Source organism: Haliotis asinina, chromosome 2 (genome assembly GCF_037392515.1).
Source record: "Haliotis asinina isolate JCU_RB_2024 chromosome 2, JCU_Hal_asi_v2, whole genome shotgun sequence".
Taxonomy (NCBI): domain Eukaryota; kingdom Metazoa; phylum Mollusca; class Gastropoda; order Lepetellida; family Haliotidae; genus Haliotis; species Haliotis asinina.
In genome coordinates, this window is record NC_090281.1 from 80,577,604 (window position 1) to 80,691,960 (window position 114,357).

The window sequence follows — 114,357 nt, forward strand, 5'->3', positions numbered from 1 at the left end:
AACTTGTGGGATGCAGTATGGCACTTCTGATGTCTGTGCCAACCATACTCTCAATGTTCAAGAGAAACAAATACAGGAAACCTGTATTCATCCATCAAGCAAACTACCTAACTGAAATATAAGCTAAAAGATGTCATAAAATGAAAACATTCAAATATTATTATTCTTCACTCAAAATTAATGCTGTAAAAGTGATTCATTTCTAACATTAAAAATATGTTAAAATGTGTTTTTAAACAATTGCTCATAATACTAAAAATGTATCACAAAAAGCTATTTTGGCTACAGTTGGCACTAGACCCTGCATGCTAACAATTCTGTACTAACTGTCACACTACAATGAAACCATACAATACATCACCTCACATTTATTTCTTGACTAGATATCGTTTAACACCACAGACAGCAATATACCAGCTCTGGGTTCTTAACTATCAAGTCTGGACCAAACAATCCTGGGATTGACATCACAAAATTTGATCTTCCCATCCATAAGAAGACACTGGGCAACAATGTCACCCATTCTGCAATCTTGTCCTCTCATTTGGGATGGTAGCCAAGTGGTAAAAGTAACCCCTTGTCACATCAAAGTTTGATTCCCCACATAAGCACATTGTGCAAAGCCCATTTCTGTTCTCTGCAATGATATTGCTGGAATATTGCTAGAATATTTCTCAAAGCAGCATAAAACCATACTCACATTAGCAATATTCCAACCAGCAATTGTACCTGTGTGGGGAATTCAAGTCCTTGTTGTAACGAGTGAATACTTTATCCACAATACTACCAAACTACCCAAACCGCCAAGATGAAGAAATGCTGCTAAAGGCACATTAACCTAGAAGATTCACAAAGACCCAATTGTTTCCAGCATCTACCATGTATATTATGTCCTTTTTTAACAGTTCACAGATTTCACTGTTGCTTTCCATTCTAAATGCATGATATAGTTCAACTTCAACAATATTCCTAAAACTAGGATAAATGACTGTTCATAAACTAACAACAATAGGAAACAACCTGTTTCCAACTCTGGCAAATGGAAAGCCAGCTTGACATAAGCAGCATTAAAACAAAGGCCACGTACTAAAATAATCTGGCTAATCCTTTAAAAATACACAGTTCACGGACTAGAATTTACTTTGAGCAAATTCTGTGACAAGGCTTATGCAGGGCTGTTGACAAATTCACTGTTTGTGTTTTTTTGTTTTATGGTTTACACCACTGCTAACAATCCAGCTGCATCATGGCAGCTTGTTCATTTTGGGTCAGACAAATCAGTGATTGAATGCCACTCCATCAGACAACCAGTGACTGAATGCCACTCCACCAAGCATGTTGCCACACAATAAACAAATTTGCCTGGCACGATGACACTCTGTCAACAATTTCACCCTATTTATTACGTTTCCTGTTTTGACTAGGCCAGTTTAAGCAAAAAAATTCCAACACAGTGTCAGAGATAATAACCTTATAATATTTTTATACCTTTATAATTTACAATCACCAGTTCGTCAGACAGCCAATTGATTGAATGCATGCTGCCATGAGAGCAGCATAAAATAGCAAACACTAGGTCCACACAATGGTGTTTGTGTCGAACAATTTGTGATGAAATTTTCATTATGCTTTGTAAAGAGTAAAAACAACATGATTTTTTGTAAAGTGAACACTAAACAACAGTAGGTTATTAAACGTCATCGTCATGACAATTGTTGACCATTGTAAAAGTTTATAAAAAATGTAAAATTAGTGATTCTCACATAAAACACAACATGCAGCAGGAAATAGTTGCAAGGAAAGTGTAAGTTGTAATAAATATTGTCATATCAGACTTGGACAACCTTGTATCTACATTTTTGGACACTTGAACAAACATGTTCTTTTAATTTTTGTCGTTGTTTAATGCCACATCCAGCAATACTACAGCTGAATAACAGACAATCCAACGTGAACATTGATGTACAAATGATGTGCCATAACAAAGTCAGCATGTCTGACCACCCAATCCTGCAAGTCGCCTCTCAGTACAAGTGTTCGTTAAGACCAGTCCTAACCTGGGCACTATCTACAAAGTAATCGCATTGCAACAGCTGTCACTAATCTATGCGAAAGTAAGTTAAAAGGGGTTATAATTGTCTTTATGGAACATCACCTCTTTAGACGTTTCCTTCATATGTCGGACCATTTCTCGTGTACTGAATTTTAACATTAGAAACACATGACACTTATCTGCACTACAACAAGTAAACACAATCTGCTTATCAAGCCAGACAAATCAATGTCTTCTTCATGGTCTCTTGATCAATCTATTCTAAATATATGAAGTTATCCGTACTGATTTCTGTCAAGTTAAGAAAGTATTTTTAAAAATTCTTTCAACATAAACAGTGATCTGTTTGATTGACATTGTAGAAGTTAGTGAGCAAGAAGAAAGCAAGAAACTTTATGAATGACAACTATGTTATCATATATGACGTATCATATATGAAAAAGAAGTTGTCATCCCTGTAGTATCTTATTTTCTTACATATAAACAGCATACTTGTTAATGATATTAATTAATCTGTCCTTATTTGTACCAGAACAGCTATGAACACATACATTTGATATGAACACTTCCAAAGTAAATTCTTTGGCATGCATCTGTGACCAGAGGTCCTGAGCGAGTGAGTGAACTGGGCTTATCACCCGTTTGGACAGTATTTCTGTGCTGACTGTCCACTGAGCTTGGAAGACCATCTTTCCCAGTTTGATCTGCACTTTGAGGTCAGGTATTATGCTGACAGCCCAAGAATAACAATCTAACCTCCCTAGGATCAAAATCCTTAAACAGCTATGGGAAGCTACTCTAGAGTGAGAATTGCCCAATGTCATTTAGCATATAATACCCTTATCTGTCTATGTATTTTCTATTTTTTAGCTCAAAGAAAAATCAAATGTCCTCATACAGGGCAGAATTTGCAATAAAAATGGATGCCTGACACTTAAGCCTATTTGTTTTGTCGATTTACATACACAGCACACCAGTATAGGTAATGTTAGTATTAATACTGACTGTGTTAAGATATATTATGTCGCACAACCTTACACGAACACACTGCTATTGGGTAAACCAAGAAATGATTATTTTAACAGTAAACATTAATGAAGCTTAACAGAATTGCAACTTAAGAGTTCATATTTACAGTTAGTGTATTTAAAAGTACACCACAATGACACTTCAAATTGTGAGATGTTTCATATCTGCCCCAATTTGTGAAAGTGTTGGGATTATTGTTGAAACATTCATCTTGGCTCAATACATGTATTGGATTTTCCATGACAACTGTCCAAAATGTTAGTAAAATGTTACAATTTTTAAAAGTACAATTTAAAATTGTAAATACCGTATTTAATGTATTAGGCCCTCCTTTCCATCTGCAAGGATTATCTTTAAGCAATCTTTAGAGGCAAACTGCACCACAAAAGTAACGATACTCTTGCTCATACTACAGAAATTACAGCTGTGAAGATGGGCACACACGCACGCACGCACGCACGCACGCACGCACGCACGCACGCACGCACGCACGCACGCACGCACGCACGCACGCACGCACGCACGCACGCACGCACACACGCACACACACACACACACACACACACTGAGTTTTGATTAGTTCCAAAATTCCCAATGTTACACATAACACTGATATTGCACTGTATTACAAACTCAGTGTGAATGCTTTCAGAAGAAAATACCTTTCCAAATTTCTTAAGCGTCAATTTTGCTGACTACAGCATATTTGGCAGCATATGATGCATGATATATACTATCTCATGAATTCATACAGCTTTGTATATACAGGTGTGGGATATGACCTTATTGCACTTCTGGCCTTATAGCCTAACATGAGTAGAGCAGTTAACATAGACACATGTTGCACATGTATGGCAAAGTATATTTGTGAGGCATTACAAATTAATGATTTCCTTATCTAATGGATATTAGACTAAATAAAAAAGTGAAGTGTTTCTCGGGCACCGTCACGTCATTTTTATTTGTGCGCATAACAATTTTTTATTGCCATTTTGAAAAAATAATTTCAACTTTGCCGCGTCAATCTGTCCACTATAGAAAGAGTGTCTGTAAGAACGAGTGTGACTAAATCTACAATTCATCAACACGTGCTAAACTTCTCAAGCTGTATTTCTGAGAGAAAAAAAAGAAAAATATGTTCCTCCCTTGTCACTTTTTTTCAATAAAAAATTAAAAAACAAAGTCCTACCGGCCACGTCAGTTTTGAAATAAATTTGCCCGAGAAACACTTAATCATTTTTATGCAGCCTTGTTGGTGTCCTATATTCGAGTAATGTATGGATACTGGGGGAATGAATATACATAAGTGAAATGAAATGATTCTTTTGTTTATAAAAATGATATGTTGGACAAGTTTAACAAGGATATGAGCATAGCTTCAGTTGCGAAATACTGGCGATTAGGTCTCTGATAACTTATGTTGTATGTACGATATGTATTTTACGGTGCAGTATCTAATATTACACAACAGTTCTGGTATCATCACCACTCCTTCATGGGTATAGATTCATCGTTTTTCTCCATCCACTGTCAATACAGTTTGGTTGATATGAAGTGTTGGGCTAATGTCATAATATAATCATCCAACTTAATTAATTAGATGTTTACTGCCTGGTAATGAAATAGTATGTAAACGTCACTGAATCTCTTCAGGCCTGATCTAGGCATGACCTGTGAATGAACACAACCACTGCTGGACGTACAGCGAGTGAGGTTTTGGGGTAAACTGAACATTCATTGGGGTGAGTAAGCATCAGTTGTCTCTTTGCTGGGACCAGGATTTCACTTGACTGGATAGTAAAATATCCCACCATTACTACAAAGTGAGCCTATGCATGGGGCATGGTAGGGAAGCTGGCTAAGGTGCAAGGCTAGTGATCCAGCAAGTTTGATGTACCAGGATTGAGCATACCTGTGACTGGGTGTAAAAACCTTAGAGTCAACTTTGTGCGCCTATTCTTTCAGTGTTGTCACAGTCAAGTTCAAGTGGAACTTACACAAACCTGTGCATGTAAAAGAACCCATGAATCCATTGGTATATGACAAGATGGTGGACACATGAATACAAACAAACACCTAGTTGTGGGTACAGTAACGTGAAATAAACATGGACAAAGTACTGTGACTTTGTGTCCCAGTCCACCCAGCTGTGAATGCATAAGGATGAGAAAACCACGATAACGCCTAGTGGCTGCAAGAGTTGCATGATCCCTAATATGATATGCCGCTGAGAATGACATCCGTTGACCGGGGGGATGTACCAGTTGTGTTACTATGTGCGGTATGGAAATACCCTATAATATGAAAGACAGTAAAGAACAAACACCCATGAAGCATTGACAATGCGCCATCACAGGACACCCCACAAACAAAAATTTCAAAATCTGAGTCGAGGATACTTACACTGACGGAAATAAAAAAAAGTCATGTTTTACAATTTTCTAATGGTCAACATATTTAGCACCCCTTGCACATCCCTAATGAAAATCTAAAGGAGGAGATTATTAGAACAGCCGTGGAAAGGGGACGCTAATTAGCATGAGGTTTAAAATGACACTATACAGTCAATCAACAGGTATTACCATGCATCACGATCATCCAATTACTTTGGGGTTCAAGCTCACCTTAGTGATATATACGGATTAAATTTCATGGTATGTACATTTAGTAACAACAATAATAATCTTTACAAATTTGGGAAAGGAAGGCAATCTGTTTGCTACATACTTCTAATCAGGGGGCATATTAAAGAGGGAGTGCTATCTGAGTTAAATACATGGTAATTTCAGGCACAGGGATGTTGAGTATGCACACACTCTTTACAGACTCATGGTGCATCAAGCGAACAAGAGTTCAACAACACTGTTTTTCAAAATCCAGGATTTTGATTCCAAAATAAAAAAAATGTTTTATGCCAATAAATGACCAAACAACGGGTAACACTAACATCGTATAACAAATACCGATGAACATAAACTTCCGTGAAATACCCCTCATGATGAAGAAAACAAAAACGCTTTCTCGAATTGAACATCTTACACATATGAACAGACTGTTATCACTATATATACTAATATGCATGTGGAAGGGAGATAACTACTGGTGAGGTGGACTTATTACAAGAACAATAATATTGGCTGGAGAAAGCAATGTACATCCCTGTCGATATAATAATGTGGCCAGTATATTTTCATTGTATATAGCTTTATCTTATAAAAATAAGTACACATGAATGAGATTTGGTTTTAATCTATTTTGATTTGATATTTTGTATAGGTGCTACATTTTGATAATGATTGAGATAATATAGGGGATGCGGTATTCTTTCATAAACTATGTCCCATGTGATAACTTTTCACATCTGTAAATACTTTACACATCAGTGTTAATTTACATTATCAATATACTAGTAACATATTGGGCACTTTGGATTTATTCTGAATCCATAAATGTACCTACCCTTCATTCAGTCAATTTGTGTGGTCAATAATCCACAACTCTTGTCAGACTTACTGCCTGTTTGAACTCAATAACAGCTACTACTAACCTTTTAAACAAGTTTTCAATTTTCTGTGACACTAAAGAGAAAACAATCACTTTGAATACATGAAATATATCCAGTATTTGACATTATTTATCTAATTTACAAAAAAGAACAGATTGGAATTACCATCTGTTGATCAAGGAACTCTAACTATCTGGCCTCATAGACAAGTGAGCAATTGTCATCACATGACTATCACATGACAGGAAGAAGATCACATGACTGGGTTCAAAAAGGCTCCTTTAGATCTCACAGTTGTTCCATCTGTTTGATGGAGGCGAGAGTGCGGACAAGTAGAGTATATGTGTCACGGGCAGTTCTCATTTGTGACTCTGCAAATGCTACCAGTGATTCCTGAGTTGAGAGAATCCGCTGTTGGAGAAACGTCTTCATCTAGAACATAAAGAGAGGATGTGAAAAACTTTCTAACAGTTGAAGGCACAAAAAACATGCCTGCATTTACTGCTGTGACATTTCAATGAGATATGTTAACACTGTCACACTGAAGAGTCGGGTTTGATTCCCCTCATGGGTACAATATGTTAAGCCCATTTCTGGTGTGCCCTGCCGCAATATTGCTAGAATATAGCTAAAAGGGGCTAGAAACTAAATTTACAGACTTGAATATTGACAGTCACGGTGCTTTGCCCCAGTTTGCTTCATTGATTAATCAACCATGTTGACCAGAGCTGGGGAGATTCCACATCAACTACCAAGGTACTTAACACCTCATCCAGGTATCCAGTGTAGGTCTTATATAATAGCTATTTATATATAGTCCAACCATGTTACCAGAGTCCTTTCTGAAGCTATGTATATACAATGTATAAAACAATCCTGTCATGCATACACTCAAGTTGACTGAACCTTTATGTTTGCCAGTCTTGTGGGTGCTGAGATCCAGACAACCACACAGAGTACCCTGGTTATGTCACAGATCTAATGTTGACACCTCAGTGAGTTCAGGCAATATGGGGGCACCGGGAGTGTTAATTCAGATACATATTGCAATTATGGGAATATATTTTCATAATTCCACTTTTGATTCTCATTCAAGACTCAATGCATCTGCTGTTTTATTCCAGTCATAGGAAGATATGTCAGCTTGACATGGGATGAAAAGTGGTTCTGGTTCAAGGTGTTTGCTACTTTAGAGAAGCCCATGAGTTTTTCTGCTGGCAAACAAAATAAGTCTGTACAAGAAAATTGAGAGATAAACATTGATCTACACAGTTTTAATACAATGACAATGGTCAATGATCAAAGTAAGTCAGACTTCGAGCCCAGATCTTCACAGGTCCGTACACCTATGAAGCACTGGCTAAGGGCTTCACATGCTTTGGGAATCAAGAGATAACAATCCTCATTATGCGTTTTGGTTGCAAATCATAAAAAAAAATGTTTGTTTGAAGAATTGATGATGTTGGTGGTATTGGTTTAGGAGATGAAAATCGGTGAATTGCAAGATGAACTCATAACCATTGCATGGTTTCTAGAAAAGGGCACTACTCATAAAAGTACTGCAAACAGAACAGCTTGTTACCTCTCTCCTGGCATTGTCGGAGCAAACCTCGTATGACTTCTCAGCAGCCTGTTTAGCTTCCTCAGCCTGCAATCATAGTAGTTACAAATATCAATGATTAAGACAAAATCACTCTGATAAAACACATGACATTCAGAAAAAACAAAAACAAACTGAAATGAAAATAATATTGAAAAAATTGAAATCATACTCCATTGCAGGTGCCAAATTGTACATATCTTTATATCATCAGTGCCTGAATATGTGAGTGAATGAGTATGGTTTTATGCCACTATTAGCAATAATCCAACAATACCACCAAATATGGGCTTCACACATCACACCTTGGGGGAATGAATCCACGCTGGGCTATTTCCACCGCCCCACTTCCTGAACAACCCAATACATGGAGTACCTCCCCTTCAACATAATTCATTTTGATGTGTACTGACGGGAAAAATAAGGGATCAAATGAAAGCACAAATGTTCCTTTATTTGTTTTCCAAGGTTTCTTCACATGCTTTGTATTGCATAGCTTGTGAAGAAACCTGGAAAAAAAATAAATGAAAAATTGTGCTTTCATGTGATCCCCGATTTTTTTCCCTTAGTAAATATATAGATTTTGGGTTTCCAATTACCAGAGGGACATTTCCTGGATTACCTTCTTAAAAGCTGAAGCTGAGCCTTTCCTTTATTTTCACTTAGCAATTTATAGCACTGCAGTCATGAAGCTGGCAGTGTTCACAACCATTTTAGTCCCATAGCATTAGTCAGGTAGTGATTTTTCCATCACGTTGGGTACAATCGATTATGTTTGGTGATGGAGTAACACCGCACTCAGCAACATTCCAGCTATATGGCAGCATAAATATTCTGTAAATAATTGAGTCTGTATCAGACAATCCAGTGATCAACAGCATGAGCATCAGTCTACACACTCGGGAACTGATGACCTGTGTCAATCTAGCCAGTGAGTCTGGCCACCTGATCTCACTAATCGCCTCTTATGACAAGTGTTGGTTACTGAAGACCACGTCTAACTTGGTTCTTCGTGGGTGTTTGTGGTGATGAAAGTTTTCATGTAGGGAAAATGCGAAGCTATTTATTAGTATCATTCCATTTCGAAATTGGGATCACCCTCGAACCTCCACACACTCGGCCATTAAATCCACCATCATGTCTTTGGTATTCCTGTAGCATGGCCTATTGTACTGAGGAAGGTGGGCTCTTGGTGCTATCTAATGAAATACATAATCATTCATGTCTTACAGCTTGTCTCTTCAGAGGCTTGGCCTTGTCCAAAGCCTTGTTAGCATCCTCATACTCCACCAGCAGGCAGGTCCGCCTCAGCAACATGTCCTGGTGACAGACAAAGCAACTTAAATTACAGTGTGAACAATGACATTAAGACTATTGTCAATGTGATGTTTGTGTAGCACCCTTCAATGGAGGGTTTCGAATCAACGGTCTTCTGATATAAGTTGAAAGCCTTGAACACATAACCAACTTGAGTCAGTTTAGTTTCACATCTTACTCAGCAGTATACCCACTACATGGTGGTGTCTGTAAATAATCAATCCTGGACCAGAAAATCCTATGATTAAAAGTATGAGCATCAATAAACACAATTGGGATACAATGAAATGTGCCTGTCAAGTCAGCAGGTCTGACTTCCTGATCCTGTTAGTCACCTTTTACAAGTATGGGTTTTTGAATATCAATTCTTCATGAGTACCAAAAACTTTAACCCCAAAGGCAAGCTGACAAGGTATAGGAGGTCATTTGTGGGATGACGCCACACCTTGCTACATTTGCAATAGCTGCAAGCTACATCTAGTATCCACTATTGGCAGTTTCAAGCACAGGGTCCCAATCCACAACGCCTTCTTAGCACTACATCATTCCTAAGCCTATGGTAAACTATATAGTTACAATGGCTTGTAACCTTACAAATGCTTTGCCGATCAGGACCCAGGATGGTTTATCATCATCTTAAACAACAAGTATGGAACAGCAGCTTAGTTAACAAGCAAATACTTCTGCATAATGTATTCTGAGCACATCTGCAGTTGAAATCATTCAGTCAGTCATAACAACAGTCAAACATGTCACTGGAATTAATGTTTCTTGAACACAAGCAGTGTATGAAATACAGCCTTTCCAAACATCCCAGACGGTTTCGATTACTGACAGATGGTCTACATTTCCATCTAACCAGACTGATGATCTGGTAAAACTTTTGATACATCTGAAAAAATTCACCATAATTTGGTGTCTAGTCTCTTTAAATCCACTTTGGGTTGGTAACACTTTGAAGTTTCTGATGTCTGGCTGGGTTTTTGGCTTATTTCTTACACTGGCACAAGTCCAGCTGTGATCCACCCATCAGGCACCTACCTTGATAGAATCACTGTATCTGGCACAAGTCCAGCTGTGATCCACCCATCAGGCACCTACCTTGATAGAATCTGTATCTGGCACAAGTCCAGCTGTGATCCACCCATCAGGCACCTACCTTGATAGAATCACTGTATCTGGCATATAGGTCCAGCTGAAGGCCCAGGGTCCTCTCATCATTGGAGCAAAGAACTTCAAGACCATGCTGAAATGTGTACATGAAGAATATGTTGCATTATCATAGTTCTCTTCTATTTAGCATTAAGCTCACACTCAGGCTTTTCATTACCCCTCCCCTTCATGTTATCATCACTTCACCAAATCCCATATTGTTACCTACAAAGATGCCATTGTTCAAAATGATCACAGAGCTAAAGTTCATGATAATCCTATACTTTAATCTAGATTTAGAACAGGTTATTTTTAAAAATGGTTTCCAGTCTCTTACAGCTTTCACAGCGCTTGCCAAGTCAAGTCTTATTACTGATGCCAAGACAAAGTGAGTAAGTGAGTGAGTGAGTGAATTTAGTTTTACACTGCACTCAGCAATATTCCAGGTATATGGTGGTAGTCTGTAAATAATCGAGTCTGGACCAGACAATCCAGTGGTCAACAACATGAGCATCGATCTGCGTAATTGGGAACCAATGAAATGTGTCAACCATGTCAGCAAGCCTGACCACCCGATCCAGACAGTCGCCTCTCGCGACAAGCATGGTCACCTGTTGTGGTAAGCATGGGTTGCTAAAAGCCTATTCTACCCCGGACCTTCACGGGTCCCAAGAGAGAAATTATGATCATCTTTCTTTTATAATTATGGTGATTCCAACACTTATGCAAATAAATGAAAAAAGACATCTTGTTTTTAATTCTGTTTTCTTGGTAGGTGATTTCTACCCAAAAATCACTGTTTGAGCAAAATCAAGATACCTATCCACCTTTATTTGTAATTGGACACAATGCTTTAACACACTGTTCCTAAACTGATTGCCCAGCTTAATCTCATCTTCAATGCAAAGCTTACCCTTGAGTCATTCAAAGCATCACTGAGCTTCATAAACACCCTGAAAAATACAACAAAATAAGTTAAACAATATCTCAACCTAAAAAATGAGATATCTGATTTTAATATATTCGGTTTGACTGTCAAGGCAAAATTAGATAAAATGACGGACTGGGTCTATATTTGTAAGCTCTCTTAGCGTTAAGATAGTCACAGGTGCCATTCATTAACATTACCTTACGACAATCTTAGCACTAAGAGAGCTTCATAAATTTAGGCCCTGGTCACTTATTATTGGGAGAAGACCCAAAAATTTACGTTTATATATGGTAGAGATGGGGTCAGGGGTGGCTTGGGGACTGTGGTGAAAAAATGTTGCATAAGAGGGGGATGTCAGCAAACAGTACTGTCAAAAGACTAATCCTTGTGTTCCACCCAGTGCCCTTACAAAAAATGACTTGAAGCTGATGAAATTATTTTGTGTTGACCTGTAACATCAATGACCTGGCAGATGTCAATTTCCCATATTTGAAGCGTATTTTGTCTCACCCTCACTCACTCACTCACTCATCTTCACTAATTCACCAAGTCACAGAGTAATCCATTGACTCACTCAGTTTTTCACTCAAGCACATCACACTCATTAATGTACCATCCTTTCTTTTTCCCTCACTCATTCACTCACTCATCCACTCACTTTTTCACTCATCTAGTCACTCAATCACCGTCATTAATTTACCATCCTCCTCTCATTTTCACTCACTCACTCACTCCACTCACTCCTCTCAATCAATCATCCTCACTAATTTGCCATATTAGTGAGGATATATTAGTGATGTATTTGCATCCTATTTTTCACTCACTCACACTTATCACTCCATCTATTCACTCACAAATAAGACTGACAGAATGTTCTTGCACCAAGCACCTAAAATTATACCATGACAAACACACCTGTTTATTTTTATAGTGGCATCATCCTTGTTGGCGCCGGTCCAGGTGAGCGCCGTAGCCAGGTGGGTGTAGCTGCTGGACACTCCTGGCAATACAAGACGCATGGTCTCATGATATCACCCACTGGCTCTACATTGTTTACACGTGACATACAGAATATTCAAAACATAAAGCTGGACTGGTAACAAGCAACAAATATATTATAAATAGTTGTAATTAAAACACATTGTGAGTTCAATCAAACTGATGCAAAAGATTCTTGTGTAGACATATACATACTCTATAAATAATGTGAGGTTAACTAAAAGAAAGTTTTTGTGAAGACCTATTATACTCTATTAATAATGTGAGGGTAACTGTGAGAAGGTTCTTGTGTAGATGTCTGCATACTCTATGAATAATGTGAGGTTACCTAGACGACATATTAAGACAGACAGAGATATACTAAATGCATAATGGTTGTTACAAAATGATAATATTATTTATACTTACTGTATTGAGCACATACAATCTTGTTAAAGTTCTGCAACAAAGGAACAATCACAGTTATAAAGAAATGTTATATCCTCACAGACTATTTTCTGTTAATTATCAAAAAATTCCACTTTGTTTGGTTGTTGTATGACAGAACACTCAGAATATTCCAGTTATATGTCAGCAGTCTGTAAACAATCAAATCTGGACCAAGCAATCCAGTGATGAACAACATGAGCATCAATATATGTAACTAGGAAACCAAATCAGCAAGACTGAACAACCAATCCCATTAGTCGCCTCACGAGTTGCTAAGGACCAATTCTAACCCGCACCTTCAATAGCTAAAAGTCAAAATGATTAAATATATACATACAGCAGATGCTTCCTTTATAGCCTGTGACCATTTAGTCGCCCACTCTCGCTTGTTGTGGAAGTATTCGTCAATATCCTGCAAGGTGAGCACAGATATTATAGGTGTTCTTGTATGGGTAGTTTGGGTTAAGTATCCATAGATACAAACATACAGGTCCAATATCTCCATGCAGGAGGACTTAAATGGCACATTTCACAATAATTTTATTATCATTTAACTACACTCTATATATTTTCCTTTCTCTCACTCCATATATTCAATCATTTTTTCCTTCACTCTCTTATTCCGTCTCATTCACCCATTCACCTCACGTTTATTCCTGCTCTATCACTAACTACTCCTTTATTTCACTCATTCATTCACTATTACTTATTCCTTCACTATTTCATGCTTTCCTTCTCACTCATTCCCTCACTACTGCTTGGGGCAGTGGGGCAGCCTAGTGCTCTAAGCGTTCACTTGTCACGCTGAAGACCCGGCTTCAATTCCTCACACGGGTACTATGTGTGAAGTCCATGTCTGGTGCTACCACAAGATATTACCACAATATTGCTAAATGCAGCTTAAAACTTTACTCACTCACTCACTCACTCAATATGACTTAATATTTCACACTCTTACGCATTCCTTCATGTTATTATTCAAGATAATGGACTCACTCGATGTCCCCCTTTTCGTGCTCCGTCCACTGCTGAAGACAGTTTGCCAAACAAACCCTTCTTGACCTTCACTCGAACAGGTGGCTGAAATATATGTCGATAAATGATGTAAAAATGCTTTTGACAAAGAGCTCAAATCGCCTTCTGTTATAAAAATATTACCTTGAACCAACATTAAATAACCTATGGTAAAATTATAACAAGGCCATGTTGCTCTATTATTTGCTTACAGATACAGAAACTTCTACTTTTATTGTTGAACACCATGCTGAGCAATAATCCAGCTTTATAATGCGGCATGCATTGCAATGACATGCATCAGCCAAGTCAGGAAATCCAGTTAGTTGCCTCGTACAGCAATGGGTTGCTGAAGACCAATTCTAACCTGATCTGATCACATTTATAAGTAGGAATGTTGTTAGTCTGCTGGTGACAAAGGGGTACATCAGTGACTGTGTGTATTCAATGTGTAACTACAATATACGAAGGTAAATATGAAACATGAAAATGGCTACCATGGCAGCCAAAATCAAACTAGAACTCACATGGGACCTAAAAGAATTTTTAAATGTTGGTAATAAGTTTCCATGCAAAAATATTTTTTAAACATTCAACACCAACCTCCTTTTCCGTAAGGAATTTTTCTAAACTGGCATCACCTCCAAATGCCTCATGTTGCAACATGAGCTGTAAGTACCTGAAACAGAATAGACACAGTGTAAGCTGTTATAGCTGACAGTTAATCAGTTTCTCTTCAAACAGGATGTAAAATAAGCAAGTTAATAAAAATTGTATGTGCACTAAATCTGTCACACCAATGTATTAGTAATGGCATCTATCTATATATATATATATGTTCACATTATTAGAATCTCATTGTCACATAAGGTAAGAATAAATTGACATCACTATAGAAAAGACATCATTGCTGAAGATTGTTGACATCATTCTACATGTCTGGTTTTCAGCATTGGTCGTGACAAATTCATTTATACTGACATTCCCTATTGTCGCGGTACTTACGGATATCTGCTAAAAAAATAATACAAACAGTTCTTTTCGTATGTATACTTGTTTTTAAATGAAGAGATTTCTCCTCTAACATCTGCATCTATCAACTGCTTGATCCATCAGGTGTATATTGCACCTGAGCTCGATGAAAAACATGGTTGTCCACTGCCCACTTTTCGAGACATCTCCCATTCTCATGGCATAATGAGAAAGTAATGTTATTAGCTGTAAGGAAGAGGAATCCTGTAGGAAAGAGCGGGGAAAAGTTATGATTTTTCCAAGTTAGTTAAAACTCACAAATATTCATTACATTGCAACGTTTAGATAATTCACAGACTTGGGCCACATCCTAGTTACCAGTCAATGATGTAAACAACTGCTAAGTATCACACATCAGTGATCTCAGCAGAAAATGTGTTTACCGCGAGAATAGAAGATGGCCCTATACCTGAAGGATTGCTCAAAAGGACATAATGGGCTGTAAGGAAACTACTACATTTGTATGTAATACAATACTTGCATCAGGAAATACATGAAGTCTGACATGCAAGGGATCAAATGATGATTAATTTACATGCCATGGAATGGTAAACATTAAAATAAACCCTATCCCCTCTGATGAGAAAACCACTGGGCTACCATACCACCCCTATAGGGGAATGACTGGCCATCTCTGGTCAGCAGGTTTGACACTTACTTCTCCATTGTTCGACAGTCCTTTTGAAATTCATCTCCTTTGAGAATCTTAGTGTCATTTCCAAGCTGTTTCTTTGACTTGGTTTCTGCGCTGCGTGGATCCATCTCTGGCCTGTTTGGGAGGGGTGGTATCTGTTAAAAATATACTTTCACAAATAAGAAATTCAATCTATATTGCTTGTCTAATTTAGAAGAAAAAGCATAATATACAAATAAAAGAATTTACAAAGAGTAACTTCAGAAAGTAATGACTCATGAGATGGTGCATCCTCGATATCTCCAGGGTATACATTCCGAAAAGTCTCCACTATACCCTGGATGCATCTACGGGTCGGCCCGATAATTTTATTACCTCCCTTTGCTAGCTCCGCATTCTCACAGTAGCCAATCAGCAAGGCCGCCGTTATGACCGAACTTGCCAGTGTCAACAAAGGTAGCAGCTGCAACTGCGAAGGTTTGCTCGACGTGTGACTGACAATTTGAGGAAATCATACAGGCAAATGGATACCTTTTAAAAACATATGCAAGAAGTCCATCTACCTCTTTCAGAGAACCTCTGCATGGTTTGTTGTTTGCCAAGTTGAATCGGTTAGAGAATTTAAAAAGCGAAAGTGAATCGAGATTGGTTCGCTCAACCTCCCAGCGTAGACACCTGATTGGCTAAAAAGCCAGCCAAGGAAGGTAACAAATGTATCGGGGTGAGCCGTAGATGCATCCAGGGTATAGTGGAGACTTATCGGAACGTCTGCCCTGGAGATATCGAGGATGGAGATGGTACAAAATTAGATATATGTAGCAATACTTGGGTCTGAAAAAAAGACCATATATTTCACCATCAGACCACAGAAACCCTTTCTCTTTAAAAGAATTTCATTGGCAACTAAAAACAGCAGAAGAATTAAAAAGCATTTTCATGATTCAGGCCTTGGTCTGGACATTTGGCAGTAAATCTGTTGAAAAATGCCAATAAAATTCTCAAAACTGAGTGAAAGATCTCAAATTCATGATATTGCTGTAAACATTCTGCAGGGTGAACTGCATGTCATTGAGTGAGTGAGTTTGTTTTATGTCAGCTTCATCAATATTGGACTTGACATTCCAGTGATCAACAGCATGAACATCGATCTATGCTATTGGGATATGATTGTTTCAACCACTTGTTTCAACCACCTGTCCTGTTAGTCACCACTTTTGACAAGAATGGGTTTCTGAAGATCAATTGCAACAAAAAAACAGTGTGAATGTTTTGGTAATGTGAGACAATTTTTTTAAGTTATTATTCCAGCAACAAGGGACAACAGAAATGGGCTTCACACAGTGTGCCCATGTGGGGAATCAAACCTCCACATGACAAGCAAACATTGCAACCACTAGGCTAACCAATCCCCTCTGTTCAGGCTTAAACCTTCAGAATGAATGAAATATCAACATACACCTGAAGTAATGTAAATAAGTACTTTTTAACAACATTACAATTTTGGACAAAAATAAACTTTTTCAAAGTGTGTCAGCCCAGGTGTCTTAATTAGACCTTTATTAATCCCCTGCACTGATCTGATGTTTATTTCATAATGAAACATCTGTGAAAAACATATTTAACTAAAACATGCACCACATTTCTTTTTCACTCTGAAAATGTACTGCCCTGGCCTCAACAAAAGGTTAATTGTAAAGATGTTATAATTCTTTGCGTTTTTATGTAGGCTTGAACATTATACTACAAAGCTTTCTAAACTTACAATAATTCCATCTGTATCATTCTGGGTCAACAAACAATGATGCAGCCACTCAATATCCTCAAACATCCGGGTCACAACAAAGCCCTTCTCCGAGTCACACCTGGTCGACATAACAGTAAACTGTATTGCGTCACCATCTTTCACAGCGTCCGTCACTTGAACAGTAAAACGTGGAGAAAAAGGAGCATGTTTTGTTGGAGTGGAGTCCGCAGAGCTACCCGTGTCTGACCCGTTCATTAAGTTGTTTGAAGTATCGTCCTGGAAATGGAAACATGTAAGACAAATTTCATCTTCATCAATATCTTGTTAGAGAAAGGAAACAATAAAATGGGTTATATACTCACATACAGGACTATTGCATGCAAATGTATGGTTGGTTTATTGGCTGGTTTGTTGTTAATGCAACATTCAGCAATATTCCAGCTCTAAGGCGGCAGTCTGGACTACTGATCAACAGTATAAGCATTGATTTCTGCAAGTGTCACATATTACGACATACTAAGCATTGGTTGCTGAAGACCAATTCTAATCCAGATCTCCATGGGTCGCTTTCATATCTGTGAGTTTGAGCAGGAGGTCATGCACAACTTTTCATGGTTCTGGATCCTTAGGGCCTGCAGCCTTTCAGGCTCAAGGTCAAACACTGCCTGCCTCCCATACATATTAAAAATCATTGGAGTAAGACAGCACACAAGGTGAATGAATGGGTCAGTTGAAGTCCTGTACTATCCAGTCAGGGCTAAAACGCTGTGCTCACTGGAAATCAACCCCAGACTTTCAACACAAAGAGCTCATACTTAAACCACATGACCATCCTTCAACCACAAACAATATTATGATACTGAGCCACACAGATATCCTAAGCAGGTAAAGAGACTGTTCATGCATATAGCCTAATCAGTGACAATATACATAGATGTCACACATACACAATTACAGTATGTTTCATGTATAAGATCATGAACTTCTAACATGACTAGCATACCAGTTTATGGATTATTTCTATAGTATGAACCATCATGACTTCAGGCAAAAATGACTGTCTACAAAACATGAATGAGTCAATTTGGCTACGCCGCCCTCGACAATATTCCAGTTACAGGTATATGGTGGCAGTCTGTGAACAATCAAGGCTAGACAACACAATCAAGTGATCAATATCATAAGCATCAATCTACGCAACTGGGATATGATGACATGTGTCAACCAATCAGCATGTCTGACCACCCAATCCTATTAGTTGCCTCTCACGACAAGCATGAGCCACTGAAAATCAGTTCTATCCCAAATCTCCATGGGACATCAAAACATGAGGATGAAACAACCTGAAATGAAGTCATCTGATCCCACTGCTTCACCAAGAAAAAACATCAGCTTGTTTTCTTGCAGATTTATCAAGAATATAAAAGTAAGCAACCTTGCCAATTGCAGAAAATTGTTACTATTAGCCAAGCCTGAATGCAACAAATCTTATTCTAGTTTCCCAAAGAGTAACATGATGCCATCAGTCAAGGTTTGTGAATTTATATCAAATCCTGTGATTGTCATAAAATGACAGTATGAAGCATGATCACAAATCATTAAATGTTTCCAAATAAGTGAAACAACTAAGTCAGTAGTTGATATCAAACAGGTATTTACCTCTACCATAAAATATTCATCATCTAAATGTCATAATCATGCAGAGTTAATTATAAATCACGTGCAAAAAGTTACAATCAATGCATTGTCAATGACGATTATCATCTGGGGTGGACCTGTCAAATCCAATTCATTTTGGTTCCTATTTCCATGAGTTGCAATCTCAGCCCATAAATAACCTACACTAGATTTGCTTGTACATCCAATCAAAGAAAATAATAACGAATAAAACAAAAGTCATAACAGTCCATCAAACATTGTTATAATCAGCTGATAATGTCAATGATGAAAGCAATACATAAACGTCAACAAAAAGGGGGGCGTGTCAGAGACTTCATGAGATCTTTCGGACAAGCAATGAGAAACAGCAACATTAATTAAGGAAAACATTCATCGTAATTTACCATTTAGACTGTATTTGTAATTGGGAGACAGATTCTCGGCGGTTGACAAATTCTGATGGACGTTTCCACCCGTTCATCGACTTACTTCCCGGAGAAGGCGTCTTTTTCGTCCTTGTTTGTTATTTCCGCCGCTAGATGGCCGTCCCGCGGGGATATCTCTGTTTTACATACAGATAAACATTTATTCGTCCTATATGTATTTTTAATTTTATGACTCTGTTGAACGTTTTTGATTTATGGATACACTAATTAATTTTGAATACTTTTGATTTATTAACTTCCCATTTTAATTAATCCAATTTGGAGAATGATTAAATGTACACTCCCATGAGATGTTACTAAAAATAACTAATGGAGAAATTATTATTTTCGCAAGTGCGTTATGACAGTAGGACGACTGCCATCTTCTGGTTGTCGCTGATCAGAAAAAAATACATATTAGTTTTCCAAATTGAAATATGATGCAATGTGAGAACTTGAGAGAAAAGCATTTTCTAACAGTTGTTAAAACATTGCTCCTCTAGTCTGCCGAACACAGGGGATTCCTCAATACTATTTGTCTATTAACTAGTAACATAAATAAATCTTCAAACGGTCCTCTGTCGACTAAATGATATTTAATGCCTGATCGTATCTAATAAAAACATGTTTACATGGATTTCAAGTTGTTTCAAGACTATAAAGAAATACTTTTGGCTTCATAGAGTCTTTCTTGGACAATTCTGTCCGTAACAATTACTATGTTGAGTGTTATTATTATTATTATTATTATTATTATTATTTTATTTTCATTTTTATTTTTTTGCAGTTTATTTTTCTTCTATAATGTGATAATTGGTGGAAATAAGACGTTCGCACATGGTCACCCTTTAAAATATACACATGAGTTGAGTTGGTCATTTCGGCCATTGTTTCTGGAATATTGCTGAATGCGGCGTTTGATCACACACCAGCAAACCAACATCAAATTGCTAAGGATACTGAAGTGAGTGGATTTTCTGGTTAACACAAACGAACACGAGAAACGGAATGGATGAATGAATGGTGTGTACATCAGTTTATACAATTCGTGATACGCTATAACTTTGATTACCACATGGTCTTGGCTATGGCCCGGTTTAGATCCCCCAAATGTGTTGTCAGCGGTATATGAAGCAAACCCGTGCAAGTTTCGATTCCGTGAAGAAAAAGAAGGATCATATCTTAAAACACAGAATGTTGCATCCCTTTAATTCATGTTATGATGATGAGTTACCATGCATAACAGTTGAGGACAATGACCACTAATCTCACACTATCGACCGTTAGAATACAGGTTACCGGACGCAGCACCCAAAGTTGTACGATCCTTAAGGTTAGGGTCTGTGCTTAGGCACCCATTACAATATTTAGGGTTATGGTTAGCGTTAGGTATCGTTTACGATCCTTAGGGTCAGGGGCTTGGGTTAGGGTCAGGCACCTTTGCCGATCGTTACTGAGTGCTAATTTATCTGAAAAACTGCGCCCGGTAAAGTGCCGTACTTCCTATTGATGTGTAAGTAGTTGTTACGGATGTATAGTCTACGTCTGTCTATTTTTAGGTTACCCTGACGCCATTTGGGGATCCCCAAACGTGCGTGACGCCATTTTTATTTTAGGCGCCATTGCGGGTGAGCCTGCCTTGAACTAGATTTGTGCAGCTGAATCAGGTTGCAGTATGACAACATAGCGACTCTATAAGAACCCCTGAAATAAACATTTTGTAACGTACTTGGTCAAGGCATACACAAGGTGAGGGATGGCGTGTTTTCTTGGATTTTGAAATTTAAATGCCGTTGTGGATTTTTGAAATGGACTGTGATCTCGTCTCTACAACCGTATCTACGTCCTGTTCACATTCAAACAAATCCCTGCTTTTAAAATTACAGAATGTTTTAGGCAGCATCATATATGCCCATCGTGATTTCCTCAGTTTTAGAACATTACTTGGGTCCTGTTGCTAACACCTAAATCTTGTAAACAGGGGATGTAGACTATCTTGTGTGGCTAGACTTCTGATACTTCTCGTATATCACACTGTTAATGAGTGCACAAGGACTTGCATATCTGGAAATAATTTGTCCTAGGTCCAACACACGAGTCACTCAAAGCCGTTGAAAAATGAGTGATCTAACACACACAAAGTTAATTATACAGAAATGTACCTATTCCCAAAAACAGCAGATGAGACTTCTCATGGCGAAAGAGAAACTGGTTTGTGTTACACCTCTAGAATCAAGGGTATGGTGTATGTAAATTGGTACATAACTTGTGAAATATTTGGCAAAGTAGTTAAAAAAAATTGTGTAGGGCTTTTTCCTCTTGGACTTTGCCACAGACGTTTGTGCTGACTTATGAATGTTTTGAAGTGTACTTTAATTACAATAAAGATCTTTTTGCAGTCATAATGGTATTCATGGTAAATAATTAGTTCCAAATAATATTGAAGAGTCTGAGTACTTTTCCTTTCCTGAGTTGACAGTTTTTGGTTGATTTTTAATTATCACTCCTTAGATTTGATCTTCTTAATATGTATGTGTTTTATATTTGCAGAATAACCAATAGACTGTGTTGGTAGTACAGTGATGTTTGGCCAAAAGCCGATGGGTTTTGGAACTGGATTTGGTGGTGGCACCTCTTGTAAGTATCATTTGAAATATACTGGACATGTTAGTGAGGGAAATTCGCAAAAGTTTGAAATTTTGAAAAATGATGTATTTATTCATTGACATACGGATAAAATGTCAATCATAAAAATACCAATATCCTTAAATTATTTTGTATATTACAATTTCCAGTCTCACTATGTTGACATGTTCAGGTATCTTGAAGTGACATTACTGACATATGTAATAATCTGGGTTGTTGTTTGCAAAGTAAAAATACAAGCTTGTTGATAATCACCCATGAAGATCCAGGTTAGAATGCGTGTTGCAAGTGGCAACTAATGACATCAGGTGGTCGCTGACTTGGTTAACTCTGGTCATTGCACCCCAGTTATTTTGTTATATAACCCATAAAGATCCAGGTTAGAATTGGTCTTCAGTAACCTGAGCTTGTCACAAGAGACAAGAAATGGGATCTGGTGGTCATGCTTGCTGAGTCGGTTGACACATGTCAGATGACATCATATCCAAATTGCGTAGATTGATGCTCATGCTGTTGATGAATGGATTTTCTGGTTCAGACTTAATTATTTATAGACAACCACCATATAGCTGGAATATTGCAATTTTTTGTGATATTAGTACTTGGATGTAGTGTGAGAAGTATACCCTGGGGGATTCGTCATTAGACATCACAGGTGACTAGCATGTAAGGTGGTCAGTTTGGAGAACTGGTTTATTGTATGTGATCATTATCATGATCATAATATCAATCACAGGATTGTCTGGTTTGTGTTCAGTTGTTTAGAGGTCCCCATCTTACAGTTGGAATACTGCTGAGTATGGCAACAAGTACACACACAATAATTTTACACAGAAGTGAAACGTCTGTATTTTAAACCTATGCCTCTGTGTTGCATTCAGAATCCAGCAGTATGCGTTTGCTTTCTTTGTTGATTAATGATGTTGTCATTTGTTAGACATCATTGAATATATCTTTAAATTCTTTTGCAGCCACATTTGGAAGTTCGACACCATTTGGACAAAGTAAGGGGTTTTCTTGATTTATTCCATAATTATTATTTGAGAAATGAAGAAAGGTTATCTGGATCAGATAGAAAGTGTTTGCAATAAAGTTTCATTAAGAGTTAATAAGGTTACAGGACAAGAGTCCAGTGGAGATTCAGAGTTGTGTTTGAGACCCTAGCAATCTATGCTTGAGAATGCACCCCAAGGAAGTGTCAGTCACTGTTTGGTCCAGACTTTAACAGTGTCGAAAGGCTGTGTGCAGTATTAGAATAACTGATAGGAATTCAGACTGATTCATGTGTGAAAAATTATGAAATATTAAAAACCTGCTTATGATGATTTTACCTTTTTGGATTTTGTTTATTTCATGTTCATGAAAAGAGCAATCCGCCCTTATCCTTTGGTGAGGAATAATTGAAGTCTTATAAGACTTTGTCATATTTAATTTAACGTATGTGATGCCAGTTTTTGTTGTCAAGTAGGCAGTGTTGCTGGAATATTGCTCAAGTGCCCAAAATACTAATTCCTGCATTATGTCAATTCTCAAATGTTAAAAATACAATTTTTGACTCTAACTTATCTGTCAGTCATGCAATGATATTTTCCAGACAACAACTCATTCGGGAACAAGCCAGCCGGAGCTGCAGGGTTCGGAACGCCAGCCTTTGGATCAACAACTCCAGCTGCAGGGGGCTTGTTTGGTGCCAACAACAACACAAGTGCTGGAGGCTTGTTTGGCCAGAACAATGCAGGCACATTTGGGAACCAATCAACAGGATTCAGTATGTGTTTATAAGAGAGAGTGCAAAAATGGATGATGAAGAATGTATTTTTCCTGCAATACCAAATGGGTCAATGTAGTTTGATTGGATGACCACACTTATGTGATTTCATTTGATTTAATTTTCATTGTAATCACATTTTTTTACGCCATTATGTTCTGACAGCACTGACACACCATGAAACACTGGAATACTTTTGACGGAGGTGTTGAACTGAACTCGGTTTTTCAGACACATAAGAATATTCATTGTCTCTATCATCACGTTAAACAGTTGTAAAATATCATTAGCCTTTGAATGATATCTTAAATGCAGACCATAGGTCAAGAGTTGACTGTATCTCTGACACACTTTATTACATCCCAAGTGAGTACTGTCATCCAGGAATGTTGATGTCCAAAAATCTATGAACCTACAATATGTTGGTCATCCATAACTAAGTTTGATATTGGTTATTGACTTGATGAGCAACATAAACTAAGGCACATGTTTTCTTCAGACTTCGGCAGCACTCCCAGCACATCAAGTGGCGGAGCTGGAGGTTTGTTTGGACAGACACAGACCCAGTCAGGAGGCGGGCTGTTCTCAACACCACAGTCGACCACTTCAGCGTTTGGAGCCAAAACACCAGGATTTGGTGGTGAGTGAGAATAAGTGCTAATGTCAGGAAAACAGTGATGTATACATGTATTGTAAAAGTAAAACACAATCTAAGGCTTGATAACCAGGCCCATTACTTGCCTGATTGTTAACAATGGTTAATATGCTGAAAAGTGTTGCATATGTTTTCACTTGTTTTGAAGGTTTTTGACATTTTTCATTTTCCTGGTCAGGATTCGGAACTTCAACTGCTCCTTCAGGGGGATTGTTTGGCCAGCAGAACCAGACAAACTCAGGGGGAATGTTGTTTGGTCAGGCTGGGGCAGCAGGTGAGTGGTCCAGCTCAGTACCCATCCTGAGAGTAGAATTTGATCAGTTAGCTTATAAAGACACAATTTGAATGAAAAGCGTATTACAATAATATATGTCCAAAGTGGAAGGAAGATTTATTGTGATTAATATGTATTCTGTGAATACTTCCCCATGTTATATATCATTAAGATGATGGAACTAGAATGCTGTTAAAAGATTTGTTCAACCCAGCTCACTTTCAATCATTCATGCCTTAATGTGTTAGCTAAAGGTGCGAGGTTGTAGCTGAGGCTATTATACATATACAAACATAATTATCCCAATAGTCTTTTTAACCAATAACATATGATGTGACTGAATGCTATTTTAATGTTGTCTCCTAAAATCAGACTGGAAATTAAGATATTATAGCAGATTGACGCATTTAACAATGTAGAATGGCAGTGTAATTAATGCATTAGATACCAACACTGCATTCAGTGATATACAAAACACATTTCAGTCCCATGACACTTCACCATGCAATCTTTGTTTTCTCAGGGTTTGCTAGCAATGCTAATGGTACTACAGTAAAGTTCAACCCTCCAAGTGGCCAGGATACAATGATGAAGAATGGAGTGTCAGCTAGCATCAACACAAGACACCAGTGTATCACAGCCATGAAGGAGTATGACAACAAGTGTCTTGAGGTACTGTTGACAACTCACAGTTCTACCTTCACAAACAAAACAACTTGTCCAGAGACCCTAGATATATATTTTATTATTCCCTTCAAGAAATATTCCATGTATAGTATTGAAATAGTGCTGTGTCCTGTGAGATTTGATGATGCCTGTACTAACAGGCCCTTTATATATTTTTGTGAAACATTGTACAGTCATTATATGAAATTTGAACTTGTTCGGAAATGCACAGCTCTTGAGCCTCTAGCTTTTTCCAACACTGGTAAATATGGAAAGGTATTAGTCATTTACATTTGCAGCTAAATCCTTCCCTGCACATTCTCTATTTGGAGTTTCTTACTCTTAGCATTTCCAACTCTGTGATTCAGGAGCTGAGACTAGAAGACTATCAGGCAAATCGGAAGGGCAAGCAGGCAGGTGCTGCTGGTACTGGAGGTGGATTGTTTGGCTCGACTCCAGCAACGTCCAGCACTGGCTTCTCATTTGGTCAGCAACAACAGCAACAGCAGGCATCAACCGGCTTTACAGGTTAGAATTGTGAATTCACATTATTTCTCAGCTTATAGAATAGTAGAAGTTTTCAATTGTGCAGTGGTGTTTTCCCTGTGTTTAAGTTTCAGTGTCATAAGAGTTGGTGGTGAGAGACATGATTTTGTGGTTTTCAGGATCATGACTATTTTAAGATTTCATTGCAGTAAATTGTCTGTTTTGACAAAACATGACCATGTTATATGGACGATTTTACAGAGGAAATTTGAAAGAATACCCACTTGACTTGTAAATGCATTGGATGAATTTTAAGTGCACAGCATTACTATAACAAACAGGTTGTGGCACTTTATAATAAGAAAATTTGATGTTTTGTGCATGCTGTCATCTTGTATTATCTCTGTGACCACCTTGTAATATTACTATATTTGTGAAAGTCGTAACATCAGGTATTTTTTCTAATGCTCAGGTTTTGGAACCAGTACATCTACAGCAAGCACTGGCTTGTTTGGTCAGACCAACCCTCAGGCTAGTGGTGGAATGTTTGGTCAGAACAAGCCACTGTTTGGTGGAGCCAGTACCACCACAACTGCCAGTACCTCGGGCTTTGGATTTGGAAATACCAGTCAAGCAACAGGGTTGTTCGGACAAAACCAACAGAATAAGGTATTCAGAAGTCATCTTTGCTTTAAGGGAAACACAAAATGTTTCATCTTCATTGTTGGTGTCATAAATCATTGACATGTAGTCTTGATGTACAGTTTGGTTAAGGACATTGTTGTATGGTCAGGCGTGCTGATGTGGTTGACTCATGTCATCTTATCCTAAAGGCATTCTTTGATGCTCATGCTGCTGATTACTGAATTGTCTGGTGCAGTCTTTATCATTTACAGGGGGCGGTGGGGTAGCCTAATGGTTAAAGCGTTCGCTCCTCACGCCGAAGACCCGGGTTCGATTCCCCATATGGGTACAATGTGTGAAGCCCATTTTCTGGTGTAACCCACCGTGATATTGCTGGAATATTGCTCAAAAGCGGCGTAAAACTAAACTCACTCACTATCATTTACAGACCATAATACTGAAATATTACTGAGTATTTTGGGCATATCAACATGCATGCACACCACTGTGTCTGGCGAGAATGAAACCATGGTTTTGTTTTAACATCCATTTGAAAAGTGTTTTGGCTTTCTTTTTTGCATAAAGTGTTTTTAGTACTAGTGTTCTTTAATTACAGCCTCTGTTTGGTACGGCTACCACTCAGTCCTCTTTGTTCGGTGGAACAAGCACGGCACCAGCAACGTCATTCAGCTTTGGTAACACTGGCGGCTTTGGCACTCAGGCGGCATCGGTAGGTTAAAACTGGAATCCAGAAGGTTTGACCACTCTTTTTCAAATAATGCGATTGTGATGTACCAAGACAGTTGTTTGATAATTAATTGTATTAACTGGGAAGCTGTTATGATTATTTTATGCTGTGATTTAACAAGAATTCTGTTCAAAGTGACATTTGATTCAACTGACTCACTCACCGTTCTTTCTCGATTCTAGACTGGACTGTTTGGTAGCAAGCCAACAGGATTTGGAACCACGACAACTTCAGCACCTGGATTTTTTGGTAGTGGTGGTGGTGGCAATCTCTTTGCCAAGCCAACAACAACTTCCTCATTTGGATTTGGTGGCACAAACACAGGAACAGCCGGATTTGGAGGTCAGTGTATATTGTCCCTTTTACAACTGCATCATAGCTCATTCACTGAATAGATATGTCATATGTTTCATCCTCTGAAAGATATTTGACAAAGGAGTAGCATTGTGGGAAGTAAAAGAATGTGGCTAACAGTGATCAATTTTTCTGTAGAAAATGAAAGTCATTATGAAAGTTTTCCACATTTCTCTTATGCCATTATTTGTGCTGTAACTAAGGACGAGAATTTTTGACAAAGCCAAGTAGAGACATTAGACACTTTTTAGTCTTCTGTAGTGCTGAGGGATTTTAGCTTTGCTTTTCTTAGTGCTAGATATCACTTTCCTGTTGTGATTTACTATTTGCCACAGTGCTAATTACCTCTATTCCTTGCCATGGTCATAAAGCAACCACTCCTGATACATTCCTTACTGTTTAAAAGCCTCCGTAAATAACATTATTTTTTAACAATGCCTTCAGGATTTGGAGGTTTTGGTTCAACAGGTAGGTAACAGTTAAATGGTATTCTCATGTTCCCAACCATGCTTACCTGCTGCCTCATTTGCACTTTCAAAATCAGGAGACATCTAGTGGAGTTTATGCTTGTGTCCATTTGATCAATTGCTTGCTGTAGCATGTGGATGAACAATTATTTTGTCATGTGTTTAGTGACAATGAGATAGGCTTTGATCTTAAGTTGTAACATGTTTTGGTAGAGGGCATTTGTACTGAGTAAAATGTTGCAACCATCTGTTGCTTGTTGGAAGGCATTTTTTTTTTTTTTTGTGCGTCAATCCTGTTATCATTCACACTTTATTCATGGTCTGAATATTTTTGCTCATCTGCAAGAACTATCTGCCATTAGTATAATGGTGACAGGCCACAGAGAAATGTCACTGTCCTTAATTTCTACTTGTCCCAGACTTGTAGACTTATCTTTTAACACTACTGTTATTTCTCGCTGCTCTACATGCTGGAGAAACTCCCTACTAAGATTTTTCAGCACACATCTGCTTTTTTTCCATTCAGTCTGTCATCTCTGATGAAATGAGTATGACATAAGATACTTCATTCATTTATTATTTAAAATTTACATAGGTGCAACCTGTAACTGTAAGCTCATTTATGCCAGTTTGCACCCAGTATTGTAACTATTTTGTAATGTGATTTATAGGAAACAGATGCTAGGTGTTTATTTTTGTCATATGCATCAAGGTTTGCACTGTGTGCAAGCAGGTTTTATTTCGTAGATAAAGCCCTGACATATCTTAAATTTCAGGCGGTAGGGTAGCCTAGTGTTTAAAAGTGTTTGCTCGTCACACTGAAGGTCACAATGCATTTCCCCATATGGGTACAATGTGTGAAGCCCACTTTGGTTTCCCCAGCTGTGACATTGCTGAAATAATGCTAAAAGCAGCATAGAACCCAACTCACTCACTATTGTTCCACCTTTCTGATAATGGGTTAGGGTTATTTTCATGAAACATACCACTCACACAAGTCCTGCTTTTCCATCACAAATGTGGCTTATCACAAAGAAATGTTTTATTCACAGGCATATTTTTATTAGGTATATTTTTTAATAGTTTATTTTTTTATTTTTCTGGGCCAGTTGGCCTTCAGCCCTTATGACTGGAATTAAGTAGTCAAATCTGTTCACCTGGGAGCATGGAATTATCAGTTTCTCAAAACCTTTGTATACTATTTCGTTTAAAAGTTTGACAGTGTTTGACAATACACACAACTAGAATGTGACAGATTCAGTGTTAAGTTCTAGTGAATCTAAACAAGAAGATATTGCTTCCTTTTTGCTGAACTGTAATTGTAGTTTTTATGTTTTGTTTGCCTGCCAAATCTGATATGATATCTTCAGACATCTACTTTGCCTGATAATGCTGATACAAGCCCACTTTCCTTTTTGGCCAGTTTGGTATTTTTAACTGTTGCAGACTACATTAATCATCATATCCAGAGAATACTGTTTTCTTATCAGCTTATTCCCTTCTTTTTCCAGGCTTAGCTTTGGGAATTACATTTAACTCACTATTTGATTGCATTATCTACCCATGAAGATTTAGAATTGATTTTCAGTAACCCATGCTTGCCGTAAGTGGCGACTATCGGCTGCTCAGGCTCGCTGACTTGGTTGGCACACATTGTATCCCAGTGATGAAGATGGGTGCTCCTGATGTTGATCACTGTATTGTCTGGTGCAGACACAATTATGAACAGACAGCTGCTGTGTAGCTGAAATATTGCTTAGTGCACAATTCAACAACAAACAAACTTTGTGGACCACTTCAATATTTCTATCTGTTGTAGAATACCACATTCTCTGTATTCAGAGAATACCATTCTCCTATATACTTATTCACTTTTTTTCCAGGCTTCGCTTGGGGAAAATACATTTTAGTCATTCTTTGATTGCCTTATCTTCCAATGTCAGTTGATTTGTTGTATGCCATTCTTCCATAATTTTAACTACGTTTTGTATATGCAAGTTGTTATTTCTTTGCTTGACAAGACTGATTAATTTGTTGTTATGTAATGCTTATTTATTTTGAAAGGATTTGGACATTACAAACATTGATTTTGTGTATAGTCGAAAAATTGAATGAACTAAGGATTAAGAATAGTTACCAGTTGTAAGGAAACATTTTTGATGAATCAGAATTTTGTTGTTTTAGTATAGCATACTTGGATGAAGTAAAGTAGCCATCAGTTTTGACAAATATTCGATGTGCTCCAAGGCGCCGCTGCCTCTGCACATTATCAGTTAGAGGGTATGACAGTATTAGTTATGACAAACATTAATTTGAAAAAAGTGGAGGGAAACCCTTGTGTTAATAAAAAGGTTTATATTTCGATTATAATCAATAACAGTTCACCACAAGTCCTCAATATTCGATAGTGAATCTCATTTCCGATTCCTAACACTAATTCTAGTTGAAACTGAGGCGATGCACAAGATCAATACAAACATCCAGGTTCTGTTTAACCGGATTGTAATTAATATTACTTACTGAGAGATAACAATCTGAAATTATTTTTAGTATACAAACAAGTAGGTCAAGAGTTGCCAAGAGTATCTTTGATTGTTATCTACCTTTTGCCACTGGGTAAATGTGAGAGATATTGAGTAACGAAGTAACCCACTTTTATCAACAGCTAACACAGGAGGGACTGGACTGTTTGGTAACAAGCCAGGTGGATTTGGAACAGCAGCAGCTTCCACACTAGGTGGTGGAACTAACTCCTTCAACTTTGGTCAAACTGGACAGACTGGTACAGGACTGTTTGGCGCCAACAACTTGAACAAGCCTTCTACCTTTGGCTTCAACTTCAACAGCGGTCAGACTACTGCATCCACAGCTTTTGGGGGTGTAGGAGCGGGATCAGGTTTCTCATTAGGAGGAAACACCAGCACACTTGGAACGTGAGTAGCAACCTTCTTACTATGGGCTGTTGATATTCATGTGGTCTGTTAGGTGTGTCTGCATGAGAAAGGAAGGTCTGTCTTTCGAACCCAGCTGTGTAACACTGAAAGCAGATTGGAGATCATACTTGTTGAATGTGTCAGAGTCAGTATATTGTTTCTGAGTGAGGCATTCATAATAAGTCAGATGGAGGCTAACTACAATGGTGGAATTGATCCAGAGTAGTATAAGCCACAATTGCGCTCATGCTAAGTCCTACGTAAGTGCAGTAAACTTGAATGCAATCTATGACTAAACACTGCAGTTAATTCAGTTATCTTTTTGTCTGCTAATGTTTGATGATCTATAATTAATATTGAAGTGGAATAGTTTGATAGTGTATTTGCTCTTACATTTAGGTATTAATGAGTGTGATCACTCTCTTGAGAAGATCTTGTCCAATCAGTATTATCACATGTTACAGGACAACCAACCCAGCTGCAAGCAACAACCAGCTGCAGCAGCAGCTCTTGGCTCTTACCAGCTCACCGTTTGGGGACTCCCCTCTCTTCTGGAATCTCAAACAGGTCAGTAACTATACACTAACTTCATCCTTAAATCCCACGCTGCTAACAGTGTGCATATGACTGTGAACAGGGAAGTATCAGTTGTGGAAGCCAGTTCAGAAGTCATCATTCAGTGGTTCCAGTCCTACACACATGGACACACATAATCATGATCATTACTTTGAAGTGGAGCGGGCAGGTGGAGGGTCATTTGTTACAAGGCACACAGTCCTATGGATATTTGAAAAAGCTTTTGAAGTTTTCTTTTCTTTTATAAGTATTCAAAATGTTTTTTGAAGAAGAAACGGGTTAATGTCTTGTTTACTGACAAGGGAAGTTGACAAAGTGATACATCTGATAGAATACCCCTGAAGATTCATGTGAACATACTAGTAGCCATCTTTTTTCTTTCAGAACTCTGAGAAAAGGGAGGAAGTACTTAAACCTACCAACCCTGCTGCTCAGAAAGCAGCCCTGAGTTCTTCCAGTCAGTACAAAGTGAGCCCTCGACCTACAGCCAAGATCAAGCCCAAGTCACTACACTCTCTCATGAATGGAAGCAAGGTATGGGCTGCAAATAAGTTTCTTTGACATCTTCCCTACTAACTGTGTCTGGATTAGTCTTTGCATGTTGACCAGCATGCTGTCTTATTAGAGGAAATATGTGTGAAGATCCAGATTAATATTGTCTTCAGTAATCCATGCTTGTCATAAGAGGCGATTGATTGAATCGAGGATCAGTCTCAATAACTTTGTTGAAACATGTCATTGTTTCTCATTTATGTAGATCAGTGCCCATGCTGTTGATCATTGAATTACCTAATTTTGGCTCGATTATTTACAGTCTATGTGACGGTATAGCTGGTATAATGGTGAATGAAGTGTTTAACAAACAAAACAACACAGAAAGGGCCTCACAGAATTTTCTAAAGTTAGTGGTTTCCAGAGTTGACATGGTGAATATTGGTGTTGCTTTATGCAGTACTACATGTCCAGTGATGTAAATGATGGTGGGTGTAAAAGTGAGTGTGGTTTTATTTCAGTCTCAGTTGTTTGATGGGTTGGAGGATGAGGATTTCAGTTTTGGCAATGACACGTTCATGCCACGTCGAAGTGTGAAGAAACTGACGCTAAAGAAAGTGAACGGTGACTCCTCCATAAGCAGAACCTCATCACAGACTGATGAACATCCAGACCTACAGTCTTTCAGCCAGGACACTCCCAGACCTAAACCCATTACAAGGTTAGTGGTTGTTCAAGCTATAAACCCTCCTGTTGAAACCTCTTTATTGAACATTATATGCTGTATTATTCAGGAGGCTAGATGCTGCTATAGGCTTTTGTTCTACGAAGTGATCATGGCTCCAAGATGATCCACTCTTATACTTTGGAGGTTGTTGTATTTTGGAGTGTTTTTTTTGCATTGATCATATGAAATCCCCTGGTGGATCAAGTCTGGACTATGGGGCATCATGGTACCTCATTGGCATCAATTGTTTGCATTTATAACCACTGGGTTGTCTAGTCCAGACTCTAGTGCTAACTGTCCATGGGAATATTGCTATCTTTGGCATAAACGAAACAATTTTCCACACAGACTTACAGCTAATGCATCTTTGAGATTTTAACTGGAGACGGGAGGAGATTGTGTCCTGGCACAAAGACATCACTACAACTCCTGTGCTCAAGCATTCTGCCTGTCTTGAGAATGATAGATCCATCATGACACAAAGCATTTCATCACATGATTCATCTTTTGTACAGTATGTGAAATGAAAGGTCTGTATCTTGAGTCATGACAGTGAATTATTTTGCATGTACATTGACCATTACATCTGCAGAACACTACAAGCAGACTTAGATCGTGCCGCCCACAGTCCTGACACAGAGCCCATACTCCGTACCAAGAGCATCACAGAACCTGCCAGACAATCTCCTATCAAAGAGTAGGTTATCAATATTAAGTTTTCATCATGTATTTTTCGTTTGTATTTGTATCTGATTCCAACTAAGAACTAATGGCAAGCATCCTGTGCTGGTTTCACTCTGAGACTATATTTCAACGATTTTGTTTCTTTCTGCCACAAAATACATGGTTTATTGCAGAGTGTGGACAACAAAGAGTAATAAACATGTCTCCTGCCCAGATTTGGGCATTATTTTGTGCTGTCCCAGTTCCACTCCTCATGAGTTTTAATCGTAGATTCACACTTTCAGTAATCATTGGATGTGTGAGACATTCAGTATTTGTTCTTTCCTCAAACTTGACAAAATGTGCTATTCTGTTTGCTTGAAGGATTGATCTTGACTTAGTCTCATTAATGCTCTTTCTCTCTTTACAGTACCACCAATCTGGATGACACTATCGCTGCTCTGAATTCCAAGAACAAAGCTCTGTCAGGGGACAGCCATTCTGACATGAACAAATCTCACAGTGAACAAGATTTGAATATTTCCCTAGAACCCCAGGCACAGGTAACCTCAACAGTGTCATGTTGAAGAACTGAAGCACAGGTTCTTCAACAGCCAATGCTTATATAGAACATTTTGTTGTCAATACATATAAGAGTATTTCAAATATAGCGTGTTAATAAGGTTTTCAACTTACATTTTAACTGGGAAACCCAAACGTTGGATTTTTGGTTTTTAGTTTCAAACACTGCCCAATTTTTTTAAAAGGCTGCTTTAGTTTGCATCCTTAAAAGATGTAAGTTTTTCTTGATAAATAGGAGTATTAATAATTCTTGCATATGCCCTCTGGTTATTTTGTCTTTGCTGGATGAAATTGGTACGAAAAGTTCTATTGATCACAAAATGGTTCCTGTGTTTTGGGTGCCATCAGGGTAACATATTTTGCCTCCGTGACCATTTACAGATGTGCAAGGTGGGAAAACACACTTCTGATGCTATAAAGAAAATCAAATTTGCAGAGCCCTAAAAGCGCAACAGTTGTCAACTTTTAGCAGTAGATACTCAGTTACATCTTGTTTTTGTGCAGATAGAGGACTTTGAACCTCACCCAACTGGAATCATCTTGACCCGCCCTGGCTACTACACAAACCCATCACTAGACAGCCTTGTGGAGTTAATGGATGAGAATGGAGATTGTTTTGTGGATGATTTTACAATCGGACGAGAAAACTATGGCAGTCTGTTCTTTCCTGGTTCAACCAATGTTGCCAACTTGAACCTGGATGAAATTGGTAAGGAAACTTATCTTGATTACAAAATGATTCAGTTTGTTGATTGTTGTATTTGGTTGGATGAAAGTTGATTCAGAATATACCATCTGGACATGTTTAATGTAGACTGAATATAGAAAGAATGATTTAAAAAAGACATTGCTTACTGAAACATGGGTTAGTTCATGGTATTGCTTATCAAAAGATACTCTTGGACTCCTTTCAGAAAGCACTATGATGATCCTAAGTCACTATAATAACGATAGTGCACTGTTAAAAATGGGAGTTCAGGTTAACCTTAGTATTGATTGCATTGTGAAAGGAGCTCTGGTTTCATACTTGTTGATTTACTAGTTGAAAAGGAGCTTATGTCTTGCTTGATTTAACTCACTATTGTATTGATAGGTTGTATTTCTGTGTATTTGTATTTTTTACAGTGCCTACTTACTATTATTTCTATGATTGTATTATGTGGATAATTTTTACAGTGCATTTCCGCCGTAAGGAGGTGATAGTGTACCCTGATGATGACAAGAAACCCCCTCTGGATGAAGGTCTTAACAAGATAGCTGAAGTGACATTGGACTGTGTTTGGCCCAGTGACAAGACCACAAGGTCTCCCATCAAGGTAAGAAAAAAATCAAAACAAAAGCAGTTCACACGGTGGCAGGTATTGCTCCAAAAATGTATGTTCATGTTCTAGGTGCTAGTTTCGTAGTTAAAAAACATTTCATGTCAAGCAGTGTCTATTTTGAATGCTGTGATTGCCTTTGTCATGGAAAGCGATAACAGTGAAACAGATCAAGTTTAATGGGTCTGTTCTGGGTGGGAGGGTTTGTATTTGGTAGCAGGGTTCAAGTAATTTAATATTTGCTGATTCAGCTCATCTCATAACTCTGTTTATTCTACTTATGGATATTGCTGGAATGCAGATGTGTATAACTCTCATGCATAATGTGTGAAATTTCTGGTGTTGCCCTGCTGTGATATTTTGCTTAAATATTGCTAAAACCAGTGTAAACCCATACTCACTCGCTCACTCATATCTTTTGCTGTTGTACCAAATCTGAATTCAAGCCTTCACACAGTTCGATCCTTGATTTCTCAGTGCTTTTCCTTAAACCTTTCTCATCTTTAAGAGGCCAGCGTATAAAGAGATCTTATTTCCTTTTACAGGATCCGACTAGATTGAGGACAATGAACTACCAGACGAAAATAGAAGAGATCACAGCAAAGATTGGAGCCAAGTTCATAGACTACCGACCTGAAACTGGATCCTGGGTTTTTCAAGTGAGACCAGTTTCCTTTTCAACACTAATTTGTAATGCATATATACACTTTGATGAGAAATTGTTAATGAACCTTAAGAGGATGATTTGGTCTAACTTGATTGTTTTTTCTCCTTGATGCTCAGGGCAGAAAAGGACCACAGAACCCACTACTCATTGCTTTGTGTATGAACTGATTGAATTTGGGGTTGAATGGTTGCAGACAGGTGAAATGTATGTCATCTTGTCCGGACAGTATTTATAAATGTCCAGCAGTCACATTTCCCCAAACTCTGGTCTGCCTAATGAAAGCTTGTTTGTCTGTGCCGCCATTCAAAAATTCATTTACTTGTATAAAATGGTCCCCAGGATATTGCCAGAGTATATTGGTGAAATATATGAATGTGAAATATAGTGAATCCATAGTATTCCAGCCATATGGTGGCAGTCCGTAAATAATTAAGTCTGGACCAGACAATCCAGTGATCAACAGCATGAGCATCATTCTGTGCGATTGGGAACCAATGACATGTCAACCAAGCCACGGAATCTGACCGCCCGATTCTATTTGTCATGTATAAGCTTTGGTTATTAAAGATCAGTTCTAACCTTGGCCTTCATGGGTTGAAATTGAGTTGCTGTTACTGAAAAACTGTTATGATATGCAAGTGATGTTTTCATTCATGGAATAAGAAATCATTTTGAATGAACCATATTAACTTCATGTACATTGAATATAAATTTCCTTTATTTGCAGGTGAAGCATTTTTCTAAATATGGTCTTGTTGATGACTCTGATGAAGAGGAAGTATCTGAATCAGAAAAGAAAAAATTGAAGCTTGCTAAAGAACAACAGTTGCAGATACAGGTCAGTAGCCAATGAAAATACAGGAGAGAGAGAGTGGTGTGTGTGATTGGCTAACTTACATCCAGTGGGAACCTTCCAATCTTCAAGAGGCAACCTATCAGCAGGATTGATGCGTTGCTCATTGAAACATGGATAGAAAGTGTGACAACGTCTGTGATTGGATAAAATGCATTCAGATGAACAATTCTAAATGGATTAAAGATGTCAGCTGGGCTGATGTTTGTGGTCTTTCATGAGGTGATGGTGAACAGTTTAGAAGGTTTTGGAATGGACACTTCGAAAGATGGACAGCCACAAGATTCAGTGCATTTCAGTGCTTGTCTGTGGTTTGATTAGTGATTATAATGCAACAGTGAATCTACTCATAGAGCCTCAAGTTTTCATGAAGATGATTTTTATATTTTATATTTTAATCATTTTATTGCTATGAGTTTGACCATTAACAACGTTTTGCTTGTTTGTATTCTTTAAAATCATCTATCATTTCATCCATTATGTTCAGACAGTCTCAAGTATATGTTACTAACTGTCAGTTCAGAACAGTTGACAGATAAGCATGTCATAAGAGTTTAAGTGTAGCCATTTTATTGTTCACCATCATCAAATTGATCATGCATTAGGAATTTATTTTTACTTTGGTATAATTTTTTTTCATATGATGTACAGTATGTTGCTGATGTTGGATTATATTTTTCATTTATATTTCATGCACTTATGAAGTTGAACTGTGATATTTGTATTTATCATATATGTGCAATGTTGAGATACTTATTTATTCCCAGTCTCCAAATATTTATCATTTACTATATATCATTTGTAACATATGTCATATTGGGATTACACTTAGTTAATAAATAAAGTATATCATTTGTTTCCTGTGCTGGCCAACAATGTTTCACACATAAAATGTAATATAAAATTGCTACAATTTTGTAAGTTATACCATAGCTGTTTCACATAAGAAATCAGATTCTATATATCTACTAATCTGAGTGGTCTTTGTACCTTGGCTTTCAGTTTCTGAAAAGATTTGTTTAGTATTTTCCTCAAAAAAACATGTCCCTGAGATCACAATGGATAGGGCCATTGCTTTATTAGTTATTTGATGATTTAGTTGTGTAGTATGCATTCATGCGAAAAGAGAAAAAAAGATTTAGATAATTTTGATATTGGATATTGCTCTATATGTCTAAGCTATTATGAATGTTTGTTGAGGTGTTTGGACAGGTGACACTTTTTAACTTCCATATTCACTGCTTTGTTGATCTTACTGATTAACCTGGAAGTATTGTATGTAGATTACATATTTTAGGGTTGTGCAAATGTACTTCTCCTTGTTTGACTTTGTACTGTGTGTATGGGCTGCACTAGTTTGCATGAAATGTCATGAACGTCATGTTGTGAAAATAAAGAAACTGAAATATGCCGGTCTACAATTCTTGTTATTGTATGATGATCAACCCTCACCTGTATGTGATTACAACACTGAATGTTTTACAAATCATTTTTTTAGGTTTGGATCATCACACAAATTGGTTTTAGCGACATATTTAAAACTCCTGACTGGTCAATCTCAAAGGTTACCCGATGCGACCTCCCATAAGGTTTTGTTAGACTCAGTGGTGGAGTGTAACGAAAAGTACTGACACTAAGTTTACTTAGACTGACAACACTTGGTACTAAATACACTTAAACCCATAGCAGTGTTTTAAGTAAAACAATTTTGCTAGACTGCCAAAGGACCTACAGAATATAGAAGCTGCACTAGTACTCTTCAGGCCCTCATTTTGTCCCCAGCACCTTTGTGCGACAAATCATCACATAAATTCACTGCCATAAGGTTTGATACTACAGGCCTGAAACAAGATCAAGCTACCACAGGCCTACAGACAAGCGCATGTTTCTGTCACTCATTTTCAGTGGATTTTAGTCTTGAGAAATAATTTCCACTCAATTTATTAGACTGAAAGAAATTGGAGATGTATACTACTGGATGCAGTAATATTGCAGTGTCAGATTCTTTTTAACTTTATAAGTTTTCCAGTGGTGAATGATTACTCTCTCATCAGTGAGTCAGGACACCAATGCAATATTGAGGTGGTTATGGAAGATGCATTCTGATTGGTCAATTGGATTTGGTAACTGACTTATGAAAGTCACCAGTTAATTTCATGTATCATAAGGAACATTACTTCATACAATGATTCTTAATTTCACAATTATTTTTGCTGGTGGTTAAACTTGGAATTGATGATGGCCCATCTGTTTGTAGTGAATATTATTACTCTCATAGAGACATGGTGATTGGCAGAGACAAACCTGTAATTACATATATTGCAAAGAAATGAGACCTTAAGGAATCATGCAGAAATTGTAGCTTTATGCAAAAATTTAAATTTGTGCTCATTATTCATGGTTTCTGTGACAACCTTTCAAGACAGAATGCTTAATATTTGATCCACACCAACATGTTTTTTCTGAAATGGTTAAACTAAGTGCAGTGCAAGAGGGGCCCTTTTGGTATTCTTTCAAATGTGTTATGCTGGTGGTTTTGTTGGTAGGAATCAAGTGCTGCTTTTAAGAATTTGACCTGACAAACACTTGCATGTACAGTACATTTGCAAAAATATATTTTCAGAAAATATCACCTAAAAACAGGTATTATTTTTTTTAGAGTCGCACTGAAATTGAAGGAAGATAACTTTGCAGCTAACAACTCTTGTATATCTAGGCTACCTATTTCAATTTCAATACATATCTTCATGGGGATTGTGTGCCAGGATAACCCTAGGATACATTCTGTGGCATTTCAGCATCAAAATATGAATTGTTACATCCTTGATTGATTGTTATTGAAAAAAGTGAAGCCAATGAAAGTGTTTTTCCTCTAAAAGTCTTACATTTGGTAAGTCTCGGTTTTTGTTAATGATCACGAATCAGAAAAAATTTTACAAGCTTCATAAAACATGCAAATTAAGTAAATACATTTAGCTGAAAATTTCAAACACCCAAATCAAAAAGGTCCCCAACTAAAATGTGCCTGGTAGGGCAATGGCACACCCCTAAAATCTCCTAGGTTTATCCCTGTGTTTGGCACACCTCAAAACAAGCACATTCCCCTCCATGATATCATTATTTGTTGGCTTACCCATGTTGCCTCCACATCAGGCTTGCATCATGGGATATGGTCACTTAACGATTCTGAGTGACCAATAAGATGTTACTTTTCAGAAGCTGAAAATACAAACTGAAGCCCAAATGAAGGGGAAGGAGGTCAGAGATCAAGATGACATGGCATTGCAGCTTCAGGGCCTAGCTGGTAAACCTTTGTCACCCCCGAAGGAGGGATATGAAGCCCATTATGCCCAGTCTGAAGGTATCGATGATTTGGATGAGGATATGCCGGATATCACCATGGAAAAGTTCCCTCGACATATGGAAGACTCAGGTGGGTTGGGAGAAATAGATATTTGACAGGTGGCAATTGGATGATTGATTTGTGTTTTTTCCAAGGGATGTGGAAGATTCAGATGGGCTGGAAAAATTGGCTTTGGCATTGAGGGAAGCAAATATGGATAACCATACCTGGTTGTGACAGGGAAACAAACACTGTAGTGACAATTCAAGAAACATATATGGTTGTGATAATTTGTGAAACACATGATAGTGATCATTGGAGAAAAACACATGGTAGTGACAATGAAGGAAACATAAATGACAGCCATGATTGTGGAACAAACCTTGTAGTGACAATTCAAGAAAACATACATCTCATAGTGAAAACTTAGGAAACACACCCTAAAGTTAAAATTGAGGAAACACATCTACTAGTGAAAATTGAGGAATCACACTTAATGGTGACACACTGTAGTGAGAAGTTGGGGAAACACACATGGTAGTGAGAAGATGGAGAAACACACATGGTAGTGAGAAGTTGGAGAAACACACATGGTAGTAACAGTTGTGAAACACATCGTAGTGAGAAGTTAATAGAAACACACATGGTAGTGAGAAATTAGGAAACATCCATGGTAGTAACAGTTGGGGAAACACATGGTAGTGATAACTGGTGAAACAACTGGTTGTGGCTGCCACCATCAGAATTACAGTAGCCCTTCATTTACATGCTTGTTGCCTCAATCACTAAGAATAACCTTAATATCAGTGGCACATGAATTTCATGATCATTGTTAAGGATACCAATGTGCTCTTATTAATAGTCTGAGTTTGTCATTACTGTACTGGTTGTAGGAGTTCAAGTGGAACACAAACTTCCTTCCCTTCTTGTAGTAGAACAGCAATAAGGTATTAATTTGCTCCCTCTAAACAACTCATGAGAGTTTCGAGGATTACAGTCCTGCCCCACAACAAAGCACAAGTGATACATATTGTCTCACTTTAGGCAAGGGTCTTTGTTAAAAATTACATCTGTTCACCCAGCAGAAAATGGGTACCCAGTTGGATATAGTTATGTAACTGTAACAATTTAGTGCCTAAGCATGGGTTATCTATTGTAATAATCAGTATCAGATTAATCACCGCAAGCAGTAACTTGGTGTTTGGAGACTGTGCACTATGAATATGAATTATTTTTAACTTTAATGTGACGTTCATGTTTCCCCAGATGATGATATGAAGGGTGTGACCGACACCCCCTCCTCCCACCGCCTGGCCTCCAGCATGGGGGTCAGTGCTCACAGCATGCAGGTCATGAAAGCCTCCTTCTTTGGTGATGACGACTATCAGGATGACTTCAAAGGTAGGAGGGGCAGTTCGGTAGTTAGATGGTTAAAGCTTTTTCTGATAAAGGAAAACTCCCAGGTTCAGTTCTCCATGTTGATACAGTGTGAAGTCATACCCCAATTATGTTGATATTCTTGTTGCTGATCATCTGGTCCAGACACCATCATTGACAGACCGTTGCCATGTAGCTGGAATATTGCTGACTGTGGTGTTTCACAAACAAAAACCCAACAGTGTGAAGTCCATTTTAGGTGGTATTGCTTGAATATTGTTTCAAGTCATGCAAAAGGCAACACATTCGTAATATTTGTGCTGAAAAAAATTGCAGCTTACTTCAGCATGGTCATTGACAGTGCAGTAGTCACTGGTTTGGGAGGGCCAGTGATCAGTGGCCCTCATATCTACAGTTTCTTTGGCTATATGATTTGATTAAATGTTCACTTTCAGGCAAGCTGAGTGGCTTTACTTCGGGCCAGAGCTTCCTCAAGCAGCAGGACAAGACAATGCCAAGTTTGTTCAGCCCTGCACTAAAGTCAAAGTATGTGAGTCCATTGAGGGTGACCCAGTCTCCAGTACCCCAAGAGATGCAGAAACAGCCCCCAGGTAGGAACAGGCGATCCTCCATACAGAAATTGTGAACTAGCATATCACCAAACTATGTTGAACAGCAAAGGAAACACAACTCTGGCTTTTAGTCATGTTTTAAAATAGAAAACAAACATGAACATTCACTTGACTTTTATAAGATTTCATTTTTGCATTTCTTTTCCTTTTTTAAGAATTAAAAGAGAGTTTTCACAGCATTTCTTTTACATTCAAATTTTTGAAGAATTGGTTAAGTCAGTTTAGAGGTTGAACTCAGCACACTCTGGTCTATCCTTCAAAAGACTGTACATCAGATTATGTATAGGATAAAGCATGACCCACGGGCATTACGGAAAAGTAAGTATGTTTTCCCAAGGGAAATACTTGAGGGCCTTAAGCTTAAGGCTTAAGTCCCTTTTGCCTTTAGCAAAAGAAATGCTTAATGCAATGCACAGCCTTAAGCCTAAGGCCCTCAGACATTTCTTTCATGGAAACATACTTACTTTTTCATACTGCCCCTGGGTCATGCTTTATCCAACTTATAAACCATCCAAAGATATACTTCAGATATACAGTCATCCCTCGCAATAACGCGCTTCGCGATACCGCTGATTCAGGTAAACCGCAGGGTAATCCATGGCTCCCATAAAAAGGTTGTACTGCGATAACACCCCTTCATGAAATCGAAAATAGCTCATCAACAAATCCGCTGCTGCGCTCTTATAACTGACGTAAACTAGTGAAATTCAGTGCGAATGGCAACTGACAGTGTTTATCGTACATATCCATTGTGTTTCACATGCTTAAAACATGCAGGGTTTTCTCCAAAAATAGTCGTACCAACATCGTAGCAATAACTTATGAAAGACAAGACATGCTATCAGTCGAGTTACGAGTACTTACAATGTTTGCTGTGATGCAACACAACGCGCTTTAGCGCGGTAAGACACAGTCATCCCATGATGTATGGGGTCAGAGACCACATTTTATTTGATTAAATTCAATCCCAATTTTATTTATAAAACTGTTGACAGAAACAACGGAAACACCATGAGAGCATTAACTCATTCCATATGCGTACAACTTCCGCTTACCTCATTCGTGAGGGTCCGTTTTTCGCACCTACCCCGATAGCACCAATTTCACATTACTCTTAGCAGTCACCAACAGATTACAGTCTCGTAATCCATGGACTCCAAGATCCGCATTATTGACTCATTGAAGTCAGTTTCAACAATTAAATGGGCAAAATTTTGTTTTTTTTACAATCAAAGTTGCAAGTATCGCGGGAAGCAGTGACTTGTCAAACTGTCTCCTACGTAAATTGTATCAAGACAGGTAACGGCCTGTGGTCATTGTTATGTTAAATATGTTTGCAGAAAACTTGCATTATATACTAGGCAGATAGCAATGTAATATAATCTGTTACAATAGCAGCTTAATATGTAAAATATTCTGATAATGGAAGAGAAGTTCTTTGATGTAATATTATCGATCGTTTTTACCTGAATCACCGGTACATTGGACCAAAACATCTGTGCACAGCTGATCGCTATTTCCAGCTTAGTTGAATAACAGCAAGGACATATATTCACGTCTTTGATAACGGGTAGTGATTTTTTATTGCAAAGTTTCCCGTACATATATATATATTTTCATTTTCAAAGTTTGATTATTTTCACCTTCAACGATACGATATATTTTTACTGGACCCAATTCACAAAACAGCTGTTTTGTTATGTCCTTGGAATAACTCGGCCTTTGTTCCACATTATGTAATAGGTACTATAACGCGGATGTCTAATAATGCAGGGGGTCATCCGTGGACCCCAAGACCCGCGTTATGGTGAGGGATGACTGTAGTTTCAATATTTGGTATTCACTGATGAAAAATCAACTAGGATGAGACTGGCAGCTGTCGCCTTGCTTTGCATGCGCAAGGCATGCCCTGCACGGGTGCTGCCTGCACTACCCATCTTGCAAGGAACACACGATTCATACTGAGAAACAATTTCATTTCGCACAGCGATCCTTCATAGCCGAGTGGATAAAACTGCCAAGCTAGTAAACGAAGGGAGGCTGGTTCAAAACCGAGTCTTGGCACTATACATGCTGGAAATTGTCAATAATGTCATATTTTACCTTCATATTCAGAGATGACAAGACGGCATCATATCAATCTTCAAAACAAGTAATAATTCAAAGTTGAGGGCAAAGGGACAATATTGAAGCAATAGCCCAGGGCAGAGGAATGATATTGAAGTAATGCCCCCTCATCGACAGGTGGGATTTGACAAGAAATATTGCCTCGTGAGAACAATAGAGTGACGTCACTGGAGATTTTTAAGAAAGATTTTTAGGTTCACTTCCATTTACTATGTTGTAGAAAATAATTTGATTTGTCTGACAGTAAACCTAAAAAATCATGTCTTTGTAGGTCTTTTCTCACAAAAGATAATAGCCCCAGAAGCTCGCCGACCTCCACAGAATTTTGGCCATCCCCCGCTTGCTGAACACATGTTGTTAACAAGTGGGTTGAGCCAGAAGGATACGCCCAGGAAGATTGCAGGGTCACGAATAAGGCGGGAAATACCTCCTGTCAGTCACTCTCTCATGTACAGGAAGCAGGCCTTGATAGTGGATGCAGGCTGTCTGATGGGCAGGTCATTCCGTGTGGGCTGGGGGCCAGGCTGGACACTGGTTCACAGTGGTCAACCCTCCAACTACAAGGAGAGAGGTAGAGATGTCCATTCAAAATTTGTCTTTATTTAGAGGGATAACTTTTCATGGAATGCTTGGTTAATTGTATTACATTATGTCATATTATGAAAGGAAAGGTAGAGACATCAATTCAGAATCTCTCTTACATGTATTGGTAAGGGTGATAAAAACTCATTGAATGTTTGCTTAATTGCATTGCACTGTCACATTGTGAGGTCATGGGTCAGTGATGGTAACATCATGGACAATAATGTCAGAATGACATGTAATATTGTATGACAATTCTAGAATGCTATTTTCTGCTGGTTAGATGAAATTACTTTATGTACTGTCTGGTAAAGTAGAATGGGTTCTGTCACATTCTCTATTTTCACTATAGTACAGTGTAAGCAATATTTAAGCATTCATTGATTTATTCCATTGTTAGCAGGATTGTATTAAATGTTTTGTTTGGGTGTCTCTAAATTCTCAGATCTAATAGATCGACAATTATGTCAAAAAATCATGTTTCCTGTCCCTTATCTTCATGGTGATTCAAATTATACAAGATGACAAAGTTTTTGTATTTTGTTCAGTCTACTTAGTATTACAAATCAGATCATTTACAAGAGTGTAATGTACAAAGACCAGCCACTGAGTAAAAGAAGTTCTAATTTACTCAGTCCTTTTCAGATTCATTTGTTGTGTCATGCTGGACCTGAGTAGCACCAGATATGCGTATATAGGTTCACGTACTCCACTCTTCTACTTGCAATGATCTGATGATCATTCTTGTAATGAAGAGGTGACTACTGGGATGAGGTGGTCAGGTTTGCTGACTTGGTTGACACACATCATTATATCCCATGTTTGTGAATCAATGTTCATGCTAGTGATCACTGGATTGTTTTGTCCAGACTCTATTATTTACAGACAGCCGTCATATAGCTGTTATATTGCTGAGTGCACTGCTCCTTTGCGCCTAGTACAGATTGTTAACTTGATGTTTCTTGGTTCATTCTAGAGGCACCACAGCAGACACCATTCTCCCTGTTGCCAGGCATCCAGGGTGGGAAGCCAGTGAGAGCAGGCAGTAAGGCGTGGACTGTGACATGCGAGAAGATGAATGTAGCTGACTATCTCACCGGCAATGACAAGACAGTCATTGTGAGTGCATCATTTCTTTCAGTTAAATTGTGATAAGCCCATCCATTTTAGACTAAGATATAGATGCAGTGCCCAACTAGAAGCAGGGAAAAGGAAGTGTGTGATAGTGCCAGACTTTCACATGTGATTGATATATTTCCTGAATTCATTACATTTAGAAGGGTCTGTGTTCAGTGATACTGATGATAGAGTGTACTGGGTTTAACTGTGTTCCCAACCAGAAAAACTTAAATCCAAGATTCGCTCAATGTATGAACTTGTTTGTCAGTACCATATCTATGCTTGTGTAAGTTGGTAAAATCCTGGATTCCTGTATCACTTGAGACTGTTTTCCTAGATCAGCCTGACATACAGCAGGTACTGGCAGGTATTACAGATACATTCATTTTCAAAGACAGAGACTGATCCATGTCCAACATGTTCTAAAGATGTGTAAGGCAATGATTTGCAAGAATGTCCTGTCCAAAGTTTAAACTTCCTGTAGCCTTATCTCTCTTAACGTGCAGTGGGGCAGCCTAGTCGTTGAAGCATTCACTCATCACACCAAAGACATGGATTCAATTCCATACATGGGTACAGCTTGTGAAGCCCATTTCTGGTGTCCCCTGCCATGATATGGCTGGATTATTGCAAAAAGCAGCCTAAAAGTAAACTTAAACTAGCTTGTCTATGTTAATGTCACTAGCTGTCTCCATTCCAGTCCACCCATGAGGAGATGCTAGATGTGCAGCTGGAGCACTCCCAGAGAGACACTGAAAGTGGCTGCCCACTATTTGTGCCATCTCCTGGTGTAGACTCTCTTCATCAGTATGCCCAGCTAGGAGAGAAACTCTTAGAGGAGAACAGTGAGTATCTGCAGTCATTCCTTTCTTTGTGGGAAGGGTATTCTCATCAAGAATTATTAAACCTGCTTAGATCAGAATGAAAATTTCCATCTGTTGCAAGTGCTCAAGATCAGCTGCATAAGGTAAGTTGTGTGGCTGCATAATTTTGAGTTACATACAAATTTGCATGCAGAAATTTGATAACCCAGTACTATAAAAACACTGGGTGGGATTTCCTAAATTTGCTTTTTCAGTTTGAATGGACTCAGTTACTTGTAGATATTGTTCCTTCTGACTTCATGCAGGCATGATATATAAATAACTTCTAGTGTGCATAAAGATGTGTTCCATTTCACATCTCATGATTTTCATCACTGTTTTCTTTGGTTGGGTAGCCTAGTAGTTAAAGCATCATCACACCAAATACCTGGGTTCGATTCACCACTTTGGCTCAACGTGAGAAGCCCATCTCTGGTGCCCATTGCCCCCTGCCCCCTGCTTTGATATTGCTTGAATATTACTAAAAGCTGTATAAAACCTAACTCACACACTCCTTGAATGTTGTGGGTGACTTCACACACATTTATGCGTATTAGAAGTAACTTGAAAACATCCTAGTATTGCATGGTATTGATGCTGACTGTTGCAGGAGGACATCCAGATGAGAGCAGTGTGGATCATATACGGATGGTGTGGAACCTCTGTGTAGCTCTGTGGGGGAATCTCCCAGAGTTCAGGTACTCAGGTGAGTCATTTACACCTGTGTGAAGCACATCAGTGGTTGCAGATAACCTGATTTCGTTCAAGTCTTTGTGTATCAGTGATTTCCTACTGTTGACACACACTGCAATATGTGAATGATGGAGGTCTAACATTGGGCCTCATTCCACAAAGTGATTGGTGTGCAAGGTTATGATTGCTTCGTGGAACAGGGCTGTGGTCTTGAACAAGCTGCATTGGATATGTTGTTGTGCAGTTGTATAGTTTGTAACTAACGTCTGAGAACATGGGTTGACAATGTATGTTGAAGATACTATACCATAATTGTGGTTGATGCAGGTGATTTATCAAAGGCAGTGAATGGTGGTATGCTGATAGCTCTACTCATGTCCATAAGTACTAAGTTAAATTGGTGACAGGTACAACCACTTGCCTATAGTCTTTTCAGAATAATATGTCCGCACTAAGCTGTACTACAATTGTTGCCCTGAGATTCTTCAGGCTCTGTGACACAGATCATTGAGAAAAAAAAAATATGTTTGGGTTTGTCATTAACTTGTAGACAAACAAAAGAAGAAAGGACATAGGATTGTCAAAACAGATCCATCAGTCATAACCTTGTTTAACACTGACTAAATCTGTATACCTCTGGTAGACACTGATGATTACGCTGAAAGCCAGGCACGGAGAGAAGCTTTCTCCAAGTGGTTGTCTGAAACTGCCAAGCCAAAGATCAAGGAAGAAGTGCAAGCGTCCAAGTTCAAGGTAAACCTACACATTCCATCTCTTCTGTGACCTACAAACCATAGCATTATTAAGATAAAGGATCAAACCTATGACTGGCCAGTGACTATAGTATGTCAACCCAATCATAATGTGGTCAGTGATGAATGTGTTCTCTCTTCACACTAAAGACTCGGGTCCCATTCCCCAGTGTGTGTTGACCAACACATAATGATCAGAAATAAAATAAACACTTAAACACTTAGATAGTTGTATGGCTGTGAGTTCAAAGGATATTAACAGCATTTCCTCATAGTAATCCTGTAGGAGGTCCAGTTAAGAATAGGTCCTGAGGAATTTGTACTCTATTAAAGAGGCAACTTCATGGATCAGTTGGCCTGACTTCTTGACTTGGTTGATTATATGCTGAACAGCAGAAGTAACACAAGTCTTGTTTGTTTTGTTGGGGTTATTTTCCAAGTTTTTACATGAAAGACATGAACATGAACACATACGTTTATGAGATTTCATTTTCCCATAATTCAGACCTGATTATTTACAGGCAGCCTGAATGTTCCAGGGAGCAAACAAACATACCTATCTGTAATTTTCTGATTTTTATGAGATACTCAATAATATGCTCCAATGCATGTTCATTTTAATAGCCATTTACAAATGAAATCACATCTTTATCTTTGTGATTTCAGAATCAAGGTCACTTAATAGCCATCTTGAGCTATTTAAGTGGGAGGCAGATTACAGATGCTTGTACATTGGCACAAAAGTCAGGTGATCACAGATTGGCACTCTCATTGGCTCAAGCGGTAGGCAGCCACGTTGCTCGGCAGATGTTGGCCCGGCAGTTGGAGGAGTGGGCAGAGCTTGGGGTACGTGGTATAAAACATTCACATATTCCTCATTCAGATCAAAATCATGAATGATTACGCTAAGCCATTTAGAAACGGTACTCAACTCAAAAAAAAAAAGTTCTAGAATTGGTACTTAACTGAGAAACTGTAATCCCAAATATAGCACATGCGAAAATTTTGAATGTTTATATATCATGTCAGGGAATGTCTTCAGGATATTTATTATTTTTTTTGTCTAAGGATGCAGAAAGTAATGGCAGTTCTGAAATAGACACTGACTCTCTTGCAAATTGATAAACAATGTGGATCATGTTCCAGGCAAATCACTTTATAGATCAAGTACGACTGAAGATCTACTCCCTTCTGTCTGGTCAACTCGTTTGGTCATCCAGCACAGCGGTCAACACATGTGACAACATGGACTGGAAGCGAGCCCTTGCTTTGCACCTCTGGTCAGTCCTCTCTTTCAAGCACTTATTCACTTAACATGTTCATTCTGTAGTCATTTCTAGCTCTTGTTTGAATCTTAATATGATCATTCTGTAGTCATTGCTATGATTTTGGAATCTGGTATGAAGTTGCGTCATGACAAGTGAAATATTTAATGTATTTTTGATGAATTTAGTGATTTACAGCAGCAGCAGTTTTTAAATACAGTGATAGGCATTCCTTCCAGAAAACCTTCTCCAGAATATCAGTAACATATAGTAAATAGGGATAGGTGATAATACTGGTTAAGCAGTAAATGGCAATTCGAACTTCACAATGCAATATATCGAGGTACACTTTAGGCTAAACCAGATCACCTGATATAATGGACAGTTTCCATGACCGTGATCAGTAACTGTTGTGATGATGTGTTTCCTTTACATTAATAGTTTTGAGAATGTTTTTGGTCATGTAATTGCATTTGCGTGACTTCTTTAACCATATGAGTAAAAGAAATAGACTACTACCAGCTCTAGTTGATAAACAAACCAGAATGGCAGACGCTTTGTCTCGAGTCCCAAATTTTAGAGCAAAGTTTCAGTTTGGAAACATTTTTACCTGATCTCTTGTACTATCATATCTGGGTGCTGACAGTAGCCAGTGGCAGTGTTTCAAAATAAGGGAAACAGTAATTTCATTACCTTAACTATGTGTTACGTTTTCATGATATCCTCAGGATACATTCAGTATCACAATATATTGCAGTGCGAACATGTAGGCAATATCCAACCATAATAGTGATTCCTCCCACCATGGTGTACAAAAAGTTGAAGTTTACTACCTTTAACTTAAAAAGAAAATGATGGTAAGATTACATTTGACGTAATATTTCAGTTGACTATTCGGTAAGCAAGCATGTTACTGTTTGTTTATTTTTACTTATCTTTTAATACCACAGGGGTTCAAAAAAGGTTTTTAACAACAGGGCAAGTGACTTCAAGAAAGTAACTTGTCCTGACTAATTTTCTACTTGTCCTGATTTTATGACACAATGTTTGATGTTAATGTTTACTGGACTATTTATCAAAGAGTTATAAGTTTCAAAGAACGGTAGCTCTAAATTGCTATTATTGTGAAATGTAATAGCTACATTATGAGCCAACATGAAATGAAGTCCAAGTTTATTTGCAGTTTGAAACCATACATGGAAATTATCTAGTAGCCCATGGACAAGTTAGATACCATTATTTGATTGCCCGAAATGAAAACTGACTTGTCCCGGGCATCAAGCAATGGGATTCTTTAACTCCGGTACCACATTTAGCAATATACCAGATTGTATGCTCCTAATTCAAAAGTTAACAGATCTGTACCTGATATTTTAGTGATTGACATCACAAGCACTGATTGACACATCTGGGTTGCAGTGACATGCTTTTGTCAAGTCAGTGATCCTGAGAACAGTAGTTACGTGGGCTGCTGAACATCAGTTCATAACAGGCTCTTCACATGTCTTAGTGACTAAATGTCTTTGTTACCTTCTTATGCTCCAAGATAACATAAGGCTTTCCTTCCAGGTATCACTGTAAGCCTAATGCAATTATACCTGAAGCCTTGGCCCAGTATGAAGATGCCTTCAAAAGCCGCACATCATACGGCAAGTACTCCAATGCCCCACTGCCTCCATATCTGGAAGACAATGAGAGTTACGAGGAAGAGGAGGAGGAGACTGATGAGCGAGATGAACATGTGGTGCGAGATACCTGTTACCACTTGCTCAAGTTGTACTGTCAGAGGGGCCATAGACTGGAGAGGATCCTCAACCCCACAACATCAACTGCCAACCAGTTGGATTACCGACTCAGGTAGTAAAACATAGCATAGTGTCTGAAGAGTACACACAGTACTCCAATGTGCTCCATTTAACCTTTAGTATATCCTAATGGAGTTCTTGGTTAGAATAGGTCATCTCGGGTCACTACAGGTGGTCTTAGGTCGCCACAGGTCATCACAACCCATGCTTCTCTCGAGACCCAATCATGATAAGGATTGTTTGGTTGCAGTTTTACTTTGCTCAGGGCATATCTCTGCCACAAACATGTTGTATGTTATTAACTGATGGTCTGATTGTCTGATTATATGCAGGAGGTAAGTCATCTAGTTTCGGTACAGTTGACTGTCTGCAGTGCGCAGTTGTTTCACTCCATGACTGTCCTGTCTGTTTCAGCTGGCATCTGTACCAGGTGTTACAGTCTATGTCCTACCACCATGTCTCACCCTACCATGCGGCCTGTCTTCATACCAGCTTTGCAGCACAGCTGGAAGCTCTGGATCTCTGGCACTGGGCTGTATTTTCCCTGCTGCATATTGAAGATCCACTCAGGTAGGTGGCCAGTGTGTGCTATTTTGCTTTTTTCCTATAAAATGATGAAATGGAACTGATCACACCAATTGAAATTTGGGCCCTGCCATCTTTGGAACCACAATTCTGTGTGTTGTGTTGTTCACTCCAGAAACTAGAAACAATTAGATTGAGTCTCAGGTCAGCTTCATCATGTCAACGTGTTAAAGTGCCATAGACCTGAGAGGAACTGGTCTTCAGCAACACATGCTTGTTGTCAAATGGCGACTAATGGGATGACTTGGTAGGCACATGCTATCATATCTCAGTGGCGTAGATCGATACTCATGCTATAGGTCACTGGATTGTCTGGTTCAGACTTGATTGTTTTCAAAAAGGCAGCCATATAGCTGGAATATGTTGGAGTATGGCATAAAACCAAAAGTCACTGACTGAAAAGTATGTTTTACACACATTTTTAGTAGAATTATTAGTAAATAAGAAGTAAGTAGAATATTAATGTTGTAGAAGTCTTTCATGTCCTTACAATACTTTGTGATGTTCCAGACGAGAAACAGCTGTTAGATCAGTATTAGAGCGCCATGTGTCTCTGTCAAAGAGCGCCAAGTACTTACACAAGGAGGAGTTTGTTAGAGAGAGGCTGCTGGTTCCTCCTACATGGATACACCATGCTAAGGTAAGAAGCGTGTCAGCAGGGATTTACATTTGGACGACAACACATATTCAACAAAATACATTCATGTAGGAGGTTTATAATTGCAAAGATCCAACCCTAAGCATAAAGGAATCCAAACTTTGGAAGATGCAAGATACTCCATTTTATGTACCAGGGACATGCAAAGTACAGGTGGGGCAAATAGATACAGTCAACACTTGAATGACAATGAATGAAAGACAGTTGATTTGTATAGTCCCTGAAATCCAGGTTATTCCCTTCTCAGTTATGAAAAAGTCAGGAAAAGTTAAGATGATGAATATTTTGGGATTGAAGATAAACATTGTCAGAGCAAATTGACAGCTTCTCCTATTCAGTGCTGCACATTATTTCAGGGTGTCAGTCTAAATTTAGGATCCCCATGTGTGACAGACCAGTGATTTCTGAACCTAGTGAACAAAAACTGCAAATATCACTTGATAGCGTGAAGATGTTTCATTGATCATCAATCACAAAAAACTGTTTTAAAGATCAGTAATGTGTCAGTCCCTGAATCATATTATCATCCCTTTTCACATCACTGTACTTTAGCCACAAATGAAGCATGTCTAGAGTTAGGTAAGTCACTGTTACTCCACTGACTGAATAGAGTCGGATGGTTTCATGCCCTCTGAGGATAGTTGCTCATGCTGTCAACCAGCATAAAAAAAACAAATAATAATCTCCTCCTTATTTCAGGCTATAAAAGCAAGGTCAGAAAACAAATACCATGACGAGGCATGGCACCTGCTGAAGGCCGGGCAGTGGAATGAAGGACACAAGGTCATCTTGGCACACATAGCTGCTGATGCTATCATAAACGGTAAGTCTCTCTAGACGCTGGAATCCTGTGTGTTATGTCAGAGCCATAGTCTGTAACACTGTGGGAGCTCCGGTTAAGAATGGGTTTCCAGAAAACTGTGCTCATAGGAGGCAATTTAATTGATTAGATCAACAGTCTCTGTAACTTGACTGATGGCATATCTCCTTGCCCTGTCTGTGTGCATTGTGCTCACAATATTAATCACTGGATTGTATGGTATTTTTATGCCCCTGCCATATATGGTTGCCATCCATGTCAGTACATATGTCTGTCCGTACAAAACAGGGAATGTACTTTATCCCATTCTCCACAAAAAAAACGCTCTGTGGAATTCAGTGAACGTATACATGGGCCTTCTTTGGACTTTGATGGTGTGCATCTCATATTTTGTTTTTGTATTTTATTGGAGTTTTTATTGTAAATTTGAGACATTTGAAATTGCGTACAATTTGCTGAATTTCTCTATGATAGTGTAATAAGGGATGGAATTTATCCACTTCTTCACAAAAACTGCTCAACAGAATTGAATGAACTTCTTTGTGTCAATGTGAGTCTAAAGGTGTGCATTTCATAATTTTTTATGCAAGTTCTTAAGTTTGTCAGTTTTACAGATGATTGATCTTTGTTCAGTTGTGTAGGGAGCCCTTTCTACAGCAGCAGGGGCATCCGTGTCCCTTTTCTTGTTACGAGTTGCCTTATAACTGGATTATTGTTTGGCATATAACATCAAGTACATGTACTCTATACATAGGAATGTTGCATTCTAACAGGTCTGTGGTAGACTGTAAAGTATTGGCTTTTTAGTAATTAGATTCAGGTGAATGAAAGCATGTGAATACTACATGATCTTCACCCCTCTTTTACACAAAGCTGCAAAGTAATGCGTTTGCTCAGTGCTAGTTAGTAGAAAGATTCATTCAAGTGGTTTGTGTAAGAGGAACCAATATTTATCTGTTGTTTATTACCATATTTATTACAAATAATAACAAAATAGCTGAGTACAGGCTTGTTTTCCAGTCACATTACTTACTCCCAATTTCGTCAAAATTATATGTCAGTTTTATTAGTTCCCAGGATCACTGAAATAATTGAGGGATTGAGGTAATACTGCAACCCCCCACGTCATTGAAGGAATTACGGAAGATTTTAAGGAATTGCATCTCAGATGTAAACAAACGCAGCCCACTCGTTCCTTCTAGTGACGCCATGTTTGATGTGTGAGTTTCAGGACCAGACCAGCAAATTCATGAATCTCCAAATATGGTGGAGTGTGTTTCAAGTATTACCGACATTGCTTCCGATATGGGCGTTGTGTTAGTTATTACCACTAAACTACCGATATCGCTGCAATTGTTTCACGAGTGGGCTGCATTTGTTAACATTTGAGATGCAATTCCTTCAAATTTGCCATAATCCCTTCTGTTACTTAGGGGGGCCTGTCATGGGGGATCTTTGTATTTGTATTGAAATGTCACTGGCATTAAATGTCTGATACTTGATTTTACAGAAAATTTTGACTACTTACGTCGTTACTTGGAAGAGTTGTCTCCCCCTGAGATTAGCTCTTCTGTGTTAGACTGGTCGACAGGGGGAAAGGTGTTTCTGGACTACATTAATTTGTGTCAACGATTGGAGGATCTCAAGCAGGTAAACACAAACTTTTGTTGATTTGTATTAATGTTTTTGATTACACAAGTGCCTCTGTAGTGTAGAAGAAAGAGTTTCTGCTCCAAGGAAGCAGTGGATATGTTGGGTTTAATGTCGCATTTTGCAATATTCCACCAGTATACCCACGATAAGTAAGCTTTACACATTATAGCAGTACCTGGAAACCAGTGTACATGTTGCTGGATCAACCTCAGACGTTGTGTCATATTGATTGATGTCATGTCTGAATTATTCCTTATTGGTACAAGCATAAGGCCCAGCTGTCCTCTACTTCAGCGTTATCATTAGCTCAGATAGCCAGTCCAAATAGTCATGGGCATGTGGGGTAGCCTAGCAGATAAAGCATTCTCTTTTCAGTATGAAAACATGACTTTGATTCTCTACATAAGTACAATGTGTGAAGCTCATTTCTGGTGTCCTCTGCAGGATATTGATGAAATATTGCTTAGAGTGACTTAAAACTAAACTCACTCACTCACTCACCAAATGGTCATAACAGAAAGTACTGAAAATATAGTTAGTAAGTTTTGTCAAGTAAGCTCTAAAGTCTTTTGCATAGAAGAAAGTACAGCTCAGAAACAAACACCTACACCTAAACGACCAAAAACTTGACGGTTACGAGGGTAAGTTTTCTTCCCATGTCCACAGAATTGCAGACAATGTTTTGTCCACAAAACAAGATACTTATCATAAGTTAACTTATTTTCCAGCTTGTGCTGAATCAGTCTGGCTTCAGTGACAGGATTCTGATATTTATAAAAACTAATTGCTCTAAGTCACTAGAACATGAAATGACTGCCAAGTAATAGAAATAGAAGAATAATGAGTGAATGGAACCAAACAATCTTCAGTATCAAGAACCCAATAGACCCGTGAAGATCCTGGGGTAGAATAGGCCTTCAGCAACCCATGCTTGCCATAAAAGGTGACTATGCTTGTCGTAAGAGGCGACTAACTGGATCGGGCTCGCTGACTTGGTTGACATTTCATCAGTTCCCAATTGTGCAGATCGATGCTCATGTTGTTGATCACTGGATTGTCTGGTCCAGGCTCGATTATTTACAGACTGCCGCCATATAGCTGGAATATTGCTGAGTGCGGTGTAAAACTAAACTCAATCACTCAAGAACCCAATAAAGAACAGCCAGGTTAAAGAATTGAGGTAATCTTTGTCCAAACAAATGATGTTTTCTGACTGATGTGTGATTCTTGTAATTTAGGGAACTCCCAGTGCTTATGATCTGGAGAAACTACAACCGGCCGTCACATCCCTGTGCAACAGGGTAGGCAGCCTGGAGTGCACGAATTCCAAGGAGAGGTGAGTGTGCAAGGAGCCTTGTTCAGTTAACTGTTGCCATTGACTATGTCGATCAGTTGGTCTGGGTCATGACATTGTTTTATGAGTGTCGAACCAAAAAACATGGATTGATGCTCATGATGTTAATGAAGGGAATATCTGGTCCAGAATTGTTTTCAGACTGTAGTATTGCTAAAATGTTGCCAGATGTGACAAACAGACTTCTTTTCAGATATTTGTATTTGTGTGTACCTTAGTGTCAATTAAACTACCAATATAATTGATATATTTATTTGTTTTGTCATGCTCTTTATTTGTAAGGGTATTATTTGGTGGAATGCCTTATTTGTTTTGTTTCAATGCAGGCTTTGTCAGTCCGAGATGGCCAAAAAGTCAGCAAACCTTCTTGGAACTCTGCTGACATTGCAAAGTGCAGGCTCGGCAACAGGACGACCACCAACAAGGTTAGCTGCACACAAGCACTCACACTCACTCAAAACGCATAACCCCATCTTCACTTTCCTCCCACCAACACACCCACTCAGAACTCAATCAAGGACAGTCTCTTAAACATGCTTGCTAACTTTCCTATTACTGTTAAGAGTGAAGGTTAAATCTGTCTTCAAGCTTTAGAGACCGAACACTGAAAGATTAAATCTGAATGATCATTGTTAACTTTACTGATTGCCTGTCATTGTGCCCGATTGCTTGAATCATTGTTTATACGTCAGTCACTGATTTGTCGGGTCCCGACAGGTAATGGATATGTCACACTCATATTTTTAGAATGGAGGATAAGTTCTCACCCTTCATCACATAACCCCATCCCAGAAATGTTACTGTAAACAGTGTACAACCATATCCATTATCTTGTTCTCTAATTGATGGACCCATGAACATCCAGATTAGAATTGGTCTTGAGCAACCATGCTTGTTGTATGGGGCGAATCGCAGGATCTGATAGACAGGAGCCCTGACCTGGTTGACACATGTTATCGTATCCCAATTACATTTATTGATGCTCATGGTGTTGATTTACTTGATCATCTGGTCCAGACTTATTTTCAGACCGACCACTGCCATACAGCTAAAACAGCTGAGTGTGGTATTAAACAACAAACATATACCAACGAATGCTGACTTCTTGCTCTATTGCAGACTTGCTGCATCCCATATCTGTGGTTTGCCCATGCCAGAGGACTATGCCCTTCAGGAGCTCCGAGAGTTGACACGCAGCCACCTGCTAGAGATGACTATGGGAACTTAGGAACCACCCTTCTGTACAAACATACAAAAATATACTTATATCAAAAGGTCTTCTGAGAAAAACTTTGAATCCTGTATATTTGTGACAGGATCCAAACAATGGACCTGTGCAGATTAGACTTTCAAAAACAATTGCCTGACTACAATACAGGGTTCAGAAATGGATTTCTCTTCTGCTTACTGTGTTTCTCCAAGTGACAGAACTCCTGTCCACCATTTTCTTATAAACATAATGAAAATCTTGTGAAAAAAAAATTTAAAAATAGCTCATAAACTTTCAGTCTTTATAGACAGAAAGAAAAGGCCCAGTATTTGCTGATCATTTTGATCATGTGGTAAATAATTTCATGTTCATTCTTGTCATGAAACGAGAGAAAACTTGTTGATCAGGTGGATATGAATGTTGCTCTGTATATATCTAAATTGTTATTGAGATGTGTGAGTGGGAAGAAAGAAGAAGCCATGACAAGCAATCATTGATGTATGTTCATACCATTGACCTCATGTTGATTCAAGGCATCAGTCATTCTGTAATACATACTGAGACATTGGTTCTGATGATGCTAAAGCACATATACTCCCCTACCTACTCCTCGGGGCAGTGGGGTAGCCTGGGGTTAAAGCATTAGCATGTGACACCAAGGACCTGGGTTTGATTCCCCACACTGGGTACAATATGTGAGACACATTTCTTGTGTCCTGCTGTGATACCGCTGGAATTTTGCTAAAAGCTGAAAAAGTGATTTGTAACTTACTCACCTAATCTTCACTTGTTCCTGAAGATGTTAAATGAATTATGGCCTTTGACAAACCAAAGTGTAATGGCATACTGCAAAGTCTGCCAGGACATATCAGACAAGATCCTGTTAATAAATGCCATTCCTCAAGTACCCATATTATAATGAAAAAAACATGTTGATATTGTGCCATGTATATATATATATATGAACATCAAGACTACAGTGACATGTTATTAATAAATGGAAAAGTATTTTATTTTATTATGTTTTTTTTTTTATGCATTGTTTTTGCCTGAACATTATTGAAAGTGAGTGAACTAGCTCACACCATTGTTAGGTTACAAACTTATGTGTCCCGAATAAAGGGGTAGCATAGTGGTTAGAGCATGTCTGATTACCCACATGGTTACAGTGTGTGTGCCCTGCCATGGTAGCTGTTGCAATATTGCTAAAATCAATGTAAAACTAAACACACTCATTCATCATATTGTGTACTTAAGTAGTCAAAAAATATTCCTGGAATAATGCTGAGAGTAACCAACCAACCAACCAACCACCCACCCAAGAAGTGGTCATTAGAAGTCAAGTCATTATGAGATGTCATGGTATTACTTTTGAGGCTGCCAGCAGAAACTCACTGGCATACTGAACAGACGTAAGATATAAAAGCTACACAACATTAAGCCATAGTGCAAACTAATAGAAATTATGCAACAACCTTCATGTAGTTTAGATTTGAGACATCAAATCAACAGATTCTCTTGATTGTCTCCATTATACAGTCTATGGAATAAAGACCCACCTGCAAGGCATCATTGTCTAGGGCTTGCTGGTACAGGATGGTAAGATTTAGTCTGATGATTAATTGACATACCTGGGTTGATAATTATTCCATATTGTTAGTGCATAATCAAAGCATCAACCCTTCAAAATGAGGGAACCTACTTTGTTTCTTGTATTTCAGCTGTATTCCAGCCGTCGGTAAGTAATAAAATCTGAAAGAGTGATTGACTTGAAGAACAGTCCACAGCCTAACCACACAAGTCATGTTTATTGCCTTATAAAATGGCTCTGTCATGGTGTGGGATGTGGATGCGTGCCCTCGAGGACCCAGGACCACCAAGACAGACAATTTCGTGCTAAATAGAAAAATGAGGGGCACCAGCTTTTGGGATGTGGTGTCATTCAAAGTGATGGTGTATTGCCCTCATCAGGAGACTTGTTTGGTTGAGTCTCATCATGGATTCGAACCCACACTCCCACAGTTAGGTACCTAATCACCAACTCACAAAGTCAGCCATCTGACTCACTTAGTCACCGTGGTTTCCATAATATTGGAAGTTGGACAACTGGTAATCAAGACTTTATGTACCCCTCTGATAGGGCATTGTGAATTCATAGCTTTCAGTCATGGGAGCTGTGTTAAGTTGAGTGTAACTGAACCCTTCAGTGTTCCAGGGAACTCAAACCATGGGCACTTTTTGTCCAACTGCATGACTAAACAGGAAAGCAGTATATGCGAAACATTGGGTTGCTTAGAAATTGATTGTGTTGTCAATGCTGTTTCATTGACAGACATTATTCACTTCCAGAAGAACCATGTGAAGATATGGTCAGAACTGGGCTACAGTAAAATGTGCTTGTTTTGTCATAAGAAGCTACTAATAGGACTGGGTGATCGTTGACACATAGATCGATGCACATGATGTTGATCACTGGATTGTCTGGTCAAGACTCAATTATTTTTCAGAACACCGACATACAGCTGGAATATTGCTGAGTACAGCATGAACTACCCACCCAACCAACAATCCTGAAGCTCAACCAGATTAAATTAACACAGGAAGGGAACCAATTTATTTATTTAGTTATTTATTTATTTATTTAAGAAATACAATTTCCCTGTGTGCGGTGTAGTTATTTCATGTGAAACATTTTACAACCAGTGTGCACGTTTAGGTGTAGATTGTCTGAACAAACATTCGCACTCAACCTATTGGAAGCGCGTTTATTCACCTGCACATCTGGCTTTTAATGGAAGCTTATCGTTATGCTGAAGCTGAACACCTGTTACATACTGACAATTAACCCAGCGGTGAAGGAAATGGTTGATCATCAGACATGTCCACCGCGTTCCTTTATGAGAACGGGGCGGTGGTGTCGCCAAATGGCTAAAGCGTCCGCTCGTCACTCCTTCGATTCCCCACATGGATGCAATGTGTGAAGTCCATTTCTGATGTTCCCCCGTCGTAATATCGCGTGAATATTGCCTACTTGATGAAAAAAATACGAAAAACACAGTTGACATGAATTTAGTCGTAAAGCATAAGTTGTTTTGTGCATGTTGCATGTGTACCAAAAGGCCTCGTTTGCAATCATGAGAGTACATGGAACGTACAGTCAAGGGACATTGTTAAGGAGACAGTTCATCAATAAATGATTCCACAAATAACTGGTGGATCCTGTGTGTGTCTAGACAGAGGTCTGAATATTATTAGGAGACTTGTACCTCATTCCCTATCAACGGCCATAAAAGCTATTATTGGAGGAAATCTGAAGTGAAACTGGTTTCACTAGTTTTATCAGTTCACGTAACCATCGGACCCAAAATGGGTTAAGGCTGCTTTGAGCAATCTTCAAGCAATTTCACGTCAGGAGAAAGGGATTCACACATTGTGCCCATGTGAGGAATCGAACCCGGGTCTTCGGAGTGACGAACGAACGCTTAACCAACAGGCTACCCGACTGCCCCTCGTACTCAAACAAAACACTTCGGTGTCCGCATATACTGTATACTTGCTCATGAATACCTGTTCGTGACATGGACTCTGTTGTTGGTTTTTCGGGTGATACAGGTCTCGGCAGGCTTAATTTTATTCATCAAAACCCGCTTTGCTCATCAAAGCTGGAAACTTTCTTATGACTTTTGGAACAATAAAATTGTGCAGGCTATTTACCGAACTGCCACTTGTTTTGAAGGACAGATGTCGTTAATCTTGTTATCTTGTTATCGCAGGGTAGTTGGTTTGAATCTCGTAAATCTTCAATGATTATTGGGATCAACAATTTAAGACACTCTTTTAATGTATTTGCTAGGGTTCAACTTCAGCAATGTTCCAACATCCAGGGTGTGGTGGGCAGTGTTTTCCCTAGCACGGAAAACCTGCAAACCCTAATTATACTGAAGGACTTTGAAAACGCATAGAGGATTTTTTCGAATATTGCAAACACCATAGGCAGATGTGGCAGGCGAATCCACCCCATTACAGTTCGACGACGCCTGAGATAAGCACGGTTACGGCCCCATCGCCCAGCCCGACGACAATTTACTCACCGGTATGGACGTGAACCATGACTTTTCTTCCGGAGAATTGTGTTTTCTGATGAGTCGAGGTACTGTGTGTCCTTTGTTGATGGACGAGAACGTGTTTACCGGCGACATGGTGAACGTTACGCTAACGCATGTGTGCGAGATCTATTCGGTGGTGGAAGCGTGATGGTTTGGGGGTAAATAAACGCACGTTTCAGGAGTGATCTTCATGTCATCCAGGGGAATCTCACAGCACAGCGCTATGTGGATGAAATTCTTAGGGCTGAAGTCGTTCCTTTACTTCGCCGTCAAGAACGACCCCGACGTCAGTTGATTTTCCAGCGTGACAACGCACGTCCCCACGCCGCAATAGTCACACAAGCTTTCATCCAACAAGACGAATTTACCGACGTCCGATACCGCCAGCCAACGTTGCAGAACTGACCTTGGCCTTGCAGCAAGAACGGAGAAATATTCCAATGGCGTTTATCACTCGCCTCTGTGACTCTATCCCTCAGTGTATCCATGCTTGTGCCCCGACTGATGGTGGCCACACAAGATACTGACTGTTAACGTGAGAGTAGCTTACTTTGAATGACGTCATTCTTGTACTGTTGAAACGTCTGCATTGTTTTTTTTCTTTGTACTGAATGTTCATTCAATGAGCTTTAGAGAAATAATACCAATTGATTTCATCTCTGGTCTTTTTCATTATTTTTTTTTCATATAAAAGTTGGCTATGCGTTTTTTCAAAGTCCTTCAGTATAGTAATCACGGATTACCATAAAACGATGTGGGTCCTGATCAGAATGTGTCGGCCATAAATTTCATCTACAATATAAGCATTTGCCAGGAAACAAAAAACTGCGAAACAGCTGCTTATCGAGGAAATGACTCATTCGGACACACCAGCATCCACTTCAACCACCAGACTGATAGCGATATCTTAAAGGGGTGTCTTGTGTGAGTGGGTGTTCAGTTTTACGCTGCACTCAGCAATATGTCCGCTATATAGCGACGGTCTGTATAAAATAGAGTCTGGACCAGACAATCCAGTGATCAACAACATGAGCATCGATCTGCGCAACAGGGAACCGATAACAACCAAGTCAGCGAGTCTGACCATCCGATCCCATTCGTCGTCCCTGACAAGCAGAGTCGCCTTTTCTGGCAAGCATTTATTGTCAGTCAGTCAGTCAGTCAGTCAGTTAGTTGATTTTCTTTAACGCCGCTCTCGGCAATACCTTAGCTATATGGCGGCTGTCTGTAAATAATCGAGTATGGATCAGACAATCTAGTGATCTACAGTGTGAGCACAGATTAAGATAACTGGGATTCGCTGCCATGTGTCAACAAAGTCAGGGAGCATGAGCACACGATCCCGTTAGTCGCCTCTTATGACAAGCGTGGGTTACCAACTCTTCGAATCTTCACGGGTCTGTTGCGGAAGGAGGTGCTATAAATACATTTGAATAAGTACATACTTTTGAAGTAACGTGGATTAAAAGATTTCGTGATGAGAATTATGAAAATAATGAAAGCACCTGCGTGCTGACCAAGTTGCTCAAATAAAACACGTTTTGAAAATAAGTTTCCACAAAGACTAGCCTGAAATAATCAAAATGTGTGGGGTTGGTTTTTTTTAAAGAATATTTGGTGCCTTTGCCAAATATAGTAATAAAGTGCAAGTAAATGATTATAAATATTTCCCGAGGGAACCATTGCTAGCTGATAACATATTATTATTCTTAAGATCTTATCTTTTGCAAAGAAAACAATAATAGAAGGAGATCATTGCAGTTTATTAGCAAAGAGGATGATTTTGGGCACAAATGGATGACGTCAGGTTGTTCGCATTCTTGTAATATCGATTTCGATTTTGATATCGTCATTTTGGTGTTTCTCGTTTGCTTCCAACAAAAGGACCAATAGTTTGTGTATTTCTTGCACTGTTCAAAGACAGTATAATCACATATTTGTTTAAATTTACAGGGAGCGTATGCTTTGTCACACACAATCAAATAAACGCTCGGAAAATATACATGAAAGAATTTTGTTTTCACACCTTCGTTACTACAAATGAAATCCGGCAATCATCTGATGATGAGCAGTAAAAGATAGTGGAGAATTATCTCCCTTATGTACAGCGGAAGCAGCTGATCAGCGCCGTCTATCTGTCGGAAAACAACCCGTGAGAGTGCAGACGGCAAAATAGGGCGAAAGTCTTTCAATGTACATGTACCGGTCCTTGAGCGAATGAAAATTAAGTTAATGTTAGATCATGCTCAAGCAGTGTGTAACGTGGGATTTACAGTCGTGAAAGTCAAATAAGAAGGCGGTGACGAGAGATTCCAAGGCTTTTCATGAGGTTTGGTAAGTATGATATGATCATTATCCCTAAAATCTCGGTTGTCGCTTCCATTGACCTAAAGACAAAAGTCAAGTCAAGAGACAAATGGATGCCTTTGATATCGTGTCGACACCAGGATGTTGCGAAATGCTCGACCTGCTGATCGCAACATCTTTACTATTTTTACGAAATCTGTACTTCTTGGACAAACTATTAAGATTACTTTTCTATCAATTTCTTTTCTTAATTTTGTTATTTGTCATATTTTAATAACATGGTTATATTTTCGAATCATTTCTTTGAAACATAAAAACATTGGGATGAAGAAAGTGGTGATATTGGATTTGCAACACAGAATCACTGCAAATATCTGATATATCATCATCATCTTCGTCATACTCATAGTCATAGAGGAAATACATTGTTTCAATTGTCCATTGTCGGTATTGAAGTAACTTTATCTTTGGACCATTGTATATACATATTTATCACAAGTTGAACACATGTGTTTTGGGCATGGGCAATATTTTCACATGTTCTTCAATTTATCAATGAATAATGTTTTAAGTTATTGTGATTTATGAATGAGAAACAAACTTGTGCAGATGACAGAAATCTGTACAAACTCCATAAATGCTGACAAAAAAAAGCAATTTGTGGGACGTAAGAGAATTATTTATATTGTGGCAACATTTCCATATCTTTTGATACTAACTTGCCGCCCAGAATCATTTTTTAAGTATAATTTATATCCAGGGTAGTAGGATTTGTAAATACTTACTTAACAAATGTAAGTGCCGTCATTTGGTATTTTATGGTATTGCTATTGGTAAACAACTACACTGAAAGGATATCCATGATATAATTTCTATCATAATGTGGCTATTGTTATAATCTTGTTATTGTTTTATGTCTATTGTCCCAATGGAAAGATAAACAATGCTAACGACTGGGTTCATTTCCCTACATAGATGTTATTAGTGAAGCCTATTTCTGGTGTCCCCATCATGATATTGTAACATGATTACTAAAAGTGGCATACAACTGAACTCACTTATTCATGCAGTCATTAAGAGATCATCAAGATTGTAGTCTGTTTGGCTCAAAAGTGGACCAATAAATTGCAGTTTAACTCCAAAACTAATAAACATAACACACTCAATGGAATGATGATCATAATAAAACATAATACCAACTCTGTGAGTTTCTACAAATATTTGTCCTAAAAGTAAAAAAAAAAATTGTTTAACAAACTGTTCTTAAAATATTGAAACATTTCACTGTTTATTACAAGGATGGAGTACCGAGGAAGTTATTAATTCATTAACCTGTGCTGTGCCATCTCCATTCTTTCTTGCACACCTGGCTGTCATGGAACAGGGTAACCATGTTAATTATATTTATATAAAGTGGGACCCCATACATTTGCAATCAGTACAAGTCCTTGTGTGTCCAATACTTTCAATGTTTCCCCTTACGCCAGGCTTATCTTGTCACAGATTTAAAAGTTCTTCCCAGTATGGGTTCCCAGACATTCCATGTTTGTCTCTTGAATGTTTGATGCATTTTTGCATGTCCAGGTTATGTCAGTGTATGGGGACAGTGGGGTTGCTTAGTGGTTAAAGCATTCGCTCGTCGTGTGGAAGATCCATGTTCAATTCCCCACAAGGGGATCAATATGTGAAGCTCTTTTTCTGATGTCCCTAGCTGTGATATAGCTGGAATATTACTAAAACCTGCGTAGACTCATTGTTATGGGTGTAACAATAAATTGAATGTTTTGTTCATTACCCATCAAAAAGATATCTGCACTGTATATACATGATATGAGAATGACATGAATGTTATAGACATTGATTATGAAAATTAAACTTTTTTATCCTTTTGGTTATCAGTGTAGCAACTAACATAGTGTTTTTTGCACTACAAAATAAAATATCTGTAGCATATACGGGGAGACTTGAATGAAATTAAAAAAGGGAACTTTTATGTACAAGTATTCTCAATTACTGTATTGTAACATTAATCAAGTGTAATGAACTTTTTTCACCATATGTTTACCGGGCTACTTTTTGACAATGTAAATGTGTACATAAAATGACAGGCATTGACTTTTCATGTATAGAGTAAATTGGCATTCAGGGTTTTGCCTTAGGGTTCAAAGGTACCCCCAATAATTATTTCAAGGCTTATACAAAAGAGATGAAAGACCTATAAAGTAATAAAACAAAGTTGTGCACTGCACTGTAAGACTTGATAATAACTTCAACTGTAGGACCATCAGGTTTTGTCAAGATTGGTAGCATCTATGTTTTAGCATTATGTGTGCTAGTGTTCTAGAAAATGAACCAGTGTTAGAACTGAACTGACAAGCAGAGAATTCCCAGTACTGTACATGTAGTATCAAGATCAAGATTGCTAGTTTGTTATGTAATAAGTGCATGTTATCCTTATTCCATATGTAAAACATTGTTCATGATATGTATATATATATATATATATGTATATACCCTGGGAATGAAACAAAGTTGGTAGATATGGTGTAATATGGCATAATGATTTATGGCCCTTTTCACACCCTCTTTCCCCGTTATCTTAAAAGCAGTTGTGGTTACTCTTGAGGCTGTTTCATGGTTGAATGGCTCATTTGACTGATGCTGAATGGCATGTTATTTTTGTTATCAAATAAGAAAGTGTGATGTAACATAAACATAGCCTGAGGCTTGTATTCTTTGTTAAATGATAAGAGTCATCTTGTCTAGTTTTGTCATTATGGATGGATATGACTAGACGATCAGAAGAGGTTATTTGAGGGTTATCAACACAGTTTAGTGCTTAGTATATACTGGCTATACCCTGTGCAGTCTATGCTAAATGTTCTACTTCTGTCTCGGCTTGTAAGTGTTAGTTCCAGGCATAGTTTCTTTGTTTGATGTATTTTTTGTCATATTTATAAATTTTAATTGTCAATTCCTTATTCCGCTTTATAGGTTGATTATGAATGTTGTTATTTTAAGTCTTGTTTTCATCAGCATGTGTATGTTGGTTTCACCTCTCTGGTAAAACCTTTTGAGCTGTGATACTTAGTACATAATGTAGTTTCATGATTCTTAGGAGAGTGGTTATTGCTGGATGTCAATATAGATGATGGACACTTAATCGTTAGCTACATATCAATCAATTGTCGACAAATGTTCAGAAAGTAAATTTAAGCAAAGTACAAAAAAACTGCAGGAAATCAGCATGTTTCTTATCACTGGTGTGTGGTGACACATTTATGCATGGATTAAGTGATGAAAACCCAGCATGCTGAACTTAATTTAAGATCAGTCCATGAATGAAGACTTTGCTTTGTGTTCTGTGTGGGTAAGAATTTTATTCATCAACATGGTTTATGTACGAAAGTATCCACATGATAAATGACACAATTTTCATATAGATAATCATTAATATTTCTTCTTATTGACAGGGCACTGAATGCCAGGTCATTAAAACACTCACTCGTCTCCCCGAAGACACGGTTTGATTCCCCTCATGGGTTCAAAAAGTGAAGCCCATTTCTGGTGTCCCCTGCCATGCTATTGCTGGAATATTGCTAAAAGTGGCATAAAACCATACTTGCTCACTCTTATCAAGGATAGTTCCATTTTTTTATCTTTCCAGTCATACCTTCTCGTTCTACTGTGGTTGATATAGTTTCATGACTAGAGGGAATTTGGTCCTATATCATTTTGTGACTTTGGTCCTCTGAAGAATTGTGATTCTAGGACCTATGGTACTTTGGTCCTCTGAAGGTTTGTGACTCTAGGTACTTTAGTCCTATGTAGGATCACAAACCTAAAACCTGTAGTACTTTGGTCCTCCGAAGTTTTGTGACTGTAGATACTTTGGTCACATGAAGTATCACAAACCTACAGCCGTGGCCTTTGAAGTTTCATGATGCTAAGAGCTGTGGTACTTAAGTCCTGTATAGTTTTGTGATTCTAGAGCCTGTGGTACTTTATCATATGTTATGCAGACCAGCTGTGTCAGATGTTAGTGGCAAAATTTGGAATCCTGTTACAGACACAAGGGATTTTGAGTGAATGTTTCAAGCGTTTTACAAGTCAGATGTTAGCATCTTGTCTTGTTCTATCACAACTTTTATCTCCCAAAGCAAAAAGTATAGATTTGTAGACCTTATCATCTTGGTTACAGGAGGTATAATTAGGACACTGAGTTGGCAATTACATTTGATCTTATCAGAATGATAACATCTCTGCCATACGTCGTTTCTGTTGAAATTCAAAGCTTAACATTCTTGTTCTTGTTTCTGAAGCATTACCATGTGTGTGTTAAGTGAGTTTGTATAAAACATGTCATCATTCATGCGTCAACCTTGAAACAAATAGTCAAGTAATAGTTATGTTTCACCAAATGCACTCCTGCACCTTATGCTTGTGAAATGTTTATGCTTGTCATTCTAAGTTAGGCTGAAGCATCATAGATTCTTCAAAATGAATTAAACTTTCTTTTAAATTAGAAATAATTTTGAAAATGTAAATGTTGTTATTGTTGTTAAGAGACTGATATCTGGTCTAATGCTGTGTGCTATACCTTATGTGTTGATGGTCATTGTGACACAGAGATACAAAATCTCCTCAAAACTTTAATAAGGCTGTATATGATTGTTCATTCTGTAATTACAAATTGTATATTTATCATATCATTGTGTTTGAAAGTTTCTAGTGATATTAGTGTTAACAACAGTGGTTAAAGCGTCAACATGTCATGCCAAAAACAGGGATTTCTGTTGTTCCTCAGCAGTGATATTGCTGGAGTATTGCTAAAAATGGCATACAACCATACTCTCTCACTTTCTCACTGACAGCATATTTGCAGACTTTGGAAATGAGGCATGCTTGTAACTCATTTTTCTAAGGTGTTACATTTGTCAATGGGGATGTTTGCTCATCACACCAAAGACCCAGGTTCAATTGCTCACATGGGTACAATGTGTGAAGCCCATTTCTGGTGCCCTCCACGATATTATTAAAGTGAACAGGTTATGGATCGCCAGCTACTGAACTTCTCTGAAGGTAGATTACCATACATGGTTCCATGGGACTTTGCTACTTGCATTGACCCCAGCTATGGAATAAGTTCTTCAGCATAATTATGTCAACTCTTGCCAGTATTGAAATAGGTGGTGTCTGGTGTCCCCTGTCATGACATCGGTGAAATGTTGCTGTTTCAATCTCTCCAAAAGTTTTGAGGCAGTTAAAGACATGGTGGACTACACTCACTCACTCACTCACTCACTCACTCACTCACTCACTCACTCACTCACTCACTCACTCACTCACTCACTCACTCACTCACTCACTCACTCACTCACTCACTCACTCTTGAAAGTTATCACTGATCAGTGTTGGACAACATGGATATGTATGGTTGATGGCATATTGAAAATATGCGAATAGTCATATACAGGAAAATACAAATGTTTTTATTCATAGGACATAGTTGCTGTTTCATGGCATGTTGATTGCAAGTGGTGTTAATGTGAATCTGATATAAATGTGTTACTATGTAGAAGAACAATACTATCCAGGAAGAACTTCAGTCTTCAAGTCTTTATGTGTTTGAAAAATATTTTAGGATGGTGTGTTACATTTTTTTTCAGTTTTGAGCAATTGACGTGCCCGTGACGATATTAGTGGGGACAACCTGGACGTGTGCAGCTAGTCTATGCGAATGAGAGTAAAGCTGAAGAATGTTCTTATTGTGACAGGCGTCCTCTGTTTCACTCCTCTGCTTTGGCTCTCACTTTTTGCCCAAAATGGTAAGTATTGGGATAGTTATTTCCAGTTAACCCAAGGTACCTTGTTCAAAGTGTCTACGTTAGACCTCGAAAAGGCTACAGTAATTGAAATGTTTGCATGTTGCACTGAAAATTTGAGTTTGGTTTACACTTGACTGCATTTCTATAGTCCCTAGCTATTCAGACTTGATCATTTACAAGCTGCCATGATGTTATAATGCTGTGAAATAGCTGTCTATGGCTTTAAACCTTAATTTCAGAGATGACAACCTTTACGATTTTATCGAAGTCGCTACAAATTTTAGCCTCAAACTACTCAAATATGTTTGCACTAGAAATTTTGGAAATGTGAAGACAATTCATCAAATTTTGGATTCATTGACAGAAACATATACTTTCAGTGATTAAATACAATTTCAAGAAAAGAGAAGATACAAAAAATGTAAAGTGCTGATAATTAGGAAATCTGGACCATTGCTGCCTCAGTTACTGATCAAAGAACATCCTTTTTTCCAACTGTTTTCACCATTTCCCCAAGGATGATCTACAGAATAGAGTTTTAGAACCCCTTCTTTGTGGGGGATATTGTGTTTTGTTGAATCAGCATTAAAGCAGTTTGAAAATATTGGCAAACCCATGGTTTTTTAGCATGAACAAAGTTCTTTGGGCAGTGTTTGCTACTTACTCTGCACAGCTGTATACTCTCTTGCCAAGCTAGGATGGGGGATGGCCTAGTAGTTGAAGCATTGTCAAAGACCAAAGTATAATTCCCTGCATGGTGCAGTGTGTGAAGCCCATTTCTGTTGTACCCAACCATGATATTCCTGGAATATTTCAAGAGCTAAGTAAAGTAAAACTGACTCGCTTTACCAAACTAAGATGATAGCATACACATAACATATTCATGTTAATATGGTGGCAGTTTACAATTGGATAATAAACTTAATATGATTCAGCTTAATCACATGTGCCAAACCTTACTTTGTGTTTATGATGTTTCATGTAGCCTGTTTCAGCCCCTGAACCACATTATTTTCCCTACTGCTTATCCCTCCCTGCATAAAATGAAGCAAGTCTAGATTTGCTCAAGTCACGCTGTGACTCCCCTTCATTTTATGTTGTTTTTGGTTACTGTCAATATTTCAAAATTATATATATTCAGGGACTAAGCATTAGTTTGTTTTTATGGTGTCTTATCAGAACATGACTAGAAAACTTCAGGCTTTACATTCCTGTCCTACCTTATCAGTAGAGATAACGCCTTTAGTAATGGTAATTACCATAGTGTCTTGTCTTTGATCTGCAAAGACATAGTACCAAACCATGGCACAGGCATGTTGAGAGTATTAATGGTTGCTATATTACCTGCTTCCATTATGCATCTGTCTCATGATGCTTATATATATGTGAGAATCATGGGATAGTTACATAGTGGTGTTATAATATGTCTGATACATGGAATAAATGTAGTATTATCAAAGCTGGTATGTGTAATTTGCACATGGAAGCATCAATATTTTGCAGAGGCAAGTATCTAGATAATTTATGCTTCCTTGCATTTTCCCAAAGGATCAAGATTGATTTGAGGAATAAATCCCAGTAATGCCTTACTTTGTAAGAGAAGACAAATAAGGATTGGTTGGAAATAATATGGCACATGCCTGTGTGATAAGCATGGATTGTCAGTGATATTAATCTTTGGCATGCCTCACACAAACTTATCTACAGGTTGTTATGACATAACAGGGTTTGCACAATGTTTATTCAAACATGACTTTTTAAATCAATAATATATACCATTCCAAAAAAGTAGGGTATATTCCATTTTGACAGCATACCACTAGCCAATGAAAATGGATATGAGAAAAAAATAAAATACATTCATTCTGATGAAACATTTCCAAAGGGATGGAATAAACTGTCACATTTCCCCTTAATTTCTCTTCATCATCTGTTTCCTCCTTGACTTCATCATTTGTATTTTTCAATGTTGTAAATCCAATATCCCCTATGGTTTTCAGTGGTATACTTTGTAATTAAGACATATGAGTTCTACATTAAACATATTTACATATTTTATGCAGAAAGCAATGTTTTTACATTAACAGGTCTTCAAGTCATTATACCATCAGGTAGTTAGAAGTGTTCACTGTATATATCTGATCCATGAAGATTCAGTCAGAATTGATCTTCACTAACCCATTCTTGTCATAAGAGGCTACTAATGGCTAATGTCATTGGTTCCCAATTGGGCAGATCAATGCTCATGCTGTTGATCACTGAATAGTCTGGTCCACTCAGTTATTTCCAGCCCCCTGCCATAGAGCTGGAATGTTGCAGAGTGTGGTGTTAAACAGAAAAAACAAAACAACCAACCAAGAAACCTTCCACAACAGCCTTACAAACTACAATTCCTCTGTCTAGTCTGTTGTCCCATGCGTAAAACTAAGCTCACTCTATCAATGTTTATCTTGACTTATTTGTAGTCTGTTTGGTATATTTTAATCAAGTTTCATTCTACATTGTTAATGTTCATGTTAATTGTGGCAAAGTTGTAAACTTTGCCAACTGATGGCACAAACTGACCACTTTTTACAGCCACCAAGATAAGATTACCCCCATCGGTTCACTTTCAGTGAGCCAGAGTCAAGAAAGTCTTGTTAAACCAACATTGCACTAATGTCAGGTGAGAGATGCAAGCTAGGCAGTTAGCATTGGCCACCAAAGCATGAGCCTTTGTCTATATCTACAATGCAACAGAATTTAAGATGTATGCACAGATGTTGTGCATCTTTTGCAATATTGAAATATGGTTTATGCATATTTATTTCTAATACATTGCTTAGAAACTGGATCAACAAACATGCTGAAAGTTTATAATATCAATTGCTCCCCAGACAAAGTAACATTGATGCGACTTGCATTTATAACATCATTGCAAGAGTACACAATATCATAAATAACAAAGGATACAATATACATGAATATAAACATCCATACAGCAAACATACTTTTAGCTCTACAAAGAGCCAGATGAAAACGTGATATTGATTAAATCTTCTTGAAGAGGTATGTAAAAGATTTCACTTTATAATCAGTACTTGTAAATCCTTACACAATTTATCTATGGTGACACTTCATCAAGTACAGAATTTATCTGTGCAGCCTAATTTGTGTCTTTTTATCCCCCTGGCATGTAATGTGGAGGGATATAGTCGACGCCTTGTCTGTCTATCCATTCGTCCGTCCGCCTGTCCATCCATCCGTAATCATTTTGTTTCCAGAGCATAGCTCAGAAACTTTAATATTTTTAGACCAAAATTGATAGCTATAATAATCTCAACTTATAGCTGTGCTATTTGCTATTTACAGAGTTTTGCCATTTTCATTTTTTTTTTTTTCCATGGAACATTTTGGTGTTAGTCTAATGGTGGGGTGGGTTTCGTTTCCCGAGCAGAACTAAGAAACCATTCAACATTTTTCTGCAAAACTTAGTAGATATATCAATCAGAACCTAAAGTGGTGCCTTTTGCTATTTACAGTTTTTTTATGATTTATTGTTTTCTTGGTTTCCATGGAAACGTTTCAGACATCGTCTCAAAAGTGAGATGTGTGTTTCGTTTTCGGAGCACAACTCAAAAACCGTTCTATATTTTTGTGCAAAACTTGGTAGATATATCAATTAGACCCTGAAGTGGTGCCTTTTGCTATGTACAGGTTTTTGTATTTATCATTTTCTCAGTTTCCATGGAAACATTTTAAACTTTGTCTCAAAAGTGAGAGATGTGTTTCATTTCCGACAAACAACTCAAAAACTTTGTAATATCTGTCAGCAAAAGTTAGTAGTTATGTGTGGCAAACCCCAAAGTGGTGTCTTTTGCTATGTACAGATATTTGTGATTTATTGTTTTCTCGGTTTCCATGGAAACGTTTCAGACTTCATCTCAAAATGGAGGGATGGGCTTCGTTTCCAGAGCACAACTCAAAAACCATTCAATATTTTTCTGCAAAATTTGGTAGATGTGTGTGACAGACCCCCAAGTGGTGCCTTTTGCTATTTACAGTTTTTTTGGGGGGGAGGGGGGGTATGTCATCTTCTGATGACTCTTGTTGAAAATAGGGCCTAAATGTTTGTGATCAGAATTTTTTGTTTAAATAATCACTCCACTAATATCTCTGATTGAGCATTTCCTGAAATCCTCTAAAAGAATTCAAATAATACCATATCAATGTACATGTATCTCACTTTAATGCAAATGTTATTTATCTCACTTACTGAGCTTTTTCCTGATACAGACTATGGACTGGACTAAGTGTTGTCAACACACTAACCCCAGTCAGCCAAATCCCACTCTGGATATGTGAAAGACCAGTTCTGACAGATTCTGGCTAAAAGAAAGGACACCCAGTGCCATGAAACTAAACTGACTTGTCAGTGAAATGATACTTATATCATAAATACCTTCCTTTAAAGACTTTTGTTGCAGCATAACTATCTTATATCAGTATCTTTTATCACAGTCGAAATAGCAAGACCTTGATCGCCAAACTGTTGCACACATAAAAAGCATACAGCTGTGTGCCTTTAGTTCGTGTCATTTCTAAAACTAACATGTATGTCCTATTCCTTGTTGAAAATATGTTTTCAGATACAATTACATCCGATCATTGCATTAAAATTCTTTGTAGCTTTTAACGCTTTTTTATCTTTATCACTGTTAAATTTAGGGAGGTGAGGTGAATACAGTTTATTACTATTTCCTGGTCAGATTAGAAGACATTTACAATAATCCTAATCTCAACTTATAAAATGTAAGACATAACAGGAAATCAATTGAAGTTGAAATTCATCATGTCTTTAAAGGGAAACAACCATCCAGCTCACAGTAGTTAAGCTGATGTTGTTTTAATTAGTTGTCTCATATACAGTGAGTGAAAATCCTGTCCAATCCTTGTGTATAATTAGATTGTGCATACTGAACTCCTGAAGGTCACTTCATGCACTCACCAGAAACCAGAACTTGCTTTTAGGCAAATTGTATATAGTGCGTCGATTACTACGCCATTCTTGCTATCCATGGTTTATAGTTTTAACCCCTTATTATCGTTATTTACTTGATGCTCAGTTACAGGGCACTCAAAGGTTACCTGACGCGACCTCCTCCTAGGGTTTGTTAGACTCAGTGGAGTGTAAGGAAAAGTAGTGTGCTCAGTGAATGACTTTAGTTCAAGTATAATTGGTTCAAGTGTAATTAGTTATAGATCCATTCATATTTCCCCAAAAGACCAAAGATGTTCACGTATGTCCTTGAAGGCAAAAATGATTGCTGTCAGTTATTCCCAACTGTCATTCTTTCATGTTTCTTATCATCATTGAATCTGAAATTCAATTCATTGTACCTATGTTGGGAATCAAACCACTGAGTGGATAAGATGTACTTCTATGGGGCTTGTAAAGGGGAGTACAAAGGTCTCACGAATTGACATGACTGACTTAGGGAGCCCTATTGGGTTTGCAGTGTTTAACATTGACCAAAAGGTTTTTGTTATATCTATCAGTTCATTATTAGCATGTTCATTAGATCTTAGTGGGATATACTTACAGTGCAGAGGAGCATGGCTTAGGCCACTTAAAAAATTACTTCACTCCAAATTAGTTCACTTAGGCCATTTCAAATATTTCTATGTCCTACCACCTCAATCATCACTGAATGCATCAAAATAACAAAGACCCAATGCAAGTAGAGTGCTTGAACCATCAAGACCTTTGTTTACAATGCATCATCTGCAATGTTTGCATGACATGAGTTACTGATTGCCTTGTTTATAGTAGCTTACTGACATTCAGTGTTGACAACTTTCACTGTTGTGTGCGTGCACACAACTGTGCCTTTGTTGTGTATGTGTTTACCATCTCCACTCTGGATGTATGTAAAGCACTTGAATTTAAAGGAGCCCCAGTGAGCTGTCAGAACCTGCAGAAAATCTACACTTTCTTCATTAAAGAATTTGCTGGGTGGAAGACAGACTTACGTATGTGTATGCATGTGCTTGCACAAACAGAACAGTATGCAGAGTTTTATGTAAAAGTGCAAATTGGCATCCAGTACACACAAATGTAGGAAATGGAAAACAATTCATTACATAGAGAGAGAGGCAGTATATTTATTCATTGAAGCCACAAAACCTCTCTGACTTTACTGTATGGTTGTTTCTTTCAGAGCACTTATGTGCATCATTTCATCCTCAGTCCACAAGATGATGAAATTATTAAGATGTAGTCCTGTACATCGTTATTTCACAGGACACTCATATTGTCCTCAAGGACACTTAATTAGAACTAATAATTCACCATTAAGATCACCAGGTCCCTTATGTTTATGAGTCGAGGTAAACCCAATTGTCAGCAGCAATGAATAACCCAGAATGGACATGTGTTTACAGTATTATCTCACGGGTGGTATTTAAAGCATTTTGTCCACGATGTACTTGAATTGTTTCAATGACAGATTTCTGATGACTGTGTGTGTTGCTAACAACATTTTCTCTTGTACATGAAGTAATGAGGTTGCCTGGTTAAAGTGTTCTTTCATCACGCCAAACTCCTGGGTTCATTTCCCCATATGATTACAATGTGTGAAGCCTATTTCTGGTGTCCCATGCCATGATATTGCTGGAATTTTACTAAAAGTGGCATCAATTCCAACTCACTCACTCATCTTGCATGTCAAAAAACTACAAACCTGTGGTAAATATTATGAGCTACTATTCATTCTGTACGAGCACAATACACCCAATCTGTCATATCTGTGCTGTCTCTACTATCTAACCCAATAAGTTGATTCTCCCAACCAGTTTCAGGACTATGGTTGATGGGGACAAATTCTTTGACCATAATTTGGCCCGAATCCCCGTAGGGAAATAACTGTTATTATGAACTAAATGGATAATAAGATACCCTTTCTTTCCAGAGCACAACCAATATGAGGAGCTGCTAGAAAAGCGCTTCGCTGACCTGAGGGATAGGCTTCAATATGCCGAATCTTTGAACAGGCAGCGAGAAAATGACCTTTACGTACTCCGAACACAATTCAACTACCTCCTTGAGGCTGTCTCCCACAGCAATGGCACTAATAACCGGTAAGTACGCTGTGATATAGCACCCCTCAAGTTGTAATACCATTGGTAGACTTTAGTGGCTGTAGGCAGTATATTTCACTTGGTTTGTTTGTATCTCTTAATTGTGACAGAATGCTCTGTTTTTGCAATGGAATCCCATGCATGCATACAATGTATGAAGCCCATTTATTTTGTCCTGTTCAGCTTAATACCATACTCACTCACTCATCTTATCATGTCTCGTGGATGTTTGAAGTTCTTCATGAATGAATTTTCTTGTAATATATAACATACGTTTAGAATAAAAGTTATTTTTTATATATTATGCATTATTTTTCATTTTCTAAAGATGATACTTATGACATATGTATAGTGTATACATATTTAGATATTAATCAATGCTAAGGACATAATATAACTTACTGAATTAACTTAGAACAGTATATGAATGAAATACCAGGTTCATTACCTTATGCCAAACATCCCAACAGAGAGAAACACAATGCTATAGATTTTATGCAAGTAGGTATAGCTTGCTGACCTCATTTGCATATTTACTGGATTGCTCTTTTGCAACAATAAAATTTTCAGCATGTTACATATTCTAGATAAACCTCAACATTCTTAAACTCTTTTGTCTCTTCAACTGAGGCTAGTAAAATCTTGTGCCTTGTATCTTAGGCACATGAAATGTAAAAGCCATTTGGTATTTATTCCCTCGTATCTCATGATCCTATATATGGTTTGAAATAGTATCCTTTATTGTTTACATTAATGAGTTTCAGTAACAAGATCCCATGGGGTTGAATATAATCCACATCATTACAAAGAATTTGATATGTATCCCTTATGTTCCTTTCCCATTTGTTACATGCAGTATCACACGCCCATTTATTGTTTACATTGTGCTTCTGTGTCGTGTCACTGCATGTTCATAAGCTTTCATAAAGGCAGCAAAGTGTATGTATATTCCCTTATCCCATGTGATATGTGTCACATCACAACCCCACGTCCCCCTACTGCGTTCTTTTAAAAAAAGTTTCTATGCATTTCACACAAAGCATCATTTCAAAACATTGTCTTTGTATCTCTTTTATTCCCTTTTGCCATGTCAAATATCTTATTTCACCCCTCCATTATGTGTCATATCACCCCTCCATTATACACATCCTGACCCCATGTGTAATATGTCAGTCACTTCTTGCATTGTTCATTTCCGTAACTGTCTTGGAAAGCAGTTATCACATTGCACTTCCATGGAACAAGCATAGCCATGAGATAAGCATGTGAATATGAAGGGCCCCATTGTTGGTTTGGTGTTGGGTTCCCCCTTGACCTAAAACTCATCCAGTGTGTCAACTTTCCTTTGTCAACTTATTTCTTTAACTGTCAGCTTCTTGCCAGGCTGTAAACAAGCTGCACAATCTTTCATGCTCAGACCTTGTTCATGTTAAACAGATGCATGCCTCTTACAACTGTCATGCACTCCACAAAGTCAAGCTAATAGAAAGAAAGTTGCAGTTTGTGTGTTTTGTATAAAGTACACTGAAGCTTTATTGTTTAGACCATGCTAGCACTTTTAGCAGGATAATCATGTAGGAATCTAGTTCAATCTACATGGAAACATCGCTCTTATGCAAGAAAAACAAGAAGCTGTCATCAATGAAATTTTATGTTACATTTTTGACGCACTAACTTATAGCATGCCTATTAAGAAGTTTGTTAAGTATAACTTGCCTGAAAGCTTAGTGCATTTTTAATGTCCCTATAACCAATTTTCGCAATATTTTATGCTCACTTGTAAAAACATAGCTAACAGGACTTAATGAAATCAGTGTTAACAAAGTCTATTTCCATTACATCAAAGAATCATCAGTGGTTGATACATAGCAGGCACCTTGGTTACAGGGAGGAAAGTACAACCATGAGTAATTATGTGGTAGCATTATATTAACTTGAGTCATAAATACAGGGTCATAACATTTTGCATATGAGTTTGTAAAATAGAATGTTGAAATTAATGTCACTGTTGTCTAAATATATGTTTCATGTAACATCTTCAGCTTGTTCAATAAAGGAAATACACTAAATAGTTTATCATGAAGTGAGTGGTATTTTTAGCTTAAGATATTTCCTCTTATATGATAGCAAAATAATTGCTTCTGTATGTCAGTGGAGCACAGTGAATCAAACTACCTTGTGTGATGAATGAACATGATGGAAGGGCCTTAGAAAGGAAAGCCATGTTGTTTGCATTTGCCTAACTCTGTGATTCACATCTTGTGCTATTTGCCTGTGATGTTGCTCCACAACTGTGTGTAATGTCATTCTGAAGTTCCTCACGGTTTGGCATGAAACACAAGTATTTGACTTTTTTTATGTCGCTTATCATAAAGCCAAGGCTGAGGCATGTGAGAGCATATGTGATATTCTAATCAATAGGAGTCAGGTTTTATTTTGTAGACAGGCATTAACTCAGATTTCAAGGGCTGGGTTTTGATAAAATGTACCTCCCTGTACACAACATGTGTAAGTAGGCAGTGAACCAAATAGTTACAGACCTGGCTTGTCATGCTTTAAGTTTGTTTTCTCGACCTTCAGTGGAATACAGGCAAACAGAAACACCAGAGATAATGTCAGCCAAACATTTGGTACCCATTTCTTGTTCAACACAAATACAGACTAATTTTTTCTATACACTTTACATTCTCACAGTTAGGCACAAAAAAGTTATGATTGGCCAAAAATATGGGAATAAAGACTGTGAGCAAATGGTCTAGTAAGGTTCATTTCATACTCATTTGCACCAATATAATTCCTTATTTAACCTAAATTTAACATCTTGTCATTTAAAGAGACATATTAAGTCATTTTGAAATTATTCAATGTTTTAACTGTCTCTGCTATGTGGTATACAAAATTTCCATTTATAGCTGGACTTATATTTGTAATCTGTTATAAATTGCATATCACTTTTTTTCAGTATTGTTTGTCTAGGCCATGTGTGAATTGATTTGCAAGTTGCACCAATTCACCAGTATTGACATTAATATCATCAGATCACCTGTGTTGTAGAAATAAACCTTGTTATCAGAGAATGTATACCTATCATTACTGTCATATGTTGAGTCATTACAAGTTAGTTTAGTTTTATCTGGAATATTATGTGTCAAGATATCATTTTTACAATCGAAATATACTGAACAGCAAAAGACATGCATTTTCGAAAAAAAAAAAATGAAATCTCATAAAAGTAAGCGTTCATGTTTTAAGATTTAAAAACTTGTTGTGTTTCTTTTGCTGTTCAGTATACTAAAATTGTGGATCCTCTCAGCAGTACAGACATTTCATAGGTCATGATGATGGAAATAAATTGTGATCAGAATAAACTTATCATGGGGAATAAAATTGCTGACTTTGGCAATAAGCCCAATCTTTTCACCCATTCATTTTCATCCCTCCAGCATGTAATGCACGGGCAAATAGTCATCGCCTCATCTTCGCCTGCTCATCCGTAATCATTTTGTTTCTGGAGCATAACTAAAAAAACATTTGATATTTTTTAGATCAAAATTGGCAGACATAATAAACTGAAGCTAAGGTTGTGCCATTTGCTGTTTACAGATTTTTCTTTTTCTTTGTTCCATGGAAACGTTTTGGACTTAGTCTCAAAAGGGAGAGATGGGCTTTGTTTCCTGAGCACAACACAACATTTGATATCTTTCAACAGAACGTGGCAGATATATGAGGCAGATCTTGAAGTGGTGCCTTTTGCTGTTTACAGATATTTGGCATTGCATTATTTCCATGGAAACCTTTCGAACATAGTCTAAAATAAGATCTGTCAGATAATTTGTTCATTCAAATGTGTTGGGGCGAGGGGACACATATTATCTAATGACTCTTGTTGTTTTGGTTTATGCTTTCAATCTTACTTTAGATATTCAGTAAGTCATCCTCAAAACAATGCTTATTTGAGAAATTTAAGTTTTCAATCTGACTTCAGGTCTTCAATGGGAGGTGTTCAAAACGTCAATGATTACTTGAGAAACCTAAGTGGTATTGGCCCGGGACAAGATACCATCCACTTGCCTAGTATCTTCACATATCTTCCATACCTTGTGGGTCGTCCAGAGCGCATGCGGCCAGCATTTCGTCTCACAAAAGGGAGACATGGTGGTAAGTTAATTACCTTTATGCATGTGACTTAGATGTCTTAGGATCACATCAGAATAATTTCTCCTCAAGGGGTCGCTCACATTAAACAGAAGACCAAACACTCCTTGGGTTTTAACATCACACAGAAGCCCCAGGTCTGATTGGGTTCTAACAGCAAACAGAAGACCCAGGTTTGATTGGGTTCTAACATCACACAGAAGCCTCAGGCCTCTTTGGTTTCTAACATCACAGAGAAGACCCAGGCCTCCTTGGGGTCTAACATCAAACAGAAGACCCAGGCCTCCTTGGGTTCTCGCATCACACAGAACACCCAGGTCTGATTGGGTTCTCACATCAAACAGAAGACTCACACCTCTTTCAGTTCTTACATCGGACAGAAGGCCTCCTTGGGTTCTCACGTCACAACCCACAACCCAGACCTCCTTGGGTTTTTACATCAAACAGAAGACCCAGGACATTACAGGTCCTCACATCAAACAGAAGACCAATTTGGGTTATAAGGTTAAACAGAGGGCCCAAGAGCCATGGGTTCTCACATTGAACAGAAGACCCAAGCTTCCTTGGGTTACATCACACAGAAGACCCAGACCTCCTAGGGTTCTCACGTCACACAGAAAACCCAGATGTCCTTGGGTTTTCACATTAGACAGAAGACCCAGACCTCTTTGCATTCTCTCAGTGGACAGAAGACCCACTCCTCCTTGTGATCTCACATTGGACAGAAGACCCAGACCACCTTGGGTTTTCATATTGGATAGAAGACCCAGACCTCTTTGTGTTCTCACATTGGACAGAAGACCCAGGCCTTTTTGCATTCTCATGTTGAACAGAAGACCCAGACCTCCTTGTCTTACTACATTGGACAGATACCAAGACCTCCTTACATTATCACATTGGACAGAAGACCCAGACATCCTTGGATTCTCACATCACACAGAAGACCCAGACCTTCTTGCGTTCTCACATTGGACAGAAGACCCAAGACTCCTTGGGTTCTCACATCACATAGAAGGCCTAGCAATCTACATCAGTAAGGCCATTGAACCTGATCACAGATGATAGACCTGTGACAAAGCAAACTTGGTCATTGAAAACTTAGTACCACTATTCCTGTAATGGTAATATAGTTCAATATATTGCAATTCTGGTACCTGTATTCTGATATGTATTGCAGTATATTGGAAGCTTCAGTGTATGACAGTAAGTGACATTGTTTAGCAATAAATATTTTGGTTGTGATAACAGAAATCTGATTTGATTTTGATGTGTTGCAGCTTTTTTTTCATTAATTTTTTGTATGTAGAGATTGCGGTTTTTGTATCATTACAATGGAAAACTTTGTATATTTTTGTTGGCCATTATGCCAGTTCTTAGAAAAGACATTACGATATGTATTGTTTGAATGGTGTATTGCGATATACAGTGGAAGCTGTCTAAACCGGCACTCATTGAGATTGAAGAAATAGTCCGGTTTGTCCAGTGTGCTGGATTGTAGAGCTGTTAATAAATGTCCAAGGTGGAATTGAGACTTTATGCTGGTGTTAACAACTTGCCGGATTGGAGAGATGCCAGTTTTGACAGCTTCCTCAGTATAGGATAACGGTGTAGTCCTACATAGGACCATGTTTTTACTGCATGTTGCATGAGAGTCTTGTGTAAATACTTCAATGATTGACATCACAAGCATCTGTCTGTACACTATTGGGATTCCATGGCATCAACATCATGCTGTAGCACTTTATTGTTTTGTTTTTTGTTGGTTCTGTTCGTGGACAGATGTTTCTGAACTTGCAAAACCTACTTGAATTTTACAAGACCTGGGCTTCAGACCACTGGCTAATGTGTCATACTGGTGTTATTCAACCTTTTTTGTACAATATATATGTTCTAAACCAAAAAGTGTTAACAATAATACTGGACACCAGAAATTTCAGTGTAACAATATTGTGAAAATTATTCTTGGCTAAGATATTTTATGGATTAATCTACTTTAATCTTTCCCACATAAGATTAATCCATAGAATGTCTTGGTTATTTGTGACAACTTCTAAATGCGACTAAATGATATCAAGATTATTCTTGTCAATACTTCTTGCTATAAGATTCTTAACACTGCAAGATAATATTTTGAATTTAAGGTCCCATTAGAGAGAGAGAGCAATTGTAAGCAACAAAAGTACTGGCAAAGTGGGAGATATATGAATATATACAATGGGTTTTAGTTTTGTTGAAACTTCATGTAATAAATAAAAATAATTTTACAGTGTCCTACTGTTCAACATGTGTAAAGAAGAAAATATCTTAGCAGGGAGTAGAGACAGAAGCTGATTTTGAGATGTTATTGTCGATATCCTGCAGTGTCCAAATAGATGAAATTATGCAAGCACAAGTCTCACTTGCGTGATAAAGGTTTTAAATGTATAAGAAATGTGTGAAATAAATGGTTATTAGTTGTATATAAGATAATTATGTGTATTTTAGTATAGTTGTATGTCTTATCTCATAAAATAATGACCTATGTTCTAATTTCGTATCAGTATATAATTTTCATAACTAGCAATACTGTAAAAATGAACAAGGAAATTACTAACCAAAGACTCTCTTCTTCTAAACTGCTTACATACAACATGAAATAACTGAATTATTTTGAGTTAAAAAGTGTTGTTCATATGTGATAAAAGTATGTTTGTGGACTAATTTTAATTTTAATTTTAAGTTTAATTTTAATGGTCTTAAACAAACTTCTGTGATTAGTGCTCTCTCCCACTCCCTCCCCTCCCCCCTTCTAGCCCTTTCTGAAGTGCTATTATAAGACTAAGCTCTAAGTGAAGCAAGCATATGTTTCCTCAAATGGGACAAACTTACATAAATTCAGAGACTAAGCTTTGGTCAAGTTTAGTCTATAAGGTATCAGAACCAGATGAGTGTTGCTCTTTGACCTGAACTGTGACTGTAATTAAGCCCAGGCATGATTTGGATGGCCAGCTCGCATTACCCCTGTTGTTTCCCATCACAACATCAAGACATTGATCAAACAATAGGGAACTGGAAATAACCCTGAAGGGGTGAGGAGTAATGATAGGACTTGTGTGTTGTTAGGTATGTTGTTACAACTTGTACTGTAGGTAATTCCTTAAGGGAATGGTTGGTGGGGTAGCCTGGTGTATAAAGCATTCGCTCGTCATGCTGAAGATCTGGGTTTACTCCACACATGGGTACTGAGTGTATGAAACCCATTTCTGGTGTTCCCTGTTGTGACTTTACTGGAATGTTGCTGAAAGTGGTGTAAAACCGTACTCACTCACTCCATAAGAGAAGTTTACAAATTTGAACTGATATCCTATGATGTCCTATTCTGATCCATGGTCAGAATTCCATGAATTATTTTCTAACAAAAGGATGTTTTGTCTCCTTTTCAAGAGTTAATAAGATGGTATGAATCCTTGATAATAGGTTTGGCTTATTACAGTTTGATATTCTACATGATGTAAACCCCAACCTTTCATTTAGCCCAGTCTTGCTCCAAGATGGCAATGCATACTGAACCCATGAGTCCTTAGTATACTGAGTCAATAAAGAAACTTCACATTCTTTCTTCAGGGCACAATAAAGGAACAAGAGATGGTAAGATGGTTAAATTGTTATTATTTCATTGCTGAGATCTGTGTGATGTACTCAATACACTGACAGTGCCACAATCAGTTCCATTAGGCTATACCGCCGTTCCAAAACCATGGGTATACAGAATGTCAAGTCACAAGAATAAAAATTCGAAATTTCTCTGTTCAATATTATGTGTGGCTGCCCTTCACATTCACCACTGCCATACACCGTCTCCTCATTGACTGTGTGATGCTTGTGAACATGTGGTTGGGGATTCTGCGTCATTGCTCTTGCAAAGCAGCGCCAAGTTACTGAAAAATCTGAGGTTGGTTCCTAAGACCACGAAAGCCTTCTCCCAAGTGTTTTATTGGATTAAGGTCAGGGAACCTTGATGACCAGTCCGAGCATTATCGTGCTGGAACTGGACCATTAGTCACAATAAAAGGAACGAGTTCAGGGGTGAGCACATGCAGCTGTGAGGTTTCCACGGATGACCAGAAGTCGGGAACGGATGTTCCCACAGAAAGCACCCCACACCATGCAACTTCCGCCCCCGTATCTGTCAACTTCCTGTACACAACACTGGGGATACCCTTCACAACGTCGTCTCCAGACTCTGAAGGTAAACCTGGATTCATTGCTAAAGATGACTCGATTCCAGTCTCTCTTGGTCCATCTGACGTTGGACCCACAGCATTCTTGGACCTTGTTGTAACAGCGTCAATACTGGCCCACAATATGGACGTTGAGAATGGAGAATGGGAGCCTGCAACCGATTTAAATTGTCTGTGAGGACCTCTAAACATCTCAGCCTTGGCTCATGTAGCCAGCAGAAATCTGTCACGTAGGTGACGTAGGATAATTTCACGGTCTTCTGCTTGTGACGTCATTCATGGACGACCTTGGGCGTTCAGTAGTGGTGCCAGTATGTTGTAGAAGACCTCGCTAGTCATACGCAGTATGATGGCTGCATCCCATTGCTCTTGCAACATCAATAGCTTATCTTCCTGCTTGCAACATGCCAACATCGCGTTCACGTTGCACATTGACAATCAAGGGAAAAATTATTCATTATTTTTAATAAGTACAGTTTGTGAAGTTTCTTTTTTGACTCAGTATAGTTCTATACTTCACAGAGCAAGACTGAATGAAGCCCAAAACACAGATCTCCAAGGAAATAGTGAATTGGCATGTGTTAAGATGAAAGCTAAAAATCATTATACTCAAAAATCATGGTAAGGCTGCATGGAAAAAATTAAATGTTTCTTGGACACATTTTTATGCCTCCACCATATATGTCAGGGGCATATAGGGTTACCCTCCATGTCTGTCTGTCTGTCCATCTGTGTGAAACAGGGAATGTACTTTATCCACTTCTCCACAATGAACTTATACATGTGCTTTCTTTGAACTCTAATGGTGTGCATCTCATATTTTGTGTTTGTATTTTATTGTTTGCTTTAGTACGTTTAGAGACATTTGAACATGGGTATGTTTTGCTGACATTCTCTATGATGCTAGTGTAATAGGGGACGAGGAAGGGGGTGTACATTATTCACTTCTCAGAAACTGCTTCATGGAATTCATTTGATTACACATGTGCTTTATATGGACTCTACAGGTGTGCATTTCATATTTTGTTTTTGTGTTTTGTTTATTTTTTTTCCAATTCTAATGCCGTTTGAACTTACATAAATTTTATTGAATTTCTTTCTGAATGTAGTGTTATAGGGGAGGTGTACGTTATCCATTTGTCCTCAAAAACTACGGAATGAATCCATTTAGATTACACATGTGCTTTATAGGGACGCTAAAGCTGTGCATCTCATATTTTAATTTTGTATATTTTGTTTACTTTTCCAATTTTAATGCAGCTTGACCGCACATAAATTTTGTTGAATTTCTCTCAAAATATAGTGTTGTACGGGAAGAAGTATATCCATTTCTCCACAAAAGCTGCTCAGCAGAATTGATTGAGCTTCTACGTGTGTTTCATTGGGACTCTAAAGAAGTGCATCTCATACCTTGTTCATCCCATTTCTTAATTTTGTCACTGCTACAGATGTTTGAACTTAGTTGAATTTCATTCTATTCATCTTGTTCGACCCATACAGCAGGGGGTGTATTTTATCCACTTCTCAAAATCCACCGCACAAAACTTTTTAGGCTAATATGTGTCTTTCACAGAGACGCTGAAAATGTGCATCTTATAATTTGTTTTTGTGTTCTATATATATATATATTTATTGACATTTAAACTTAGATAAATTTTGTGGAATTTCTCTCTGATGATAGTGAAATAGGGGATTAAGTCTATCCACTTTTCCACAAAAACTGCTCAACAGAATGTAAATCGAAATTTATGAATCACATAGTTAGATAGATGTTTATTGAACTTGTTTAGCAGAAATTAATCACCAGGGCACACTCAGTGTAGGGAATGTTTCCTACAGTAACTGGGACATCTGTGTCCTGGACACAGTTTTGTCTTGTTTTCAAAAGTGACGGGAGCAGTAGGACTTTTAAAAAACAGTTAACAGAAAAATGTTATGAGGGAGGACCACACTTTTATTTATTTATTGTTTTTGTTACAGGTACAGTTTGTGAAGTTTGGAATGTGTTAATGAGTTGTACATTCAGTCACAGTTTATTCTTACAGACACTCATACTTATAGTGGACATGAATGATCGGGACGCAGCCAAATAAAAAGCAGTTTTTTTAAATGGCAACGAAAAATTTCACGCGCCAATGCCTGAGAAGCATTTCGCTTTTTTTTTTGGTTTAGCCTAATGGCATAGTAGTGCTAAAACTTTTATCCAATGATAGTGCCAATGCTTTTTAGCTGATGTAAAATTCCCAAATGTTTGCTTGCTTGATAATAAGTGTTGATAAAGAATTGCCTGAGATCCATTTCTCATTTCTGTGATTCATTACTCATAGTTTAGTCAAACCGGAACCAATGCCAAATCAACAGATTTGTTTGCTGTTAGATGTCTAAGGTTCTAGTTGTATTCCAGCAATACAGATTTTAAATGTTGTATGCCGTAAGCTCATGATTTTTCGAGGATTTTAGACAAACCACAGATGAATTAGGGATTACAGTTTCGCAGTAAATTTTCAGATTCTACTACTTTTGTTGGTTGAGTCCCACCAGAGATTTAAACTCAAACCCCCCAGTCAGGCACCTAATCTCAAGCAGATTAGGTGAATAAAAAGTCAAGATGCAAAGCAAAAATATCAGATTGCCTAACATCAGTGGAAGCTTTGCCATGATAAACTTTTTGATTAAAATGTATATGGACTGAATTTGAATACTTTTAGATTAGTTTCAAGATTTTACCTACATTTGCCACAGACTTTGGGCTGAAAATGACTGCCAGAGATCTGTTGTAATCATTGTTGGGAAATCTGATCATCTGATCCCTTAACCTTTTACTTTAATGTTTCTGTGATCTAAGTATAAACTTTTAAAATTTTCAGTCCATACCAATTATGAAAGAAATGGCATGCTTACATCATCTTGGTTGTTGTCATACAAAGGCAGTACTTAAAGGAAACTGTTATAGGATGATTGGTTTCCTCCTAGGGTGTGAAGAGAGGACTTTTTGAAGGGTTCAGAAATGATATTGGTTAGAAAAGTTTATTGAGGAAGAGACACGTGAAAATCCTGGTTAGAATTTACCTTCAGCAGCTCATGATTGTTTTAAGTGGTGACAAGCGGGGTTGGGTGGTCAGATTTGTTGACTTGGTTGACACGTTATCATATTCCAGTTGAAAATAGAGATTGTTTCTGGATTACGCATTCTTTTTATTCTTGAGTACACCATTTCAGGCTTGTTCTGGCCTTATCATCATGATAGAACAGGCCCAGGATTGTTGTACTCAAGAATCACTATGTTTTTCAAATAGCATCTTCTAACATGCCAATCAAGCATTGTATCCCAGTTATGCAGATCAATGCTCATGAGGATGGTCACTGGATTTTCTGGTCCTGTTTTGATTATTTACAGAACTGCTGCCAATGTAGCTGGAATATAGTGAGACATAACAACAAACAAACAAATCGAAGAAAGTGTTCACCCTATTGAAGATCATTGTGACTTATTCATTACATCACAACCCACATTTTTGTTTTTCAGTCTCCATAGTAATAGGAGTTCCAACAATCAAACGTGACAAGGTTAGCTACCTCACACAGACATTACGCTCCCTTGTCAATGAACTGAACCCGGAGGAGAAAGATGACTGCTTGATCATTGTCTTCATTGCAGAGGTAGGTATAGTGTCTCCATGGTGACTTCGATCAAATGAGTCAAGTCTTACAATACTTCAAATTGTTTGTCTTTCGTCCTGGCCTTGTCATTTAAGTTTGCCCAAATTTTGTTTCATGGTTTGTCATGATGATACCCAGACTCATGGATTTTTACCAAGGTTGTAAATGGCTGTGACCTTTATCACATATTGCTTTCCTCCAACATTAAGCGGGCAGTTGGGTAGCCTAGTTGCTAAAGCCGTTACTTGTCACACTGAAAACCTGGGTTCAACTCCTTGCATGGGTACAATGTAAGAATTCCATTTTTGGTGTCCCCAGTTGTGCTGACTCATCCATTCCAACATTAAGCTGACATACAGTGGTAATATTTGAAGGCATAAGACCAAACTCTTGGACCCTCTCAATGTATGTCAGCTTTTTGTTGTAGGAAATTCATCCAAATTGATTCAAGTCTTTGATCTGAACTATTTTGGAATTCCCAGTATTTATGAAGTAGAGAGCAGTTCCGTTAAGCAATTGTTTCTCCCATTCCGTATGTTCTCAGACGATCACTTCGTGTAACAGGATGCAAGTATTCATCAGATGTAACACTGGTCTAAGGCTTTCATGAATTTTCATTCCACAATCTTGTTTTTTCTGTCTCACAGTCCCAATACCAAATATTTTTTTTCTTTTCTGCCAAGCCTTTACAGCAATGCTTTTGCTGTAAATTAATCACATTTGGAAGTTCTGAGTCTTTAGTCTGAGTTCCCTTTTCAGTTTAAATGTAGGTCTTTGTTTCTGTTAAAGAATATGTGGAAACAGTTACTTGGAAAATTTATGAATTATGTGACCTTCCAGAGATAATAGGTGTTTTGTCTTCTTCATTTGTCATTCCTTTCTGTGCTAATTTTATGACATATAGACAGAGACACTGCATGTTCCCATATGGTCTTTTTCAGCCTTGGGACACAACATTCGTAGAGAAAGTTGCTGGAGAAATTCGTGAACAGTGAGTAACAACCAAGTGATCTTGTGCCTTGTCTCAGGGAACCAGAAGTTAAGATTTATGAACATGGATTGTATCACACAACCATGTAGCGTGATACATAAGCTACTTTGATGAACATGAGAGGCAGACAGGGCCCAGGAGATCCTTGCACTCTGTACTTGTTGCATGTAGGTGGAAAAGGAACTACTATATAATATTTTTCATGTTTGTCATGTTAGTTCTTGATAATAAAGCTTGGTACTAAAACATGTTTTAACATACCAGTATTTCTACTTTTTGCTTACAATTGAGACTTAAAGTTGTAAACTTAAATGCAGCGTTCACAGTAGGATTTGTGAGAGTGCATGAAGAATAAAACTGAATATATAAGTCCAGATCATTTTTGCTTAAAAGATTCATTACAATCCTGAATCATTTCAAATTTTGTGGTTTTTATATGTTGCAGGCTTCCGCGTGAAAGCAAACACTGGAGATATATAAGATCAGACTGTTTTCTGAGTCTTCTCATGTTCAGGACGTCTTGTTGATTTTTTTGTTGATTTTTTTTAATGAAGAATTTGTGGTTCCATTTTCAGATTCCCAGAATATCTGGACAGTGGTTTACTAGAAGTCATTGCTCCGCCATCAGGGTTCTACCCAGACCTAGATCATTTAAAAGAAACATTTGGAGATTCCAAGGAAAGAATCAGGTGATGACATTATGTATTTACATATAAAGCTTACCACGATGCCTCTGGACCATCAATAGATGCCAGTTAAATGGCCATGCAAAATGAATTGTGCAAGGGCATCTCACATAGGAAATATTGTGGTTAATGCAACTAGTGGTTAATGCTTCGGGTGATGCTTGTCATAATTATTCCATAGACATGCTTTGATGCTCATGTTATCATGTACTAGATTGGAGCCGGTGTTTTAACCTAATGGTTAACGCATTCACTCGTCACTCTGAAGATCCTGGTTCGATTCAGCACATGGGTACAATGTGTGAAGCCCATTTCTGGTGTCTCTCTCTCTTTCTCTCTCTAGGATAGTCTGAAAGCGTGTAAAATTGAACTCACTCACTTACTGCAAGTGTCTTGATGTGTTACAGATGGAGAACAAAGCAGAACCTGGACTACTCATTCCTAATGCTGTATGCCAGGAGCAGGGGAGTTTATTATGTGCAGGTATGTCATTAGCCCTTCAGCTGCGCACACACTCAGCAGGTGCCCTTTCTGGAGCTATTGGTAATAATACATACACTTGAAACTGTGCCACTGACATTCATTGTTTCATTTTCAGTATCTGTCTGATACTGCATCAAAATTGCTCCAAATATATCGCAATGTGTAATCCCCCTGAATGTCAATTGTCAGTTAACTCTAAATATGCAAACTTACATCCATTACAGATTCTGATTCTGATTCTGATTCTGATTCTGATTCTGATTCTGATTCTGATTCTGATTTCACATTCACATTCACATTCACATTCACATTCACATTCACATTCACATTCACATTTCTTAATTCAGTATTCACATGACCTTGATTAAATTATGTTAGCACTCACTCACTCACTTTTGGTGTATATTGCAACAGTGCTGATGTAAAATAACAGAAAGTGATATTCATCCTCAAATTTTCACACTATTTACATATTTACATATGCTTCTATTCAAATCATCTTCAAAATAATATCAAGGTATTATTCCATCACTGGCATTTATTTACATGAACTGAAAAAATGCCTTTAGGGCGTTGGGGAAACAAATTTATCTTACAGTAGAAACTTCCCCAGTTAAAGGGTTAAACTTACAGGACCAAGAGATCATCATTATATATTTCCTTTCCTTTCAGGAGTGCTTTGACTGAATTTTTAAATGCATTAATATGTTGGAATGAATCATGGACATATGGAATTGTGTTTTGACCCACACACATGCACACAAGATCACTTTGTTTTATTTTCTGAAATGTTGAAATATTGGGCAGTATTATCAGTATGTCAGTTTAGGATGTTCATTCATTCCATGATATGTATTACAATACAATTTTTGAATCCTTGGTATATGGTGTGATTTTAAGTTGTGATTTATGTCTTTAGTGCTGTATGTATGTATGATTCCATTATGCAAGTCCACAGATTCACAGTTATCTCCCTTATGTGCATGCTATCCTACCTTTCTGTCAAAAACTTATAGGTCTCAAAGATGGCCTCATGGTTGGTCATTTTCACCAACATCTTGTTTTCTTTTGGTCTATTTATGAAGTTCAATTCATGCAACAATAATTCCGATAGCTTCTGAGTTCAAATTTTAGAGACATACATTTTATTGTGATGGGTATCACATTACAGCCTTGTGTGTTACAGTGTGTTGGGAGAAACTTTAATCCCCCATTTCTCACTCTACTATTCAAGCTATAACAGAATCAGATTTACTCTTTAACTACTGGGCTATGGTAACACAATATCTTATGCTAAATGTAACTTAATCATATCTGAAACATCTGAAAACAACAAGCTACTCTTCCAGATGTGAAAACATGTCTCTGCAGATTTCCATGGTTACCGTGGAATACGACATTGTGCAACTAGTATTAGTACCATCTAGGTGACCAGAAATGGCATGGCCTGTATGGGGAGTGATGAATAAAGTATGGGACTGTCAAGATGTGTCTTCCATCTGTGCATGTGATGAACTCTGCCCCTGCAAATCTGCTACATTAGCCACCTTTTCCCTGCTGATCAACCTAAACAAAAACATAACAAGCTTTTTATTATTTTGACCGTTTAAAGCTAATTAGTATGAAATCATAGAGGTTACCCTCCCTGTTCACTCCATGAGATGTTTTGAATGCCGTTGTCATTCTAGTAGCATGTTCACTATTTGTTTTCCAGTCACATGGAACTTTGAAGCAGATTTAAGGGTAACTTGTAATGCTGGGGGATTCAATCCGTGAAAATCACGTTTGTAGTATTTTTGTTATGGAGCTACTAACTCACTCACATATCTGCTACTCAAAATATTTCACTTTTGAGTTGTATAGTTTTGCTATACAATGTAATGTAATGTAAACAATGTGGTTATTTCACTGCACTTTTTTGTTTTCAGCCTAACACGTCATATAACCTTTGTTGTTTTAAAACAGCTTTGTTTAGTTCAGTAGCATTTATTTTTTTCATTGATTTTGCATCACAAGGAAGACAAAATTGAAAAAATGCTGCTCAGTTCAAGTTAAAGAACACCTGATTCCTTCATATGCTCCTATAAAAAAGTAGGGGTCTTCATTTTTAATTGAAGATTGTAAAAAATGATGTATTGGAGTCGATCAGCGTTGATATGATAGTGATGAATGTTTTGAGAGTCCATCAACACTTGCACTTCCTTTTAACCTTTTGACCACAGGACCATACTAATCACTCTTGAAAGATAATTGGTATATGATGTGAAATTGACATGTGTACAATATTTATTTTCAAACAAAAAGGAGGCTGGAATCAAACACTATAGGGTGTTCAGCTTCACCTGAGCTACTCTACATATGCATGACCTGGGTACAAACGACTGGTCAAGTTATCTTCATTAAATAGAGGGGAACTTGCTGCCTAAAAGCTTGGATAGTTAAAAAACATTAAACCATCTGCAGCTAATTGTTTAAAGCAAGTTAGCACATTGCTGACGGTTCCTCTACACTGAGATGTCAAACGCTGACCTTGTCTCGGCTGTTCTGACATGTTAACAATCACCTGACAAAGGTGCACCCCGTCACAATAACAGACCCAACCAGTTGTGACACAGCCACGCAATACATTAGTATGCACTTGATCAGGTCAAGCTGAGCGCCCTGTAACAAGTGTGTGATGCAAAATAATGGTCAAAGTTAATAGTCTACAGAAAACTCTCAAAATGAAGAATGACACCCCATGCACATGTATGGGGCTACTGTGTTGTGTATGTGCATCCCATTCATTGCATTTATTGGTAGTTATAAGGAGAAATGGTAGTGCATTTGTAAGATATCTGTTTTTGAAAAGTTTGTTAAGCATATGCTTCCTATCCAAATTGAAAGTTTAAATTACCCTACTTCTTTAAAAGAGTATATGACTACAGTTAATCTCTCATGTCATGATATGCCTTGTCATGCAGTGATATTAACCACAATGAAAACCAAGAGTCACATGTTTTAACTTCTTTCAAACATAATGCTTGTTTTTCCTAATTTATTTCTGAATGGTAAGTCTTTAGAATTTTTGACCCAAATATTTTCACCTTATCCCTTTGTTGATTTGAGTGAGCTAATATTTAAAGTTTGGTCTTAACATAGATTTATCCTTATTTATCCACCTCTCTCTTTTTCAACCTGAGATACTGTGGAAACATTCTATGTTATCTTCCCCAAGTACAATCAAACATCTCACCTGAATGCATCCTGACAATGTGCACCAGCCTTATCTGTGACCAACCAGAGACTTTCACTCACTCCATTTTCGCCCAAAATGCAGTTCTTGCAGTCTTTTAGTATCCAATTATCCAATTAAAATCATAAAGTTTTTTAACAAAATTAGGCTTGGATTATCTCTTTAAACCGTTTACGCATCATACCTAGCACTTATTATCCCCTGCTGTGCTGTGAGGGATATAGTATTCCTTCGTCCATGTATGCCTGTAAAGTGCCAGAAATTGATGAAGACTACTCACTTGTGAGCAGTACAAAGTCTAGGACATACAGGTATTATGAGAGACCAAGAAATGTTACGAACAAGTTTTAGCCATATAATAATTCTTGTCTATGTTTTAAAATACAGAAGCAGATTTGGGCTGTATTAAAACCTATGGAAGGATCGCTAAAAATAAAACCCATTTTAGAGCATGGGTCACATGCTTCAGGTTTGCTATCTACCCATAAGATATGAATAATCTAAAGCCAACTGGAATCACATTCTGTGCAAGTCTTACAAATCCATGAAATCTTTATGATTTAGTTCCTATGTTTCAAAAGAAGGTCGTACCCCATTTGATTCAAATTCAGATTCGAAGTTTTAATGAACAGTACATGAATTCAAAATTATGTGGTTGCCCTCTGCCTAGTGATGGGTTCAAGCAAATGATGAATCAGGATAAGAAAAAAATATGTATTTTATGAAGTTATAATAATATTTTGTACTTATCCTGACTCTTTCACTAAAGTACCACCCACCAATCATGACAGCTTTCCTGCAATTTATGTACTATTTGGACATTAATGAGATTGTGGAAGTGACAGACACAGGTGACGTAGGAGGAGGTTTGCATGTGTAGTGGTGGGTGGTGCATTCATGTGAGTTGTTTTTATTGTTCTTAGGAACATAACACAGAATATTTCCACACTATTTCAGGTTATGGGAGAAAGCATCAAATAGTGTAAATGTATCATAATGTTTTTACTCTAAATAGATATTTAATGCTTACAACAGTGTCTAACTTCTTACTAGCACAGAGTTTGTTCTCCTAGTTTTAGTTAGCTAATTTGCTTTTGTGATCTTTTCTGGGTTCTTTTTTGTTTTTGTTTGTTTTTGTTTTTCTCTTTTCACATGTTTCTTTTAGGTAAGTCACTATGAATGATTGAGGTATCATAGGTGCATAGGTTTAATGTTATTTGCTGTAAGCATCACTAAATAAGGGACCCGTGAAGGTCCCAGGGTAGAATAGGCCTTCAGCAACCCATGCTTGTCATGAAAGGCGACTATGCTTGTCATAAGAGGCGACTAACAGGATCATGTGGTCAGTCTCATTGACTGGGTTGACACATTTCGTCGGTTCCCAATTGATGGGATCGATGCTCATGTTGTTGATCACTGGTTTGTCTGGTCCAAACTCGATTATTTACAGACCGCCACCACATAGCTGGAATATTGCTGAGTGTGGCGTAAAACTAAACTCACTCTGAATAAGGACTTACCACCTAAGTGTAGCGGATAGTGCATTTGTAATGGAAGCAAAATATTGGTGTACTATTCCTTTGATCAGTGATAACAAATATTTTAATCTATCTAACTTAAAATATACATGATACATTTAAACAGTGCCTAACATCACCTCAAAGATGCTCATAGCCATTTAAGATAGATGCATAAAGCGCAGATATTTTTACCATTTACCAAGCTGACTGTGACATGCTGGAATGTCAACAGTCATATGACCATCTTATTCCACTGGGTACCCATTCACTGCTTGCTGATTTTTTTGATCATTGTAAGACTGTTGTGTAGTATCTCTGTTGGATACCTAGATACTCATAGGCTGGGACACACCGTTTCACCTTTTACATTAAACCAGCAGGACTGTTTCGTGTTATTTGTGCTTAATTATGTTGTAATGTAAATTATTGGGCATATCATGTTTCATTTGGGAATCATTTGTCAAATTTTTACATCATTTAATGTTTTCACAATGTCTAAGATGTAGTTTGAATTTTTAAATGAATATAACTTATGTGCTTCTTTATTAATACTTGTAGCATGATAAACAAAGCATGGATATTTTTCATAGTCTCAACGGGTAGTTAGCTTTCGTGCATAATTTGTCATATTTGCATGTATTTCTACTAAGATCACTACCAACAAATATAATGTCACTTTAAGACCTATTGTCAGTACAAATAAGTATGTTTTCCACCCTGCACAGAGATGTTACATGTCAGCATGATCAGTGTCTGGTTCTAATGCAGACATGTTATCTGTTTTGTCATAACGTGATTTTGGAATAAATGTTCTTTTGACCTTTCATTCAGCTGGAGGATGATGTCATGGCCAAACCGGGGTACCTGTCAATTATGAAGTCATTTGCATATCAGCAAAAAACAGATGACTGGCTCCTACTAGAGTTCTCTGCTCTTGGATTTATAGGTAGGTGAAGTACAGCACTCAGCAATATTCCAGCTATATGGTGGTATAGGTAGGTGAAGTACAGCACTCAGCAATATTCCAGCTATATGGTGGTATAGGTAGGTGAAGTACAGCACTCAGCAATATTCCAGCTATATGGTGGTATAGGTAGGTGAAGTACAGCACTCAGCAATATTCCAGCTATATGGTGGTATAGGTAGGTGAAGTACAGCACTCAGCAATATTCCAGCTATATGGTGGTATAGGTAGGTGAAGTACAGCACTCAGCAATATTCCAGCTATATGGTGGTATAGGTAGGTGAAGTACAGCACTCAGCAATATTCCAGCTATATGGTGGTATAGGTAGGTGAAGTACAGCACTCAGCAATATTCCAGCTATATGGTGGTATAGGTAGGTGAAGTACAGCACTCAGCAATATTCCAGCTATATGGTGGTATAGGTAGGTGAAGTACAGCACTCAGCAATATTCCAGCTATATGGTGGTATAGGTAGGTGAAGTACAGCACTCAGCAATATTCCAGCTATATGGTGGTATAGGTAGGTGAAGTACAGCACTCAGCAATATTCCAGCTATATGGTGGTATAGGTAGGTGAAGTACAGCACTCAGCAATATTCCAGCTATATGGTGGTATAGGTAGGTGAAGTACAGCACTCAGCAATATTCCAGCTATATGGTGGTATAGGTAGGTGAAGTACAGCACTCAGCAATATTCCAGCTATATGGTGGTATAGGTAGGTGAAGTACAGCACTCAGCAATATTCCAGCTATATGGTGGTATAGGTAGGTGAAGTACAGCTCTCAGCAATATTCCAGCTATATGGTGGTATAGGTAGGTGAAGTACAGCTCTCAGCAATATTCCAGCTATATGGTGGTATAGGTAGGTGAAAGGAAGAAGTAAATAATAAGACCTTTTGTGAAAATGTGGGAAAAGATTCCCTATACTGCTCAAAGGAACAACCACTTGTTTCTTCCAAATGATGTCTTGACCAATTAGCTTGAGAAATTTGAATATTAATATGGTCATCAACTTATTTTGAGGACCCATGAAGATCAGGGTCAACACTGGTCCTCATCAACCCACACTTGTCATAAGAGGCGACCAGTTGACTTAGTTTACACGTCATTGTACCCGCTTTGCATAGATAGGTGCTCTTAATGCCAATCACCAAATTGTTTAGTCCAGACTGTATTATTTACAAAATGCCACTATATAGCTGTAATATTGCAGAGTCAAACTTCGTATTTTGAGTGTACACAGTGACCACACTCATAAAAGATGATTGCTATATTGCTGGAATATTGCTAATAGCAGCATAACCAACTACGCCCATTAAGGCTCTATATAGAGCTTCAGGTACTCACACTAGTTTTCTTAATGAAATAATTCACTTTTAATCTCAACTCAAAGTCTTCCGAAAGTCCAGGAGTATTTTTTCTCTTTTGGCATTGTAAATATTTTGAAACGTAGCCATGGCATTTATGCTTTGATCTTTTGTACATTTTGCAATTTTGGTTTCTGTGTAAATGTTTCATTCCACTGAAATTGCTGTTAAGGTTGTAGCTTGTAATCAGCTTCAGTGTTTGATACATTCACTGTTCAGCCTGTATGAACCAGGTGCTTTTCTAACCTTGTCAAAAGGAGGAAGTATGTCTGTCTAGGCATTAATTTCAAGGTTTAGACTGTTTTAAACTGCATAATTTAGAGATCAAGGAAGTTGACTTTCAGTGACCATTTACCCTGCCACACTCTAAACAAGAAAGTAAGGTATTTATCAAGCGTCAATCGTTTTCATTCACCCCTTATTGTTGAATACTTTCATGATCATTTTTGCTCAAATACTTTGGCAGACATGGAATATTTCAAGCATCTGTTGTTGTTTTAAGGAAAAATGTTCAAGTCAGCAGACATCCCACTAGTGGTTGAGTTCTTTCTGATGTTCTATGCGGAGAAACCAATTGACTGGCTTCTAGACCACCTTCTCCAGGTCAAGGTGTGCAGCCCAGAAAAGGACCATGTAAGTTACCACATCTTGATATATTGCACTATAGACTAAACGTAGTTAGTGATTAAGTTCATTTTTACACTGCACAATTGTCCAGCTATATGATGATGGTCTGTCAAAAGTCCACTCCTCACAAGACAAGGAACAAGAATAATCACCAACATGAGCATTGATCTACATAATTGGGTAACCATGATGTGTCAACCAAGTGAGCGAGCCAGACTATTAAATCCCGTTAATCGCCTCGTACAACAAACATCATTTATTGAAGATCAATTCTAACCAGGATCTTCATGGGTTATAAACTGAAGTGTACTATCTCATGTCTGTGTTTAATTAGGAATTACAGCCGTTTAGTCTGGAGCTTGGCTTTTTGAAAGAGGATGAGTGATTACTGAAAATAACCATAGATAAGCCAACCCCCAAAATGACCCTTAAAATCAGTTTCAAAGTGGTATGTTTTGTACATAAACCGACCCTCGCGATGAGGCGTGGCCAGCTCATCTGGCAGTTACAGTCTTGAATGTGACAGGTAAGTATGTTAGGTGGAAATACTAATTAATAATATACTGACCATTATTCTAGAAACCTGTTTTTGTTTACTTTTTAATATCCACAATGATGCGTTAACCTGCGGGTATGGGCTGGAAAACCAAATGAGCATATACCATCAACAGAATTAGAATTATTTACTATATTCCGCAATGGTTTTGAAAAACAAACAATTCTCGGACACATGCTTTGTCAACAGGTCCACATCAGAGTTGTCAAAGAGCAAAATAACAGTTTCGAGGAGATAATTAAACCAACAACAGTACTTGTAAAAGTTGTCAAATATACATTATAACATGCTATTTCCATCTTTTTAGATGGATCGTGTAATGTTATTCAAGTGATGCACACAATGTTTATATGAAAATGTTGTCAATGTGTTTGTTGCCTTTCAATAAGTACTATCAAAGCTCAATTTTGTTAACACTGTTTCCTTGGGATTCCATTGTGAATGGGTAGAATGCAAGAATTGACCCGTATGTAAGTGCATTAGACCAGTGGTGATAACCAATCCTGAGTATCATTGCATGGAATGTGTGAGTGTAACCAATGACAAGAGTTGCAGTGATCATGCGACAAAATACACAAATGATTTCACAAAAACACATACAAATTCAATAAAACACAGGATAACCTTATGTAGTGATAAATGCGCAAAAGATTTAGAATTCTCATGATGAATAAATGTGTCCCACAGTGGACTTGCATAGTTTTTGTGTATTCGTCTCATGTTCATTCGTCTCATCTCAAACAAAAAATACACGTCCAACAAGTACTATTTCCAAACTGGAAGTCATGCAATCGTCAAGTGTTGGTTGGACACCAAGTTTCAGGGTATATTTTCAGTTTTCAGGGGTTTTTCTCCCAAGCATAAATGTCAAAAGAGTTTGGTAGTTTAGCAGCTCATATATGAAATACACTAGGGTTTTTGGTGCAAGTAGATTAAAAAATGAGCAAGTCGATTCCAGTCGACTTGAGCAATGCCATGACTGCAATGCAGAAAGTTGTTCTTACAGGGCCTCTTCCATATATGTGTTATTATAGCTTGGTCAGATTTTAAGCTCATTTGAACTATTATAGTTAGATCTAACTATTATTGCTCTTTTTCACGTTCTTCCTTACCTGACCATGGTTGCCTATAAAGGCATGCAATGCAGACAGCATAAGATACTTTGTGTCCTTAAGGAGGATTCCTGAGATAGCGATGACCAAAGAATGACTCCAGAAGAGATGATATTTAATGCAGACTTGCAGAATGAATTCCAAAAATATATTGTATATTTTATCTTGATAAATAAAAATTAACTTCAGATGAATTGGAAAATAATAATTGTCTCAATTATAGGTATATTTTAGCAGTTACAAAATGAATTAAATGATCCATTCTCTTTTTACAGAAACACTGCAACAGAATGAAACTGCAAGTGAGACGTAGATTCAAACCGTCTCTATTCCAGCATGTTGGCATCACATCCTCTCTTAAGGGGAAGGTGCAGAAACTTAAGGTACTGTATTTGATAGAAGGTCTAAGGTGTTCGTTCATCATGCCAAAAACTTTGGTTCTGTGTGTATAAAATGTGTGAAGCCCTTTTCTCGTGCTCCCTTCTGTGATATTTTATATTAAAGTACTCTTGCACAGAAGAGCCCAATTGTTGTCAGGTTAAGATGACTATGCCATCATCAACTCAGTTACATATAAGGGGACCAAAATCTTTGCTGTCGTAATAGTGTGTACACATTCATTGACTATAGAACACAACTCTATGTAAGAATGAAGATTTTTATGGATATCAACTTCTTTATGTGAGAACACAACGTTTCGGAGTTAATGCTTACTCCTTCTCCACACAACGTGTCGGAGTTAATGCTTACTCCTTCTCCTGATTGAAGGAGTAAGCATTAACTCCGAAACGTTGTGTTCTCACATAAAGAAGTTGATATCCATAAAAATCTTCATTCTTATGTATTTTCACTTCTAAATGACATTCAAAGACTTGATACAACTCTATGGTTTGTTTCAGGACAAGGACTTTGGCAAGCAAGGTTTATATCGTGCCCATGTGAATCCTGCAGCCACTCTTGCCTCCTCCTTGAAGACCTACCAGAAGTACACCCTTGTAAAGGCCTACATAGGCGAAACTTTCTACTGGGCCACAAGTCCCACACAAGGCGATGTAATCGATGTCAAGCTCAATCCTCCAATCGTACTGGAAAGGTGAGTCATTAAATTTCATGTGTTATGTTTTAGTTTTCCTTATCCTGACTCATGTTATGTATTGTAATGTTTTAAGGGACAATGAAGAAACTACTCATCTCTCCTTGGCTGATGGAGAGTAGTAAGGACAGCATGTCATTAGTTACATGGGTGCATTTTGGCAGGAATTATAAAAGAGGCAGCTCCAGGGTGAGTGATTGTACATTTCCGTCAGGGAACTGAAAGGGATTCAAGTTTCCTCTTAACCATTCAAAAGTAGAAGAGAAATAAGCAATATAGTATGAGTCAGGATAAGTATGAAATATCAATTTTATCATTGAAATTGCATGTATTTGTCAGTCAGACGTCATAAGGTTTGGTTAAGTGGCCCTCTTGTTCAAACTTTTACGATGAATAATTTGCCATGACAGAACCAGCAAAACTTAACACTGAGAATCTAAAATTTCCAATAATTTTGCAGTAACAGAAAGCAAGATAGAGAGATTCACAATAGAGGTTTCATGTACAATGCAACTGAGTCAGATCTAAAGTAATGGTTGGCAAATATAATGTCAACTCACCGAAGTCTTGGTGTGAGAGTGAGAAACAGTTTTACTGAATGTAACACAGCGAGCAGTCAGGCAGCAGTTATGTAGGTCAAAGCAGACAGATATATATACTCCAGTTAATCTGTATATGTCCATGTTGTCAACATGACAACCAGCCGTTGGCCAAGAAAATTCTAAGTTGATGACGATTCGTGAATATTCGAACACATACTACAATCGCAGCCAGCCTCCTGGAAGTCGAAAGTTAATCAAAACACATATTCAAAGGGAGGTAACTCTAAAGTCCTACATTAAAGCCTGCTGCCAAAGTACAAAAATTACTGAACATTTATGGTACGAAATTTGATGCATAATAACAAACACTCAAAACTTTAAAAATTGTGACCCAAACAATAATTATTACTTAATCAATAATACAATTTACAGAAAATACACTTTGTAGATCAAACTTCAAACATCAGCTATTGAATGGTCAAACACAGATTGATATGCAAAGTGGATGTTTATCACCTTATTGCTGTATTGTCGTTTGTTCATGATAAGGTGCTATGCAGCCAGTATTTAAGAAGTAAATTAGATGTTCATCCAGCTAGACTGGGTTCTTGAAAGGTACTTGAAGTGATCATAAGGTAATTGTTTGATCAGCTTTCTAAAAGTTGGTGTCAAGAATGAACCATACAACCTTATGGATGACAACTTGTTTATTGCTTAGAGCAACGTTTTGTGAGGGCTTGAGTTGCCATCTGTAAGGTTGTTTGCTTCAGTTTTAAGATAAGAGCTGATAAAACTTGCAATGCTTTTATTTCAGGTTTCTATTCCGAACTGGGAATACCGACCATTCTGATGACCGAGTCTATGATGGCACAATTGAAGTTCTTCCAGAAACTCCACCAGAAAAACCAGTTCACCTTCCAAAGCTGGACTTTGCTCTTGGGGAAAGGCATGCCAAAGAAGAAGGTTACTACATCCTGGGGGTGTTTGATGAACATGGAGTATGTGAGGGAGATGTCCCAGAAGATCTGGGAAAGATAGCAGTATTACGTATTCACTTCCAGTCCGACAGTGATCATTGGCTTGTTATTAGTGAGGTGAGAAATGTTCTATGCTATTGTGAAATTTGAAATGTGGTATCATGATGTTATTGATTCCAACACAATGATTTAGTTACCTAAGGAAGTTCTTAGGTAGCCTACTGGACAGAGTTTGAAATAATCGCCAGCCTGGAGGCCCATCACCGGATGTTTTTGCATCAGGCCTTCAGTTTCAAATATTTGCAGGCCTTCGGCCATAAGTGACTTATTTGGCATTCTCTTGTTCAACCTGAACAACCATCTTTCATAAGTGTTCGAGAATCATTTATGATTCGTCATGTTGCAGTAACTTACATTTCCACTTCCTGGTATTTCAGCACCTTGCGTTGAGGAATGTCAACACCAGTCTTGACTAAAATACACATTTCTTTCTGCACCATAGTCTTTGCTAATTGATTTTGTAATAACAGAGTGAAACTGAGTACAGTGCAGTGTATTTTAGTTTTATTGGTTTGACTTAAACAAAATGGACCAGCATCTTTCAATCAGTGCCTGTAGATTTTAAAGCCAGCAGGCAGCAGCAGGCCTTGATGGCTAGCTGGTAAATTATAGTATTGCAAGTACTGCTACTGGATAAAGATTTTTTTGTCATGGTAAAATGTCATTTTGGCAAAATGTGAACAGTTCCATAAAATAGCACCAACTCACCACTCTTCTTGAAATGAACATTTTTCATTAGAAATTGCAAAAACAAACTGTATGTTTCCTTTAGAATTACGACCTTGAAAAGTATTTATCTTAACTTTAAATCACCAATGGATTTGGAAGGAAATGTGATGCTATAAGCCTATGTTTGTTCGTACAAAACTGTCAAAGAAACTGCTGATCCAATTTTATGCTTTCTGCCAGTGCATGTAGAGCTAATCATCATCATGCCAAATGTTGTGCATAAAAGTAATATAAAAATAAACAGTTTGAATAATACATTTGTCAGAAAATCTTTTAGGGGAACATACAGTTTGTACATATTTCCCTTACTTTCTAACATACACTGAAATTTCATTGACACCACAGATAAAAGTTCTACTGTGGGATTGTATAGTGGTAAAATCATTTGTTCCACCAATGACTCAGGTTCCATTCCCGAAATGGTAACAATGTCTAAAGCCTGTTTCTGGTGTCCATCACCATGTTTTTGATGTGATATTTCTAAAAGTATCATAAAACTTAAGACATTCGATATTACTGCTAGGAACATATTGCAGTGCTTCAGTCAATTGTTGAGTCATGACAACCTTAATTCTTGATGTCAGGATTTCCACTCATCTGGTGCTTCTTTTTCAGATTCATGTGAAGGAAAAGAAGCAAGCGTAATGAGGATCTGAAAGGCGTGTAACCAATCACCATTGTTGCTGTAGATATTCAACGTCATTTCATGTAAAACACAACATCTGGAGGTTCATTTGAATTCCATTCTTAGGGAACCAGCCATAGTATTAGTGAACTCAAGTGTGATAATGTTGTTGGTTGGCAAGAGAAAGTGAGTACCATAGCAAGTGTTGCTTGAGACCAGGGAGAACTTAACCAGTGAGAACCTGACCAGTGAGATGTGTTTGCTTATGTATTTGAAGCTTGTCTTTGTCAAAGGTTACTAGGCATACATACGCGCATTGTGCAAATGATGAAAGTGTTAGGAACAAAATATGTTTTTTGTTTGAACAATTTTTTTGAATTCCATAAAGGAAAAAAGGTGACCCCAGGCAACACTTTCAAAATTGGTTAAATGTGACAGAAAATAGAAAAGGCTATGATTGTTTGATACTAAAGACAAGTATGGTAGAACTGCCAATACAATGTATTCAAGCTTCCAATTAAACATACTCCAGATGGACATTAGAGTGCTTTTGAATATCTACATGAGATCTACAGAAATGCTGTATGGTGATCGATAGGACAGGTTCAGTTTCATGGTGCTTTTGTTGAAGTCATATGTCCTGTTTCTACTTTGTAAATACTTTGTTTGTGTTGAGAGTTGATATTGCAGAGAATATTACCCTGTAGTCAGAAAATGTGTAAAGACATTACTGAGACAGCCTCCTTACAGTATATATACAATGTATTTTCCTGTCATGAGGAAAATGATTTGTTGTCATTTTAAATATTTTTCATTAGCTTTACCTCTAACATATTTTTAAAGAATTTAAGTTGCCATATTTACTTTATTTATTGATAGAATAATTCATAAGTATATTTTAGACTTTTGCTTGTAAAAGTTTGTTGGTGATTATTTGCTGATTGTTTTAGTTTTGACTTAATGATTGACCAAGTCCTGGTTCATGTTTGTTTAGTCAGTTAAATAGCAGCTACCCGTTGAAATTGTTATCTCATACACCTCAATCTAGTCAGTATGTATGGAACAGTATTGACGTACAGTCATTTTATCAGTTTATGTTGTGCAAGGAAAACACGTCTCCTACGAAATGTGAAAGTTGATTGTTAATCTCTGCTGTTTATTACTTTGCTCAGTGTGATGGACAATACTTTACTGTGAATCTGTTTTGGCATCCACTTACAACATGGGATCATAGAAGACAGTTTATTTTCAATGCCTCAGTCTGATCTTCAAGCTACATTGTCATAGCTCATACAGGGCTGGTGTAGGGTAGCCAGTAGGGTAGCATCGACTGCAACGATTCAGTTTTATTAATTGGTAATTGCATCTGACTCCTTAGTTACGATTTTCGATGACCATTAGTACTATTTCAGTTCAGTATTTGAATAAGTATTAGAATTATTTCACACAGCCGGAACATAGCTCGGGCACTTTCATATGTTTAAATGACGCCGGGCTAATTAATGAGAATTGTTGTCGTTCGTAGACATTGCTAAGTTCACAATAGATATCATGTTGTGAAAGCCAACTCTGAAAATTAAATGATGTCTGATGTTTTTGATGAATCGTAAATGATCAAATTGTGGGTACAAAACTGAAAATGGAATCTAGGTCTCTGTGAATCATTGCAGCCCTTGTAGCCAAGTGGCTAAGGTGCTGGCTAGTTCCACAAAAGACTTGGGTTTGATTCACCACAAGTTTACAAATTGTTCAGGAGACACACATGACCTATGTCAGTTTAAACTATTTCAGTACACATTAATTGCCAGTTTTATTTCAGCTCATACCAGCAGGCTCTGGTGGGTGATATAACTCATAGGCTCACACATTGTTGAAGTCAATAATTTGTTATTCAGTGCATTATTATGAGGGATTCTTGGACATCTCTATGTGCCAGTATAATGAAATATTTGTATACTCTTGAGCTTAGATGGTATGATGTTATGATGAAAGAGACGTGCCATCTATAATAGATTGTTAAGTGAAAGAGAAACCCAAATGGTTTTGTGTGAATGAATAATCATATTAATCATCTATGCACGATGGGAACTGGCATTTTTTACATATTGTTAAAGAACTGGAACACGATGGATGAGTTCCAAAATAAATATATTTTTAGAATGTGATGACTTGTAGTCTGTTAATCATGTTTACACATCTCATATTGTTATACATGTCCTTAGTTTGGGTATGAAAGACAAATGATTCATAGTCACATGTAAATATAAGTGTTGTTTTTTGCATGCTGTATTGTAAATAGTAAAGTGTGTTTATGGTAGGGTAGAACCAGGGTTATCAGGACTCTTTGGAATACAGTTGGGAGAACTTCCCCTTGAATCCAATAGTAGTCGCGACTTTTGACACAGTACCCATTATTCTGGTCTGCAAGATTCTGCTTTGGTTAGTTTGCTTGGTTTGATTTTCTGATTGGTTAGTTTCTTGACTGAAATTGTGATAGTTTGCAAATGTTTTACTCTCCTTTGGACAGATATTTCTTATAGTTAAACAAAATCTTTTCTCGTAACTATATAGCAAAACTATTGCTGATGTGATATTAAATTTTACCTCTCTCGCATGACACACAACATGCTATACTGATGAAATTGACTGCGATTTTAGTTGGGTTTTTTCACTCAGTGAAATTCATATATCTTGTCATCATCCAAGTAGTATTTTGAGGATGTAGACTACTTATACTTATTCTCAAGCTCTGATGCGAGTATCTGTGGTCAAGATCACAAGACGATGAGGTTTATGGGATCCAATTTTTGGCATTTCCTTTATCATGTGATTGCTAAATGGAGCTGAACTCTGATATGGTGCAATGGTGTTAAAATATGAATGATAGTAAATGGACAACTACTTTTATGTATAGTCTCAACTATAGCATTCAACTGCAAACAGATATGAGCGGATTATCTTCTCCTGAAATGGCAAACCTCAAATGATGTCCAGCTAGCAAGGATCCATAGAACTCTTGTTGTTTTCCACTGTACAATAGCAACATTACATGCATTTCCTCTCCATCAATTTGCAAATGTATTGCGTACCATATGTAGTAAGTTAGCTTTGTTTCCATAGTGAGTGTTGTTTGATGTTAAGCATATATATTGGAGTAACACTTGTCCATCAGTCCTGACCTAGTGCCAAACAGGTGCTTGACATTGATGTTCTTGCAAGGCAGTCAGAGCATGTTCTTTTACTGGTATTTGTTGACAAATCAGTTCTTCTTTTAAAGGGGAAATGAAATTTGGATAAACGATACTATGTTGAAATTTTCTAAAGCTAGTTTCCAATTCCTTGGTGATTAATATGTCTGTGTGGCATATATAAATGATTTATTTGAATACTTATGTATGTTCATATTTCGTTAACTGTGCAAAATATTTATGAATTTGATTTTAGTTTCTTTGTGTACTTGGTTGACTGATGATCATCAGAAGGATAAATGAAAAACAGTTTAGATCTCCATTGTTGTTTTGTTACTTTCAGATGTGTTATTTTAGAAACATATACATTTTATATCATATTGTTACCACTCATAATCAAATCTGTACTGTTGTGTACTATTGTTATATTGGATGATTTCGAATCAGTATTCATTTAAACCTGTGAAGATAATACATCGAACTGATAAAAAGACAAAACTGTACATAAGATATTTCATGCTTTCTTCACCAAACAGTGGCACTTTTTGTACACGATTATTTTGCTCTTTGCAGACCAATACTTGTCTTTGTAACAGTGAGTAGTGCCTGTATAGATTACATTGAGCATAGCCTGTAAGCAAGTTGAAATAATGATGATTGTCCTGAGTAAACTAATTTTGTAAGACAACTTTCTACATTATGTAATGTCTGTCAGATAATTTTTCATTGTTCATATGTTATTCTTTATGCTGATCTTATTCTTTTTTTGAGAATGTGTAGAAACTTGGGTTTCCCTGGAACTTAAAAAAAGAGACCACAGCACAGGCATTCTATTTGTGGGATCAACATCACACAAAATTATCATGAAAAATATTATATGTAATTATTTGTCATTGCATATGTGTTTTAGTGGCCCTAAACATTGATACCTCCACAGATGCAAAACTTTGAAGTCTTATTCTTATAAATACTTCTTATTCTCAGCAATAATATGTGATTACTGAAAAAAGCATACTAAAATCATTGATGCACAAAACAATATTGACAATACGAAATCAGTGACATCAGTCAGCACAAAAAAGAGTTCATTTTATTATCACCCAATCAGGGGGGAATTATCATTTAGTTAAACTGGCTTAATCAATTGTTGTTTATGGAAATAAATACTGTCTTTGTCAGTCTCAGCCATTAATCAGCTGCAATGTAATTATACTGCAATTTACATTTAAACCTCCTAAAATTTAATTCCCGTAGCATTTTTTATAAGATTATAGTATTGCTAGGGTATTAGTGGTCAACAGAAATCCATAGAGGTAACAGGGTGATGTTATTAGTTACTGACCGATTTCAAGGGGTTATATAGTGTGAGATACCTGGTGATATGCCCCAAGTCTAGTATTGTGAACAGAGAGTGCATCACACCAATAGGGACAGTTTATATTGAATCAAATGTTGTGTGAATCTTGTCACAGATATGTGGAAAACTGGCAGACAGCTGAAATGCATCCCGAGTTATCACCATTGTACCCTTGTATATTTGGATGTACTTGATAAACTGCAAATAATATAACCTTATTGTTGTGTCATTGGTGAGAAGTTAAGCTCCACCCAGCATGGTATATTTATATACCTTATCGGTCAGAGCAGTATAGAGACATGAAAGTCAGTAAACAAACAGCATGAAGTATATGAATGCAAGAGAGAGAGAATTATTCACACCTGGATGTTAGTAATGTCCATTGTTTCAGCAATGATTTTTATGAACCATCCCAGTAACTTTATGTGCACTAGTTAAAATTTGAATTAAATTTAAAGGAAAGTATGTCTTGTTAGAGGGTTTTGTTTCATTCTATGTTGTTTTGTGCTTATTTTTGTATTATGTTGGTGTATTTGTGGCTTACACCTCAAGGTCTGAAGTCCACAAAACCTACCGGACATTGAAAATGCTCACAATACAACTATTGCTGTTTTAGAGGTTATTATTATTATTATTATTATGGATATTGCTATAATCATAACCCATTCACTGAAAGCAAATTTTGTGAATACACAAGTTAAGTGAATAAGTTGTATTTCAAATGTCAGCGAGACTAGAGCAGTTCCAAACAGTTCTTTCAATCACATATACACATTTTATACTGCTGTTTTAATTAAGTTGATGCACAGTAGACACACTTTCATGTTAATTGGTAAATTGCTCTCTGTTGTGATGCCTATTTTCATCTGATCAATAAGTTACTGTTTTCATTAGTATATTCAAATAGTTGTGGTTATAAATTGCACATTGTGATAAAATTTAACCCAGTGGTTCTTCAGCTTTGAGACACTACAAATGAAAAATCCAAAGTAAATGCCATTGTACATTTGTCACTGTCCCATTTTGTGGAGCAGGTGCTTGTGTTGTCTTCCAGTTGCATGTGCAGATACTGTTGTGTTGGCAGAATGCATTTTACTTCCTTGTGTGATGTGTTGATGTGTGTTAACAAGTTTAAATAGCTTGAGACATTTTGTAGCTTAGAGAAGAATTCGAACCTAATGGCTTCCATGAAAATGCCTTTCTGTTTAAATGAGGGCTATACTCAGGTGTTCAGTTTCAGTCCTTAAAAGAAATGATAAGCATGTATAAGCATCTACCAAATCAGATTCCATGCCTAAAACAGCCAAAGCAGAGGGGAAGGTCATGTCAGTAAGTCAAAAAACAGACCTTTTGTTTCAATGATAGAGTTTATTCTAGATGGAAATTCTTCATAAGAGTGGGATAATTCAATAAAATACTTTTTGACAGTCACTTTCAGAGACAACATTTTTTGATGCTGAAATAGGATACTCATTGGCGTAAGTGTACAGTAGTAAGGAGCTAGTTTCCTGTGCCTGTTACGCAGTCATACACTAAATGTCCTGTGTTTACCATAGTAAGCAAGACAAGTACATATTTAGGGGTGGTGGGGTGGCCCAGTGGTTAAAGCATGCTGAAGATCTGGGTTCAATTCCCTACTTGGTACATTGTGTAAGGCTCATTTCTGGTGTTTCCATTGTGATATTGCACGAATATTGCTAAAAACAGCATAGAAGTAAACTCAATCACTCACATAGAAAATTTAAGATGTGGTGCTTTCTGAAAAAATACCAAGTTTTTATGTACTATTTGAGATCAAATGATACAAATCAGCTTGCGGAAAATGTGGATTAAACTAATATTCTTTTGTTTTTTTACCTGTCATATACCTTCTACATTCATTGTTTTATATGTACACAATAAAATGATGTCTCATAAATGTTAGCGATTAGCACTTTTAGAGATTACTTACAGTTAAGTTAGACAAGGTTATAATTGATCTTCACTAACCCATGCTTCTCATGCTTGTCTTAAAAGGTAATTAACAGAATTGGGTGGTCAGACTCATTGACACATGTCATTGTATTCCAATCGTGTATATCGTGGCTGATGCTGTGAAACACTGGATTGTGTGTTCCAGATTCGATTAATTACAGAACACTGCCATTTAGCTGGAATATTGCTGAGTCCAATATTAAATGTTAAACAAATACTTGTACTGAAAGTGCTTGTCATTATGTAGCAGATATACATGATCAGCGTAGGTGGATAGAGAGGGAGAGGTGTAGGGGTGCGCTCACTACTGACATCCCTTTCTGTCCCTACACGGGTGTATTTCTAGTGATACAAGATTACAAAAATTCAGATGTGTCAAATGTATAACAAGCTGTTATGGATCATATATATAGATGTGTGTACAGCATTGTATGAGTTTATTATATGTACTCAAAGAATTTGTAAGTGATGCCAGTAGAAGTGTATGTTTTGTTATGTAATGTTGGAGTAGAGAGCATCAGACAGCATGTAAGTCTAGGTGTTCCAGCTCCTGAACATTCTACCCTTTGTATTGCAATACAATTCAGACTTAATGCTAGATTTGTATTGAAAAGGAATAAGACCAGATATTTCAGAAATAAACACAACATAGTATACATACAGTGTATGACTTGCTTGTTTTTGTTTGCACCTATTCTACTGATGCTGTGGACAATATTCGTGATATATGTGGTTCTGTGCATAGAGCCCAGGGGCCTGTTTCACAAAGCACTGCTGTAATAAGTGTGGGAGTTACGAGCATCTCACTACTGCAGTTGTTTTGTTAAAGGGGCCTGAGGTCAGAATTCAGGTGAAGTTAAGTTTCATTGGTCATGGAGTGTCCGTGCGTGGGTGACCATGTTTGAGAGATTAACTTCTGAGTTTCTAGGACTTACGCCTGGCCCACTCCAAAGCACACACCACACATGTGGTCTCTCTTTATGTGATTGTAGTTGTTCAAAATTGCCTCTATTCACCCAGCAGTGAATGGGTACTTGTCTGTTGTTATTATTATATGGAGTCAGGGTTAGAAGTGGTGTTAGTGTTGAGTTCCCTAAACAAGTCATACTTTTTAACAGAAATGCATTGGGCGCTCAGTTTCTGTGACCCACAGGAGAGAGTATTTGAAGCTTGGTGGTTCGATACTCTAATCCTTTTTTAGAATGTTTTGTTGACAGAAACTTGAAATCACGATGAAATACTTGAAATTTCAAAATAACGGAAAAATGACAAAACAAATATATAAACAATATATACTAATTTTAGACTCCCTTGGGTGCCTTTGGACTATTAAAAATATGTCTTGTAAACGTCTACTTTCAATGGAAATAATATGATAAGCTTGCTACCGGCTAATACCGAATATGGTGGTTACCCAGCCCTGTTAGAATCTCTTGTTATTCAATGGCGGCTGCATCTCTCGGCGAGTAATCTGACTAATTACCTCCCAGATTGTTGGATAACAAATTTCATCCATTGGATACTAATATACCACCTCACATGAGTACCCACGTCCTGGGGGTTTAGATTGTGTTGTCCTGGAGACATGTGTTTTCCTTTTCGACCTACACAGACATTTTACTGCTGAAAACGATGAAACTGTCTTTAGGGAGATGAGTCACCGTCATTTGGAGAGGAGTGTCCGCTGGCTCAGATTCGTACCATTAATGAGGAGTCTTGTGAGGAGCGAACTAAAGTGGATTAATCCTTCGATGGTCAGAATCAAAGAGGTGGATCAAGTCAAATAAGCATATGAGTAACTGTTTACTCAATGCTGCGAAATTTTGAGAAGAATTTCAGTGCATCTAGGTACAGCCCTTGAATCCAGCCCTCAAGGCTGTCGGTTGCATCTTTAAGGATCCAAGCAAATTTAAACTTATGTGATCATGGTCGTGCTGGCATTACCAGTCAATGGAGCCTTAAAGGTACAAACCCAACCTTGTGATTCTTCTCTACAGTTTTTCTGGCATTGAAGACACATCAGACACATCAGACGATTAAAGATTACCAATTTATCCAATGTTCCAGGCGGTATCTATCGAGAATGTACCTCACAGACTAGGAGACTGGGCTTGCAGACTGGACCAAGGGAATGCATGTTCTCATTACTCCTGTTGTCTTTGTTTTGTGCGTTATACAATTTACTGTCGTATGTCTATTCTGACCTGAGATATCTACAGGGAAACATATCCATGTTAGAACTGGCCTTCAGTAACCTTCAGGCAGGCGCGCTCACTTCATTGGCATATGTGAGTCTCTGACGCATGGCGACGGGATAGCATTGTCAAGTTGTACAGATCCCGTCTTCTTTTTACACTATTGATGCTTTAATATTTTTCTCATAGCTCCCTCCCGTCTTCTTGCTTCTCCTCCTTGGCAGTCGGTTAGGCCACAAGTTGACCTAACATTAACTTCATTTAAAAAATCAGAAACTAATGAATAACAATATAAACAAGAATATAATCAATTAAAAACTAAATATAGCAATTATAAATCCTTATTTACAGATGGTTCCAAGAACGCTGGTGCAGTAGCTTGTGCCACTGTCATTGGATCCAGAACAATATCTTCTAGAATTCCAGATAACAGCTCTATTTTTACTGCAGAAGCAAACGCCATATTAACAGCTCTTAAATATATTCAAAGACATCCTAAACACAAACAGTACATAATCTATTCAGACTCTCTTTCGTGCCTTCAGGCTATTAAAAACCTAGCATGTAAACATCCACTTTTAATAGAAATTATTGAACTTTATAACTATCTTGCGACTGGCCAATATGACATTGTCTTCTGTTGGTTACCCAGCCATGTTGGAATCTCTGGTAATACTTTGGCTGACCTTGCTGCTAAGGCAGCGCTAAACAAATCTGTTACACCACTTCATATTCCCTATACTGATTATAAAGCTACCATTAGATCTTACATCCGTGATCTGATGCAGAAGCAGTGGGACACCCAAGTAGGTATCAAT

General features: G+C 37.7%; 3 protein-coding genes across 4 annotated transcripts; 2 read left to right on the forward strand and 1 right to left on the reverse strand.

The window, feature by feature from the left end:
• Positions 1 to 4,411: 4,411 nt before the first annotated feature.
• Positions 4,412 to 19,639, reverse strand: LOC137274417 (sorting nexin-6-like). The gene is made up of 13 exons (XM_067807589.1): positions 19,503 to 19,639; positions 17,458 to 17,715; positions 15,720 to 15,850; positions 14,633 to 14,708; positions 14,012 to 14,095; positions 13,353 to 13,427; positions 12,995 to 13,025; positions 12,503 to 12,587; positions 11,570 to 11,609; positions 10,664 to 10,750; positions 9,418 to 9,507; positions 8,170 to 8,235; positions 4,412 to 7,019 (listed from the first exon to the last, which is right to left on the reverse strand). Exons 1-13 carry the CDS (start codon positions 19,503 to 19,505, stop codon positions 6,876 to 6,878), a joined length of 1,170 nt encoding a protein of 389 aa, XP_067663690.1. The 5' UTR covers positions 19,506 to 19,639; the 3' UTR covers positions 4,412 to 6,875.
• A 1,454-nt stretch (positions 19,640 to 21,093) lies between these two features.
• On the forward strand, positions 21,094 to 58,872 carry LOC137274414 (nuclear pore complex protein Nup98-Nup96-like). Of its 2 annotated transcripts, XM_067807586.1 has the most exons (40): positions 21,111 to 21,272; positions 22,074 to 22,160; positions 23,141 to 23,173; positions 23,764 to 23,937; positions 24,437 to 24,577; positions 24,771 to 24,866; positions 25,390 to 25,538; positions 25,901 to 26,060; positions 26,491 to 26,687; positions 27,259 to 27,372; positions 27,573 to 27,732; positions 28,189 to 28,212; positions 30,877 to 31,144; positions 31,609 to 31,711; positions 32,105 to 32,254; positions 32,734 to 32,933; positions 33,532 to 33,636; positions 34,033 to 34,165; positions 34,689 to 34,893; positions 35,361 to 35,500; positions 36,049 to 36,162; positions 36,898 to 37,008; positions 40,240 to 40,456; positions 41,633 to 41,767; positions 42,199 to 42,354; positions 44,774 to 45,073; positions 46,061 to 46,203; positions 46,904 to 47,048; positions 47,677 to 47,772; positions 48,403 to 48,512; positions 49,178 to 49,357; positions 49,658 to 49,791; positions 51,346 to 51,633; positions 51,996 to 52,151; positions 52,677 to 52,806; positions 53,524 to 53,647; positions 55,155 to 55,294; positions 56,536 to 56,633; positions 56,978 to 57,076; positions 57,771 to 58,872. In XM_067807586.1, exons 2-40 carry the CDS (start codon positions 22,106 to 22,108, stop codon positions 57,877 to 57,879), a joined length of 5,592 nt encoding a protein of 1,863 aa, XP_067663687.1. In that variant the 5' UTR covers positions 21,111 to 21,272; positions 22,074 to 22,105; the 3' UTR covers positions 57,880 to 58,872. The 2 variants fall into 2 exon arrangements, with proteins under 2 accessions (XP_067663688.1, XP_067663687.1); XM_067807587.1 differs by lacking the exon at positions 28,189 to 28,212 and having other exon boundaries at positions 21,094 to 21,272.
• A 5,224-nt stretch (positions 58,873 to 64,096) lies between these two features.
• On the forward strand, positions 64,097 to 105,274 carry LOC137274415 (alpha-1,3-mannosyl-glycoprotein 4-beta-N-acetylglucosaminyltransferase B-like). Its single transcript, XM_067807588.1, has 14 exons — positions 64,097 to 64,301; positions 69,944 to 70,102; positions 77,053 to 77,221; positions 81,207 to 81,379; positions 89,123 to 89,256; positions 90,198 to 90,247; positions 90,823 to 90,936; positions 91,341 to 91,416; positions 97,003 to 97,117; positions 99,007 to 99,137; positions 101,075 to 101,182; positions 101,699 to 101,892; positions 103,249 to 103,528; positions 104,816 to 105,274. The coding sequence occupies exons 2-14, from the start codon at positions 70,009 to 70,011 to the stop codon at positions 104,843 to 104,845; spliced, it is 1,668 nt and encodes a 555-aa protein (XP_067663689.1). The 5' UTR covers positions 64,097 to 64,301; positions 69,944 to 70,008; the 3' UTR covers positions 104,846 to 105,274.
• The last annotated feature ends 9,083 nt before the right edge of the window (positions 105,275 to 114,357 follow it).

Excerpts from the sequence above, each read along its gene's own strand:
- LOC137274415 (XM_067807588.1), top strand. The coding sequence starts at position 70,009 with ATGCGAATGAGAGTAAAGCTGAAGAATGTTCTTATTGTGACAGGCGTC. Across the intron at positions 81,380-89,122 it reads CACAAAAGGGAGACATGGTG|TCTCCATAGTAATAGGAGTT; the intron begins GTAAGTTAATTA and ends TTTGTTTTTCAG. Across the intron at positions 103,529-104,815 it reads ATTGGCTTGTTATTAGTGAG|ATTCATGTGAAGGAAAAGAA; the intron begins GTGAGAAATGTT and ends CTTCTTTTTCAG.
- LOC137274414 (XM_067807586.1), top strand. The coding sequence starts at position 22,106 with ATGTTTGGCCAAAAGCCGATGGGTTTTGGAACTGGATTTGGTGGTGGC. Across the intron at positions 31,145-31,608 it reads AACACCAGCACACTTGGAAC|GACAACCAACCCAGCTGCAA; the intron begins GTGAGTAGCAAC and ends CACATGTTACAG. Across the intron at positions 55,295-56,535 it reads GATTGGAGGATCTCAAGCAG|GGAACTCCCAGTGCTTATGA; the intron begins GTAAACACAAAC and ends CTTGTAATTTAG.
- LOC137274417 (XM_067807589.1), bottom strand. Across the intron at positions 14,096-14,632 it reads AATTCCTTACGGAAAAGGAG|CCACCTGTTCGAGTGAAGGT; the intron begins GTTGGTGTTGAA and ends CATATATTTCAG. Across the intron at positions 13,026-13,352 it reads CTATAAAGGAAGCATCTGCT|AACTTTAACAAGATTGTATG; the intron begins GTATGTATATAT and ends CCTTTGTTGCAG.